The sequence below is a fragment of the Agelaius tricolor genome, unplaced genomic scaffold, assembly GCF_023055355.1.
Source record: "Agelaius tricolor isolate 1412-34295 unplaced genomic scaffold, bAgeTri1.0.p SCAF_4, whole genome shotgun sequence".
NCBI classification, from domain to species: Eukaryota; Metazoa; Chordata; class Aves; order Passeriformes; family Icteridae; genus Agelaius; species Agelaius tricolor.
The window spans coordinates 43,703,044-43,847,222 of NW_027269264.1; the positions used below are offsets into that span (position 1 = coordinate 43,703,044).

The following is a 144,179-nucleotide window of genomic DNA, read 5'->3' on the forward strand; positions in this document are numbered from 1 at the left end:
TTTGGGAAGATGAACACTGGTAACTGAACCATACCTGTTGGATACTAATAAAATACATTGTCAGCTTGCTATGACTCAGGCTGCATATAAGACAGCGGGCAGAAGAATTTTAGATTATAAAATATTCACTGCTTTCCTCATTTTCCTATACTTTCACAAGCTGGCACAAAGAATCAAGACATAATATTCCATGATTCCCGTGCAACACTAATTATAGTTTATTAATAATTCAGAAGTCACGCTAATTTGAGAATAATTTGAATTAGTAATATGTGCACTGAGCATCACAAAGATTTTGTCTAGACAAATATTCTTAAGAAATATAGGGCAAATCAATTAAAGTTAATAATTTAATATACAGATGCATCCAGATTTTTTTTCCTTTCAACTCATATTCAAGGGCACAGTGGTTTTATTTCAGTTTAAGGTAATCCTATACAAAATAAATAAAAGCATCTTTATTTCTCTTACATCTATATTGTAAGAGTCCACAAATAATGGACAAATCCATTCCTATTTTGTGCATTAGCTGTGGTTGATTCCTCCTAACTTTTTCTTTCCTCTTTTGATAAGACAGATCATAATTTTTTGCACCCTAACCCAGTACATGATTTAGGTACTTGATCACTACATTGATTTCCAGGTGTACCTGTAAGGAATGTAAATTAGAAAAGTCTCAGAAAAAAGAAAATCTAGCAAAGCCTACAATAGAGCTCTCCTCCAGAACATCTTTTTTTCCATTTCTGCAGCACTGGTATAAAATGTAACTCTGTGAGCAATGACTACAAGTCTTAGGCCTGCTTGAAATAACAGCAGAATAGGTCATTTTCAGGAATATGTTTTGAATTACATTGGACAGATGTAATTTTAATATCATTTAGCAATTATCCTAGAGAGAAAAATGACAGCTAGATGCGAAAGAGAGGCACCAAGGGGCAGAAACAAGGTGAGTCAGGGAATAAAAAAAAGATAATAGATACAGACGAGGGTCAATGTCTTGGTTTTCCCCAAAGGACAAAAGCAAGGAGAGTGATGAGGAAAGGAACAGAGTCATGGAGAGGGCAGAACAGCTAATGTAGTTAACTCTGCATGTTGGAACTGTACCCATAATCCAAGAATGTCAACCTGGGTTATCAAGTGTGAAGCATAAACAGAAGTCCTACCAAAACTCAACCTAATTTAGAAGCACAAGTATTTTTTTCAGGGATATTTTTTTCTTGCAGTTTCTATCCCCCTTATTTTAGGGTTTTCTGTTTCCATTCACATTGTATTATTGCTTGAAGAGAGGAACACAGTCCTATAGCAAAATGGGAGATGTTCTCTGATAAATTATATGTTTTGGAGTTATAACAGGAATTAATAAATTAAATTACTTGATATCTAAAGCAGACATTTAGTTTGCAGTTTGGTCACAAAAAAATCAACTCCGGTAAAGGACACTGAAGATACTGTTCTGTTCCAGCACTCTCCAGTATATACCTCATATCTATATTTGAATTACTGCTAGTGATTCTGTTAGTGTAGGAAATTAGCATTTTCCTACACATTGTTATTTTCCTTCTGACACATAACTTTTCACTCTTTTTATAAGTTTAACATGCAGCTAATGTTAAACTGTCCTGTTCTTATCTAAGGATGCTGCTTGATGTTACAACTAAACTGACCTAACCATAAACCACTGTCAGAAAAAGCAATCTTGCTTCCTCTTTTCTCCCACCAGCTTTTTATTTCCACCCCTTCACCCTACTTTTCACTAGCAAGGTTTTCTTTCTCTTTTTATTTTCTCTGTATTTTTCCTTTCTCTTTTTCTTTTTGTGATTTTATTTACTTCCTTTCTTTTTTTCCCTCTCTCTCTTCCTCTGTCCCTCCCCAGACTCTCCTCCTCTTGCCCTTCCTCTTCTTTTCTCTTTTCCTTCCTTCTGCCACTTCCGCCATTTCCTGCCACCACTTCCTTCTGCCACTTCCTTCCTTCCTTTTTTCCTTCCACCACTTCCTTCCTTCCGCCACTTCCTTCCTTCCGTCACTTCTGCCACTTCCTTCAGCCACTTCCTTCCGCCACTTCCTTCCACTGCTTCCTTCTGCCTCTTCCTTCCTTCTACCACTTCCTTCTGCCACTTCCTTCTTTCCCTCCCTTCATCTCTCTCTCCTTCCCTCTGTTCTTTCCGAACGGCGGCAGGGCTGAGGTGTGGGCCAGGCTGGAGCCTGGGGAGAGGTGTAGGCAGGTGGGATGCAGGAGGGGTGCCCGTGCCTCTGATCCCCCAGGAGCGGCAGCAGGAGCCAGTCCTGGGTGCCAGCAGAGGGAGCGCCCAGCTCTCCTTCACCACGGCCATGCCCCAGGGACTTCAGGAACTGAGCAATACGTGCGGAACAGGTTTGCATGGAAAAGTCCTGTCCCGTCTACTACAACATCAGAATGGGGATTTAAGACAGCCAGTTGTTTAAACTTAATAATTGCTTTCCCCTTGCCCTCATAGTAGATTTCATACTAGTCAAATAGAATAATCGCTGTTTATTTAACCATTTGGTCAGAATTCACATCTGGGACGTGCTGTAAACAGACATGAAATCATTTCTAAAGAGCAAAGAGGTAACAGACTAACAGCTTTGAGAGAGCCAAAAGCGGCCGTGCAACTCTTACAATTTCCATAAAGCAAGTAAATTTATGTAAGAAAATACATGCAACCTAACACAAATAAAGCAATGTTCACGCAAAGTCAGTAAAGCCAAATGCTAAGCTTTAACTTCCTTAGTTTTAACTCTTCACGTTGTATATCCTGTAGTTTTTATGGTAGACCATAAATAACAAAATGATACATTAAGGTTTCCATTTAATAAGGAAACCAGGAATAGAAAATAGCACATGTACAACTTGGCCAAGTAAACACTGTGGAAGCAGTCTTAAATTTTAGTGTTTCCTGAGTCTGGATTGAGGATGTTTTAGACCCACATCTGGATCAAATGATGTGACTTGAGCTCTTCTCAGACATGAAACTCTGGCATAAGATTCATTTTTACACTAGTATAACTCCACTGCACTGGTTTGGTTTTGGTTTGGCTTGATTTTTTTTTTTTTCAAATTTGGGGAAATTTACTGTATTTAGATTGAAAAGAAACAACTGTAAATTTTACCTGCAGAGTAATAATTTTTAAATTAAACACTGGAGAAACGGGTGAGAAGGTGAAGAAAAAAAAGTCACATCCTGAATAAAATTGAGGTTTTTGAGATAACCATGTTTAAACAGGAATGTGCAGTTGATTGCAACTGATAATGATCTGTCTTGAATGAAATGATACTGGGACTACTACATCAGTTGTAAGTAAATTGTTCTATATTTACACAAGCAAAAGTGTGGCTAAACACCTTTGGTCACATTTAAAATATAATATCGTATTTTTCCAGAGCCTACTTTCTTGACAAAAACATCTGTTTTGCCTTTTTGGTACTCATAGCAGAAAACTTCAGTTCGCTTATTATTTGTATAAAATACCATTATCTTTTTGAGAGCCCAGCTGAAGTCTCTGGAATGTGCACCTCTCACTTGGCTTAGAACTCTGAGCTTTGAAAATACCTACAGTCGCATTTAAAGAGAGGAAATGTAGGTGCCCACAAGCATTCTGTGTGGATCACTAATTGGAACTTATATTTGAGACCCACAGTAACAAAAGAAAAACCAAGCTGTATCGGTTGTACACTGTAAAGCATCCTATGCAGGTAACAGTCTTCAACAGCTGCAGAATGCCTATAAGAGAGTCAAAATCAGTTTTAAACCTTGCAGTATTCAGAGTAGGCCTGGTTATGGTGATGGCCTCAGACATGTTATCACACCCACCCTGGCACATCAGACTTTCCTCAGAGGAGGATTAGAAGAAAATTTATCTTTCATCTTCCTAGGCCTTTCCCACCTGGACTCCAGATGCACTGAAGGGGGGAGGATTATTTGTTCTGAAGCCTGTGAAGGTTTATCCCTTGGACCATGTAGGGTAGTGTCCAGAAGATGGGTCTGGTAGGAGGTGGATGAGGATTCTGGGGCTGAGACTGGACCAGGAAACCCCAGTAGTTTTTCCACAGTTGCACACGGGGCAACTACCTAAGGTATCTAGATTTCACCACAGCTTCCAAACTCCATTAAAAAAAATAAAATAAAATAAAAATAACTGCCAGCTTCACTATGAACCATTTCAAACCAATTTAGGTGACTGGTCAATATTCAAGTAACTTCAGAGTTCCATTACAGGGTTTACTTGCTGTCACTAAATAATAGTTCTGGCTGCACTTAAAAATCAATGTGTAAGCTAATGTACAGTAATATAAGAGTTACATAAAATGTGATTGAGAAGGAAAATGCAGTTTCTGGTAGCCAAAACAAGCAACAGAGAAAGTGATATCACATAATTTCAGGTTATGTGTTGGTAAGCTCATTATCAGAGTACAGACACTAACAGAATGAATTTCCTGGAGAGTCCAGCACCAGATTGCAAGAGCAGATGTGACAGACCCCTCTAAGAAGGACACACATCCTACCTGGAGTGGTGAGCCCAGTCTTTCTGCTTCCACCAACACGGTTTCCTCTGGCAGGAAGACAGCTCCTATGAAGGGCCCTCACCATCTATTGTCACCTGATTTTGCCAGGTTATCAACTGTGTTACGAATTCTATTTTTATAGTATTTTCCCCTTTTAGTGTATTTTTAATGTATACTTCAAATATTCTCTGCAGTACTACCAGAGCAGAGATCACTAAAACAGAGATCCCCAACTTTATTATTTCAACTAGTAAGCTATGATATGGGTCATTGCCTAGCTGCCCAGTACAGCCTGATTTAAATTGCTTGCAAGCCTACCCAGAACAGACAAAATGGAAGAAGCTGTACTTTATTACCCTTTGAAAACTGATTTGGAACCATAATCAGTTTATTTATGGCTTTCTGATGAGATTGCAGCTAATGAAGTTATGTTCTTCGTAAAGCTTTCTGAAAAGTCTTGAAAAGTTGAAACTGGCTTGTTCAGCAAAAGAGCAAGTAGAAGAACGAAGGAAAAGGAATATTTTAAATATACAGTTGTTTCAGGACTTCATAGTGCTAGTGTTTTGGAAACATACTCTGTATTAGTCTCTTTCTTAAAAAAAAATTGGTAGGAGTCCAAAACTACAAACCTTTATTTTTAAAAATATGCCTTTTTTAGACCACTTTATATAATAAAAAGTTTAAACAGTTATTAATAAATAAGTGCCTCTTTTTTTCCCCTCACAGACACAGAAGATTCAGTGGCCTCAGTCTCACACTCAGTATTCCATCAGTGCATTTTTGCATCTACCATAACAAACATGCCCATAGTAGCAGAAAAATATTACAAGAATGGGGTCTTGCAGAGAAACTGTCAATTGTGATGATCAATTTTTAGTGATCTCCAGATAGGAAACAAATAACATACATAGCATAAGTAAAATTCCAACCATGAAATACAGGACAGTGGTAAATTATGAAATTAAAATTATGCTTCCTGAAGTAAAAGGATCTGTGCTGCAGAAAGGGATTTTTGGTGGGTTTGGAGTTGGTCCATATATGTGAGGTTTAACACTAAAGGTGGAAGGAGTGTTAAGTCATTTCAGCCAGAATGTTAGACCAAGGCTCTGAATTTCAGGACTCAAGAAAAGGTGCAGGGTCTCGAAGATCACAAAGGACTTTCTCTAGAGGCAGTGTGACAGGTCATCACTGGAACCGTTACAGATATAGTTCACAATTAGAAAAAGGTGGGTTATTAAGGGTCCATTTCTGTGTCTAGGAAAAACACTGGTTTTCATTATCAGGTTTTTTACCTTTCTTGGATGCCCATGACATTCAGCCAGGATTTCTCAACTTTGTTTCAGTCACTATTAGAGTAGCAGAAAATTCAGACATCAGATGGTGTCAGATAGGGTGTGACAAAGTAGAAATTTTCCACTCCAGTAGTCACAAGAAACTGAGATCTAATAGTCAAGCACGTTTATAATTTGTAGGCATTTCATATTTTATTTTAAATAGTAAAGGGTTGGTAACTTCACTAAAAGTAAAATTCATTAATGGGAGAACTTTCGGGAAAAGAAAAGTTTTAAAACTCCTTTAGGTTTCCTTTGGATGAGATGCTAACATGGGACATTTCAACACATTTTAACCAATAAACATATGAGAACAAAGGATTAAGACAGTTCTCAGTTTGCATTCCAACTGGAATACAGCTTTTATCACTAACCAAAATGTATATTGTTAAATTGGTTATCCTGGACATACAGTGAACATTTGTAATATAACTGCCTGTTCCATAAGTCCTTCTCAAATTATTGTTTTACCAAAAACCCCATAATTTTTCTTTGCTTTAAAACTCCTGCTATACCAAGTTTTCTTAGAGTCATGTCATAATCCATTTTTACAACAGAAATCCCTAGAGAAAGCAAGAGGAAATTTCAAAAGCTCTTTATTTCAACAGAGTTGGCTCATCATAAGCAATTGTCTGAAGTACAATTATTTGAGTTATCTTAAGGCCAGAACCTTAGTAAACAGGAAAAAGGGCTATAACTAAGTTTATATTAAAGTATCTTGTTTGCAGAATTACGTCTTATTGCCAGACCTGGCATATCTTGTAACTGCTGGATGATTACCCAAGAGAACTCAGTCATTAAACTGAATTTTCCTATGCTCACTTTTTCATTAATTTGTGCCAAAACCCTTAATCTGAATCTACCTAAACACATAGGAATGCCTGTCGAGGAACAGATTAATGCTTTTTAATTCCCCCTTAATATATTGCCCAAACCTGTTTTGACCATGAAGGCAAATACAGCTGCCCAAATCAATATCAGATTCACCACCAGGTTCATCATTCCTGGCTGGTGACCCAGAGTGGCTGTCAGCAAAATAATCATTCATTTGTTGAAACTTTTTAAAAGTTGGAACCTTAAGTCCATATCCTGACCTGTTTAAATGACAAAAGACACACTTTGCTGTGTTGACTGGCCTTGGTAGTTGAGCAACATGAAGTTAGATCAGGAGTCTCTAAGGAGTGGAAGTGGGACCAAGAACAAATAGAAAGGTATAATTTAGGTTTTTTCAGAGTAGATTTTAACAAATTATTTTTAAATGTGGTTGCAGGAACATGCATTCATTTCTGGGAAGGCTGTTTCCTGTAATTTGTGAGCTCCTCAATGGCTGAATGCAGCCCATGGTGGATGGGCTGTACTTGCAGCATCAGCTGTCCCTGAGAGAAGACCTCAGCACACCCCAATCCGCTCAGGAAGTGGGGAGAAGGATATCAACTCCACCTCCTCAACCTTCTGTCTGAGCTGCAGATCATTGCCAGTCATCAGCTTCAGTGGTCACCCTGCTAAAGTGTCACTCTACCTGTTTCTCCCACAAGCAAGCACAAGGTGAGCAATTGCAGCCCTTCATTTCCACTCTGACTTGCTAAATCTGAAATCCCCAGCTTGGTGTGCAGGGGCTGACACTACCTACCCAGGCTCAAGGACCTCAAATACCATCTACTCAAACTCAAGTAGATGCAGGTGGGAGTATTGTGATTTTCTTAAAAAGGCTGCTCTTATTTGCTGAATGATAGGAGAGGGAGGCTCTACCGGCAATAGATAATCCATAAGAAAGTCTTGAAAATTTGAAAATATATACATTTTAAATATTTTATATAAAATATATGTATTTTATATGTTGATATATAATGGTGCTGGAAAATCTTTTGCATCTGGTCAGTTGTCTATGGTTTGTATCTTTTCTGTACATGTCAAATGGGATTATAGGAAATTAGCATAATTTAATGTCACAGTTCCATAATCTTGTATTAGAAAATATTTTTTTTAAAAATACAATAATTTTCATAAACACCTCACTGATTTATGTTATAAACTAAATTGATTTATGCATTCTAAAAAATTATATCATAAATTCTAAAAATAACATTATGAGAATTATATATACATATATATATGTGTGTGTGTGTGTGTGTGTGTGTGTGTGTGTATATATATATATAAAATTTTTCATTTGGCATTTAGTTTTTTAGGAGGGGAATGAATGTAAGCTGTTTCACTCTTCCAACTTCCCTGGGACTTCCTAGTTATACAGTGATCCTTGTTGGGAAAGTTTGCACTAGGTATAACATAATATTTTCAGTATTTGCTACCTTTATATAGTATCAATAAAACACAGATGTTATAACATGTTATTAATATACTATAATTACAGATGGTAAAATTTAATTATACTAAAACATGAGTTAATTATTTTCATTGTTATGAAGGACACTACTAATCAAAAATCTGTCCAACATTTTAAGAACCAGTTAAAAATATTTTTTGGATTGTTTTGCATCACACTTGCTTGACAACCAAGGAATGAATAGTGACTCAGTATTTAGACAAATATCATGGTAGCATTGTGGTTGTATTAGAGAAATTATTATTCAAATTATTGATATGAATTTAACTATGAAACTGCAGCTGTTAAACCCCTGGCCTTTAAACATATAAGAGACATATTGCCAGTAGTCAGAATTTCACAATCACTTTGCTAACTACTAATTTTTTGCACAGACAGATAATGCCAATTCAGGTCATAACTTTTGCTTTTGAGCACTTTACCAAGGTTTAGAGCCAGACTTTCATACAAGCAACCAGATTATGATTAACTCTTTCCTGTGCTGAGATCCCTGCTAACATTCCTAACATATTCCTTTTCCTATGGACTTAGAAGTCTACTCAGAAATCACTTTTCATAAATTATTAGAATAAATAAAGGCTTATTGTCCTCTGATATATAGCATAGATGAACTGAGCAAGCTGTATTTGCACCTGCTGCAGGTGGTTGTCTCTGAAATTTAGTGGTAAAAGGAGAGATGTTTCAGAAAGAGGAAATTATTTCAGGCCTTATCAGAATTAGAACCTTCAATTAATGCAGGTTGAATAGTCCTTATTTCCCAAGATGTGGGTCAAAGTGATAGATTTGAAATCCTCCCAAATATAATACAGATTTAAGACTTCCAAAGAAAAGGAACATTTCTGAATAGAATTTGTATTAGGGCTATTTTGGAATTTTCTTTCAGGATGATTTTTTTTTTCAAGAAAAGCTTTATATTTTGATTTTAGAAAATTGCAGATCTTAAGATGAAAATGGTAATTTCCAGCTTTGCAAATTGTTCTGGGGAGGCTATGGAAAGAGTCAGGAAAGAAAGGCTTCCAGCACTGAGAGTCTGGAAAGCCTTGGAGGCTGCCAGCCTCTGAACAAGGCAAGGCCCTTGCCCAAGGTCCCATGTTCAGCCCCCTTTTGGCTGAGCTTCCTGGCCTTGCCTGCTACCAGTGAGTGGACATTTCCAGGCTTCCAGATTCTGCTGTGGGGAAGAAAGACAGCAAGGATAGAGCAGTCCTTGTATTTAAGTTTGTCAGAAAGAAAAGGAAAATTAATTTAAAAGGTAAGAATTTTGTGGAGGTTTTATGACTTGGAATAAAAATTTCACTGCTTCTCAATCCAGGTTTAATTTTAATTAACCAAAACTGAAAAATCCTGTCTTTCAATAGATAGGTTGAATAACACTTGAATTTTATTCCTACTGCAATTTTCATAAGCCTGTCTATACTCCTAGAATGTTATTCAATTTTGTGCTATGCTTGCTGTACAAAAAATAGTTTATAGTCTGATGACATTTACAGAAAGGAACAAAGGCCTATCTTTGTTAAAATGTAACGAGAAGCCAAGTCTGCATATCACAAATGTTTGTGGGAAACTAGCTTTCCAGAAATTTTATTCATGTTTAATAAAACACACCTGAAACCTTTATTGTATGAACACAAGGAACCTGGTAGAAAAAATGGGTGAAGAGCTGCTAGTCCAGGATATGAAACCAGAGATGGTAGAAGTTACAAACAGCTACTGTAACTGAAGCATAGGTGTAGGATTTAGGGGAATAGAGACACATGAGGATGAAGGTGCCAAACTGAACACTAGTGATGACTGACACTGTGAAAAAAAACTAATATATATAAAAGCAAATTGAACGAGTCAAAAAATCAGTCTCTGATAAAGAATGATGGTGCATTCTGGATTAATGTTGTAAATCTCTGTGAAATCTTTGGATTAGATTTATATATAAACAAAAATCTTGGCATTTTTAGTAGAGACAAAAACTACTGCAAATTTATATAATTATGGGAGACTATAGCATTGGATATTCAACTTATGAAAAACAAGGCTGTGCTAGTCAGCCCTGGGTGGGGTGGCTCTAAGCTGACAATCAGCTGAACCCATGGGAGGTGAGGGTGTGTTAGACTTTGTTTACAAAAGTAGTAAAAGGAATCTGAAACCCTTGCCCATGAGCAAAAGAAGATATGGGCACAGAATCATAGAACAGTTAACACTGGGGAAGTGCTCCAAAACTATTGTGTCCAACCCCCAACCCAGAACTACTGTGTTCACCACTAAAGCATATCACCAAATGCTATATTCCCAGCCTTTAGAACACTTCCAGGGATGGTGATTCCATCCCTTCCTGGGAAGCCTTTTCCAATGCCTCACGACATTTTCACTGATGAAATTTTTCTTAGTACTGAGTGTAAACCTTTCCTGTCGCAGCTCAAGGCCACATCCTCTTCTCCTGTAGCCTGTTACCTAGGAGAAGAGTTGCTTTACTTTAATAGAGGGACAAAAAAAAGCTGACCTTGTGCAGTGCAGGGTGTCAGTTTCAGATGGGCAAACTCAGAAATTCGCTGAGTTATGAAGTATTTTGGCTTGGTGATAAAGAATACTCACACTCCCTCATTTTCTTCTTTACAGTTACTGAGTGGCTTTGGTATGAATTTATTTCCCATTTTGGGGATACTTAGTGGAATTTGTTGAGTGACAAATATTTTTAACAATAAGTGTTGTTAAGTGCTAAGAAAGCCTCATTCTGAATGCTTTCTCTTTGCATTTGTGATAATATTTTGGTGTTTATGCTGTATTTATAAACTTGGGATACATTATGAAATCTTTTCTGAATACTTTAGGCTAGACAAGGTGTACTTAAATAGTTCACTGGTAAATCTGCAAATATGTAATTTTTACATGGTAATGGGCATTTGAAAGCACAGCTTTTACTGCTGTTGAATGATACAATGAAATTCAGTTTTGGAGCCTTCTAGCTCTAGATCAAAGATCATGCAGCCATGAGTCACTAAGTGTTCTTGCATTAATTTTATAATGGTGTTTCAGGCACATTCCAAAATCACTGTTTAACTAAACTGTTAACTTGTTTGGATTTGTACCAAATTATTTGTCTTTGTAGAATCAGCATGCATTCTGGCTTTGTGCTTTGGCTGATCTGTGCCTGTGCTATACCCTTTATATATTTCTCAGAACTGGAATGTAAACTCTTTAGTATAGCAGACAGACACATACACCAAAATCAAAAGAAGATATAATGCAAGACAGCAGAAATAATAATAGTAATGATAATTCTATAAATTAAAGAAGAAAACCAAATTAAACCAAAAACCGAAAACAAAACAAAAAAAAACCACCCCAAAACAAAACAAAGAACTCAGAAAAAATTTTATATCTGTGATTGACAAATCTAAGATAGTACAGTCAAGTCATTTTTTCTAATTTAAAAACCTTTTCTCTAGATTAAGCCTACAGAAATACCCCAGAAACTGTTTTGATTCTCTTTAGCTCTTTGCAGCTCTTCAATGCCAAGAAACACAAGAAGGGACCAGAAGCATACGTCACAGAATATACAGAAAAATTAATGACATTGGATAATAAAGTTGACATAGTTATTAGTTTTGAGTATTTTATCTGCAATTTAATTGGAAAAACAGGTCAGTGTCATCCATTTCTGGAATAGTGACAGGCAATTAAACCAGAAAATTGTATAAATCTGTAATTTTTTTGAAAACAAGTGAAATCAGAATTGACATAATGAAATCCATTTTGATATTTCAATTTAAACTCAAAGTTTGTCTTTTGTCAGATTTAAAAATTCATCTGGCTCTTCGAGTAGATCAAATAGCACTCATTGTAGAAAATAAAATGCCTTGCTATCTCAATTTTTGTAAAAAATAATTTGTTTAGTTTTTTACTTACTAATATTTCAGTTTGTGCTATGTCTGGAACTCAGAAAGATTAATCAATAATATCAAATCTTCTTTCTGTTGAAATCCACATAGAGCATACCGTACCAAGCGTTATCAAGAACCATTTACAGAGGAAGAGAAAGTGCCCAGTTTGTCAATATTCACTAGAGCAGAATTTTTCAGCAGCATAATTAGCACTTAATAGGATTGATCAAGGCATGCTCCAGCAAGAGTTGCTTACAAGGGTGCAGGTTATTCATTTTAGTATTCCTCATCCAAGTTAGTATTAACATCCATCTGATTATTCGATTTGGCGAAGCCTTCTTACCATCAGATAAGATGACTTCCCAAATATCTTGGTGACAATTATACACATGTATACACTTTTAGCCCCTAGGATCATCCTCATTCTCTCCATCAAAAAAGTAAAATTGTTTTATCCTACAGCGTTTTCTATTAGTTGGATTCCAGGCCCCCTGAACTAGGTAGGAACTTCTGCTTTACATCAGAGAATAAGCCAAGATTTGAATTCTCTTCTGAAATCAAGTAGTCCATCAATGATAAAGCAGGTGTAAGGAGACTAAAGGAAAGTATCTGCTAACAAGTCTGTAAAGTCACATCACTTGCAGCAGATATCTCTTCAGCAGATGCCAACAAATGCCCAGCTCTTGTCCCCCACTCGAATGCTGTGGTGCTTGGTATGAGAAATTTTCTTAGGAAGACAATTCAGAAGTAAGATTAGATTTGTTACTGCTCCTTAAGGTATTTAAAATGGGAACTGGAAAACTTGAGCTGTAAAAAGTTGAACTAGCTACTGCTTAGAGACTGTTCTGTTCTGTTCTGTTCTGCTTATTATCCATGATGGCAGCAAACAAATTCCTCTCTGCATTAATTCTGATGATGAGTTCTCCTATGATTATGAAATCCAAGGAATGTTTTCACCACACAATTGCCAGACTTAATTTAGTGTGTCTGACTCTTTAAAAAAGCTCCCTTTTCTTCAACTCTCTGGACTTCAGTTGTTGAAATTAGTACATTTCAAATGTACTTACACCCCTGTAAATCATCTCCTGCCATTTGCTGTTGTTGTTAGGAATATCATGAGCTCATAAATCAGTGGACTTTTCACATTTTTAGGATTATCTCTAGAAAATCTTAATAACCCTTAAGCTGACTCCAGCAAGAGTGTTTACCACACTCAAATGTCTTATGGGATAATCTGCCTCCAAACATTTAGATCACATGGCCAACCACTTCAAATGTACGTTAGAAAAATCCCTGATGCATTTGTTCTTGGTAAGACTTCAGTGTCTGGTACCTCCTGCCATCAGACAATTTCCATGGTCTTTGAGGCAACTTAAGAAGTGAGAGTTTCTTAATGTGGCTGTGTGACAGCACACTGGAGATATTACAACACTGACTTGCAGGACTTAAGTTTTGTTCTCAGTTTGATGCCTTGTCTCTTCACAGTCTCATCCAAAGTCTTCTAAAACTCCTAAAGTCTTTGATAATATGTGGTTTATTTCATCACGTGGGCGTGCATCTTATAAATGGTGCTTCTTAGTGAATGGCTTCCAGTGCAGACAGCAAATGCCTAGCAGGAGTGTTAGCCAGCATTAACAGGACCTGGCTGATAAGGGATTTTTATCCTTTTTATTAAGCGAAGAGTAGAAACAAAAGTATAACAAATCCTGTGGACCTTTTACTACTAGCCATATCACTTTTTTTTTCCAAGAGCATGTTAAGATCACCTGTTCTATTATTATATGTAACCAATGGATCAGCAAATGAGGAACCTAAAACTAATCTCATGACAGAGCGCTGTCAGTAAAACAAAAAAGGTCTTCAGAGAGACAGAGGATTTTATTAAGAATCCTGGGCTGAAAATCTTCCTGGAAAATCTTTCTGGAAAAGCTTGCTGGAAATAAAGTCTAGGTGAAGAAAAAGTACAATTATTTCCCCTTTTTGGAGAAGCATTTGAATAAATGACAGGCAATTCATAGCGCAAGAAAGGTAAGACAAAAAGTAAAAGCACAATTAATAATTGTCCTCCTTAAATATTTATGACTTCAATTGATGAGATTCTTATTCCTGATGGACAGCTTGCAGACTAATGAGTTTTTAATTGTTATGCAATTAAGGGTGATGGTCTTTTGCTAAATCTTGAGTTTCAGCCATAGTTTATGTAAGTCGTTCACATTACTCAACCTATAATGATGTACTTGGCTTCATTGTTTGTGGTCTGGTTCTCATTTGTCTGGCATTACATTCTAAGATTGCAATGACTCAGATTTCCTTTAGTTTTACAGCAAAAAGCAATAGTATGCATTGCATGAGGCATCTCAAATTAATTCACTTGTTTGTGGTCATTTTAGTGCAGGTTTCTCAAGCAGGTGTACACTGACACTTATCTCTGCATTCAGAAGATAAATAGGAACTTCTCGATGTAGTGTTACTGTAGTGATGTCTTCACCTTATAATGAATGACTTACATTGAAGGGGTTTCTTTGTTATTTGAAATTTTTCAGTCGAGGAGAAAAAAGCTGAGTATCATCTACTTGGACATACTTCCAGCAAAACTTGCTTAATCTTTATTAAGATAAAGCACTGATAAAGTTGGTTAGTCTTTTAATTGGATCAGGAAGGCAGAAGTTGTCCACTGTGGTGTTACAGTATCTTTTTGCTTGTAAAAAAAGGACTGCTATACATTTTAATAAGCTTTAAGTCAATTAGAATGTTTTCTGTAGGCAATAAAAAGGGTTATCCAAAAGTTCATACTGATAAAGTGAAATCAATTCCAGAATTTTAATAGACTTTGGGATTTAACTTGTATGCCTATTCACACAGCAAAAACAATGGTGTAACATTCATGCTAACCAAAGTATATTAGGTTAGCATGAGTATATTAGTATATTTGGTTATTAGATTCCCTTGACTGTCCATGCTTCAACTCTTTCTGCATGTATGTGGTTTAGGATTATTAGCTAGGATTATTAAAATTAAAACTACTATAATTGAACCACAAAGTCAAGTGCATGCTATTGTCTTACCTCTGCTTTGTCACCCCTGTACACAATCAGAATAAAGTATGTCCTGGAAGAAAAAAAACCTGAAGCAAAAAAACCTAAAGAAAAAAAGGATGAACCATAAGATAGATTTTTAAAAAAAGATTTTGGAAAAAATAGCTTTATTAGTTGTTCTGGTGGGCCTGAAAGTAAAACAGAATTCTATTAACTCTTAAATTTAATTCTTACACTGTAGATTCCTATGGATATTTATTTGGGCCTATCACTCCAAAATGGTAGGTGGTAGGGAAGGTGATGGAAGAGGACTTTGAAAATACAGAGACAGAAGATTATTGTAGTCTGACTTCACAGGCACTGTATAATGATTATAGAGCACTCTGGAAATTATTGATGGTGTAAAAAGCAACAGAGTGAAGCCTGAGAAGCCACATTTTGACAACAGGTCCCACATAATTAAGACTGAGTATTCAGTAATCTCTATTATGTGCAGCTATGTCCTCTACTTTAAAAGAAGTGAGAAAAACCAACAACAAAAACCCATCAAAGAGATGATCTTGAAATCTCAAACTACAGATTGTAGCAACTGGATATGGAGAGCCCCGGTTTTGTGATCAGAAGCTGTAACACTCATCCTGTAGATAAATAGAGGGACAAACCTACACAAAATACTCAGCATGAGCTTTTCAACAGCATTTGTGTTGAAGTAACTTTATCTTAGTTTTGACAGATTTGTCATTAACAACAGGAAATTTAAAAAAGCCTGTAATACAGTCTGATGATAATTTTGTCAATGAATTGCAGCCATTTTGTATTCTCTGACTATTGCATTAGTTTTAATAGAGTTTGTGGACTTCTCCAAATATCAAAGCATGTTCTCTCTTCTGGCCAAAAAATCATAAAAGGAAATCATAAGTTCCTCCTGACCATGGAGAAATCTTGTGTGTATGCCTGCAATCTGTTGTTGGCTTACTCTGCTCTTCTTTATTTTCTTTTTGTGTAGTAGTTTCATCACTGACCCCTAAAAACCAGGAAAAGAAGCCCATTTTTTTTTTCCTTTTCTATAAAAAGGCCAACAAAAATGGCAAATATAGAAGACTGAATGGACATTGCAGTGATTCATTTGGCAGCTCACAACTAACTTATATAAAGTTCAGTTGGTTCGTGGAGTTTGACTCTATGCCATTATTGATGCAGTTCCTGCAGTTCCTGGGGTACTAACTCAAATTCACTCAATCAACTCCCTGAACAACTCCAAGGATTCCAGATTTTCTTTCTCTGGACAGACGGTTCCAAAATCAGAATGTAGTTTCTCAGAAATTACTTTAGAGACATACTACAAGAAACTTTAAATTTCCACATGTGACCTGAGATTTCAATAAACAAGTGATGCTGATGAAAGCAATCAGCTTTCAAACTGTTCAAATATAGAACACAACAGATCCGTAGCCAGTGGAAAGTCTTTCCCTTCTATTTCCAAAATCACTTCAGTTGCCTTCAGGTTAGGCATCATGATTATTATCTTCCCATGAGTGCAATAAGGAAGGTCTTCATTCCTCATTCTATTATGCAATTCACCTTGACATGCTTTTTAAATTTGAGGCTGTCCCAAAAAATGTAAAATATGATAGTCTTGTTACATAGATGTTACATAGATAAACATCTTCAGCAATAACAAGAACATTAGAGTTTCAGGAAGAGCAACAAAAGTAAAAACACAGATTACATAATATAGTTTAAAGAATCTGCAAAGAATTAGTTGGAACTGTAAATACACTCAGATGGGCTGTAATAATTTTAAATCAGAAGGAGATCACTCCTAAGACTCAAATTCCATATGGACAAAAACTCTACTTTCCTAAATCAAATGAGTAGCCCCACAGGAGCCAGTGAACCAGGAGAGGAGTAATTTTTGTTTATGCAGGGCTTAGAATGAAGAAAAACATCTCCTACCTGCATATGCCATGCTCTTTCTTCTTAGTACAGACAAGAAAGTTATCCTTTCAACTGCAGTTATTTAGAACCTCATCTTAACCTGTTTCCTTCTTGAGTTGAGTGATTGAGTAGAGTGATGAGCAGGAGCAGGGCTAAGAATGGTAAAATTGACTGGGTAGGACCATCAGTCATGCCAAGTGAGGGTTTGGAAAGTCAAGTAAAGTGTAGGATTTGGAAAACAAGACAGCTTGATCCTGCTCATGGATACAGGACCTTCAGAGCAGAGGAGTGTGTGCACAGACCAGTCCCCTGGCAATGTCACCACACTGTCATAAAATCCTTGTGGTTCTCTGCAGCTCTGCACAGTAACACGTGTAGAGTCAAGACTCAAATACAAACACCTTGCTGGCTCACACATACCATTTTACAGTCAGGAGAGGATCAGGGTTCCAAAGGGTTTTGCTGTGTCTAAACTTCACCAAATGGGATGTTGCAGTCCATGGCTAGTGTGGTCCACTGGAGAGGAAGATATCATAAGATTCAGATGTGAACCCCACTTTGGATCTTACACTATGGCATTTGAAAAAATAATAAGAAAACAAATTTAGTAGAATAAGACTACTTTATGTTTCCACTCCCACAACTTTAAAGGAGCTTACATATTATACAAAATTTTGAATTGTAGAATCTTGTATAATTTTTTTTTCAAATTGCACCATTATTCAAGCTTTCTCTTCATCTATAACCAGATAAAGTCATGCAGTTTTAAATACATAACATAAATCTATGGGTTTTTTAAGCTAGCTCCACACAGAACCATTTGTAAGATTAAAAAATAGTATAAAGTCTGAGTGTAGCAAGACGACTTAAAAGAAATAATCCTGTTTACCTTATGCTTTATGAAATGGTCAAAGTGTTAATTGAAATTAAATCCTCAGTAAAATTTATCATTTTAATTATGTAAGGCTCAATAAAAACCAAAATAATAGAATGCCTCTAAAGCAAAATAAAACACTTAATGCTGAAACTTCTTTACAGAATAACAAAGATTAGAAGAAGAACTATCAAAATATCTCTGCTGTTATACTCATTAATATAACCTGGCCAGCTCTGCATAGAGAAGGAAGCACTGGGGTACTCTGAGAGGGTATATTTGCACATGGTTCTCCTCAAGAAGAGATATAAAAATTGACCTCTCATACCTCGAAGACTTTGAAGTATTAGTAGAAGGGTAAAAACCTCCCTCACCACCCCTGGCTCCCTGGCTGCAGGTCTCTGATCACTGTCCACAACACACTCATTCTTGAAAACCTCCTTTTAACAAGAGCATCTGGTGCAACACAGAGGAGATATGAGATCATATTATCAATTTGTCTAGTCCAGGATGCTGGAAAAAATGGCATACCTTGTCCCCTTTGGGTGAAACTTCAGCACACACAAAAATCTTCAGGACAGTCTAGGCAAAAAAGAACAAAATGATAAAGAACACTGACATGAAGAAAAGTCTCATCCTGTATCACAGATTCTCCACACACAAAACCATGACAGTCAATGACAAAGATGAAAAAAGAATGATCTTTGGAAACAAGACACCTGTGTCAGAAGGGCAATACAGAAGTAGAAAAGATCAAGCTTTCCCAAATAAATGTAAATCAAAACTAAATAAAAATCTTTCTAACAACACAGAGTTTACAGCAGAAATGCTAATACCAAAATATTCTAAGGCTTACAATCTTTCAGAACACATGCTGATCTTCTCTTTCTCCTATATTTTTCTCAGAAATGAGATTCTTACCAATATGAAGTGGTGCATCATGAAAAACAACACTAAATATTGGGCTGCCAATATAAAGTAGCAACATGAGGCTGAGTAATCATAACCATGAGTACTAATAAGGCAGGTCAACCTTTCCAGGGCTAAGATATGAAGGCCTTACTTTAAATAAATATTTTTTTCAAGTAGCATCAAAAGCAGACTTGATTAAATTTGTTCACAAAGTTCTTGGAATAATTCTAGCTGGAACACAAATCTCTATTAATTTTGGTCCAGAGGAGAGAACACCAGTAAACCCATCCCAGCTTTTGCAGCATTTTGCTTGTAACGTCTGATCAGAGTTTAGCTTGTAGGATCCAAGCACAATTGAGCAACATTTGATTATGATTATTTTATTTGATTTTCTGAAGTATTTGCACAATATTCTTGTTACTTTGAAGATAGCTCACTTCAAGCTGTTCAGCTTTTATTCAACAAAGCCAAACACAATTTCTTTTTATGAAACACTGTAAATATAGAAAGTTGTAAATTAAGTTGCTCTGGAACAGAGAAAGAAATTTTAAGAAATGTTAAGTGATATATCTAGCTTTGAAATCACTCTCCATGGGAAGGAACAGGACTTTCCTTATTTTCTTGCCAAAAATGGGAAGCAAAAAGGCTAATTCAATTTCACGCCAGAAAAAAAGAAAATAAGTATGTGTATATATTATAACACACACCAGTAGGTAGAAGAGATACTTAAGAAAAGGAGAACTGTGCTTATAACCACAAAACTTAGGCATTAGCAAAGGTATTAGAAATACAGTCCAAATTTTAAAAGCTTGAAGCAATTACTGTAGTACCTGTTAGAATATATGCTTTAACTACTCCTTTACCTAAAATAATTACTTACAGGATTGTACTACTATTTACACATCACAGTGGTTTTGGGACTATCATAATAAATTCAAATATTCAGGAAAGCATGTAAACTACACTACTGATATGAATGGATCTATTAATTATAAAAACTGGTTTTGCTTTTAACATTTCTTTCATACACTGGATCATACAACCAGAAACTGAATTGAAAGGTATTCCTCTATATGGGCTGGCGTGAAACCTTGAAACCTTACCACAAGAAAAAGTTTAGGAGCAGATGTTTCAAAACTGGTTTGCTGAGCTTAAAGAGTTTCCTAAATAATGGGTTACCTGAGTTGGAGCACTCCTACACCAGCAGCTCCATCTGATCCCTGCCACGTCACTGCTGTGTGCCTCAGAGGTCACCCCTTGGCAGCCTGTATGATCGGCAGCCTTTGCTGCAAGAATACAACCAGCGCTGGAACCTGCTCTTCAGGTTCAGCACATGGGATCAGGGCCAAGGAAAGGCAGCTGGCTTGAAGGAGGGAGGGAGTTCAGAGGCTTTATGTAGGCTTAAGAGAACAATAGCATTGGCCAGGCAGCTGTGTCTGCATGGAAGTGCACAAAAAGAAGGCAGGACCTTTGTGGTGGTGTTCTGGCTTTAGGGACTGTCAGGGGAAAGGTGACAAGAATAGGATAGAGATGTTAGGCTGCCATTTCTCACAGCCTGCATAAAACTGAAACAACCAGATTTAAAAGTAAAAGTAAAAGAAAACATGGAAGGCCAATATAGTGCTAGGTGAAAGTTTATTTGTTCAGAACAAACTGTAAACCAGTCCTGTATTGAGCTGGTCAAGCAGGTAAGTGAAAGGAAAGAGTCCTAGAATCTGCTAATCTTATTTCCACAGAAGAAATTTTTATTCTAAATTTGTCATTACAGGCTATGTAAGTGCAAGGAACTTTTATAGCCAATTAAGTGTCTAAAAAATTCAGGAAGAAATTTTACCCAGAAGCTGAAAGTGGTTTCTGAAAATGCAGTACTCTGTGCCCTATTGTGTATGATTCCACCATCCACTTAATGTAAAATTTTCTGTGTGTTTACACTGCCTTCCAATTATCACTTAGGACCTGATCATTGTGATTTCAATTCTTCTTAGATGCATTTTTTGGGGGGACCAATATAAAGCAGCCAGTCATGCTTTTTAAATTAACAGTCTATCTGAAAAGCATATAGGTAGATCTCTATTGAAGCAGTGCTCAGAACAGTATTGGTGCTCAATTTAAGCAGCTGTTGAGTGCAAATTCGTGATGACAGCACTACTACCATGGTGTACTCTAGCAGAACCTGAGAAGTTGTCTCCTACTACATTTATGAGTCCTGATAATCAATACATTTACCAAAAAAAAAAAAAAAAAGTGACCCTAAGACTAGTTTAGCTGTTTAGAACGTGGTGCTAATGACACACCAAGGTCAGGTGTTTGAGTGCCCCTTATGGGCCATTCACTTCATTCACTTCAGTGCTGGACTTGATGATCTCTGTGAGTCCTGTCCAACTCAGAATATTCAGTGACTGTGATAATCACACCTGAAACCTCCATCTGCCTTACACGTCCATATTACAGTGCTTGCTTATTGAAATTAAATTATTCATTACTGGAAGTAAAGAATCCAAGTAGCACAAGCAGATTTCTTCTTCCCAATTTGAAAAGAAAAAATACATAAGAAAGACAATGGTGTAGAAACTGGTAGATTTTGTTACCCAGACTTCTGATTACAGCCCATTCTCTACCACCCTTCCCTTTAAAGAAAATTATCAACAGAAGTTTTATCTTTTTCCAAACTCCTGAAATACAAATAGCGTGTCTCCTGACTAGGTTTTGTTCATTTTCTGCTAAATCTCTGCCAGAGAGCATTGTTTGTTCTTTGAAATTATCAGCAACTTTAACCAGATCTATCAGCTTCAAGGAAATCTCTCAAGTTCTGAGCAATTTCTCCTCCACAAGCCATCTTCTATTAGGCAAAAAAGTTGCTGGGAAAATTCCAAATTCCCTCTTCATCCCTCTGGGATGTTTCTTAAATTTCTGCACCAGGTCCTCAACAAAGAAATGAGCTCTTTCTTTTGGAATCAACAAGAATAAAGTGTTTAGTTTCTTAATTACTGGGCTAGGCTCTCTCCAAAAGTGTCTAAGTTTGGAATTCTTTTTCTGGCTACTTTTTCTAATCAAGAGCCAAGCATTTTCTGCTCCCTGGTTGGGAATATAATTATTTTCATTTCTTTAGGGTTTCTACTGTCTTTACTTGCAGCTCAGAACTGCCTTATGTTCAGGAATACAGAGCTGTAGACATATATGTAACAACACTAACACAAAAGCTACCTCTACAGGACTCTGATAATTCCCACTGCTTTTTACATTATGAAAAAAAAAAAAAAAAAAAAAAGCAGAAGTATAAAAACAAGCTCTGTAAAAGCAATGGATAATAGAACACTAGAAAAGTAAAAAATTGTTATTTTTATGTTCTAGCATTTATAGTCTTCACCAAGACTTTAAGCATTTAATTTGCAGCCTCCAAACTCCACACCAATCAAGCTCAATTTATTCAAGTGCAAATCCCACAGCAACTTTCAGCATTGCATAAAAGTAATTTCCCATACAGAAGCCACAAGTGACTAGGATCAACTTGGAAATTTAAGTACAATCTAGTTCATAAAAATCCTTTCTTCACCAATTCAAATCCTTTTTGCTGTTCCTCTGTCAAAAGTCACTCAATTAGTTGCTACTACAATGGCATTGCCCAGGCATGCAGAGTGTACAAAAGTCTTTTCTCTCAAAATGGTGAATTTCCTCCCCTCTTGAAGAAATTTCTGGATCCTTTTTAACAGCCAGCTCTGGAATTGGAGGTGCAGTAGCACAGATGACATTACTTTAAACCTGCTTCATCTTCCTGTGTGTTAAAGGATGAACTCTAAATTGAAAGCACTCATTTGGATACCTTTAGAAGTTTCTAGTTCCTACCAAATAGCTATACTCTATTCCATATAAAGAGTTGAAATAATTTAAGTACTTGAGAACATCTTCTATTCCCAGAGACTTAGGATATATTACTTCCTGCGCTCTGGAGAATCCAGAGCATTCCACAGTGAGTTTTTCCTCATTTTAATTACAGTCAGAACAATATATTTTATATATTTTGTTCCCAATTCTTTACATTGTCTGCTACAGGAGAAAGATATTAGCAGTCTTGAGTTACCTGCAGGATCAGAATTAACATGTCCTCCCGTTTTGGTCATACTTTAAAAAAAATATTCCTGTAGAGGATGTCTAATCAGCTCATTATTTAGTTTCTTTTATCTTTAGGTGATAAAGACAAAAGAAAGATAAAAAGATAAAATCCCACAGGCTGACTTTCTGTCCATAACATTCTGTGGCTTGTCCTAATGCTGTACCAGATGAAATCTCTCAAGTTTTCAATTAGTTACAATTGCTGCTTCCTGCCCTTTTGGCTTGCAAAACATTCTTTAGATCTTTGACTCACATGAGCTTCACAGCTCTTGTTCTGTGATTACCTTTGCAGAATAAGCTACAATGAACCTATCCTTGGTCTGTGTTTTGACAGGCTACATCTTGGCCAGCCTTTGTATCCTCAACTGTACATTGCTCAGGAGTACAGTTCTCCATGTAGAGCAAAGATTTTACTTTCACATCAGTGCATTCACTGCCTCAATTCAACTCTATTTCTGTGCACTTGCATTTTTACTTCGTTTAACTTGCTTTTAGAAAGCTCATGTAGAGATGGCCTCTTTCATATGTTGTCCCACTGACTATAGAGGATCACTTTCCATGATGAATCAGAATTCTGTATGTGTAAATGCTGCAGAATTCACCTCTGACATGCTCACCATGTCCTTCCTACCTCACTCTGGATTTTCCTTTATTCTTCACACAGCCTGTAAGCAACTGATCTTCCAAAGAAAGGCTCAGCACAAATATTTCACATATACTCACAGCCTATAAAAGGCTTCAAGATCGTGAAACAGTACCCCAAATCATAAGATATTTCGACACCATTGATGAATTTAGAAATAGGCAGGACAGATGAATTATATCTACATGAAAGCAACCACTAGATAAATCTAAAGCTAAACACCTTAGCTAGGCAATTTCACATCATTGCGTTCATTTGATTTAATGAGATCAGTATCAGCCAAGAGTGGAAGGACAGTATGAAATTTAGATTCCTTTCTCTAAAACAAAATTTTCTGCTAATTTCTCTTCTAGAAAGCTTTTATGTTTAAAGGAACAAAATTCTCATTCTAAGACTTCATCAGTGTACTGTTTTTATAAAGATCTTGGAGGAAGACATGTCAAGCACTTGGTTTAGGTGAGTTAGAGCCAATAAGAGTGTGTTCTTTCAAAGGAAGACATTCTGAGCATCAAAAATCAAAACATTTTTGGAATTTTCACTTGGGATCTTTAGGAATTTTTTCTTGAAAAATGAAATGCATTTGGAAAACTCAATTTTGTATGAAAAACAAATATGACCAAAACTACTTGATCAATTTTGGCTCGAGAGATGGTGACAAGTAATGAATCTATTTCCAAAGACTTCTGACTTACTGTGCTGCTGCCTTGATCATCAAAACTGCAGATATCCACTAACTAATAAATCTAGGCGAAAATTTAAAATACATTAATTTTAAAATGTAATTCAAGTTCTAGTGTGCTTGGTGCTGAAAAAACTTCAACTAAAATAAGTTCCCTTCAGAGTCCTACGGCTTTATAATTTGGATAAGATCCTAAGAATACAATTCCCATTTAATTCAATGGTAAGCACATAACTAAAACCCTGTGCAAGGCATTGAACATTTAGCACAGTATTCACTAAGTAGATCCAGATGATGGGCCAAATCCAGCTCTGATGTAGGTGGGCAAAATGCCATTTAAATCATTTGAGTTGCAACACTAGAGCCGAATTTGACCTTATATTTTTTGAACATGATGCCAAATGACTGCAAAAACAATGTAGTTTTTACTCAAGTGCAAATGAATGCGGTGGTTTCATCCTAGACCCTGGAGGACATGTATTCAGAGCACAAAAGCATCACAGAGTTTGGCACAGCTTGTAACTGCTTTTCTACAGAGATCCAGGACTCGAATGTTTAGGGCGTTGCAGGTCATGAGCAGAAGAGGCAAAGCAGCATAGCTGCATGGACATGGCTGCACACTGCTTGCCTCTTGCTAACCTCTGGCCAGCACTCGCTTCCTCATTTTCATCATTCACTTTAATGTTTCAAGAAAAACAACATCAATTTGAATAATTCTGAAGTCTCAGAGGATGTGCTTTCCCTACTGAAAGGCAACTCTGTAACTTTGTATTTTTGCTGATAGAACCACAAGCTGGATTTGTCTTGGTGTGGTTATTCACACCTGGCCTGTGTCATGTTTTACTTCTAAAGATGTGAAGGGTCTTTCCAAAGGAAAATTTATAGAAGACAGTGATAAATGGAACTAGAATTTATCATACGTAAACTTGCTAGCCATTCATATTTTCATATTTTCATATTTTCATATTATTTTCATATTTTCATAATTAAACTTTATCTTCCAGAATTAGTAAGAATAAAAGAAGAAGGTCCTTTAGAACTATATGCATCTTTATTTAGCACAAATAAGTGCACAACTGGTAACAATTTAAAAAAAAAATCTAGATGGCCCATAAAAAGGCTGCCTGAATCATGAGATCCAGCAACTCACCTCACCAATTTTTGAGGCTATTGAGTCCACTTAGCTTCAACATCCCCTTACTGCTCATTTTCTTACTTACCTTTTCCATCGTAAGGTAACAGAAAAAAGATAAATCCTTCCATAGGAAAAGGGAGAAAAGGTACAAAAACAGTCTGGTAAAAAAATTCCTCATTTTGAATGTGTGTACATGTAAGAAACTGGTGTCCAACAAGTTGAATATATAACAGAGAAAAAAGCAAGTCTTCTAATTTTTCTGGTATTTCACAAGAACAATTTTTGTTCTGCTCTTTGTTCATCTCATTTGTACTCTTTCAAACTGTACTGTCAACAAAGACACTTTCCTGAAAAAAATCAGAAGGATAATACCCCAGGACCACAGAATAGCCAAAGAAATAATCTGCAGTAGTACTTGTTCTCTTCTCACATAGAAAATGAGAAGGATAATTTGTTTCTGGCGGCCTTCTCCTTCACTTTCTTAGCAATTTTTATCACCAGTTTAATTCTTCCTTCCAACGTTCTCTGATTTGTTCAAACCAGAGACCGTAGCAGTGTTTGTTTTGCAGCTGTAGGGATCCCATACCCCCCAACCCTGCAGACCAAAGCCAGCACAAATCAGGCCCTGCCAGTGTTACCTGAGTATGTTACCCATACACTTGGGTCATGTATCCAGACTGTAAAGCAATTATGGCAAACTCAAATGGAGACTGCAAATGTATCAGGAACTCTCTTAAAAGCAAGATAAAAGTCTAAATCCATTAACCTGGTTTTGACAATTTTGATTTACTGCTCTTCAGGCTTTTGATTTGGGATTTTTAAATTTAATTAGGAGTAGATGCCATTCAGTGTTTTCCATTATATTCTAGATGACAAGGGTTCGAATCTGACAATTCATTTATACATCCTTCAAAGATTCCACTCAATCAGCAGCATGTAATGTTGTTATATTTACAGAAACTTGCTCCATCTGGTTACAGTGACACCAGACTTAAATTCTTCAGACAAATTTTTAAACTGCTGCTGAGAAAATATTTTAAATTTATGTAGGTGGCAGATATACTTTTTCTTACCCTTTCCCTCCAACTGGTAGAAGGAATATCTCCTACAACCCAAACCCAAGACTTTTCAAATAAAAAGATGGGCAACATAATTCTTTAAAAAGTGTGGTTTACAACCTTGGGTTTTTTCCTCTCTCACAATTTTTTTTTCAAATGTGATGTCTGGAAAACTGTAGTAAACTGGCTTGCAATTCCAGTAAGCCCCCCTAGGACAGCAGCTTTCAGTTCCAGGAGAAAATTTTTGCTTAGTGGCTAAAAGACTTCCAAGTTCATGATCCAGAACAGGCCAAGAGCACTTGTAAGTCAAAAACATCATAAATTAACTGAGTAAAACTACAGTACTGAAATATCTGAAGTTGATTTCAGGGATATCAAATCAGAACATTGCTCAGACTTCCAAATCTTGTTTAATTTTCATAGAGAATTTCTGCCCCAAAAACCGAGTCTTTACCAAAATACTACATCCCACAAAGCCCACCACTGAAACTTGAACGGCTTTTGCATTATAAGTGCCAGATTTTTTTCCCCCTGACCATCTTTTTGCTAAATCAGACTTCAAATAGAGAGGTTTTCTGGGAGAAATTAAAAGACGCTCACAAACTACCCCCATCTTAGATTGACTTTGACATTTTACAAGGATGTTAGAGCTAAGTCTAGCCAAATTTGGGTGGAAGGCTTCCAACCCAGGATTCTGTGGTGAGTTGGGCTGGTGAATAGGTCACATTCTTTCTTCCAGCCATACAAACTGATGTCCTAATATGGTGCTAGGTGGCAGTATTCTGTGAACAGATTATTTTCCTAATAAAATAACTCTTCATCACCAAATACCAGTGTGCTCTTTGACAAAATTGTGGCATTAACCCGTTCTTCAGCAAATACAGGACATGAGCTACCTTTGTCCCAAAGTAGTTCTAATCACTCCGATTTGGTTCAGTTCATACACCAAGCTTCTTGTACTGCTGCTGTTAGAGAGGATATAGGTCTTCATGTATATTTTGAAGAAGCTTCTGCTTTCAAATTAGGATCACATTAAAGTTAATGCAATCTTTGAAAACATTCAATAGAGGATTCATTTGGAAAAGCCCCATGGGTCCTTTAGAAGAAAGGCTCCAGATCTGTATGAAGAATTGTTTAATGAGAGAACATTTAAAATCTTTGCTCTGTCATCAGTCTGTCATCAGATTCATGCTGCCCTACTCCCTAACATGCTGATTGCTTCAAAAATATATGGATGATTCTTTCTTTTCAGGGTACCCTTCACCTTCTTCCCCTTTCCTTGCAGGCATCACTGCTGTACAAGGATCCAAAAACAAGAATTCACTGAGACAGGATGTCTATTTCCTTAGAGGACTGAAAGCCAGAAACTTGGACTATAGTCATGCACTTTTACATTTTTTTATCTGTGTACCTCAGTTTCATCTAAAAGAAATTACATATCTTGACATAACTAAACTGTGGAATCCAACTGTCTCTTATTACCCATTTCACAAATAAACAGAGTTTTTCTAGGCAAGCATATCTACTTTCCAAAAAATGTAAAGCAGCAATGAGAGGGAAAAAGATTCCATCCCTTTTCATGGGAAATTTCTTTTAGTGTCTTGGTGTTGCTCTTGCTTAATGTAGTGTAACTTTCAGATGACACTTCCATCTGTAGTAACTTGTAATTCCCATATCAGCCCAGAATATGCTGGGGTTGCTAATGTCTTGTATTTATTTCTTGTATTTTGTACTTGTTAACTATAGTCCAAAATTTTTAAAAATAGCAGTACTAAGGAACTCTAATAAAAGAGAGTCTATTTTACATTTATTTCTTGCTATTCATTCTTACCAGCAATTTGATTACATTCTGAAAAAAAAATGGCATTAGGCATGCAATATAATTATTCTTATTAACAATTATGTTCATAACTACTGCATGTTATTGAAAAAAATCTTCTAGTAACAGACAGCCAGTTTTCATTACATGAAAGCCATGGAAATCTGTAGATATTAAAGCTGTATTTTCCCAAGCATTTCACATTCAGCTTATTATAATAGGATATCTGTTTAAGCTGAATTCACATATATTATATTGTCGTCATAGGAAGTATAATACACTACAAAAGGGAACTATCAGATTTATCATGAACACATTTCATAAAAATGAGCTCTTCATTAAGCACCAAATGAAAAAAAGAAAAAAAATCAGGAAAGCAGGGGGAAGGGGTGAGAGTGATTTTGTTTTGTCCTTTTTCAACACCCTCCTGCTTTCTAGGTTGGCTATTTACTTATATATTCTGTTCCTGCATAAAGGCATTTTGCATTCCTCTTCCCTGGTCCCCCGTTTGACCATCTCACAAAAAAGATATGAAGAATGGGACAGGTAGCAAAGGTAGAGCTTGCCCTGGCTTTGATAGCAGAACTATCCTTGTCTCCCCTCCATAGGGAGAGCAACTTTGCCTCCCTTTTGGAGGGACAGGTTATGGGCAAGAGGAGGGGCAGCTCCCAAGAGATTCACACTCAGACTGCAGTCAGTTTGCAGACATCAAATAGCTCCATGGCATTGTTGTACTAACAGCTATCCCACTTGTTGTTGTCTTAGGCTGCGTAGAAAACTTCTGAGTTATGCTGAGTTTACTTAGCTGCAGAAAGTTTGGTGAGCTTGAGTTCACTCTGAGGCCTGTTAACCTGGAAGGAAAAGTCCAGCCCATAGTTTCAGAGGATTCACTGCTTGATGACACTAAGATCCAGATCCAAGAGGTAGTGACAGCTGTGATCTTCATACACTCTGCCCTGCAGGGTGAGTATGCTAAATAAAGCATTTCATCTCATAATGTTGCCCCTGCCCACTCAAGCGCCCAGGGTAAGGGGAAAACTGGAGAAATTAGTGCCTTGTTTTTGGATTAATAAGAATTTTTAAGCCTCTGCCAAGCAGATAAGACTTAGACGGAATGCTGTAAAGATACTCCAGACTCAAAAACTTTTTAAATAGATATGCTCATTATGACCAGAAGATTAGAAGTTATTTACAAGTAACGCAACCTAGAGAAGAAAAACATATGCATAAGGAGACTGACATAGGAAGAGCTTCTTTGAAAAAGTCAAGATAAAGGAAATGCAAAACACAGCAAAAAAAAAAAAGCTGAGGATTAATTAAGCTCCAAACATGCTTCATGAAAATGTGAGGTTCTGTATTAAAATAAAAATGAGTATTTAATGAACTAACAGATATTACCACAATTTTTAATAAAATGGCTTGTTATTTGTACAAAATATCAGTATCACAACTGAAAGATATAACAAAAGTATCTGATGGTAAAAAAAGCAATTTCTTCTTTATCTTTTTTCCTTTGTCTTTTCATAAAATGCTTTCATTTCTAATATGAGCAATTACATTAAGGGCAGTCATCTGCTTAGTGTAAAATATCATTCACATATGATAGGAGTTATATAGGCAGTGACTGCATGCCACAAGGTCAATAATTTACATCCACTATTCAAAAAACAGAGATGGTCCAATTCTGAAAATAATGCCTTGTGGGTGAGCACCTTTCACTGATGGTATTTTTTTGAGCAGGATCAAGTCCTACTCTGTGCACCTGACATCACACCATCAAGAAAACTCTGCAGATGTTCATCTTAAAACCTAACAGCAACACACACAAACTCCATCAAAGAAAGCACAAAAGCCCTTTTGAATTGTATTTATTGTTGTCAGGAAATACATACCTTTCATCTCATGTAATGGGATACTTTGTTTTATTAAATCTAATTCGAACAGGTGAAACAGTAAGAAATAGTTCTGTTCATAGCTTATCTTTTAAAATCACATGGCATTGCTATAGTTAAAGGGAATATCAGTAGAAGGCACAAAAGATAAAATGAACAGAAGTCATAAGAGACTGAAAGACATATTTGTTACTGCATTAGACCTGTGGCTTCCAGCAAAATGTTTATTTGCTTATTAGCTGATAAAAAATTATTATCACTAGTCCCCTTTTATCATGAGTTGCTTTACTATCCTTTTAGAAAGGATTAGTTATCAAGTTTCAAAATATAATGGAGATTTTTATGTGCTACAGAGATTTTTCTGCATAAAACTTGAGTTCAGGAGGAACCATTATCTTAAAAACAGTATATTGCCTGTGTCATTTTTTTTGTCTCCCTTCTACAGTTCTCTCATTTCCAAATTCTGCATGGCCCACGGGATGTTTTAGCAATTATCTGGTTCAGAGCTGCTATCCATGCTCGGCCTTGACTTTAGTCTCAGTTGTGTGCCTGTATCATGCCATAGAGGAGGGATCTAATTTAGTTGCTGCATTGTCAGCATTGGTAAAAAAACCAAATTTCCTTCAGAATTAAAGAATAAAAAAAGCATTTTAACATGCAGAAAGTTCAAATGTTGCAGATGGTTCCTATCAAATGACTGCTATCTGGATATAGCTTTATTTGAAAGCTAAATATTTATAAAATAATTTGGGCTTGAATTTAAAGGTCATCTAATTAAGCAAATAAGTAACATTAAATTAGTCACAAATGTTCTTAAAATATGGGGTTTGCCATTTACAATTAGCCAGTAGAAAGTTGACTCATACTTCTCACATCTGACAAAGTGTTACTTTTTATTTTTAAAGCAATAAAGGTTTTAAGCTGTATCAGGGTACTAATATTTAAATACAAATAGAAAATTGGCATTGAATCATATTTGGCATGATCTCCTGCTTTTCTTCCAATGGCAAAAATTATTACTGAATTTCTCAGTAATTCTCATAGCAATGTTCTTTGGACAGATCTGGAGAAATTTGACAGCAATTTATACTCTGGAATCCCAAGCACAGTAGAGATGCAAATTATGGCCCAGACGCTATCTGCCAAAAGGTGACATGCTGTGATGTGTCTGTTTGCCATCAGGATACTGCTGTGGTAAATTACAGTAATAACTATAATATTGCAGTTATCCCAAACACCTTTTCAAAGCCACTGCTCCTCCTTTGAACATTTAGGTGGTGTTTACTGCAGAGAAACATTAATCTGAATGCATGGAGGGTTTTTGATCCCTGTAACTGAGCACTTTTGTAGTAGAGCATTTGTGAAGGAACAGATAAATATGTGGTTTCAGAGGAAGATTCTTAATGAGACAAGGACAGCCCTTTTTTTTTAATAGAATGGAACCACTTGTATCTCATCATTGCACTATCCACTGTCCTTCTGTTGTTGACAATGGCTGTTTCAGCTTTATTTAATACCTTTTTGATTTCTGTCTACAGGAAGAATGATTACATATAGTAATTACATATTACATTAATATGTAATATGTAATTACACAATAATTACATTACATTACATATACATAGTCCTGCACTGAAATGTTTACCCGTTAGCCAAATTATGGGAAATTAATCAACAAACATGTATTAACAAAAGTGTTTCCCTACCTCTAACAAGCCAACAAACAAACAGAAATTCTTAGCCTGATACAGCAGCATTTTAGAAAGCCCTAATACCAGGGTCCTAGAAGGACTACACACACTGGTTTCAATTGCTGTAGAATTATTTTCACTTCAAAATAGCTTCTATTTAGAGTACTTTCAGCTTCAGTTTACAATGCTCAAATCTATGATCTACAATAGGTTCTCAATTTTACTTGATTCCTCTTCTCCATTTTGAGCATAGCTCTGCTCCTGAAAAAAACTAGATCACAAGGGTGTACAACATATGCCCAAATCTTATTCTGTAGCATATGCCAAATAGTAATGCATGGGTTCAAGTTCCTGCTCCAGTGATAGTCTGCAGCATAATTCTCAAGGGTAGAAAACCACATTGTGTTGTGTCCTCTTGACACAATGTATAACAATATCCAGCAAGCTTAATACTCTTGAATATATTTCAGCAGCAGAGCCACAATTATTTTTAGACATCTAATTCTTTAAGCCTTTCTGTGTTATTGTAGGGAATTTTGGCCATCCTCTGCACCGCCAAAGCAAGCTTGAATAATTTCTGTCAAGAGTTCAGAACTCACAACAGAGCAGGCTGGGAGATTGCCATTAGCCCCCAAGAGACTACAGAATTCTGCCCACTACTGACACACAGAAAGAGGCTGAGGTTTTCAACTTCATGCAAGCTTAATAGCCTTAAAATATTTGCAAAAGCTGTAATTCACCTATTTAATAGAAATTTAAATTCATGTGAGAGAGCAAAATATGCCTTCCTTCTAAGGCTGTGTCCTTTTTTCCAGGGATTCCAGTCCTTCCCTAATTAAAGGAAATTGCAAAACTCCCGCCCATTTCCCTAGAAGCAGAATCAGATCCTTTCATATCTTTACTAGGGACTACACCCTGCGATGTGTGTTTTAACATGAGAATCATCCATACCCAAATGTATTTTTGCAATGGAATTAACACAAAAATGAGGCCTGTATCACAGACTCCAGAGCAGAGAGTCAGTACTGCTTGCTCAACCCCTAGCATTTGGCCATCTTATTAAGTCCCAACAGGCTTGTTATAATCCATCTCACAGGCCTCAGGGTGTAGGAGAGATCCAACAGCAACAAGAGCTAGCTGAATAAACAACAAATATGCAAGTGGAGCAGGGCATCCCACTTGTTTCATTAAAAGCCCTAAGCATACATGTGCCTGACTGTCATGCATGATCACACCCTAGGACATGGCAATACACAAAGCAGCTCTCGCTGCAGTTGCTTCATCTCTTTTCAGACTGTGCTGTCTCTTCTGACCAGCAAAAATAATCAAATCCTCTGCTTGGATACACTTTACAAACACTAAAATCTTGGAGTACAACCTTGTCTAACACTTCCATTATTAGCTTGAGCTGTGGCTTGGAGGGTGTTGAGGAAGGAGCAGGAGGAAAGAAAAAGCTGTGTGTTAAATGTTGTTAAGACTTCCGCTGTTTTATATGTAACATCAGAAAGAGAGAACTTCTGCATAAGGTCGTTCTCATGGTTTTCATTATCACATATAGTTAATTAAAAACACTTCGACCCCAGGCAACCAACACACTGCAAAGAGAATATTAAGAGGGTATAAAAGCATCCTACTCACTTGGAAACTAATTAACTTGGTTAAAAATGAAACAGTTTTTTAAAAAGTACTGTAGTGTCAGGAAGGGCTTGTTGATACCTCAGATTTACTATGTGTGGACAGAAATGAAAGCCAGTTTTGCTTCTCTTGAATGGCAAAAGTCCGTCTCCAGGGCAGGCAGATCAGGCCTTTAGCATTAAACTTAAACCTTGAAATCAGTAGAATAGCTGTATGGCATATAAAATAGGCTTTAGGTGCCTGATGCTAGTTTGAGAACAATTTAGTAATTTAATTCCAAAATAATAGCCCTGAAAATCTTTCTTCAATATCTTCCTAAATTTGGCAGCACCTCTATTCTTATGAATATCTATCTAAAACAGATAGATAATTTACTAAATAACCTATCTATGAAATATAATTCATAGCTTCTTTATAAAGACTAAATAGCTTATTTCTTAAATGCTATATATTGAGACTTACTAAACTTAACACTTTCCTGTGGCCAGATAGAGACTGGAGCCAAGACCCTTCCACTGAGCTGTGGAGTCTACAATACAGATTCCCCATTCTGGCATTGCCATCAGAAATGTTTCTATGGTCAAGGGAGATCATGTCACTACAGGTAAAAGAGTTCAGGCAAAACTGAACTTCTCTAAGAATTTGCTCAGAACTATGGAATAGATTCTACTCACTCTTTTGTCAACGAGACACCTCAGTAATTGATACTTAGGTAAAAGAACTCTAGATTTGGGGTCATGCTTCCTATCTCTGTTAGCAAGCATTAATTCTCTGAGCATGTCTACTGAACACCAGTAGGACCTTCATAAAATGCAGTAGGAAGTCCTTTCATTTGAAAGATGTGTGGTATAACTGCTTTCCTTTTTACACTAAGAGATCAGAGAACACATGCAGAGTATGAAAAAATAGTTTTCTGTCTGTGCCAAAATCCTCCAGGTATTGGCCAGTATGATGATCATTTACAGTTTAAAACCCTCTTAATGAAGATTCTCCACTGAAAAAACAAAACAAAACTAGAAATTTATTGAGCTGGATGAAGGCTCTAAAACACTGCAAAAAATTTGTTTTTGTCAGGCTGCATTATTTCAAGTGATTCTTTTGAATGTATATTTAAGCAAGAAGTAACAAGGCTTTTTGCAGCTTGGTGTGCAAATCCCCAGTCTCCTGACCAGACACCAGAAGCAAATAAGTGCATCCTTTCTTTTCTGCAGAAAACTCACTTTCAGCACAAGCCCACATCACCACATCTCATGAGGTGGCCATGCTTGAGTGTCCCAGCCACACAGCATTCCATAAACTTACAAATTGAGATCTCTTTCTGAAATCCTGACTAAAATACATAAAACATCCAAGCCCAATGGAGGGAACCATCCATGGAACCAACACTAATTCTGGATTATTTTCCAGGCACTCGTTTGATAAGACTACAGTTTCCATAATATGTGGCTAGCCTTTGCCAATTTTAGACCTAACCTTGCTCTCAAAGCCTGCTGCTTATACCCTGTGAAATTCTCAGCAAGTGCTTTGCTATGTTATAGAAGTTTCTGAAGAATGAAGGCCAGAATTTTAAATTCTCCCTTGCTGACACAGATTTAAATAAGAACAGCTAACTGAATAAAAATATTTACTTTAAAAAAAAACCCGCCCAATCTTACATTACAGGATTATTAGAAATAGCATCAAAATTATTTAAACAAGGATCACTAACAGTACCTAATAAGTTAGAAGACTAAAATTGTTAATGACGCTTATTTCATACTAGGATATTTTAAGCGTTATTCTGTTGCACTGATTAATAATAGATAAAGCACATCACAGTGGTTTTCTTTACTCAGCTTTCTCTCACATGAAACTAATCCACACATACATTATTGATAAATAATGCACACCTCTCCTGTTCACAGCATCTAAATTATGCAGAATTAGGAGCAGCTGACAAACTAATACATATAATGGTTTATATTAATAGACATCACTGTATTTGTAGCCAGCATACATGGTGAACCTCACTTTTGTGTAAAACACAAAGTTTAATATATAAATGAAGTTTTTCGATAAATGTCAGAACATTTGGCTTTCAGATTGATACCTATCTCCTTACCCTTTTTTTCAGATAAAATATATTAGAGTTAACTTAAATACCTATTCAAAAGAATCACTTGAAATAATGCAGCCTGACAAAAATAAATTTTTGCAGTGTTTTAGAGTAACTTGCAAATATATCAGTACTATGTTGCACTGTAGCTGTCCCATCAAAAATAAATAACCATCTACCGATGTTCATTTTGCCTTCCTTTTACAAAGCAGTGCTTATTTTCATCTAGGAACTAAACACATCATTATCAAGAAACATCTCTCAACAGTCATGAAATATTTAGCACCTGAGAGCATCACCTAGTACAGATTTTCAAAGCAATAATCTTAGGTTACATTTGCATTGGGTTTCCAAGAGGAAGTATGAGTTTTCCTAAGCAGACATACAGGGCCAAATCCACATCATCAGTTCACTTAATTTACAACTGGGCTATTTTCAAGCACCTGAAAATGCTGACATAGGCATTAGGGCTTCCAACCCCAAAAAGGTAGCAGGATCATCAGCCCAACAGAAATGCAAGTACATTGCTAGTGCACATTACATGGAAAAGAAGCAGGTCTCATTTGTAGAAGGAATAATTCTAGACAGTTGCAATAATAAAAAGTGATGGGAAGAATTGCACAACTGGGGTACTCTATTAGAGGTCAATCATTCAAATGTGTTGAGTTATATTTGCATCTTCAGCTTTTTCTAGCTCAAAATAATTGCCTGAGAAAAGCCTCACAGAATATTCATTATTTAATAATATATTTTAAAGAGAAATAAGCAAAATTTGTCATAAAGTTCATTATTTGCTATATGTTCTGCCAGTTATGACTGGACAGCTCAGGTGAACAATTCATAGGGCTGATGACATACATTGTGGGGTCTGAGGCTTTTTTGATCACTGGGGCAATACAAGTACAAGACAAAAGCATAAAACCCTAAAAGCAGGCCATTCTTCAAATACTGAAATCTAAAGCCCATTTTATTATGCTGTCAATGAACTGCCGAGATTCTCCTTTGCTTGTTAACATGATAGCAGACAGATGAGAAGAAATAAAAAGTACTGGCGTGTGAAAGGCAAATCAAAAGGGGAGAATGAAGGGATTTCTCGAGTTACTCAGGTGAGTCTTTAAGCCCCAGCCAGTGACCCAGCCACTGGTCAGAACAGTGCAGGTTCCGTTTGGTTGCTCCGAACACTTAGACACGGTATCCAACTGTCTGCCCAAAAGGCTGAGAATTTGCAGTTTCTTTGTGAGCTTACTGCACAATTAACAAAAGAAGGGAATTTGATACTAACTAAACAGAGAATGAATAGTCAAGAACATTGTATAAACTTTTTCAAGTCACAAATCTTTATGCAGCAGGAGCAACTTCGCATGTTACTGGAGTCTTTTACTGCAAAGATTGGGGTTTTTTTGTTCTCTGCACTCATGTTTTAGTTGTAAAATGTATTTTTCTAAAATGGAACCCTCACCTGTTGGCAGATAATGGCAACAAATCCCTAACATAAAGAGAAAGATAAATCACAGACTAAACAGAAGTTACAGTAAATTAATAAAATGAAGAACACTATGGTTAGAAAGATCCTTAAATATGCGGAACTGCAAAATAATTATTTTATGACTTTCAACAGGGGTAGCATAATATTTATAAAAGAAATTATTCCAGAAAAAAAAAATTATATTTTTTCACTCCTGGATTTCTAATTCTTAAATTTAAAAAAAGCATTCAAAGTCCCACAGCCAACATTTTGAATAAAAAAATAAAACATGAAACAAGTTCCATGCTATCATAACTCAACAACTACAAAATGAGGTGGCATGTGAAGAAGAAATGCAGCAGACAAAATGCAAACACAAGTATATTTGTAAAACAAGTTTTAATGCAGTTGACTAGAGTTTATAGACCTCAACCTGAATACCCTTACAGTGGAAACATTATTGTTTGCATGATGGTGTATATTTCTCAGAATGCGCTAGCTGTCAAGTTTAAGTAATACTTTACATACCCTTTTCATAACTGCACAATTAGCTTTATGAAACCCAGCTGTTCAAAATAAAGCCTGGACTAGCAGTGCCATCTAGCATCTTTTAAAAAAACCCAACAACAACAAAATCTCTGTGCACTTACAGAATTGGTAGATTAGCATTTATTAAGACTATCAATCTTTGTAATTGATCTATGCATCAAGTAATAACACTCAAGTGAGTAACAAGACATGTTTTGATACTCAGTGTATTACCAAATATAACATCTGTAACATGTACACGTCACAAACCATCTGGACAATAAAAATGTCAGACAAAATTCTTTAGCCTTTGAAAGAGCTCAGCTGACACTGGGGAGAAGGGGACTGCATTTACTCATTCAGTGTTGGGTTATAATACATGGATGTGTAACATAGTGTGAAAGTGTGATAATATGGTAAAAAGGAACAGTAAGGTTTTCTTTTGGGAACAGAGGCCACATACACAAACTGTACCCATTTCTTAGGGAAGACTACTGACTGCCTGGGGCCCGGGTTAAAGATGTGAAAGAAATATTCCCACTCTGGTGCTGCTTTCTGAGTAGTATCCATTTTTCTGGTGCAATGAAGTTGCAACAAGAAATCTGAGGCAAATCAGAAGAAATTTCAGGATGACTGATTGAGGGATCATAAGCAAGTGTTTTTTCTTCTTTCCTTGCATTTTCAGGGACTGGTAAGAGAAAGTCAGAGAGAGAGCAGAGTAATACCTGGGTCCAAGCCTGATGTAATCAGCAGAATTTTGTGGGTTTTAATCCCAGGTCTGTCCATGTGGCACCAGGCCTGATCACAACAGGAGGGTCACACCTGTCTCAAAGGGTGAAAGGATCTTTGTGCAGGAGTTAGTAGGGTCACTGAAAGAGCTTTAAAGTAGATTTGAACAGTGAAAGGGGTGAAATCAGGCTCCCTAGAGTGGCCTGAGGGTGGCATGCCAATGTCAGAGGACAGTGTGGTAGTGAAGTCTTGCAGTCTTGCTGTTTCAGTGGAGAGAGAGAGGGATGGAAATCCATGCAACAGCCAAGATGCAAGGGTTATTGATCTGTTAGAAACCATGGAACCACCTGAAAATGGTGACATAGGAATTGGGGCTTCTAAATCGAAAAAGCCCAACAGAAGTGCAGCTACACCAGTGCCCACAGCACCGGCAACAGCAGGAGCCATAGAGCAGCAGGAAAATTATCACACAGCTGACACCTTGAAAAGGTGGTGTGAAGACTTGCACAGCTGGGGTGGTGTAATAGAGATCTAAATTCAATGGACAATGATGGAGGGACAGTGGGGTAGCCCTATATGTTAGGAAGTGTTTTGATTGTCTAGAGCTTAATGATGGTGACAAGAGGGTGGAGTGTTTATGGGGAAGGACCAGAGGAAGGCCAACAAGGCAGGTGTCCTGGTGGGAATCTGTTATGGAGCACCCAGCCAGGACAGAGAGAAAGATGAAGTATTCTATAAACCACTCAGAGGAGTCTCACAATCACTAGCCCTTGCTCCATGAGAGACTTCAACTTATCAGGTTCTGCTAGAAATGTAATACAAAGGAGAGGTAAGAGTCTAGAAGGTTCCTGAAGTATGCGGAAGAGAAATTCCTGTCATGGTTTAACCCAGTCAGGTGGTTTAGACTGGGATATATAACTTTATCAATTATTTGAATAAAGAGATCAAGTGCACCCTTAGTACATTTTTCAACTACATCCAAGCTAGCTGGGAGTGTTGATCTGCTGGAGGGCAGGAAGTCCCTGCAGAGGGATCTGGACAGGCTGGATCAATGGGCTGAGGCCAATGGTGTGAGATCCAGCAAGGCCAAGTGCCAGGGGTCACAACAACCCCAGGCAGTGCCACAGGCTGGGACAGAGGGGCAGGAAAGCTGCCCCATAGAAAAAGACCTGGGGGTGCTGCTCAATAGTAGCTGAACATGAGCCAGGGTGTGCCCAGGGGGTCAAAAAGGCCAATGGCATCCTGGCTGGGATAAGTAACGTGGCCAGCAGAACCAGGACAGTGAATCCAGTATTCACACACTGAGGTGCTGGAGTGAGTTCAGAGTAGGGCAAAAGACTTGTAGATGTGACACTCAGGGACACAGTTTAGTGGTGGGCTCAGCAATGTCAGGTTTATAGTCAGACTAAATGATCCTAAAGTTCTTTTCTAACCTAAACAATTTTATTACTCTATGTTCTACCATTTCTTACGCAACATAAAATACATAGAATGCTTTAGATGACCCAAAAAATATTTGCTTGTTCCAGTTAAAAAAAAATGTGCTTTTCATGGTTGAATTAATTAATTCCTCATTCTGAAATCTGATTGGCTTCTGCTTTGCCGAGGTACATACTGACATGTAACAATACATGTGAAGCATATTCATTTTCTCCTTTCTATATGGAGTTAAAAGACTTCAGATTCGCAAAAGTGTAACAGTAAGCAAAATTTCACCCACTTTCATTGTTTGTTGAACAGAATGAATTGCTTGGCATTGCATAAGACAAAACATGAAAACAAATACTGCCTCTCAGAGCCTACAGTGTAGAAGACAGGCTCTGAAATGACAGGATGTACTGGGAAGCCTTGAAACACATTCATTAATTATTGTCATTGTTAGTAGCAAGCCTTTAGAAAGAACTTGAGTGCAAACAAGGATGGGAACACTGAAGCTTAGGGAAAGAGAAGTGAGATACTATTGCAAGTTCAACCAAATTAGCTCATTGGCACTATGTTATATAGATAGATAATATAGATATAGATATAGATTAGATATAGCTATAGATAGATATATAACCACACATTTTAGCCCTGTACCTAAGAATAATTTCTATAGTGCATAAAACAGACTAATTGCATTACAGAAATTATAATGAGATTACAATCTTTCAGTTAAAGCCTCTGAAGAATCATTGCAGGGTGAAAAGTAATGTCTTGGTGACTTTTAAATAGATTTCACCTGCCACTGTTTTTCCCTAATCCTGTGCATTTTTGTGGTGATGCTCCCCAATAAGGGTTTTGTTGATACAGAACTCTAAATTTAAGATGAAACTTGCAATACCATTCTGCTCATGAAGGAAAATTCTCTCCCCACCCCAAAAAAGTTTTGTTGGGATTCAAATAAAAAATACAATGCAAAGATTTAAACAAATATCTTTGGAACAAAAATAACCTCATCAAGTATAGATACCCAGTAACTGAATTCAGACAACCAGTGAGACCAGTCTATGAGACACCACCAGCAAAGTGTCCTTCTGATGAAAACCATACCAAAAAAACCCCAGTCAAGTCAGCTTAATACACATTCTGACTCACATTTCAGAAACAAAATTGTGCCAATGTAACAGTTCAGCAGCCACTATAAGATACCCTCCAAATATCTCAAACATTCCTTTAGAAGGCCTAGTAGAAAAATTCTGTGGCTACATACATATATTAGATATATTAAGTTTATTTCCTTTCAAGGAACAATTATCTTTTTCAGCCACATGTTACTATTACCTTCTTATTACAGCTGGCATTATGTAAGGTTTTGTGAGCTTCAGCTACAGGTCAGCATTCTGCTAAATAAAGACTCAGCCATAAATTACATATGTGTGATATTCTCATTTTCTGTGTTAGCACTTGGACTGTTTGTTTTCCAAAACACTTTTTTTTTATTCCCAAAGAGAAATCTTCCCTGTATAAGAGTTATGTTTAAATTGTAATGTATTTTCAAAAAGACCAGCATACAAGTGAAGCAGCAGACTGCCAACACTACAGCCTGAAAGGATGTTTTTACCTCTGTAAAGAAAAAAATTACAAATGGTGGCAGCATGTTAAGTCCAGTATACTCACCCTAATCTTGAACCATTTTTGCCATTTTCTAAGAAACTTTTATTTTCTCTTCTTATTTTATTTCTGTTACAGCATATACTGGTGTGATTGGGAATTCATACCCACTGTGTAAGTCTGTTTCCAGAGCTAGGGAGGCAAGGTCCCTTCTATACACTAGAGTGGCTATTTGTGCAGCTCACATCAGTTCATTCACATCATATGCCTGCAGAGCTCGGGGCCCGATATGCGTGTGCTCCCATTTGTCAAGCATCATCCCTTTAATGATTAAATAGTAAGAATGTTTACAAAGGAAACAACAAGCAGAGATTAAAAAAGGTGGGGGAGGGGGCCATGATACATTCAAACTAGACTCTCACACACACCACTAGCCCACTGGTGCAAAACTGATTAGCTGCCTAAGGCCACTGAAAGCGCAGGCACAGGATGTTTTCCTAAAGGGAGGAGGGGCGAGCTTGACCTTTTAATTTATAAAGGGAAACCACACACCCAGGTGTTGCAGCTCTGCTCACAAAGAACAATTAGGACATAATCTGGGCTGTTTATTTTGTTGGGTTCAGAGGTCCATGCTGAAAGATCAAAAAGGTCTTATAGTCATTCAGTAATCTCCATGCATGTGATGTTTTTCAATGGCCTTTTGTGTTGGTACTATTTAGTTATTTGTTTGTTTGGAAAGAAAAAACAGTCTCTAAGTAGGAAATCCCACTTGAGCTACAACAAGGCAAATTGCCCCGCTCATGTTAGAGCTGGATTTTAAAGGAAAAGGACAGCTTCCTCAGAAGGGGAAGGGGAGGGGTGGGTGCTGATCTCTTCTCCCTGATTATCAGTGATGGGACCCACAGGAATGGTGTGAATTGTGTGTCAGGTGAGGTTTAGGGTGGATATTAGGAAAAGGTTCCTCACCCAGAGGGTGGTTGGGCACTGGAACAGACTGCCCAGGGAAGTGGACACAGAACCAACTTGACAGAGTTCAAGAATTTTTTGGACTACACTCTCAGACACATGGTGGGATTCTGTGCAGGAACAGGATTTGAACTCAGTGATCCCAATGGTTGCCTTCCAACTCAGTGTAATCTAAGAGTTTCTATGAGAGTATATGACAAAAGAAAGCATATAAGCACCAATTACAGCAGGTATTTTTAGGAGCTCTTCTGGGCAACAATGACATCAATGTCACAGCTGAAGTTGCACAGTTTCCTCAGCAACTTTCTCATAAGGAAAGCGTCAAACTTGCATGACTCTTCTGACCCAAACTGTGCCAGCAAGGCAAAGAAATTTGGGCAGTTTTTAAAAAAAAAATTTTCAGGCTGTCAGCACAAAACAAATAGCAGAAAAATAGAAAATATTGTGGCATACCCAACCTCTGCTATGTTAAATCTATTCAAAGATTTGTAGGCGCTGTCCTAAAATGACAGCCTATGAGCAGGGTCTCAGGTTTCTTTAAAACAGTCCTGCATCAAAGATGTGCACAGTAGATTCTTCAGCCACAGTATTGGTTTGGGGTAAATCTGACTGTAACAGCTTGTGTTACCAGTTTGGTTTCTTTACAAATGGATGTGTAATAGAGTACTTTAAAGATAATTTCTTTTGTCAACCACCCAGGAAATCAAAGTCCCTCAGCAGGGCAAAATCTGTCATTAATTACAGTTGTATATGTCATTTATTATAGTTGTGTATATATATACTTGTGTGTATATATATATATATATATATATGTATATACACACAACTTTTAGCATAATGTAATGTGGTGGACAATCTTCTAGGATGACAGAGATTCCTTCCCTCTACTGAAGTGCTGGGTAGTTGATCAGTTATCAATTACCCACAAGAGAGTAGAAGAGTAAAAATAAACATTCTTCTCAACAAATTCCCTTCCAAATCTTTAAGATTGCCTGGCTCTGCCTCTTCTGTGGGTGCTGTTCTTGCAGCTACAGGGGACTTTGGCTGACTGGATGGCAGGCAAGCCATACACTGGAAACTGTGAAATCTTGAGACAGGCACAGAGAGATGTCAAAGCTCACCATCAGAGTTACTTTACTGCTACAAATAACATGTCGGGATACCAAAATCTGGTCACTACTCTTGCAAAGGTTTGTACAGAACCTCAAGTTAACAGAGTCAGCCTGATTCAGAAAACACAGATAATAATGGAGACCTTTTTCCAGCTGATGTAACAGGCTGTAGGTAAACAGTCTTTTGTGTGGGTACCATCTCTTTCAGTGTGTGAACCTAAATTAGGAAGTTTATGATGGCAGCACTTTCCTTGGACATGTTGGTATACAGCATCCAAAAGCATTAGGAAGGAAGTAGTACAAGGTGCATTTTTTTCTTGAAATATTTGGTTTATTTCTAATGTTTGATGACATTTAAACTTTCAGCAAGAAACTTTAAAAAAAGACAAACTGGCTGTTTGGTCTTGTCTTCACTATTTAGAAACTTTCTCTCTAGAGTTTTCATAGGAAGAAAATAAAACCCAAGCCTAACATCTCAAGCTACCAGAGCAATCAATAAATGTCTATTTCCGCCTTTTCTTTTCTTTTCTTTTCTTTTCTTTTCTTTTCTTTTCTTTTCTTTTCTTTTCTTTTCTTTTCTTTTCTTTTCTTTTCTTTTCTTTTCCACTAGGTTGGAGAAGTAAGTTTTCCCAAAGAAAATGGCATACAGAAAAATTCAGCATTTTAAGATCTGATTGTCTGCAACATTTTAACTAACACAAAAGACAGTGATGTAGAGATGTGAGACTTCTCTTTATCTGACATTAATATTTTCTACAGGTTTAATACTCTAAAACAAAAATTAAAATGGAATCAGTTCTGGTATCTTTACCTTCACCGCAGAAAATCTGCAGCATTCTGTAGGATTAAAACTAATATTTCTTTCATCAGAGTTAAAAACCCATTTTCCAGGACACAAAGAGCAAAGAGAGAAAAAATCTGTTTCTGAATGCATCTGTTGGTTATGAACACAAGTTCAGCTAAGTTTTTGTTCTTTTTAACTGATGGAGAAGATTAAAATGTCAAAAGTACAGCAGAAAGTAAAATTTAAAAGTTTCTACATTTCATCTGAAAATAAATTTTCTGAATATAGATACCAATTTCTTCAATTTTAAGTAACTGGAACATATTTCCTTTGTATAAATGTTCATTTTTGGGGGGTAAGGCTGTTGCACAGATTCATAAATTTCTAGTCCAGAAGATAGTGGATGTCATACTCAAAGCATGTTCCTCCTTATAGTGTTGACTCCACTGTTGGAGGATTTGCAAAGCTCCTTTTAACCACAAGTTATTAGATGCAGGGATTATGTGGAAGATACACGCAGGAAAGCATGTATCTGCAATTTCAAGTTTTAACTTATGTTAAAATACAAGATTGACCTGATAGACATGATAGTTACTCCTAGCTCTAGTATATATGAAAAAAAAATGAAACTTTAGCAATAAGGGATGTAAATTTGTTACTATGTTTTAAAGAAAGCCTACCATGTACAAAGCTACAGAGCTACAAGGCTGGTAGTAATTCAAAAAAAAGACGTATTTGAGAAATAGAGAAGAAAAATCAATGGTTTATTTCTTAAAATTTTAAACAAAAGAGAAAATTAATAAATACACAGATGAGCAAGATGTATTTTGTCAGATATTTTACAATTCCAAGTGGACACTATATGAGAAGAAAGAATGTGTTGTACAGATGAAGCAGCAGACTTAGATTCTGGAGGTTTTGCTCTTGTTTCTGTTACTGACCTTCCAAGTTGCCTCAGCAAGCACAGCTTGTAGTTCAATCTCATAAATTTAATAGATCACCTCTGAGAAGCATCACATTTAGTGATGTCTTGATAATCTGTCATAAATTGCAATTTTTATATATTTTAATATGATCTTACCCTTTTTAAAGACAAAATATAATTAGGGCAAATGGGAGACAAATAGACACAGGGCAAATTTATCCCCACCATGCTACCCTTGGGCAAATAATGTTAAACCAGGGTTATTTGTAGAATTCAAAATAGGATTTAAGGCAGATTTACATGTCTAATCAGTTGAAAACTTTGCTCAAAAATTGTTTAATGCTCCTAGGACCATCAGGCTTCAACAAAGGTGCATTGGCGCCTACAGCTCAACTTCTACCATGTTAAAATGTACCTGAGTACCTAAAACTGTCAAACCAAGGAACTCAGCACACTAGTACATACATGTCATACATACATATATGTCATGGTGTCAGCAGATGTCCTGCTGGAGCTCTGAAATTAAACCTCCTCATTTCCATGAGGGATTTAATCCATTGAGTGTCAACAATCAAACAAATTGATTGAAAATTAAGACAGACTTGATTATCAATGCCTGTTTGAACCGCCATTAATTCATTTTTCAGACAGTCACACAGTCATAAAATGCCTAAACATACCATGAGCAATAACTGGGATCCAAATCTTCTAGAAGAGAGGTTTAGTCTTAGGCCACAGCTGGTCTTTTTCTGGACACAGGTACATAAAGTACGAAAATTACATTAGAATTGATTAAGAAGATAAAGAGATTTCACCTAATGTGGCTTAAGCCCTTTTTTTGTACTGTAGATAAGACCGAAATCTGCTTCAGGAAGAATTTGAAACGAGAGGTCTTATCACATTAGGAAGAACTGTGGGTGAAAAGCGATCACCACTTCTGCTTTCAGATCTGTTTCAAATTATTGGTTCCTACTTCATTTGAGCAAAGATTTACTTGAAATGCTTATAAATTCAAATGAGAAGAAGGGATCTTGCCCCTGTACGGAAGCAGCACCTCAGCTGGTGTTTAGGTAGCTAGGTAGAAGTCATTCTCTTAGCTATACAGACAACAAAATAGATACATCAAGCTGTAGCTTCTTCTAGGGGAGCTGAGCATCATACTTAGGGACTGTGATGATGAACATCACAAGTGCTGAAACCCTTTATTGTGAACAGATTCTCATAGTACCTGTGTTGCACAGAAACAGAGCTCGCTCTTGACATTAAGATGCCTCCAGATACCCAGTAATTTTTGGCAGTTTCTTGCAGTGTTTCAGCTCAGGTTCCACCATGGTAGTTCATACATTTTCTCATAAAAATGAATGTTTAGATATCTTACATTTAGCAGTAAGAAATGACATTCTGACAGTCAAGTAACAACCCACAACAAATCTGAGACAAACATGGTATATGTCGGGTTCAGGTCCTTAGTATCTTAACCTGCTGTCGCATTTATTACAGCTAATTCCTAGAAAGTTGCAAAAAGCAACTGGTAGGAGGGATCAGGAGAGGGGGTGTGTGTATGCACAAACACTTCTGAAGAGCTTGATTTGGTATAAATTACAGCTTCCTGAGTTTTTATTATTGCATTATTTGTTTAAATGCTGTATATCTGACGACCCGATTCTTGGCGCAATTCCCTGTTTCTCGTATCCATTATCTTTATAGAAAATAGCACAAAATCTGGCTCAATACCATGAGCACAGTTAAATTTTTGACACAATTCAAAGCAGCAGAGGTTCTATGAGTAAACAGGCTTCAGGAGCTGGTCTTGGACGACTGACAGACCCTGGATTGGTAACATAGTCTTAAGAAAGAGTGGCAAATAAACAGCATCATGGCAGAAGAAGCCTGCTCTGAGTAAGATACCATCTTATGACTAACTATCCCCTTTCTATGAAGGCTGATAATATCACCAGCAAAAGATTCCTCCCCTATCTCAGTACTAGAGGAGAAAAAGGAACTCAGATTGCCTGTTATTATCTGGTATCACCATTCCCAGCTAAATACCTTGGTGCATCACACACAGTTCCTACCTATGCTGTCATAGCAGACCCATGCCCAAGACAGCAGAACAAGGGTCTGGTGAGGTCCTCTTTTTCTCAGCTCTAAGGATGCATTCTTCAGACTAATTGGTTACAAATGTTCACTTAACAAGCAAAGTTATTCACATGATGCAGTAATGCAATAGTGAGTCTTGAAGACTTTAAATGTTGTTGACTTGTCTTTCTAAATCAAAATCAGACAGAAATTATTATGGAAAAAAATCAGTACTTAAAGAAAATGTCATTTTTAATCTAGGGGAAATTCATATCCCAGAATTTAATGGATTGTTAGCATTCTTTTTTTTTTTTTTTTTTTTTAACCAAAGAACAAACCCTTACTTAGCTAGGAAAAAACCACCAAGAATTAGAAATGAAAGTAGGAGTCTTTTCTTGTTACAGTATTGATCTTTTTCAGTAAGATCTGATCAAGCACTCATACTGTCTCACAGGTATTTAGTGCACTGTGTAGAACAAAATGCTAAATCAAATTCTTAATGGATGTGGACACAGGACAATTACAAACACTGGCAAAAATTTCAGTCCAATGGAAAAGAAATCAGCATACATTGAATGAGCAATAATTACTGTGTTCCTTAGTTAAAGCTGGGAATTTCCAGGGAATTTCTAGAATTGCCACACACTGATGCATCCTCTGCAGCTTGGTCAGTGCAGGAAAACCACACAGAATCTGTTGAAGTCATCCACCCAGAATCAACTGAAATTTGAGTCCTGTTTATTCTCCAAGTTTAGCAGAATTAGAGTTTTAGAGAGAATCCTTATAAAAAGAAATGGAAAATAAATTACTGTGAAATGATGAGAAAGCTTGTTCTGTTCTTGCTTGGACTGTAGTTTTGCAGAAGCTGTCACTTAGTAATGCAAGTATTGTGTTAAGCTTTTAAAAATAATTTTCTAAGCCTACATTTTGGACAATTTTTGCTATTTTAAGTTTTTATCATCTCACTCCTGATACTATTCTATAAAAAGAAATCAACATCTGATAAACTTTTTACAGGTGAAAGTATGACTAGGAAATGGTGAATAAATCTGCCCTAAGAGAACTTAACTGCACCTGCAGCTTTGAACATAGGTGCTGTCATGTTCAAATGTATTGGTATATGCAGCTGCTTAAGCACAGGCATAAGAAACCACAAAGAATTACCAAATTAGTAAGGCTGGAAGGGACCACAGTGAATCACCTGGTCCAACCTGCACCTAGAACATGCCACTCACAATTTTGTCCAGAGGGTCTTGAATATCTCCACTGATGGAGACTACAGAACCTCTCCAGGCAACCTATTCCAGTGTGTGGTCACCTGCACAGTAAAGATTTTCTTCTTCATGTTCAGGTGGAACTTCCTGTACATCAGTTCCTGACTGTTGTCCCTTGTGTCCTCAGACTCCACAAAGCAGAGCCTGGTCCCTCTTCTGACCCCTCCCTGCAGTGGAGGGGGTCTATGCAGACACTGATAGACATCGATGAGGTCCCTTCTCAGACACCTCAAGGCTTAACAGAACCAGCTCCCTCAGCCTTTCCATATAAGAGAGATGTTACAGACTCTTAATTGTCTTTGCAGGTCTCCCCTGGACTCCCTCCTGGAGTTCCATATCTCTCTAGTCCTGAGCAGCCCAGAGCTGGACACAACAGTCCTGGCATGGCCTCACAAGGGCTGAGCAGAGGAGCAGGATCACCTTTTTTGAGCTGCTGGCACTGTTCCTCCTAATTCAGCCCAGGATACCATTGGCCTTCCTGGCCACAAGGGCACACTGCCGGCTCAGGCACCGCTCGTTGTCCACCAGGACCCCCAAGCCCTTCTCTGAGGACCTTTGCAGCAGGCCAGCCCCTAGTCTGTACTGAGGCATGGGGTGCAGGACCCTGCATTTGCTGCTATTGAACTTCAGACAGTTCTCTGCCCCTGTCTTCAACTTGTTAAGGTCCCTCTGAAGGGCTGCACAGCTCTCCAGGGCAGCAGCCACTCCTCCCAGCTTTGTATTGTCTAAGAATTTTTCTAGAAGGCTGGCAAAGGGCTCAAAGTGCTGTAGAGTCATGCCCAGTTTTGCCTGAAGATTTCTAACAGATTAGAGGAACTTATTTATGGACTGTGTTTCCTATGTCATGATTTCATGAGTTGACTTGTATTTATTTCTCTGACATTAGTCTCAGTAGCGACCTCTTCATAGATACAACTTGTATATTTACTTCTCTTGTAGAGGATAATACATTTTCTGTTAGATGATGTTGATTGGTTTGCTTTCATCAGGAGTCCAGTCTGGATGTGGCCATTTTTGGTAGCAGGCCACTCCCTGCTCCCAGTTCTATTCAGTTCAGAAATGACATCTATATGTGTGACTCATCAATCAAAATGCTGGGAGTCAACATCCTAGCCTCCATTTCTCTGCCAACGTTTAATGTCAGGAATAGGATAGGCTGGTTTAAGGGTCCACAGTAGTTTCTGAACAAATTTTCAAGGACAGGTTTATATTTTGGAGGATGTATGACTACTCCCTAGCTCCCATCTGATGATACTAAACAATCGCAAGACATTTTTTCTGAAGGCCACCAGGGAATAACCAGAGCTATTAACCAGAAAACAAGACCTGCAGCAGTATTGTTATAAGGTATTTTAGCAGTTATTGGCATGCAAAAGAAAAAAAAAGTGTTTTATTTTCAAAGTTCCTTGCTTTGAACTACAGATAGGATACATGAAATGCAACCTAAATTTTACCAAATCTGGCATTTAGGAGCTAATCATTATCATCAGTAACTGGCAACATGGTAAGGTCTGCAAAGACTTGGATCTGTGTGGCCAGTTGTTAGCCATATGCCGTAAAGAAAAATAATCTCCTTAAGCCTTGCAGAATGGATGACTGCTCTTCAGAGGCCTGCTTAAATCTTTAACATGCTGCAAACATTTTAAATAATGCTGGAAAGAAGATACCGTATTGTTATCCTTTTTCTCTGTGTTTGATCTTAATAAAAAGTTAAACAATCTGCTAATAAATATAGAACTAATTAAGCTGCATTTTCAAAACCATAATCCGCAGCTGGAGAGTACCATATAACAGACAAAAATCATCTTTTAGAAGATCACAATTCAGCAATAAGCTGACTTTGGGGGACTCATTCTTTGATACAGAGACTAGAAAACAGCAGTTTGGTTATTTTTTGAAACCCAGGCCTAAACAATAAGAGTGTATCTAGCTGCACAATTATATCTGAGTCATCATGTTCTTACATATAGTATTAAGTGTATAAGTATGTTCTGAGCTGCAAAGCGTTTAGGGAAAAAATACTCTGTGTTCAAGCTGACTCCACTTTTGGTTCTTGCCTTCATGGCATCTTTGGTGAGACACATTTGCCATATATAAGTGAAAAGGTACAGTCTTCAGGAGGGTGGTGCCCAACCCTGCACAGCAATTATATGGAAATGCAGGTGGAATGTCCCCTAAGAGAGACACTCTGCTGCACATCCCCTGGGTGATGCCACACTGGAGAAGGCTGACACCTGCCCAGCCTGACTTATCAGCAGCTCCAGTCCTGTCTGCAGCAGGAGACATGGGGAGCTGTCCCTTCCTTCTCGGCCGTGCCTCAGGCTTCTCTGCCAGCCAAGGGCTCACTTCCATCGCCCTTCCTCACGCTGAGAGGTGCTTACTCACAGAAGTTATCCCAGTGACTGCTACAAATTAGCTGACAAAGAAGAGGCAATGTGTGAGCTCCCCCTGCAATGTGTGAGCTATTAACCAACTCAGAGGGAGCCCAGCTGGCTACCCTGGTCGCCTGTGGTGAGGCAAGCGTGTTCAGCTGTTGGGCTGATGTTCCTAGCTGTCAGCTCTGTTTCAAATAGCTCCACGAGCAAAGCCTGGAAGTGACTTATTCACTCCTTTTCAGTAGAACTCAAGAAGGATGGAGCTCTGGAGTTTTAGTATGGCTTTGCTGCCTTTCTGAAAGGGATTGTGATCAGATCCAGGTAGAGTACAGGATACTTAGCACCTTTTAGGATACACACCCCTGTGTGTGAAAAAGCAGGTATAACTTTTAACTTTTTTATCTGTTACACCACCCCCCCCCAAACAAAAAAAACCCCAAACAAAAACAAAAACAAAACAAAAACAAAAACAAAAAAAAAAAAACAACAAACCAACCAAACAAACAAACCCCCCCCAAAAAATAAATACCACAACCAACTTTTTCTAGTAAACAGAAACCATTCAGAGACCCAAAGATGACATTTGGGTACCATATTATCTGTTTCTGGAAAGTTTCTTCCAGGGAATGGAAGCTCCAGTGTCACCAACGAGATGACACCTTGCTCCAGCTGAAGATGGAACCAGCTGTTTGGATCCTGGACTAGTGAAAATATTTACAGTGAATCTTGAGAAAAAGTGGTATAAATAGATAAAACAGCAGCAGCGGAAGGGGAAGAGTGGAATAATTACTGTTGCCATTACACATTACATAGAATACTCACAGGTGTATATGCTCATATGGATTGTATGTCAGAATGCCCAAAATATTTCTTCAAAGCTTTAGTAGGATTCTCCATGGAAAATACAGGCTTAGATGACATTGAGTGGGAGGAGAAAATAATTTGCAGAGACCTAATGGACTTCTTGCCTCTTTTGGCTTTTTCTGGCTGGTTTGTTCTCAGTTGCTCATATTTATAGGAGAATCTAAGTGGTCCTCATTTACAGTATGAAAAAAGAAAAACAAATCCTCTAAGATTAAAGTACCTCCTTGAAAATACTGCCTTTTTTATTGCATTTGTGCCACAGAGTAAGCAAAACTGGCTGCCAGCAGGCCATTACTAAACATGGTCATTGTCCAACCCACACACATAACTACTTATGGCACTACAGCTCAGTGTCTGTGGGTCTGTAATTTCCTCTTGCTTACCTTCACAGAATGAATTTTTTACTTATTTCTTATTCTTCTCTTAATAGCTGTGTTTACCAAACAAAAGTTATCCACATATTTCAAAATGTCATACATCTCTTTGTAATTTTTTTTTTTTTTGTCAGACACAACGTAACCATGAATGTATTTTGAGGGAATAATTGTTGCTTGAAGCGCAGCATTCAGACAGTTTTGCCAATGCATCCATAACAGAGACACTATTAATAGTAATTAATACTATTAATCTAAGTAATGCAGCAAAATCCTCCTGGACCCACAATTTACATGTCTATTCACAAGATGATGACCTGTGCAGTTCTAAGGGCTTTTACCTTTTGTTTGTGTTTCTCAAAAGAAAAACATGGGACGGGGTATGTTCCAGTTAATCGTTACCCGTCACCTGTGGCAGTGCTAGCCCAGCCAACACTGCTCTTCCACCAGATGTCAGAGAGTGAGTGGCATATCACTCATCTCTGGAGCACTCAGCCTGCCTCAGGAGCATTTGGCCATCCTCACCACTGACTCTAGGCTGGTGGAACCAGCTCTGGCTGAGCTTCATTTTGGTTATCTCAGACACATTTTCCATGTCTCTGTTATGTCTGATCTAGAAACACAAGGAGTTTTAAAATAAAAAAAGAAATGGTAAAACGTGCATTTTATTAACCTTTGCTAAACTCTGCTTGAGCTCTTCTCCATTTTTGGATACTTGATTGGAAAGGAGTTTACACAGAGGAGCAAGGAGTATGCTGTTACTACCAAGTCCCATTACAGGGAGCTAAAATAGTGTTCTGGCTTTATATGTCTTATTCCAGCTACAAACATACTGATGAGTTACACCACCTGTGGACTTGATCTTTGACAACTTAAGAGTTTATATATCTAATTCTATATATAATATTGGAATTATATTAGTATTCTGACACTTTTTCTGTGTCACGGAGGTATATGAAATGGTAACAAATAGAGATTAAATTGTGATTTTGTAGATTTTTCAGAAGAAAAAAACCTGAAATACTATTTTTTCTCAAGCTTTAAGACGTATTTTATTAGATAAAATGCAATGTCCTTCAGTCCCTGTTGTTAGGGGACATGAACTACACAGTGTAAATATTTCAGCAAGCAGCACTGTGTCTCAAATCAAACAACCTGTCTCATTGATGTCTGCTGCTATGTGCCACTGCCTTTTCTTTGTAATTCAGAGATTCAGTGCCACAGGCTGGGACAGAGTGGAAAGTGTCCCAGCAGAAAACAACTTGGGTATGCTGGTGAGAGCAGCTGAACATGAGCCAGGCTGTGCCCAGGTGGCCAAGAAGGCCAATGGCATCCTGGCCTGGATCAGCAATGCTGTGGCCAGCAGGGCCAGGGCAGGGATTGTCCCCCTGTGCTGGGCACTGCTGAGGCCTCACCTCCAGTGCTGGGTCCAGCTCTGGGCCCTCACTGCAGGAAAGGCACTGAGGGGCTGGAGAGAGTCCAGAGAAGGGCAATGGAGCTGGGGCAGGGGCTGGGGCACAAGTGCTGTGAGGAGCAGCTGAGGGAGCTGGGGGTGTTTATCCCGGAGAAAAGGAGGTTCAATCTCTACAACTGCCTGAACAGGGGCTCTGGGCAGGGGGGTTGGTCTCTTCTCCCAGGAAACCAGTGACAGAAAGAGAAGACATGGCCTCAAGCTGCACCAGGGGAGATTTAGATTGGATTTTAGGAAGAATTTATTCACAGAAAGGGTGATTGAACATTGGAATGGGCTACCCAGGGATGTGGTGGAGCCACCAGGAGCTGTTTAAGGAAAGACTCATCGCACTCAGTGCCATGGTCTGGTTGACAAGGTGGTGTTCAATCACAGGTTGGACTTGATGATCTCAGAGTTCACAGAATCGGCGATTCCATGATTCAGTGTTTTACAATACCAGTTCTGCAGTTTGGAATTGATGTACGGAGGGAGGCATCTGAGCCATTGATGTGTTTGGCACTCCACACCTTGTTTCTGGCAGAGCTGCCTCTCTGGCAGTGACAATCCTGGCTGAAATCTCTCTCAATGAAATCACTGGCAAATTTCCCAATACCTTGAATAAGAACAGAATTGGGTGCCATGACCAGAAGATGCATGTGCATCTCTCATCATACTGGAAGCAGCAAATGTTCATGATGGCAATCTAGCAATCTAAACTGAGGGGCTAGTGACATCTGGAAGTAAGTTGATCATATTTATACCCAAAGACATAAACAGAACTTATTTACATCATCAGAAAAAATAAGACGTTGACTAAGCGAAATCATGCAAGGCAAAATTTATTCCAACTACATTAAATAATCTTTGTCTTATCCAAGTCACCTACTTAACCAGGAAAAAAAAAAAAAAAACAACAAAACCAACAACAAAACCCAACCCAAAAACCCGCAAATATGCCTCCTTGCTGATGAAAAGACAAAGACATGACATAAGCTATTGCTGTAAGTATTTAAAAAATAATTTTAGCCTTTTTATCATTAAAATTTACCTGTAGAACTCATTTCCCTACATATACTTTAGAGAGAAAACATCTCAAAAAGAAAATTCTTAAAATATATTTTCTACTTTTTTACAAATTTTTTGGAAAGTGTTTTCTTTATTTCATTCTGGATGGGTCAATGTAATTCATCATTTCTAAAACTGCAGTGCGGGAGATATTTTGCAGAATTTTGCAGTGGTAAAAGGCAAAACAGAATTACTGTTTTTGAGCAGCAGGTACCATTTCTAGTCTAGGACTTGTACTGAAGGTAGCTGCTTTTCAAGCTTAGCAATGGAACAATTAATAAAGAAACCCATTAAGGTCTGATTGTTGCTGCTAAAAAGGAAGGTTGAATTTCAGGCCTTTGAAGTAACTTAGAATGATTCAGGCCTCATTACAGAGATATAATCTACATTCATACATTTATGTTAGTGATTCAAATCTATTGGGACAGATTGAATTCCGTTAAATAGTGGATCTTTCCTGTGGAACTTTTCTCAGGCTTTCTCAGGCTAACCTAAGAGGTGACCTGACAATACAAAGTAGTGGGGTATTTAGGGATTCAGCTGTGCTATAAAAGAAAGGCTATACAGAAGGTAGAAAAAAGAATGAGATATAATCTAAAAAGCTATGTCAGCTTTTCATTTGGACTCTGTTTTGTAAATGCCCTCCTTGTCATCACACAGGATAGAAAAGGACTCTATGCGTTGCAGTAGTTTAAAGTACTGCCCTGAATATTGCACCTGCCAGAAGCAGATCTTATGTGAAATTCTGTGCGTGTTGAATTTTCTGTTCTTAAGCACAAAATCTTGCAACCAATATAAAGATAGTCATGAGCTAGAAATAGGTTTAAGCACAACTCTTCTTGAGTAAGTTCAAGACAGTACCTATTTTTTCAGGGTTAATTATGGCTGTTTAACCCCCAAATTATTTCTAACTCCCACCAGAGATCCTAAAATGCCAATTTGCTTTATTTTCCAACATTTGACAGGAAAAAGAGAAAAACAAAAAAGAAAGACATACTCAAATCTAAAAGTTTAAGATATTATGGAAATTGTTTATAATTTAAGCTGTTGGAATCCAAATTACTTCAATTTTAGAAATAATGTCTTGTATCTTTCATGACCCAGGCAGCGCTCAAACATTGACATAAGCTTTGTAGACACACATGTAAGCTGTCAGGCATTCACAGAAAGGAGTGGTTTGCTTTACATTTTTTCTTGTTTCTCTGCTTTTTTAAAATTAATTACCAAAAGGAAAAGCCTTTGGCAAAAGGAAAGCCTAAATCAGATTTGCAAAAAGAAAGATTTCTGAAATGCTTTGCACTCAGAGCAAATACATGCAGAATAAATAATCTGAAGTACCATAAACAACATCGTAAAACATATTGATTCTAACATTAAATGGTTTCATTTTTAAGGCTGTTTAAATGTCACCCCCAGCAGCTGAACACATAAATTTAGGAACCAACTCTCTCCAGAATAAACACCACAATTGGAGAAAATAATTTCTAATTTCTGTTGTGAAGTTAACAATATATTTAACATCCTAATCTAATGAATCTGTCTAATTTTAGAACTGTTTGTTCTGCCTGCATTTTCTGTTGTTTAAACTAAGATTTACTCCAAATGCCAAATGGAATCACATAGGAGGTTTTCCATTGCATTCCACTGATCTGCATTATTTGACTGCATATATTTCAAAAAAGTTTTGGGTTTGCTTATTGAGTTACTCACTATTTCCCTGATATTCCATTCTCCTAGCAAATGTTCCATCCACTCGTGTTCCAAAACAGGTATTTAACATGGCTAAATACTGGCTAAAATATAATATCTTGCATGCCGCCCATACCCTGTCAGTTCCTGATGCTTTATTCTGGTGTTAAAAGATAGGACATCATATGGAAGATGCTTGTTGATTGCGGGGAAAGCTGACACTTCAGTGATGGGCTAGAAATATGAAACCGTCATATTACTCAGTAGGTCAAATGATAAATCCACTAGAAGAGATGGAATCATAGGAAAAACCAACAACATATGCCGCTCCAGGAAAATAATAGCTTGAAAAATCGCTTAAAATAGCCTTGAAAATGGAAAAATTGTTTCTTTCTGGCAAGGGAAACTGCATTAGTTTAAAAAAAAATTAAAAAGACAGCAAAGTATTCAGACAGATTTTATGGGGAAACCTTTGCAATGCCAATAAAATCCCTTTTGCTTTGAAGTCAGACGCGTGATTCAGTAAACGACTCATGTTAGCAATTAGAAAATGGTCATTTAGGGCCCTGATTTCTTTTGAGACAAGGAGAGTGAGGGTGGGGAAAGGGACACAGTAAATCTTGAGAGGCTTAAAAGGAAGAGCAGGCTAAAGTGTGAACTTTTTATTTCAGCAACGGAAGCGAGAAATCAGTGATTCATTGAAGGAGGGAGAAAGACCTCCATGCAAGCTGGCAGAGAAGAAGGAAAAGGAGCTAATTATGTCTCTTCCCTTTTTACTCTCTCTGACCAGCATATAATCTGCTTTTCCAGGGTCTGCCTGTAGTATATACTCCTTTCCAACCTCTCCACCCAACCCCTCCTCCAGCGGGGGGGAGGGGGAGATCTAGCAGGCAACAAGCTCCAGGTGGCTTTCTCAATCACTTCACTGCCAAAAAAAATAAAATAAAGCCCTCCACTAGAAAACAAGTTGGGGTTTTGGGGGTTGGTTTTTGTTAGTTTGGGGAGGTTTTTTAGGGGAGGAGGTTGGTTGGTTGAGATTTTTTTTTTTTTTTTGGGTGGGGGGAGAGAGAGAGAGAGAGAGAGTGGGGGAAGAGTGAAGGGGGAGGGAAGCCTCCCTGGAGGGGATTGGTTCACTTGGAAGACAGGGAAATTAGTAAAGCATGAGTCTCTAAGCCATGCTGGTGGCCGGCGCTCCGAGGAGAAGGACGCTTTAGGAGCAATTAGCAGCGAGCCGAAGGCGGCGGCTGCCGCGGCTGCCGCAGCCCGGGAGGAAGCGAGGGCAGCTCCCGGGGCTGCCTCCGCAGCAGGCACCGCTCGCTCCAGCTGCAAAAAGGTTTCAGATGTCCCACCACTGCCTGACCCCCTGCAAATAAGGGCTGACCACCAGAGGCACATCCCACCTCTGACTTGTAATCGCTGACATTTAGGCTACAGCTTCCAACCTGTTTACAACCAAAGGGGGAGGGAAAGGAAAGGAAAGGAAGGGCGGGGGGACAAGTTGGGATTTCTCCTTCTCTCTTTCTCGGGTTTTTTTTTTTTAATACTGTTCTGGAGAATTCAAAGCAAAACAAAGAAACTTCCTCCTCTGGGGTTGTCAGTGAGAAAAGGACGAGTTGTGCAACTGGTTTGGGATTTGCAAAAAGGCAAGAGGGTGGAGATCAGAAGAAGGTGCAAAGCCACAAAGTGTGAGTGCGCGTGTGTGTAAAGGTGTATGTGTGAAAAATCCATTCCGGCACCCCTTTCCGCTGGTTATTATTTATCTTACTCGTTGTTTTTGTTGTTGTCATTGACTTTGCTGTCATCTATTTTTCAGACCTTTCTGCATCTAAGATGGTGAAGAAAGGAGTGAGGAAGAGAACAAAATAACTACTGGAAAGTCTCAAACCAGGTTGGGGAGTGTGTGTGCATGTGGGGGAGTGGGGAAGGGAAAAAGAAAAGAGGATTAACCACACCAACCCCCCCACCCCAAAAAAAAAAAAAAAACAAAAAACCAAACCAACAACCAACAGCTCTTTTTTCTGAGGGAGGACTCGAAGGATTAAAAGGCAGCAACTTCTGAGGCGATTTGTCCCCTGAGTTATGGATGTTGGTGCACTTACTTCAGGCCAGATCAGAGCTCAGAGGAATCTAACCAGAAGCAGCAACCACCGTCTCTCCACTTGCCTTTTACCAGGTTTTACCCTTCCAGTATGTTTCATTTGATAAGACATTTTCCAGCGCCCAGAGTTTCAGTACAATGTGCAAATGGATACTGACAAATGGTGCCTCAGCCTTTTCCCACCTGCCTTGTTGCTGCTTGCTGCTGCTCTTCTTGGTGTCTTCTGTGCCTGTCACCTGCCATGACCTCGGCCAGGACATGCTGTCCCCGGAGGCCACCAACTCCTCTTCTTCATCATCCTCCTCCTTCCCCTCGTCCTTCTCCTCTCCTTCCAGTGCGGGGAGACACGTGCGGAGCTACAATCACCTCCAAGGAGACGTGCGCAAGAGGAAGCTCTATTCTTACAACAAGTACTTTCTCAAGATCGAGAAGAACGGCAAGGTCAGCGGCACCAAGAAGGAGAACTGCCCGTTCAGTAAGTACGGCTCTGCCGCCGCGCTGCCGGGCAGGGGCCGCTGCTCCCCGGGCCGAGCGCCCGAGCCCGGGCGGGCAGGGAAGGGACGGGAAAGGGAGAGGTGGCGCCGCGGAGGGGAGGGGGCGCACGGCAGGGCTGGGTGGGCTCGGCTCGGCTCCTCAGGGACGCCGCTCCCGGCCAGCCCGTATCTGCGAATCTCTCCGGTTACATTTGTTTTGCAAATGGCCTCGCTGAGCACCGTTTGTTTCTTCGCCAGGCAGAAGAGCAAATTAGAAAGATTTGCAAGGAAGTGGCGGGGAGTGTGTGGGGGACATTGTCTCCTGAATCTGAAAATCATTATCCCCTGTCATTAGAGTGCCTTGACGAGAGCGCTGCATTGGAACAATTAATCGATTGCCCGCACGCTCCTCTCCCCGAGCCGCCCGCTCCGCGCTGCCTGCGGCCCGCTCCCGGAGCAGGGCTGTTCATTCCCGGGGCCGGGCTCCTGCCGGGTGCGCTCTCTCCGCAGCGGGGGTGCCCGCGGAGCCGGAGCCGGTGCGCGCCCGCGCTGCCGCCCGCGGTGCGGCGGAGGCGGTGCCGCGCTGCGCCCCGCCGGTCCCGGGCTGCAGCGCCGCTATACCGCTACTCGCTCCATTGTAAACATCTGGGGCTGCCTTCCCACAGACCTCACACGCGTTTCATTGTCCTTTTCTTTCTTTCTTTTTTTTTCCTTTCTTTTTTTTTTTTTAAAGTAAATTATTTCGGAGCAAAAGTCATATGGCAGTCTCCATAGCTGAAGTTTCGAGCTTTTTCTCTAGAACTAATTAGATGCTTAGTAATAGCGTGCTTCTGGTAATGTAATTTTTTGGCTGTTAGTGCTAGAAATGTACCCTTTACTTGGTTTTCCTGCCTATGCAGTCTCAAATTGAACTGTACTAAATCACAATGTATTGCTTTCTCTTACAAATCTTAACTGACTATGTCCCGCTATAGGAACATGCTGAGAAAGTAAGCTCTGTTAGGCAACTCGAGGAGACGCTAAGGCTTTCTTCAACTGGTAAAGAACCACATTTTGGCTCTTGTGTTGTTTTACATAAATCCAGATAAACCCGGGAATAAATCTGCTGTTAAATTAAAACAACTGAAAACGAATTAAGTAGATCCCTTGCTAGCTAATTTGTAAAATACGGAGTTCTTCAGCAGGTTGCCTTGCTATATGACAGACGCTGCTGTCAATTCAGCTGTATTTCTAGTAAATACCATAATATAACCTTAGAAACAGTGAGAAAAGGGTTGGAGTATCATGTGTTGCTGCTTCACTTGCTCCACCTTACAACTTCATGCTTTATCACACATTCTAATATTTGCTTTAGATGTCAAAGCAGCTGAATCTTACCACCTCCTTTTCTGTATTACATAGAAAGGCAAATTCTTTAAAAACAGAGCTGTGAGGGAGGCTTAACTTTGATGAATTTGTATGGATGAGGTCCTAAAACTGTGTTTCTTAGATTCCCTTTGGATTTGGAGGAGAACAGCACCCCTAAAATGGGATTTTGAAGGCTTTGCATGCATCTCTGAGAACATCAAACCATTCTGTATAGCACATTGCTGCCAAAAAGGGTTGTAAGGTGCCCAGTCTGTCAGCAGTGTACTTAGGGAAGTAGCTACACATCTGAGCAGTCCCACTTAGCCAGCAGAATTGCTCAGTGTGTAAACTTACCCACATGCTTGAACTTTTGCAAAATCCTGCCAAGAAGAGGTAGAATAGACTGAAATGCACAAATACATCTTCCTACCTTTTCAGGCTACATGCAAGAACAACCCCCCACAACTGTGGGAGGGGATGTGCACGGTGTGTCCTGGTTTTCAGTCAGTGCATCAGAAAGAGAATTGCCTTCTCAGTGATGTCATGGTTACTGCCACATCTGCACAGTATCTGCTGAAAGAGAGGAGAATGTAATTTTTTTCATACAAAAGCAAAGCAATGCCTTTATTATACATAACTGCATCCTATCACTGAAGATTACATTCAGTGAAGAAAGGAGTGCAGTCATCTTAAAACTTGCAGCTCCCCCACTGTACTTCATCACAACGGCAGACCTAGTGCACATCCTTCAGCTCAAAACTATTACTATCCTGTTGACAGAAGTCGAGTTCTATGTTGCTGATTAATAGTCATTATAATATGCAGTGTGACATTGTCTTTTCTGTAAAAACATAGTCTGAGATCATTTAAAAATATATTTATTGTGCCTTCATTCAAGGCTGTTTGTGTAGCAAAATGTTGCAAGTGAATTCACTAAATCTATGTTTTTCACAGCATCATGTGTAGCAGTGCTATCATAATACTGCTATAATCCCCAGCTGGACTGATTCCATGCAAAGATATGGTATCTCTCACATGGTCTGAAATAAGTAATTACATGTGAATAGATTTCTGCCCTGCATAGAGCTAGCCAGAGAGGCCACTAAATTGTAGCCTGTTTAACATTACAAGCTATTTAATCTCTAAAATTAGTTTCTCCCTCCAAAACCATGTTTTCCTAAACAAATAAGAGTGACTATTGACACACAGACTGAAATATTCTAATTTGGAGGCTAATTTTTTCATATGTTAATGTTTAAGATCCGTTTATGGTGCAGTAAAGCCTTATCAGTAGGTCTGTAAGATCGTGATATGTTGTGTAATTAGACAACAGCCTTCATGGCTCTCTGCCAATTAAGCACTGCCACATAAGAAGAACAGTTGGAGAAATTCAGAATAAACATTCAGAAAGCAGAATTTAGTCTCCAGCCTTTAAACGGCTCAAGCAGCGTTCATGGATTAGCTCTATAAATATTGTGTAGAGTGCACTAAATTAAAGTTTATCTGGCAGCTGTATTCCGACTTGATTGCTTGGAACTATTCCATCATCCTTTCTCTACCTGCGGAGTACCAGGTGGTTCCTGACTGTTCTGTCAAAAAACTGGCAGAACTTGCAGCACTTGGCATGGCTGGAAGTGTCTGTCACTAGATAGATGTAGGACACTTTATTTTTCCTTACATCTGGAAGTTGGTCCTCAGAATACAACTACTACCTTGTCCTGCAGCACCACAGCTGTGAAGTCCCTTGCCCCTGTTCTTGACAGAGCCCTTCACAAGCACACATAGAGAGAGCTGTAGTGTTTTCTGGAGGCTTACACACTAGATGAGGGACGAACAAATCCAAAAATCCTCCAAAGAGCAATAACAAAAGCTTTCCCTGTACCTTGAGCTCTGGGATCACCAAAAGAATCTTAAGACAAATATTAAAATTGAGAGGGAACTGCATGTGTGCAGATTCTGACTTGACTCCCACACTGACAGTTCTCTTGATTAAGACGGAGAAACTCTCTGGGATTAATGGTTGACATGCATTAAAGCTGCATGATATATGATGAGCAGGTTCAAGAAAACTTGAATGTGTGTCTCAGTGCTGTACAATTTTCAATTGTCTTCTAAGGTAACCATTCACAGTACTATAAGGCACACAAACTTCAAATTTGCAGGACAGACCTTATTAGTTGGAGAACAATAACAAAATACACAGTACTTCGTTAGCAGCAGCTGACCTGCAGTCTGTGGAGGGGGTTCTGCCTTAGCAAAGATGGCGGGACCAGGCTCTTACTTAGGTACACGTTCAGGGAGTTCAGTCTGCGTCACTGAGCCTGGAGAGGAGGAGTGGGAAGGATTGCTGGAGGGATCCCTGCGGGCTTTGGACCAAGCAGTGCTATGCAAAACCCACAGTAGATGGCGGCACAGCCACTGCCTGGTGTCACCTCCGCTCAAAGAGGTGGACAACGAGGGTCTGCATCCTCAACTGTGTAAGCTAATTTAGTTCAAGCAAAGCCGTTCCAAGCAAAGATATTCTACTAATTTGTCTTCTGACCAACCCAAGTGGACTATTTCAAGAAAAAGGCACCGTGCTGCAGAATGAAAATGTATGTCAGGGGAGCTAGCAAGAAATAATTAGCTACTTCCCACAAGCTAACCTATTCCCGGCTTTTCTTCTAAGTATTCAATTATCTTTTGTACTAAGCTTTAGGAACTCCTGAATTCCCTGATAGTCTTTGCTTTTGCTTTGGTTAGCGTGGGATAAGCTTAACAACATAGTGAGTGAAAGAAGAAAGTTTTGACCCTCATTCTTTAGCCCAAAAGATTGTAAAGAACCACTTAACTACTAGAAGTGCTGAACATTACTAATGAGGATTTTAATTGTGTGCATATATACATGACATATAAATAGGTATTTGTATTCTAGATTGGTTTATATGCCGAAAAATAGCATTAAGTGTGTTTTGATTAGGTATACTTCATTTGATACTCATTTTTTTCACCATACCTCTGGTGCAGGAAAAACAATAAAGTGCCATAGGTACCTTAACATCAGTTATGAAACTCCAAGCAGATTAGAATAATTGATAAAATAGACTCTTTTCCTACCGAACATTTTGTAAACTAACTGTTTGGGATTATTGACTCCTTATCATATGTGTTTGTAAATTAATGTGAGAACTTTCCACTGTTTTTCTAAAGACTGACTAGTGTTTTGCTCGTTTACTGTCCAAAGAGTTCTGTTTTATGACTTTACCAATCAAAATACTTAAAATAGGAAATAATAATGAGTGAAGTAATTTGAAAAGTTGGTTCCTTACTGTGAAATGTATATGTTCTTAAGGACGTGATTTCTCATTTTTTGATAGATTTTTCGTTGTTGTTGTTGTTTTTGGTTTTGGGGTTTTTTTGGGTTTTTTTTGGTTTGGTTTGGTTTTTGTTTTTTGTCTGTAGAACTCAGTTATATAATTTATAACCAGCAGTATAAAACCGTAGGCACTTAGGATTTATGAATGTGGAAAGAATTGTACTATTTAATGTCTACATGACACTCTCCTGTTACCCTTACTGCATTCCTGCCTTGTGGACCCTCCATGCTGATACTGTAGCCCTGTCATAAATCTTTTCAAAACACACAGTTGTAAGAAGTCTTTTTGTCTCCATAAATCTAACTTATAGCCACTTGGGAAAAAAAATCCCAAGAGTTAGGAGCAACTGGAAGTTTGTTCCCAAACCCCAGAAGAAAGAAAACAAGGGACATGGACGTATAGGTTTATAGATGCCATGTCTGTTTTAATGGGAGGGTTCACAGGTAGTGACTCAGTCAAAACTTCCCTGAAGATGGCATTAGCTGAGTGAGCAGTATAGAATGTGCTTACACTTCTGAAACATCTTGGATGCATTCACTCATAGGATAAGATCCTCTGTTTTGAAATAAGGCATTTTAAGATGACTTTCAGATGTCTTTGAACTGTGTGTGTGAATAGGGGCCTTTTCACTTCAAATGAGAGTCAGATCAGATCCTGCAATAGGGGAGTTTTCATTTATTGCAGAGCCTTTCATGTAAAAAAAAAAAGAAAACTTTTCTATGCACATATCTTGTTAAACTGTGTCTTAAGTTAAAAATCACAGGTACCTGTATGAACATAGAGCAACAACTCATGTGAGGTGGATTGCTGTTTTTTCCTATGAGAAAGTAATCTAATTCCACAAGAAATATTCTACATAGGAAAAAAAAGTATATGTAAATAACATTGTGCTTCTATTTCTAGGCTTAGTATTTGGGATGATAGTGTCAACAAAGCAGAGAAATTACTTGGTCGGTTTGGGATTTCTTATATACTCCCTTCTTGACATTGATATGCCATGACCAAACATTGTTTTCTATTTGGTGGAGAGCTTTTTGAATCAAGCTCTTGCAGTCTCTTTTTCCACACACTAGCACCAGGCTGAAATTTCAGCTTCCTCATTTAAACACTTGCTACTACTGCTTGCAGCTGTATACATCACTGAACTACTTTATCCTAATATTCTGGGGTATATCATCTAATGACCTCTTTGTCACTTGGAACATCACAAATATTTTGTTTATCAGCATTGCCAACCAGTGTCAGCTTGATGAGGCTGCATGAAAAAGTAACCCTTGCTCGTTTTGGGCTGTGTATACCAAACTACCAGGTAAGAAATGGAGGACCAGTTTAGTTAATCTTAGCACATGTTAGTTTCTCAGTTGGTAAGTATGATCAAAGATTTGCCACTAGTGCCACTATTTTAACTGTGTGTACCTGTCAAACAAGCTTTCCTTCTTTGACAATTTATTTTTATGTGATATTTTGCTATCTTGCATCCTTTCATTGCTCAGATGCTTTAACAGGGAAAAGTAGTTAATGGTGCTTCCAACATTAGTTCTGTTAACTAGAGGGATCCTTCCCTAGCTCCCCTAATTGCTTCTGGTTTTTGTGCCAATTTGTTGTAAAACATCTCTGTTGGTTACAACATAGTAAAAAGGAGACAGGAAACAGTGTTTCATGAAGTTTTGAAAAGTCAGCCTGGGAAAGCTCTCTGTGTTTATGAAAAGAATTAAAATCTTCAAGGGTAGGAGTCAGGAGGAAGTGGCTAAATCTTTGCTCATTGAATGAATATTAAAAATGAATTCATTAGTTGGGCAGATTATTAAAATTGATTTTTGGTGCTTCATGAGTACAGTGCAACAAATAGAAGTTGCAGGGGAAAGAAATGGTTACAAGTAAGCCAAGTCTCATACTAAGTAGTGGCTTTAAAGGCACTGTTTTTAAATTAGGTCACTTGTGCTCTTTCTTTGAACATTCAGTTCTAATTGCAACAGTAAATCAAAGAATACGCTCAAAGTAGATTCCCATGTAAGGTGGACAACTGGACAGTGCCTTTTTACTGCTACTAACACGTGCATCCAATTACTGGGTTGATATACTCACAATGTCAGCTGTAAAGCATTCCCCTATTTTATAGTTAGCCTAAAGAATTATTAGCCTGTCCCTTTTCACATTTACCTCTAAATAATCTGTCAGAGTGTATATCTTCTACAGTTAAAGAGGAATTTTCACACACATTGAAGCTGACTTTCAAGAAAAAAGGAAATGTTGAAACTACACCAAACAGTTTTATTCCTTTTCTTTTTCCCTCTTCCATAATTTTTAGTGTTGTCAAAGAGAGGAAAAGGTTATGGATAGTAGGAATATGAATGATCATGAATGTTATATAAAAATAAAGAAGAAGATCAGATCTTTCATAAATCTTGATTTAGGAAAGCAATATACTGCCTACTCCTTTCATGGTGGAAAACATATGTGAAGGACATAGTTGTTTTTTGCCATTCCTGACTCGTCTTCCTATGTGGTGAGCAGAAGTGAAAATGAGGGGGTTGAGGGGGATGGGGGAATTGTGAGGAGTCTCTTTGCTCTTCTTTCTTCTGCCACTGATATTAGAGGTTCAAACATTTCATAGAAATAAATGAAATGTAAGTTTTCTTTTAGGTTCCTGACACACAGCTGTGCAGCTGTAGTCAGTATGTGTGGGAGTTGGGGACGGAATGCTGAAGTATTTTGGAATCATTCAGGATGTTATTTAATTGGAATTAAGGCACAGTGCTAAGTGGAGACTGGGTATAAATCAATGATATTGTGCCCGCACTAGAGGAAGTGGGTGGGATGTGTGACAAGTACCAGATCAGTACTAGAAAGGATGACAAGAAAGAAATGGGGGCAGCATGTGTCATGAGTGGGAGAGAAGTGGGGAGAGGGGGAGCATGTCTTACCCCTTTTGGCAGCTGTGAACTGCCAGTGATGTTGAGTTGTCCTGTCTGATCTCACTGTAACATCTGTTTGTCACAGACTGAAACTATGAAGACATTGAGGTGCCTTTTGAATTTGTATAAAAGTGTGTGCTTGGTGTTAGGATATGAACGTTCCACTCCCAATTTAATTGTGTCTTCTCTGACCCTGTTCTGTAGATATTAGGTACTATTTGCTGGCTGCTCTAGGGTTTTCTTCTTCATTTTATCCTCTTTGAGAAGATTAATAACCTGCTTTATTCCTAATATCATATTCAGTATCAACTACTTGCAAGCAGAAGGGTAGGTGAATTGGCCCTTGAAAGTAATAAACCATTTGAAAGAGCTACACGCTCTGCACTAAAGAAAAAAATGTGGGGTTTTATTTGGTCGGTTTTTCTTAATTTTTTCAGTTTGCTAATACTACAAGCTATATTTGTTAAGAGAAATGTATACCTGAAGGACATTGAGGTACCCTAGAATTCCAAGTGGTTTGACTTTTGGAGCAAGGAGTAGGGTGGAGTAGAGTGTTTTGGCTGCTGGTGTGTTATCAATGATGTCATATTTTGCAAGCTTATCATTAAGATTTGAAGCAGATACATAGTTACAAGTTTGTTGCTGCAGTGAGCAAGGGAAAATTTGTGCTCTAGAATGGAATAGGAGATGGCTGCATTTAACACAATTAATATTTTATAAGACTGCTGTTTAGTGTCTTCTTTTCACAATTTTATTTTGACATTTTAGGAGATGCTAAAGCTTCCAGTGTTCTCTGAGGTGGTCTTTTAACTTCAACACAACAAATTTTTTTCTCATTTATTTCCCAGATACTTATTTTTTCTCTGTTTTTTCCTGAATGTAAACAACAAAAATATAAACCATGTCATAAAGCTGTAGAGCTGTATAATATCCCAAGTCAGAAGTGTCTCACAATGGCTGTTGTGTCCAACTTCTGATCCTCCTTAGGGCAATCGGGAAGTTGATCTGGAAGTACCTCTCTTATCCTCATGAATTATCTTAGTACCTGTGGCACATTCCCTTGGAGACAAGCTAATGAAAACCTTCCCCTGAACTGTAACCTGGGCTCATGACTCTGCCCCTCTGCCCTGTCTCAGAGGAAGCAGAGTGGTGCATGTGGTTCACATTCTGATGACAGGACACCTTTCCCTTGTCAAAACACTAGTGCTAATAACTACAACACAGAAATTCTGTGCTCACTGAGGATCTGTAACTGCAAAACTAATGGCAACATGAAAAGACACAGAAGAAGAGTCTAGAGCTAACCTCATCAGCAAAGGTGGGGTTGCTTTCTGTTTGTCTGCTTCTCTGTCTAGGCCTGGTTACTCTGTCTCTTCAGATGCTGAAAATACAACCTCCCATTTAAGATTCATGTGTAGTTTTGGTGCTACTGTTTTAGTAGCTGGGTCAACAGTTCATACTTTGGCTGAAGAGCTGAGTTAAGGCACCACCATAGGTAAACTGGAGCAGAAAATTATTACAAACCTAGTTTCACTGGGCATTCTGACCTACAAACCATTGCAAGCTCTTTAAATTTTCACTTCATGTGGTTCTGACACAAATAGCTTAGAAAGTGAGTAGAATGTAAGAAATGGGATGAAAGTATGATTGTTTCAGCTTCCTAGAAGTGAAGATGCTGATGAAATCACATGTGCAAATCCAGTTATTATGAACATTTAAAGTCATGTATGATAGCTTTTATTCATAAAGCAGTATGACCTCTGCTTCCAAACAGCCATGAGCACACATAAGCAATGACTCACTTCTTGGTCCAATGGGTTGTTTATACCAGTTAAGCAGCTAATAGAAAATTCAGTAAGACAAGTAATGGGAGGTACAGGTTATGCCCTTTCTGAGGCTTAAAGGTAGATAAGAAGTTTTGCTTTTTTTCTTGGATTTTGCTTTGTCGGGAACCCTACTCTTGGGGAAAGAATGATGGAAAGAGATGCTGAGATCATGCAGACTGGTAATTCCATCTACCCTGGGAATAATGATGTTTCCTATTGATGATATACTGTGGGAAATACTGCTGGACAGGGAAAGGGGGACAAGGCTAAAAATAAAATAGTGCTTCAGGTGCTATGAAGAGACCATTTCATTCACATCTTTCTGTGCCTGAATAACCTGAGGAGTGGCAATTGGAACCCAGCCTGTACCTGCCATGGCATTTAAACTATGTAGCAGCTCTATATTAGTTTTTCCTGGGTACTTCCTTTCCTCATATGACATAAACCAGTCAAGAACAGCGACTGCTGATTGTTTAAAAGCTGGTGATTACTGTCTATTAAGAAACTACAAGACTGAATGCACTGGCATACTAAAACCATTTTAAGAACTCTCTATGGACAGAAAGATTACTGTCAGTAAATGCAGGGTATAAAATACCTTGCTATAGGGCAGTGGATGAGAAAATACTTTTCATCTGAATGAAATACCTCACAGAGCAGCTATTCAGTTGTCTGAAAGGAAAGAAAAGGTCCAATACCAGCTTTCTTTATGGAAGAGCTTGCAGGTTATTTGAGCTTTAGAAAGATTCTTAATGACTACAGTGGATTTTTGTCTCAATACAAGACTGAGGCAGATACAGACTGGAGTAATGATGTAGGATTGTGGGAATGATTGTCCTTCACCATATGCTGTGGAAATACTGAGGGGATTAAGGAAGATGAGGGAATCCTAATGGTCCTCCTCATGGGGATTGTCAAGTAGCACAGAGTAGGAATCTGCTCAAAGAGAGAGGGTAGAAGACTGGAAAATTTGGCATGAGGATAGTCTGCAGGAATTAAGATTTGAGTATAAGAAATTCCATAAAGTATTGGGGAATATTAGTCTTATATGCTGGTTATCCATTGTACCTCAAAATTTCTGAGAATATTTGAGTCTAATTTCTCCTTGGCTCTTTGCTACTTATAAAACGAAGTTAGCAATACTTCCTACACAAGCAAGGGTGTTATGAAAGGCAATTATCTGTGAAATACACCAGTAACACCATGACAAGTGCCAGGAAAAAAAACCAAAACCCAAAAACTGAGGATGATTACCAGAGGGTAATGTCATCTGATAGAGCAGGGAAGAATAGGCTACTTCTTAATTCTTTTAAGAATTAACAGAATTGTCTGTTAATTCTGTTAACTGTCTGTGTACCTTAATTAAGGTATTTTTGTCTTTCAACAGAAAAAAACTCTGAAGTTAAAAAAATATTTACAATATTACCCCTCTTGCAAGCATTATGTCAAGATTACCCACAGATTTCTTGCACAGCATAAAACAAAAATCAATGTCAAAAAGATCCCCTAACCAAATAGCATGAGTGGAGGCACATATTGGATCTGTCCTATAAAACTGGATCTGGTTATGCTGGTTATGGATCTGGTATGAACATTGCGATCACAAGCAATGTTAAAATTTCTTTTGCTTTGAAGATATGAACCCTAGGGTGTTTCAGCTCAAGGATCTGTATAATTTCCATGTTAAAATATAATTGTTATTTCACTCTCTTTACTGTCAGGCCTATCAGCAAATGAAATTTGAGCATGGCATCCTCCTAATATTTATTATATTAATGTATTATGTACTTTTGGAAGTGCCTTAATTTTCCTGAAATGCTGTCAATCTATTGGAGTTAAGCAACTGGAGTTATTTGTTTGGGTTTTATTTATTTTATACTATTTTTTAAATTATTGATACTTCCCCTTTAGTGTCACAGACATTATTCTTCCAGTTTAATTTATTACAATTACTTCTACATGTCACAACTTTGTTTTGAAATGACAGCCATCCAAGTTAAAGTCTTTTCAACTTTAGTGAAAACACTTATAATGAGGCTGACACTTGGCTCATGTGGAATTAATCTGGTCTCTTGGTCATTTCTTCAGTTTCTCCTGCTGCAGTCAGCTCTCAAAAAGACATATCTGCAGCTGGGGAGTACATAAGATTAACTTCCGCCTCTCTGTGGCTTCTTGCCTCAGACCACACACCAAATAATTCCTCAAAGCATTATCCAGATTTGCTCAAAATTCACCATGCTTGCTTTATTCCTTTAGTTCTGCCACACATGCATTTGTGGACTCTGCTTCCAGACGATGCTCCTTATGAAACAGGAAACATTTTGCAAAGATGAGTATTTGGAGACAAACATTCTTGTAAAATATCTATATTAATTTTTCTGTAGAACTCTTCCTTTCTCTGGTTTTGTTAATTTTATACATGTACACAGTAGACCATAAAGATCAGCAATACAAAACCTTTTTGTTTCCAACTATACTAAGGACATAATAAAGACTGATGCAGCTTTTCAATACCAACTGAATTACAGTAACTCTTTCACCCAAAATGAATTTTTTTTAAAAAAGAAAAACACAATGCTTGTATTCATTAAGAACTTTAGTGCTGTCTGAACTATTAAGTTCAATAATGCTATAAAAAAGTTGCCACTGGGGGAAGTGGAGTCAGGTCTCTTATCCAGGGATCTCCAAACCTTAATCACAGTTCAAAATTTTTTAAGCAGGAGTCACATATGTGAGGTATGCGTACATGTATTCACACAGCAATGCAGACTCAAAAAGTATCTAATGATAAGACAAAACACCAGTAGAGAAAAATATGAATTCTATTACCTTGTACTTTATACTAGAAGTTATAGATGAGATTTCATTAAACACATAATGGGGAAGGGAATGTAATTTTGGTGTTTGAGTCAACTCAGTCTGGCATTTTCTAGTACTCTTAATGTTGGGTTTTCAACTAAATATTTTTTCATGAGGGTTTCAGAATGTTTCTGCTTTCCAAAGAGGCAGTATGTATATATAAGCCCTTCATTTATAGATGTGTTTTGTGTGCTGAACTACAGAAGTTCTAGGTGCAAAATTCCCTTTTCAGATATACTGATAATGCAAGAGTGGATTGCAGGACAGTGCAGATAACATAGCACATAAGATGAAGCTTCCAAGGAATCTGTAGAGGCCTAACTGAAGAGCACACTTATATTTTGTCCCAGCTTGAGAAAAGTATTTAGCTCTTGGAATGAGTCCAGAGAAGAGCCTCTAAGCTGATCCCAGGCCCAAAACACCTCTTGAGAATAAGTAGAAATATGTGCCATTGTTGCAATATTTGAACACATGAATACCTTCAGAAGGACTGTAACATATTTTTTACCTAGAAAAGGTTGACAAATGTTAGAGATTTCTAGACATCCAAAAGTAATTTCAGAGTTTAGTCAGTTAAAGAACTTATCTGTTCTTCAGCTCTCTTTTTCCACTGGTAATGAGTCCTAGTCAGCATGACCTTGTAGCAGAGTTTGTTGCTGTTGCCTTTTTTTTTTTTTTTGCATTCCTTATCCAAATGGTAGATTTGTTTTCTGATTCTGAAGGAGAGCTAATACTCACAAGTCATTTGTCACAAGCCACTAAAAGTGTCAAAGTCTTACAGCAGGTCCTTGGTGGCTTGTTAATCTCTCCTTTTTTACCCCCCTCCTTTTTTTTAAAGGAAACAGACTAATTCACTTAAGCATAATGAGAGCCATGCTTGCTATAGCTGACTATGTCCTACTAGCAAAAGTAAAATCTGTCTTGTTTCTTCACCTCCTTTTCTTGGCTCTAACAATTAAACACAAAGCTGAAAAGCACAGGCTTTTATGGCAGAGCTATTTCATATGTCAAATGAAAAATGGAGGCTGCCGTTTTCATAACAGAAAAATATACAAATGTGCTTTTCCTTTGGGCCCCCCTCCCTTCTAAATTATCGTCAGCAACATGCAAAAGATAAACCTCTATGTTAAATAGGGAGACCAGATGTATGTTTAACCTCTCACCCTCATTTTTCTAACTGGCTTCCATTAGGAACAAAAAGTTAATATATTCTAAACAAAAATAACTGATATGGTAAGGTGAACTTTTCAACTGGGTAAGAGTTCTTTAGAAAGAGACAGTATTACAGAGTCCTGTGTTGGGCTTACAGACTGTTTTACTGAAGTGATATTCAGAACAATAACTCCATGGTTACTTTTGGTAAGTAGTAGCTGAAAGTTTGTTGAGTTGCAGCAAAACCAATTTTTACAAGTACTTAAACTCTCATGTGTTACAGAAAATCTAGTAATATGTTCTAGATCCACTATCCAATGTTAGAATTTTTCATCTGTACAGTCGTTCCCTAATCCAAACTTAAAATACGTCTCTGATATTTCCATCTTCTTTGGAGACAAGGACTGATGCAGAGAGTTTAAAAATCAGGATTTTCACTCTTTTGTCTTTACTCAAGCTTATTCCACTGTAAAGCCATAAACTGATGATTCTACTCTGTTCATTATTCTGTGTTCACAATACAAGGGTGATGTTCTCATTCTTAATAGATGGGGGAATAGGAGGATAAAGAGTAATACTGTTCAATTTTTATAGCAGAATGTCTCTCCAACATAGATGTGTATGTATGACAGACTAGATGACAAATTTAAAGATAATTTATCTTATTAAAGATATAGAAAACAGAGGAAAAGTCTACAAAAGTGATTAACAAGAGACAATAGACAATTCTGTCAAAATACAGTAGTTTTGGAAGGTGTTGTCTCTTGGTAAAAGTGCCCATCAGACAGTGGAGTAAAAAAAGTTGTCAATGTTTGATAATGAGGTGTTCTTAATGAGTAAAGTTTGGAGCTGCATGTAACCCAAAAGGTATCCCTTGGAAGAGTTTGGGAGCTGAGTTTGTTTTATCAGGAAAGATAAATGTTTAAAGTGCTGTTAATGTATTCACTACAGATACCATCTGTAGAGAGTCTGTCTTTTTGAAATTACACAGTCCGAAAAACAGAAGATTTTGCATACAGAATCTAGATTCATAGTTTTAATTGCCTCATTTTCATACTGTATGTATGATATATACAGTATGTTTGTATGGATAAGTTAATGTTTAGGAGAAATTTCATAGAAGTAAAGATATTCACCCAGGAATCAAGGAGAACTGATTACAGAAAGGCAGGAGAAACAAGTCTGAAAAGAAACTATTGCAATCAGGGAATCGTTACCAGAAGTGAGTAGAGGAGAAGCCCTCGAGCAACTTGTTCTGACTCCTCAGCTGGAGGTTACTAAATCTCACCAGCTCATGTTAGCATTTCAAATCTTCCCCCAAGCAAAATCACACATCTTAGCTTTACTGGCATAAATACAAGATTTCAGCCATTCTGAATTTTGTTCCATAAAGCAAGAACATATTGGAGAGTTTGGAGAGCAGCTAAGCTCCATCTGGGGAAATAGCATAAGAGTGGCTGGTATAGTTTTTTTTTTCCTTTAGGCATTCAAAATGGGATGTGAGATGTTTTAAAAGGGGAAAAAAAAAAAAAAAGTAAAGGGAGTGTTAAAAATTGAGTGACATTTGAAATAAAATTACCAAAATCATTTACTCTCTGGAGAGAGAGGATGGTGTTTTGACCCAGTCCAGAGTCTCAGGATTTCAGTTATGTATTTCTAGTATATCTCTGAAATTGGCAATGTAAAGTAGTCAATTTATTCCCACTGTGATTTCAATTTCTATCAAGAGTATCCTTTCAACACCTTAAAATACCACCTTAGAACCTAGTCCAGGAGTAAATACTAGCTGATTTCATGAGCTGTGCCAGTCCTGGAAGAGGTTGCAGATGTCAGCTTTACAGAAGGCTGAAATAGCCAAAGGAAAAGGTCAGTTGTAGGATAAAAAGGAAAAGGAAATTAAAAAATAATTTATTGTGCTGCAAGATGCAATGAGGAGGTAGGAGCACTCTGAATTCCTACAATAAACTCCTCATTTTTTTGTTCCTTCCAACTACTGTAGAAACTCTGTCTTCTCATTATCTCCATAAGTTTCAAAGGCAAAACCATATTGGAACCATTCTTACAGGATAGTTCCAGCAGGCAGTTTCTGTGGAACAACAGCCTATGCCTGGCAGCAATGATATCTTTACCATATTTCCAGAACGTGTCATCCACAAACTGGGCACTCCCAGATGGCCTCTCCCACTGACAAACATGTGCCTGTGGCAGTTTGGGAGCTGTGAGTAGGTGGGAAGTGGTTTGTGGCTCTTGGTCTGGAATAGGGAAGTTCTGTAAAGCCATGTAATAGGTAGCCAGTGAACTTACCATATGAAAAACCAGTGTCTGCTTATCTTTCCCTGACTTCTTGTAACATCTGCCTTTGGTGGATCACTCCAAAGTAGCCAGGCTGGCCTTGTGTCCCAGGATCAGGAAGGAAACAGCATTGCTCTGTGATTTATGATGATTGCAGAGCTCTGTTCCAGGACCAGCCTTGGCACAGGCATTTGTTGTACTTAATAAGCGTGTGTCTGTTAATTAAAAATCTGTCAAATTACAGAAAAGGAGGACCAAAGAAAACCTCCTGGAAATCTTAACAACAGCTCCTGTTATCACCAGTGTTCATTATATAAGTCTGTTCAGAACTTTAACAAATTCAGTCAACTCCAAATAGGTTTGCTCACCATATTCTTTGGCTGTTCCACAGTAGAAGGGGTACAAATAGTTCTGACTTTCAACCAAAATACTGTTAACAGGACAAGAGGAAATGGCCTCAACCTACACTGGGGGGGAGTTCAGGTAGGATATCAGGAAGAATTTCTTTGAAATATTGGTTAAACATTAGAATGGGCTGCCCAAGGAGGAGGTGGATTCACAATTCCTGGGAGTGTTCAAGAAAGGATTGGACATAGCACTTAGTGCTACAGTTTAGTTGACAAGGTGTTCAGTCAAATGTTGGACTCAGTGACCTTGGAGATCTTTCCCAATCTTAATGATTCTATGATATCACGATAATCAGAGCTGCTCTTTAAGCTATTTCAGCCAAGTAATATCCTTAACTGACCCAAGAATTTTATTTTGTACAGTTTGCTACGCAATGTACATGTAGGAGGCAGTTGTATTCTCTCCTTTTTCTTTTCTTCTGCTAAATTTAATGTGCTAAGTTCATTGAGAAGAGAACAGCCCTAAGACACAGCCCACTATCTTGCCCCTGAGAGTAACTATGTGGGTCAGAGCATGGTGCTAATAACACTAAGTTTGGGTTCAATTCCTGTATAGGTCGTTCACTTAACAGTTAGACTTGATGATCCCTGTGGGTCCCTTCCAGCTCAGAATATTCTGTTATTCTGTGATCTTCCATTAGCTCTGAATGCAAAGCAAGGTAGCTACATTCACATAGGTTAATGAGCTATGTGTCTTGTTGGGGATTTTAATTACTATATCACACCCTAAAAACATAGATTTCTTGTTTTCCAGTCCCAGGCTTAATGCCTTTTCTGGGGGGCAGTTTAATTTGAAGTATTTCTTGATGATCTTCTGCTTGGATCTGTTTGGACATGTTCTTTTCTTGTGAAGTAATGCTTTCATTTCCTGTCTTTCAAGAACTGCTTCTAGGTGCCTGGCCTTGAACTAGATTTGTGCACCATGTCCAAGACCCAAAAGAAGAATACCCAGGTTACCAAAACTAGTAAGCCTTGAAACAGACCTCATTTCTGGGACTTGGCAATGGCTGCTTTCTCTCCCATTAGTAAACAAAGTGTGGCCAAGGCCTGGTTCAGAGTGTATTTGACAGTGCAAAGTGTTGAAAAGGTTGAAGTACCCTGTCAAGAGTGATGGTTAGAATGCAGTGATGCAGACAAATGAGTGATGTAGACAAAAGTGAATTTAAGATATTGATTGTGTAATGTCAGAAATGTAAATCTCATTGATTTGCATGTAAGGCCACATGAAATTTGAAAGGATAATGTTAGTTAATGGGTGTTTTGGGGGAAAAACTGGTTTTCCCTACTTTCTTAAATATGTTGAAATGCCAAAGCTTTTTCCAAATAGAGTGAATAAGAAATATTGAGAAAGATTTTCTTACAAAATCAAAGTACAAAATAATGTCAGCTTAGATGAAGCATGACATTTTCTGGGAATTAGTTAGAAATATATCATGAAAACTGTCCAATTTAATTTTCTTTTTCACTATCATAAGTTTGACAAAATGTTTCTCTGTTTCTTTTACAAGTATAAAAAACTGATTTTGTCATAATATTTAGAAAGTTGAACTGCAAATTTGTTTGAAGCCCATTACTTCTATGGGGAAATGAAATTAATTTAGTGATATTTTCAAATGAAATAATGTTTGGTTATAAAAATTCCATGTACAGCTTACTAATTCAAAAAAGGAAAAGAATTGAAGAAAAAAATAAATGCTCAGAAGACAGTTGTAGTATTCTTTGCCAAAATAATCAGGCTCTTTGCTGACATGATGCTAAAGGCAGAGAATGACTATGTTGTGTTTTGCACAGGCCTGTGTCCAAGTTCTTGGTCCAGGCAAGAAGTTTCACAGTTTATGAAGTGTCTAAGTCAGTACTTGAGGCTCAAGGCTCTGATGCCTCTATGGCTGAAGTCAGAGACATTTCCAGCCAGTGCTTGGTAGCTTCTGTCACTGGGGCCTGTTGAATTAGAAATACTAAAGAATTCCAGCACATACCCATTATGGCTTAACACTGCACACAGAACTGCTGATTTTCTTGCAGAAATCTCCCCATAGGTCATTCCTTTTCTGTCCCACATGTGGAAGGGAACAGGCAGAGCTCCACCTTTACTTCATTCCTCCTGCTAAGTGAATGGATTTAGTATAAACATTAGGAAATATGCTTGTTTTCTCCTCCCCAAGCAAAGCATTGCTTTCCCTGACATTTTTTCAGGAGAAGCAAGACAACTACATTTTGTTCTGGATTTAAGTGCAAGCTGAGCAGCCAGGATAATTTTTCCTGAATTTGTATACTTTTTATGGTAAAAACACATTTGTATTTATGAAAGTGTGCTTTGTGGGGTTGTGTGTTTGCATATGACATAATACAGGTCTCTTGCTTCTGTGTTGATGAGGGGACAGAAGAAAACCTTGACAATTGTGATTTTTTCCATATTGTGGAAAAAATAAGACAAAAAGCTGTATTTCCTGAAGCCTTTGGGTATAATTTCACCTGTTCCTGTCATTCTAAGATGGATATATCAGCCAAAGCTATTCTTAGTCCTCCCCTGATGCATCAGGATGTCACAGAAGAAGTGTGGACTGTTGCAGCTGATAAATGGAGATAATGGGCACCACATGACTTTCTTTTTTTTTTTTTTTCCCTCTTTTTTTTTACTTCTTTTTCTTTTTTTTTCCTGTTTTCCTTTTCTTTCGCTGTCTGTATGTCTGGCTTTAATCAGTCACTTCTCTGTGAAATGTTTCAATTGGGCCTGAACAAACTCTTTGCTCTTCTCTGATATGGACCTGTGGATTATAGGTGAAACTACATTAAGAGGCTGCAGGGGTTAATTATGCCTGAAAGTTTCCAGTACTCTCCACATCAGTTGACACTCTCAGCACACTACATAAACAACCTGGGAGAAGCTATCATTAGCAAAGCAAGAGTGCTGCACTTGCCCAGCCTCTGCACTTGCATTTTGAAGCTTTCATACATGCTTGTGCATCTTGCATGACCCATTTATGCATAGAAATAAATTTGTAAGTCAGCTGCATAGCCTCTGTGTGATATTTCTTTCATATATATAAGCAAAAAGATTCCTACCTGTCCTACAAACATTTAACAGCCAAACAGTCCTTTTCCAATCCTTCATTTTTATTTTAAAGTACTTAATCTTTCTTTTTTAAATAAAACCTTGTAGTAAATTTGGTAGAACACCTGCATATATTGTACTTGTCAAGAACTTTTGAGGTTCTGTAGGCATATTTTTCAAGTTTAAGATTTTTTTTGCTCTCTTGAGCTGAATGCTAAGTTTTTGGGGAAAATACTAAAACTGTTTAAACAGAAGTGTTGTCAAGAGTGCAGTGCAAACATCCTGATAAATTATTCCTCTCTTTTTAGTGGAATCCATGTAGGTGTTAGGTTAAAAACCAGAAAGCATAAGGTTTTCAAACAAATGCAGTCCTCAGGACAATCATGTCTCATTTAAGATTATTTCAGACCAAACTCCAGTTAAATCAGTTATCTCCTATGCAAAACAAAGAAATGAAAGGGCAAGTAGCTGCTTCCCTTTATCTCTTGGTATAATGTTTTCTTACATTCCAACACCATTTTCTTTACTGTTTTTGAAGAGAGAGGAGGCAGTTTTATGCTTTGGAGTGTGCAGGAACAAGTTGAGGAAGGGTTGGAAGGTCAGCCAGTGAGCTCAAAGTGTGGCAATTCACTTCTGTCTCACCTCATTCCTGCTTCTTCAGAGCAGCAGCACAATAATCTTTTAAATCTGTTTGATATGGCTCGTATGCTTGAAGCAACTTGGACACTGCTTACATAGGAGCTGTCTTGAATTTGCCTATATGAGATCACAGAAAAAAAAAATCCTAGGACACTCAAGGAATTCTCCAGGTTGCTAGATTTAATTACCAGAATTTCTAAGGAATTCTTTTGTACCAAAAATAATTGGATCATCATTTTTCTAAGTGGATTAGATACAAAAATATAATGTAAAACAGCCATTATGGTGAGGTATGATGTGGGACATTTTTAGCTGTCAAAATGTGCTTAGAAATGTATAACAAATGCCAACATGATACTGTGAATTGTGAAAAGAAAAAGACGTGAGTTCGGCTGTTTGCTGTTGCCAGTAAATGTCTACTTTTGTTTGGACACTATTACTACAAAAGCCAAGATAAGACTGTGATTTGCCAATTGTAGCATTGTTCTGTCCAACTCTGGTTTTGAACTGAAATACACATATGCCAAAAATTATGTTTATATAATTTAGTATGTTGTGTAATGAAAGAGTGTTAGGTAGTCCAGTTAATGAAATTATTAAATTTTGGCAGAGGGCTGTTAAATTTTTATATTTAATTTTTTTAGGACATTGGGTGGAAGGAAAGTTGAATTCTATTTCATATTAATTAAAACCAACTAGGTTGTTGATATAATAATGCCTGTAAATAGCAATTAACTGCTTTGTGACAGAAGTTTTTTCTAAGAGGACAACTCAGAAAGTGCTTGCTTTGAAATAAAACAGTCTAAAGTGGAGCTTTTATTCTGCATAAGAGTGTGTGTAGATAACATCTATTTTGGACATGTTAGATGGTGCTAGTTCCACAACCACATACTGGAGGAAACATCTTGTAACTCATAATGCAAGCCAAAAAAAGGAGAATTAAATATTCAGTTCTAGAAGATGGGCCATGGGATATTGCACACCTTATTATCTTATGTCAGATGAGGTCTTGATTCTCAAAGTGAGTACAGAATTTTCCATTTTTTTGAGTACATGTACAATTTTAAGGGTCTCATTCTTTATCTCAAAACCCTATTGCTGTCAGTTGGATCATTTTCTTGAGTTTGAATATCACGTGGATGAGGCAGTTTGCAGGATCAGCCTTGTTTTCTTTGTGAGCTACCCAAGCACTTTCAGTTGAACAAAATCTGCACACCCCAACTTTTTTGAGTTGTTTGTTGTTTATTTTTCCATTATCAAGATGACCAGTTATATGTTTCATAAGTAGGCTTAAGAGTGTGGCAAACAGGCTCCGGTCGTCCCTTGTTTGGTTTGACACACTTCATGGACACTAACACCTAATTAGTCATTGTCTGATCCAAAGAATTTGAGTAGCTTGTTGGTTTTGTTTGTTTATTCCATTCCATTCCATCAGCAAGTAGAGAAGTGTAAAACATATCTGGAAACAGAAAATTATGTGAAATGTCCATGTTGAAAAATTTCTCATCATAGGTAACAGAAGTTTGACCATTGCACCATTCTTAAATTCATGTTCATTGTGCAGTGAGAGACGACAGTCTTGTAAAATACACATCAGGAAAAACTAGGAAAAGATTGAAATTGTAGTTAACAATATAACAGAAAACTGAAAGTGAATTTAGACACTTTCTGAGGCAAAAAGAAAGTCAGTCAAAATTTGAAAATGTAATCTACTTAAGCTAGATTGAAATAAAGTTGTCTGGAAATCAACATTGGCACTTTCAAAGGGTTTGTGCTGTCAGTCAAGACATATACTACTCCTTCTTCTGGGCATTTGTTTTCTAGTTTGGGATTTACTGAATAAAAATGTTAAAAAGATTTCCACGCAGACAAAAATTCCAGCCGTGTTCCTTTTTGAATGACTTATATAAACACTTGCAACAACTCAGTCCCAGAATGTTCATTAAAGTCAACGTCTGCTAAGCCTCAAAATTTCTGGCTTTACTGTGAATATTTCCAGTTGTTGTGAACCAGGTAATTAGGTTTTTCCCCCTTAACACAGCATATTTTGCTACAGCAATAAGCAAAGGGGTTGGTAAAGAAGTTTTAAAATATCATTTTTTGGTCAATCCCAGCCAAACCTTGACAGTTTATATTTGTATGAAACCTTTTCCTTCATATTTATTTTAAATTGAAAGAAGTTTAAAATCTTTGATGCTAGAAACTAACCCTTAGGGTATCTACTGATAATGTCATGTCCAACTGACATGACATTATCAGAGTCAGTGTCAATTATCAGTGACATTGTCATTATCAGTGTTAATGTGCATACCCTAATACCTTAAACAAAAATATCATCACTGCCATATAGATCATGAACTTTTGCTTAGCAGAAGTATTCATAAAGATGACCAGGTCTTACTGCCCAGCTGTAGGAGGGCATTAGGTGCCTTGCAGTGTTACCAGTATACAGAAACCAAGAGAATTGAGAAGGGTAGAGGGGGGTGTAAGATACTTTACACAAGGTGGTTTACTGCAAAACAAGGGTTTTTTCTTATTTTTCTGGGTTGGGTGAGGGTATTTTTTGGTTGGTTTAATTTTCATTTCAGTTTGGTTTTGTTTTGATTTGGTTTCCTTTTTATGTAATTTGTGTTATCTAGCTTGGTTTTGTTCTCCTGGCTGCAGTTGTTTTGCCCAGATACACATATGCAGGAACATATATTGCAGGGAATTTGGAGGAAGGATTTACAGTAATTTACAGAAGTTAGCCACATGAAATAAAAGCAGGGGCATTTCTTTTAGAAACCTGGCTTCAGCTAGTGTCTGCATAACCACTGTTGAGTCTAATGAATAGCAATGGAGCCTGGTATTACGAAGTGCAGGGAATCATCAAAGGTAATAAAACTGAGATCAGACCAAAGCAGCATCTGGGAGTGAAGTTTTAAGTAGCAGACAGGAATGTGTACTAATTATTGCATTGTTAATATGTTGCATGTGTTGGTTGGATAGAGATGGTGTGAGTAAGGGCAGTCAGTAGCACAGCCAGTAGCCCTGGATTTTATCCATCACAGATTCTGTATTAAATCTCCAGCTGCTTTATAACTTTCCTAATGCGACATATTCCCATGCAAAACCAGTCTGTCCAACTGAGCACACCACTTCTTTCAGATGTCACCAAATTTATGTAGCAGCCTAGGACCACTTGGCTTCCTGCTAAACCGGATTGAAAGCTTAGAAGAGACAGCTGGACAATGTTTCACTGCTACTAAAATATTTGCATTGTATGCAACAGACACTCAAGTTCATCAAAGTGCTTTGATAGCTCTTTTTCCTATACATATATAGGAGGAAGATTTAGTTGAGATGATACTGCAGCACTGGATTCAAACACAGTTTTCCAAAATGTCTTTTATCCTTAGAGAAGACTGTTCTTTCTCTATATAAATCATGAGGCTTTGGAAAAAGTATTGTTTTTCTCCCGGTATAAGGTGTGCCAAAAAAGTACAAAACAGGCACACTACACCAGTTAAAAACCCTTTTTATCCTGAATTTTACATGTCTATTACTTGAAATATCAAAACTGTGAAATTAAATTTAATACTCATTAGCCTGTTGAAGAGAGTAATATATAGTAATTGTACTTCAAATTTGCAAAGCCAGAGCAGTGTAAGCTCATTAATGTTCTGGAAGCACAGGAAGCAATAAAAATCCTGCAGTGCTTTGATTATGATGCAGCAGGATAACGTAATCAGCTTTCTCATGTCTGCATGAGAAATAGTCTTGAATACTAGCTGCAGTAATAGTGGTAAGTGTGGTCATCATTTACCACCATTTAGCCTTCCAAATTTCATCCTTTTACCATCTTTACTGTTTAAAATGCAGAAAATTCACCTGTTTATAGGTAATATGAAATGGAGTTTGTTTATCCTTTGTAAAATGAGGTATTGAATACTCCACTGGCAGTCTACTGATGTAGTTGGTAATCTATGATGAAAACTTTTGGTTAGTGAAAAGTAGAGAGGCACTGGAGGAGCTCACATCACCATTCGTTTGACCTGGGAATGGAATTTCTTCTGTGATTTGATCAAGAGCATCCATCAGAACAGTTAGTTTTTCTTGGGGCTCTAGTCACAGAGTCATCAGGAAAGAAGGCAGCAGGGCATAGGCCACCAGCTGGAATTATGGTGGTCTGGATTTGTTCAGTAATGTTCAGTCTCAAACAATCCAATGACCAGATCCTAAAAACCATAAAGAACTTGTTTTTGAAAAGAGAAAGGGGAAAAAGGGGAAGTGTGCTGTAGTTCTTCTGGCTTTGTTCATCCTCCTGTATGCTATTTTTGCCAGTCAGTCAGGACTGCAATAAGATGTTCCCTATTCAAGTTTTGCTCTCTGACTCTAGGGATCAGAAAGTTTGATATTTAATTGTTTTCTCCACAACTCTCTAGATTTTGAAACCTGTCTTTTTACTATGTATTTTTCTCTGTGATGTATTTTACTTTGGACACAAATGCCCACCTATTTCAGTGCTAGCAGTAGCTTGGTGAGCCACCATGGTGCAGAATGGGAACGTTTTTGAAATCTGGAAATGTTTCCTGGGCTAGAGAAATGGTTTCCCACCCAGCTCTAACTAGCAGTCACATATTTATCCATGGAATCCCCATATGGCTTTGTGGGTGGTAATGTGTAGAGGGCAGATTTCCCACCACAGCAGTTTCCCTCAATACAGATTTATTTCTTTTTAGCTCTGCAGAGTTTTCAGTCCTAATCACTGCTAAACTTAGGCCTGGTGTTTGTATTAACTGTATGATGAAATAGTCTATATTGAACCTTACAGCTCTTTGGATACCCATTTGTTACTTTTGTCTTTAAAATTGGATAATTACTTTGAAAGTTTCCTCATCCTGACTAGAGGCAGAATAGAATGTACAAAATCCTGGCACCAAGACTTTAATTACAAGCTCCAGCCTGGAGGCAAATTGGTGATTCTGAGGGTTGAAAACCTCAGCCATGCAGAAAGCAAAGAACCAACAAAAACAGTCCTCTGGCTGACTCCTGCAGATGAGAGCCCTGCACTGCTCTGTGTACGTAGTGGGGGGCAGAGAGCAGTCAGCTTTTGGCATCTTTGTCAGCTCTGAAGTCAGCACTCCTCAGAAATTCATGGCAAGGAAATATTAGAGCAAAAGGGTCATCCTGAAATTGATAAATACCAGTTTGAAAATGTCTCACGTTGTACAATGATTGGCCAGAGCCAGCCTGAGTGGGACATATTGTGCGGTGTTAACTTGTGAGCTGAATCCAGGAATTTTAGACATGTACCTGACTTTTGCTATTAATGTGCTGCAAGGGGCTGAGAAGTTTTTTTGGCTCCAGTCCAGTACAAACAGATCTTAGCTCAGTTAGATGATAACTTTCTGGCAAATGTTTCTCATTCTCTTATTTTGAGGAAATACTTTTTTTAAATCATGGTAGAAAAGCAAAAGAATAAGGAAGGCATGGTTCAGTTGAGACCTGGGATGCAAGAGGCCTTTTTAATACACACTGTGGCTTTTGACTGTGGCTTGGTCCAAAGGCAGATGCCCTGGCTGGAGATAGCAGGTGACCATCTCCTCTTCCCTTGCAGGGTGCATGCCCTACTATTATTCCACTCCTACCACACTCATGGGGCCCAATTCAAAGTGTTGCTTTGCTAAGAGTTTTTCTTCATTTCATGGAGTTTATTGGAGGTTTCATACCCACGGGCCAAAATGTTTCTTAAACCAGTTGCTTTTAAAAAAATTGTATGAGGATTTAATATAAAAACTGTTAGAGTCTGGTGTCCATGCAGAAACCTCATAATGGTATACACCAATGCTGATCATCTGGCTCAAGTCTGAGTTTTTGCTTTTAAGACTGCTTTCAAAGAATTCTTCTCTTCTAAATGCTTAAAATTGCATGGACATCATCATCACCTCACTGTGTTTTATTCATTCACAAGTGCTACTGCAAAGCAAAAATCTTGTTGAGTACCTCATCCATTCTTAGCAGTTTTCAGCACTGTTCACCAGAGGGGGTTACACCTTCTTTCACCTCCCTTTTGTGAGTCACATACCTGTAGAAGCCCTGCTACTCCTTGCATCTCTTTCTGGGTTCAGTTCCAGCCTATCCTTGGCTTTTCTCACTCCATCCCTCTGTAATCAAACTTTGTGTCCATATTCTCCCTAGCATTTCACCTGTCTATGCATTTGCTTCTTTCTCTAGTCTGACCACCAGTTCCCTACTCAGCCACGTCAATCTCCTGCCTTCCTTGCCTGATTCCTTGCCCCTGGGGCTGTTAATTCTTATGCTCTATAGGAGGTCCTTTCACCTGAGACATGGCAGGAGACCAACCCTCCTCTGGCCACAACCACTTTTCAGGCCCTTGTAGAGAGAGATGAGGTCCCCTCAGAGCCTCTTACTTCTCCAAACTAAACTGCCTCAATTCCATCAGCTGCTCCTCACAGGACATGTTTTCTAAACTCTTCACCAAGTCTATTGCCCTCTTTGGACATTCTGCAGCACTTGAGTGCCCTTCACTCTAATGAAGACCCCAAAACTGGATTAAAGGTGTGGCCTCAGCAGTGCCCAGCACAGGGGGACAATCCCTGCCCTGGCCCTGCTGGCCACAGCATTGCTGATCCAGGCCAGGATGCCATTGGCCTTCTTGGCCACCTGGGTTCACCCCCAAGTCCCTTTCTGCTGGGTAAGTGGACTCAGCCACTCTGTCCCAGCCTGTGGCACTCCCCAGGGCTGTTGTGACCCAAGGACAGGACTCAGCACCTCCCCTTGTTGAACCTCACACCACTGTCTTTTGTCCATCGAAGCAGCCTGTCCAGATCCCCTGCAGAGCCTTCCTGTCCTCCCACCTAATATGTAATTAAACACCTAGGCATGCAACTTCCTCTGCCTAAGAAAAATAACTTATAAAAGAATCTGATTTTGTGCTTCTGCAATTAATTGAATTTTGTGTGGTTTGTCATTTAAAGATATGAGGTATGTTCTGCTTTATAGTAGCATTGCCCTGATTTAGTCTCCTATTAAAATAAATACTGAATATTTTTTAAAGTATACTGACCTTTAAAAGAGGTCAGGCTGCTTTTTCATGGTTTTCAGTTGCTTAGTGATTTGAGGCAATTTTCTTTGTATGAAGAAGCTGGATTATGGGACCACAGGGGCTGGTTTTTGAGGTGCTGTACCAGCACTAAGAAAGTTAATTGTACTAATTTTCAGTACAAGTGAAGTCTTTCACCTGTGTCTTTAGAAACAGCAATGACAACAAAAGCCAGAACAGGACATGTCATGAGCTCTTATCAGACTGGGGATTTCAGGATTTCTTGTCATAATTGTTAGGACCTTAACCTTACAAAATGAAGCATTTCCTTCTGCTTTAGGAACAAAAGGTTTCCTTCCCTAGTTGCACATTTAGTGTAAGAGAAGATTAAGTAGAACAACTGCAACATGCTCTGGAGTAAGCTGAGCCCCAAACACATTTACTAAATTTGTTGAAAGGTGAACCAGAGGAGGCTGGAATACTCAGAGAATTAGATTGAACAAAGGGAGCTGTGCACTGAAAAGCCATAAAAAGGGTGGGCCCTTGACCCTGTGCTTGCTTGAGTAACTTAGTGGCAGTGTATTAAATATTGCAACTGACTGCAAGGGAAGCAGAAAGTTCAACAGTTCATTCATTATAGTGCCTTTTATTTGGAAAAAAAAATTAAGAATAAACCTTAAAAGAGGAAGCAATAAACGTAATTCTGAGTGTTTCTTTGGTGGAAAGCACTAGAGAACTCTTTCTTAAACCCAAGACAAATGTTTTCTTTGTAATGTAAATCATAGGTATCTTTCCCTGACACATTGATGCAATGTCTTATCTTTGATAGAGTAACAAAATATTCTCTTTTCATTTTCTTTCCTAAGTTGGCAGAAGTTAGTTTTTTGACAGAGATAAAGACACTATCATGTCCTCAGTGAATTTTATGCATCTGTTTGCTGTATTACACCACAGTAAGAAAGTAGCAGCTGGAATTGCAGGACCTGATAATGTTCTCTTTCAAAGAAGTTGTCCTTTTTCCATTGACTTCATTGGGATAGAGGCCAGTTAACACTTCACTAGTGTAAACCACTGATTTCTGAAGAAGAATGGCACTTCTAAAGCAACACTTGAACTACTTTTCACAACCTTCAAGTCTTAAGAGTGTCACGCAGATTTTATCTCATACAAAATAATCAATTGAGAAGATAGTGCTCTTGGTAGTCACTGACACTGGCATTCCGAGGGTGGTCTTTGTGCATAGCAGATCTCAGTAGAGATTACATTGTAAGCAGCAAGGAAAACCTTCACTTTTTCTTCTTACAGTGACATTTTATTTTAAGCAGCTACTGCAATAATGTAGCAATGTGCAAACTGACAAATATGAGACTGGTTATGCATGTGTTGGTTTCTGGCTTATTTATCTCTGTTGAAATTGCTGAGGCCATTTGGGTGTGTGTGTTTTTAACTAGCCTCTAAATATGGTGTCACAGAAATAAACAAGAAAAACATTTTCTGGACATTAGTTCTTTGTGGATTACTAGCAATATTCAAAAAGTGACAGAAGCTCTGATCATCCCCGTTTGAAAGTCACTAAATCACTGAAATTCTAGAAATCAAATATTTCATTAGGCTGTTACATCCACCAATGCATTTACACATCATCACGTCACAAAGTCCAAACAACTTCATATTCAATAAACTTTTTACACTACCTGTAGAACATTAATAAATGGTGAGGTACCTCATAGTGATATAAAAGAGGATGTCCACTGATTCCAAGGGAGCAGCTTTGATATCAAGTAAATGAGGGTTTGGTGCCTTTCTTTTACTGAGTTACCTCAGTTTTTGCTTGTCTTTGTGAGTGGCAAGTATTTTGGTGTTTTGTTTTTGGTATTCAAATATTTCCCTTCTAGAGGTCAAATAGGAAATGTCCCCTCATATATGTTTGCTAAGAGCAGTTGATAGAGTGATGATAATTTTTTTCTTTGAAGAAAAATATGTCCTTCACTGTAGATTGACTAAAAACAACTGTTGGTTGTATTTGGCACAGACATAGTTGATCATCAACATACATTAATACGTAATTTTGCTATGTTTTATCTTACAGACATTTTCTGTTGTGTGTATATTTCAGATTGTGATAAAGTAATATATATCTAATAGAGAGTTGAGTTTGAGTTGCAAGGAAATGGACTTCACTGAGATATGTGCCACTAAAGGATGCAGGAAACTTTTCCACTGGCCCCCATGAACTTTAAATCTGATTCCTAATGAATTTCTAATTAAAGTTGCCTTCTTTTCTTAGATTATTCAGAAATACTGCCCTGTAGTTTTGGTTCACAATTGACAAGAACAACATTTAGCTTAAACTCTTGAATTCCAATTCTCCTGTATAAAACAATATTTTATATGAGAGCAGTTTGTTCCTACATTGATAATGTGATATTAGAAAGCAGGTACTTCTTTGTGAGGTGAGGAGATGGAAACATATTTCATACAGCTGACTTCCATTTTGTTTGATATTAGAGCCTTTTGTCTGCAAGAGCAACTCTTTACTTTAACTTTTAAATGGGATCTTTAAAATTCTGTTTAAATGCAGCTCCAGAAAAATCAACTTCTAGCATGGTTGTCTTGGCAAAATACCTGTTTTAAGTGCAGTTTCTTAGAGCACCCCAGATGTGTAAATGTGTATCCTCTTTAAATGATCGAATTACATTCCACCTCTCCACTCACCAGTCTCATAAAATCCTTCTTATATACTACAACTGCTTTATATGTCTGAGACTTTGCAATGTCTCACGACCAATTTAATTTGCCTTGTTGTCCAAGTTACCAGTGAAAACACAGAAAATGTATCAATTTTCCTGAAGTCCAGCCAGATAGATCACATCCCACTTTTCTTCCTTCTCCCCAACCCCCCAGCCAACCAAGCTATCAGATTACCTTGGCATCATACTCTTTTGGAAAAAGCATGTTAAATTGTTATGCCATTTTCCATTTATTTCCATGTATTTTAATGAATGCAGAAGAGAAAAAACTTTTTACTATGATTTCTATATTATTTCAGAATTACTAAGAGTAGTCTTCTTTCTCCTGAATCAGAAGTAAAACCCAGCATTGCTGGGGTGGTTTTTTTCTTGATAATATCCAGTGGAAAAGCATTCCTCTTTTTTTTTTATTCCACTCTAAAGAATATGTAATGGACAGGTGTGGCCAGCTACCACAGGACAGAAGTCTCAGGATGCCACTTTTTACTAAAACCTGCCTCTAAAGCCCTGTGTCCTTGGAGCACTTCACCATGTGAAGCTTTTCTAAAAAAAAAATGCTCAAATTCATCTTGGGGGGAAAAAATGTCCCACACAAGCACATGGGCACTGTAAAGGGTCACAGTCTGTCCATGTTTATCAGCAGATGGAAGTCAAATTACAACCTTGCTGTCTTCATGCAATCCAAAGGGTGAATGTAAATGCATGAGTAGGAGATGAATATATAAACAGAAAAAAAAAGAGACAAAATTATTCCTCTTATCTTGTAATTATGCGTCATCTGAACCTAATATACACAAGGATTTCTGCAATTCCTCCAGATGTCAGAGACCAAAATCTTTGAGGACAGCCATTTGTCCAGCAGGACCCTTTGAGATAAAACTGTGTTCAGATTAAGATGCTGGCAAGGAAGAGTTCAAAGTCATGTTGAAATTGCTATCTAAGATCATTTTTCAGGAGGATCCATGCATGTCTCCCAGGCAAAGCAAGAAATTTGATGCTTTGTCATCTATCCCAAGCATACAATAATTTTTATGGTTCATTATAACTTGGAAACATAGAATGGCTTCACACAACAAGTAACTTAACTCAGCTTTACTACCATTAGTTCTTTATACTAATATGACTTAAAGCATTCAACAGGAACATGTAATTTAAAAATAATAATTTTGCTTTTGTTGGCTTTAGTCATTTTGTTGATTCTCAGTGTTTGGTACTGTTTAACACTCTTTTTACAAACCACAAAGTATCTGCAAATTTTTATATGCATAGTTACATGACTTCATGAACAGCTACTCAGATTCATAATTTTTCATTTCTGGTTTTGCTAGAAAATGGTGGATGATAAGTTAGTTATTTGCAAGATAATGATTTACATATGGCTTTTGTCAAGCCACATTTGGAAAGAAATCAGCATGTAGCTAAAAAATTCAAACCCAACAATTTAACATTGTTTTGTTAGTTAAATTACATTAAATGACGTTATGTTGGAGGCACAAGTACATTCTGTTGGAAGCATAAAAATTTGTCAAAATTGCTTTTCATTTAACTTTAACTGATTATTAAACAAAAGACAAGTAAGCAGTTAGTTGCCAAACTAGCTGATTCTGGTTACTCTTCCTATTTTTTTTTCTTAAGCAGCAGAACTCATCTTCTGACACCTTTATTATTGTTAGTCATTGATTTCTTTCCTGTAACAAATTCCAATATTTTTCAAAATCCAAATCACTTCTTAAATTTGAATGGATAGTGACATGAATAAGTTGAATAAATCATAATGAAGTTATTTTCTCTGCTAAAACTCTGACACAAGGTTTCATGCACATCCTCTACTACTTAAGTATTTGACACCTAACTTTATTAGCAAATGCACTACTCTATTTAATATTGTAATTTTAGTTTCACTCCCAATATATTGTCATAAAACTAAACCTATTAAATAATAGAATCATAGGACCACTTGAGCAACTTCCATTAATTACTTCATAGAATTACTTATGCAACTTTGGTGATTCAAAAGATGAACACAGCTGGTCAATCACTCCCTCCTCCAGTGAGACTGGGGAGAAAATCAGAAGGGTAAAACTAACTCACTTATGCCCATCCAGTCCCTGAGCAATGGCAGGCCTGGCCAAACAACCTCCCCAGGGCAGTTTTATTGTTGTGCCTGACACTGTATGGAGTGGAATATCCCTGTCATCCATTGGAGTCTGCTGTCCCAGCTGTGTCACCTTCAAATTTCCTGTGCTTCCCCTATTTCCTCACTGGCAGGGCAGTGAGGGCCAGAAAAGGCCTTGGATTTGTAAGCCCTGGTCAGCAGTAGTTAAAACGTCTCTGTGTTATCAGCACTGTTTTCACTGCTTACCCAAAACACAGCACCATTTGAGCTGCTATGAAGAAATTTAACTCTGTGTCAGCCAAAAAACAGTACAAAAAAGGCCAGTGTTGCATTTAGACTTGCACACCCTACTACAATCATAGCATCTGTTGATGGACCTGTGAAATAAATGCTCAATCACTAGATACCCTGGAGGCAAAATATTCTAAAGAGATAGAGGGATGCAGGGTTGAAATGAATACCACTGTGATTTTAGTGGAGAATACTTATCAATGAATGAACTTTATAGTTTTAGGCCAGTCTTGAAATTCATTGTGCATTTATCTTATATGCCCACCCTAGTGGCACAAATAAAATATTCCTGCAAAAGACAAGGCAAAATAATGTTGCCTTGGAAATTGTACAATGAACTGGTTTTTTGTGTACTATGTTATGTAATAATTCTGCAATATTCACTGAACTTTTAATTATCATTGATGTTTTCAGGGGCCTCAGGCTTTTTTCAAGTGGATTTTTTCCAGGGTTAACAAGACTTCCAGGCAAATGAAAATATCTTATGTGGAGAAGTCAAAGAACAAGAGATTTGACTATAGCTGACACATATCTACCAAAACTGCTGTCACCTGTATTTGTCAGCTGTGTTGGTGGCTCACAGGAAGAAAAGCAATAAATCCAGTCATTTTGTGCTCCTCTTGTCAGATACTGCACTTCATAATTACATGTAACAATTCCCTTATAGCCAAGCCAAAGGTTTTTTTGTCATCTCTTTATTAACTAAGAGTCCCATGTCCAGACATTTTTTTGATGGTGCTTTTTTGATGTAGTTGCAGTTAGTCTGTGAGCATCCTGTGTGAATACACTTCAGCCCTGTGCTGCAGTACACACTGGAATACAGTCCATCACTTTCAGTTTTCATCATGTATTTGCTTTGATGCCACTTAATGATGTTTCTGCTTATTTATAATATACAGAAAAATCATGCATTGGGACATTTGGCAGACAATTTCTGTGGTACGGAAAAAGATGCAAACACCTACATTAATGAGCTTAATATTCATAAGCATTATCAGACATATCCCTAAGATATTATTATCTGAGAGATTTGTCTGTGTATTCACATGTATTATCTGATGTCCTGAAAATAAAGTCATGGTCTTCATAGATGCTTGGTAAAAGTTAGCTAAACACAACTAAGCTGAAAAGATGCCCATAATTAGTGAAAAGCTTGGAATACTTTCTGAAATATATCATTCTCTCATTCTAGCTGTTATTACTTTTGTTTGGCCTGCTTCCAGACAGGAAATAGCTTAGACAAGATCTATCCATTAGACAACATTGACATCTGTCTTGTGGGTAGAAATATGAGAAGGGAAGATAAATGATGTCTCATGCCTGTGCTGAAATATATCAAATTTTAAGGGAAACAAATTCACCCTGTGCCCTAGGATTACATGTAATATTTGCAGTATGTCACTATCATTTTGCCTTCATGTAGAATCCCTTAACTGTTCTTTTTCTACATAATTTTCGTATCAAAAATATTAATATCACTGGCTAGTTAATTTTATAAATGTTCAACCCAATTTGAGAGCATGAACAATTTGACAGCTATGTAGCAGTTTGGCCTCTGATGGGAAATATAACACGGATTTTGCATCCAGGTAAATGTACTTCAGAGCTAAGGAGTATCTTTAAATTAAATGTGAAATGCTCAATATGTGTGTGTAAATATATGTGTGTATATATGTGTCTTCATAAATAGTATGTCAGTAGATAGCATTCATACTGTTGATCTATGTTTTAACATCAGCAACATAATAAAGCACATCTATGTACAATATTTAGTATGCTTAGTACATAAGCGAAAACACACATATGAAAATAATCCCTTTTCCTGCATGCAGCTTAATGCTGTGACAAGTGAATTTAGACACTTGCAGGTGCACAGCTGAAGATATTACCTCTGTCAGTTCATTTTTATTGTTGAACTTAATTTTTTTTTCTGGTGTCTTTTAAGTAAAGAGTAATCTAAAACTTTTTGTGGCAACTTAGCCTTTGCAGCCAGATGCCAGCCTAAAATGGTACCATTTAAGACATGGTAAGATGGGAACAGAAGTGGAATCATCATTGCTCAATTGGACCAATGGCCCAGAAGCACAGAGAATCAGAATTACTGAGACAGAAAGGGTGAGCCTTAGTCTAGAGAAGAGACAATTTGTTCACTACAGTATTACAAAGCTTTTAAAATTAGCTTTAAACAAGCTAGCCTGAGAATTAACAGCAATCAAGTCACTGGGCGGAATCCCTCTGCAGAGGTAGCACAGCGGCATGGTGAGCACTTAGAAATAATTGAATGGACAGGGTTGGAAGGGACCTTAAAGATCATCTAGGTTCCAATGCCCCATGCTGCTAACCCCTTCATGCTAAACAGTACAAGTACGAAATAGGAAACTGTTCCTCTGATAAAAATGTGCTGCATATATACAAAATAGACATAAATTTACGTAATAAATTCGTTTGACATAGGAAAAAAGCATGCGTATATTTATAAAACATATAAATTTAAACACATTATTTGCTTCTTTGTGGGAAGGGGTATTTATCAGATAGAGGCATTATGTTCAAGTTGAACTATTTAATTTAAGTAGTGTAAGCTCCTAGCCTGCATGGGAGTTTGTCACACAAGTAGGTTTGCTCTCTCAGACACTGAGATGTCTTAACAAGCAGAAAGAATATATTTTCTTTTAAAATATTCTCTTTACTGCCTCAACTGTTGCAAAATCTTTGTAGTTCTAATTGTTCTGGTAAGTGATGTTACCCAAGTTTCTCTAGTCACAACCACTGATGAATTCCAAGGGTTCCAGAAGATCTGTACTCAGTTTGCACTGTGGTATTTTAATTTCTCTCTTAAGGCAAACTCCTGCCTCAATTTTTGTATATATTTCTACCCTTTCTAGAGAGCTACCTATATTTAGTAGTTCCCTCATGTATGTGCTTTGTGCACCACTGTCATGAGAGGCAATGATATTCAAATTTGGTTACAGATAAAACAGATATTTTTATCTTGAAAAAAAAATTGCATACTTAGGGTTTTCTGCTTTCTTCTGCCTGAAGTTTTTTATTACATTTGTTTTCTAGAACTGGATTTTCACAATGAATCCTATGGCCAGCGTACAGCTTGTATATTCCTGGTGTCTCCAAGCATCTATAGTTTCTTTCCACCACAGTGTGGAAAATAACACCAATTAATTAAACAACTGTTTAATAAACTTATATATTATGGCATTTCTTATAATGCTAATCTGTATGTGGCAGTTCAAAGCTGCTAGAAAGCTTTTGTTACAATTTAGCTTTTTTGTTATATGTTTTCTTTGAACTTGCACTGCAATGGGGAAGCTGAGGAAAAGGCTTTACTGATATTTGAAACACATCAAAGGCTGAAGAAACTAAACATGCAAGACAGATGCTTTTGTTAATGTCTGCTGTATCTCATTTCACAATCTTTAGCAGCACATACAGCTTCATGATTTCACACGACCACTGTTTTCCTGCTCATTAATGTGAAAATTTGATGAGTAAAAAACACTTGTTTCAGCATAAAATTCTGATTTTTTTACAAGAATTATAGTTTTAACATGCAAAGTTGGAAAAAAATTTTAAAGAGCAATAAATAGACAAAAAATTGCTAGCATAAACCAAATCTTAGGGTTCTTTATTGTATGGAAAGATAAATAGCATCTAGTCTGACATTTCATGTATTGCAACCTATTGCATTTAACACTATAAAAGAGAATAGTAACTTCTACATTTAGCATCTGTGCACATGATTATGGCTAATCATATAAGAAGATAAGCATAAGCTTGGATTAGACATAAATTTTTAGAAAAAGTTAATTTTTTATTTGCTAGGTGGTAAATACCAGTCCAAATTTTTCACTTAAGTGATTTCTCTCTTAATGAGTTACCCTGACTTCAGCTTCTACAATTTGATCTCTGCTGAGCCTCAAAGTATTTTACATTAGGCAGACATCTTTTTTTTTTTTTTCTTTTTTTTTTTAATTAGCAGAAACCTCAGCACAGAAATAATCCTAGAAGAAAGCAGAGTTAACCACTATGGTTGTTAGAGCCAATCCTGCCTAACATAGACCCAACTCTAGACTCCAGTTCTGTAGTTTGAATTGGTGACTGTAGAGGAAAGGGAGTTTGAGACTCCCCGTTCCTCCATGTGGAAGAATGCCCCAGGTATGCTTCCCCTGGTACTCCTATATTGTTAGCTGCTGATTGCTGATATCTTTTCTTGAAATATAGTGATAGTTATGGTCAGCATATTCTAATAAATCGACTAATTAATATGAAACAAATTAGCTAATGAATGCTGCAACAATGCTAAGGATGTGCATAGGTCCTGTTCACAATTATAAGTTCAAGTGGTAGAGAGGCCTCTTACAGCAGAAAGAGCTGGGTACTATCCTCACTTCTGCTTTGTAACCACAAATTTGTTACAGTACTTCACACATACTTCTTTCCATTTGTAGACCTCATTGAAAATACTCATCTGTAAATATTCCCAGCTTTCCTTCTTGCTCAGAATATGATATACCACTGGGATTTCCTTATCTTGTTTAAATTGAAAATGGGCATGGACTAAGACTGTCAGTTTTGGTTTATTCCATTATAGTTAAAGTAGCAGTCTTTAATCATTACCAGCAATATTAGTGCCACAACAGTGTTTACATCTCAAATATGCTTCTAATTTTCCCAGTCAAAGGCAAATTGTTGGTGATATCTTAATGTTTTTTTTTAGGTAGCTAATGCCAAAATGCAAGGTTATGATCTTGATCTGAATATTTCCCAGATGTGTGGTAAGGTGAAAGGTGGAGCAGCTAACAGAACTTGACTTCCTATCTGTGTTAGTCTAAGTTAAGTGAATTCTAAGTCAGGCATAATTAGAGAATGAGACCCCTAGAAACCTTCACCTTCACAACTGCTTGAGATGAAAGCTTAGTGCTTGGGTGAGTGTAACATAATCCACATGTTGGAAGAGAAATCAGAATCAGCTGTCACTGTCTTCTGCATATGTTTTACAGTGCCCCATTAGCCACCTTCTTGTCAAAAGTCAGTGATCTTCTCTGAGCTTAATGCTTCTAATTCATTTACAGTGGAATCAGGACCAGATTCTAAATCTGATGCCAGTTTGAACACAGTGCCGTCCACTGAGGTTTCAGTTTGCATATGACAGATCCAGTTTGGAAAGGTGTAGTTGATAGAGATGGATTCCAGTGATCCTCAGTTACAGGAGTCACTTAACTCCTTTTCAAGACAGCCATATCAGATATAACATAGATAATAAAAACCAAGGAATAGAACAACATATGAAAATTTTGGATTTGGGCCCTGAGGTTTTGACCAGCAGACCTTCAAAGGCTTTTGCAACCTGGAGCATTGTCTGAATTGAAAAAGCATTTAGAAATCTCTGCTATGTCCAAGAACACTGAAATTGTTAAGCTGGGACTCAGACACTGATATTCAAATCATTTGAGACAATTAGGAAAATTTGGTTTTTTAATTATTGTAGTGTTACTAGATAAAACACTGACAATAGATCTCAGATAGCAGAGTCCTCTTTCAAGTTTTGCTATTATCGTGCAAGGTCACTGCAGCAAATTGATCAGTCCTCAGAATCAACTGTTTGCTGGCTTCCCAAACTGATCTTACTGGCTCTGATTGCTAATGATCCTGCAATGAGGGTCACACGCTTTCCAGGTCTGGTAATCTGTATGCTAATATGTAAAATTAAATGGAATGGCATTCAGGGGCATGTCTGTTAACACTTACAGAGGTAATGGCCTGATTTTAATGTACATGATAAAAATCTTTTTATGAGAGTAGAGTGGGAAGACATTTTAGAGGGGTCCCATAACAAATCCATCAGTGATTTGCCTTAGCCCCTTGTTACTGAGACATATGCCGGGTTTCTTGAAGAAGTGAAGTTTAAGTATTAGTAGGCTTCTCCTAATTACTTTCACTTATGTTCATTCACTTTTGTTAATGAATAACTCAGAGTTTTCATGTAAATGAGGATGTAGTTCCAATTAGAAACTAGGCAAGAAATGCGAGAAGTTACAAATTTTTAGTTCTGCACTAAGAAAAATGGTAGATTTTAATCTACCACAGGCTACAGATTTGCAAGAATGTATTTTGTATAGTTTTCCAAGCTATGTATGTTTCATTAGAAGTAGCACAGAAATCAGGAATTGCTAAAGTATCAACTGCAAATTATATTGCAGTATAACTTGTAATAGTACTGATTGCTGCTTATTTGTGTTACACCTTTAAGAAGAGAGAAGGCTTCTCTGAAGTCTCTCTAAAACAGAGCATACTTCTCATTAAAATCAGTTTCTGACCAGTGGACTTAAAATGTTTTTGAGCAAACAATGGTGAAATAACTGAGAATAGTGACTGCCTGGTCACTTACCCATTTGTCTGACATGTCCTGTTGAAATGGAATTTGAGGAGAAGGGTAAATCTGGCATAAACTTACACCACCCTTTGGAAATTCACCATCTTCTTGATTGTGTGTAGCTTGCCTTTCTTTGGGAATGTGGCCACACTTCTCCCTTGAATGTGCCCCATTAGCACTGGAATCATTGCTTTTGACATCAGAGATTGATATATAAAGTCATCAGATCAATTAGAAGGGATTTATGAGGTCAGTGGGCACTGGATCTTGTCAGCTGATATTTTAGCAATGGCACTGGAAGCTTTGAGATACTTAAAGCAACGTGCTAGATCCCTTTGAGCCAGAACTGTTCCATTTTGACACCAGAGAGCTGAAGAGGATTTCATCATCTCTGTCCTGTTAAAGATTTTACAGAGTCTCTGCTGTTGCTTACTACGTAAGTGAAATATATGAGACCTGGAAATCAAAAATCACCACAAATAGTTTCAAATTATGTTATTCTATTGTTATAAGAAAATATTTGGAATATAATTTTTACCCTGATACAAAAATTTCTTCTATCTTTCCTTCCAGATTTTTATCTTTTGCTCTCTCTGAAGGCTTTTGTGTTTTCATAGGCAGCTGAGGATGTAACCGGTGGGAATGAGTGGAGTAGTGGAGTCAGGCAGTTCAACTGCTCTGTAATTGCATGGAAGTGAATTATGATTGAGCACATGCATGACAAAAGATTCAGCAGTATTGTAATTTTTGTTAATTGTGCTAGTTTAAAACCAGCAAGGAGCTCCCAAGCGTGGTCTTGGCAAAAAATTTTTAAAACAGCAAAATATGTAAAGTAAATAAAGAGACTGAGAGATTAAAGGAAGCCACTGTGGTCCTTAGTCACATGTTTCAAGTTATTCTTTTTCTATCGAGTTGTTTTTTTAGTGTCCACAAGGAAAGGGGAGGGGATTACAGTGTGGGCTTGAGAATAAAAAGAGGTATTGGAAAGTAAAGAATAGAAAAAATAAGTAATTCTGTAGAGGTGGGTAGAAAAAATGACCATTAAGAATCAAATTTTCATAGGTGGTATCTTCATGCTTTGCCTTGTAGGATACTTGCTGTCTGTGAGCCTGATTTGTGAAAGGAGACCCAAAAATTAATAATTCTTGTAGGAACTATAATGGGGAGTCTAGTTTTCATGTACTGAATCACAGGTTCTCTAGGACTTACTAGTATTCAAACACATTTTTTATTTTGTTTTTAAGTAGAAGTCCCTTCACATTTCAGTCTAACAGGACTAGTACAGTTGTCCATTATTACTTATTTACAAAAATCAATGCCTCTTGTATAAACAGCACTGACTGCAGTGTTTGAGTCTGCAATTTGCTTTAGTTGTCTAATAAAGCAAAAAAGGAAATACGGTTAATGTTGGATTTGATCACATCATAAGCACAAAATAAGCAAATTAAGAACATGGGGATGAGGGACATAAATCTCACAATTTAGAGGCAAGTATCCAAAGTATAGGTAATCTATAAAGACAATGCAATGTGAAAATCTATGGTCTTGAATTTTTTGTGACCGTAATGTGAATGATCACACCCCTGCTATTGCCTAGGACTACCACTATATCTGAACCATCTTCTGCTGCTGCCTAGATGTTTTAGAGTTTCTTTGCACCCTGGAATTCCAGTAAACTAACCAGAAATATCATACAGTGGTTACAACTGGTTCCTTTGTAGTGAAATATCGTCAGCACACCATGCACACTGTGAGTACCTTGAAATGCAAATACTGTAAAAAATACTGCTCTTTAGTGTAGTAAGCCCAGCCCAGCATATTCAGAAATAATTGATTGGCTTCCTGTGTGTGAAAACAGAGTTTTATGAGCTTGGAAGCATTCTCGAGAGATCATGTGGTACATCCCCTTGTCCCACAGCATATCTATCATTAACTCAGCTGGACACTTTTATCACCTGCTCTTAAAGTCTGCACACACTCCAAAGTATCTTTAATGAATAAAGAGAGTTTTTATCACCCTTATTAAAATCTTATTATTCTTAACATCCTCTCTTACTCTTCTGTGTAGCTGAGCCCATTATTTCTGTTGTCCTTTTCATGGAATATTCCTCCTCTTCCCAGAAATTTTGAAGCACTTGAAAGTTACTGTTACACTTTTTCTTTCCAACTCTCGTCTTCCTAAGGTAAACTTTAACTTACAATTAATTATAAGTCTTGTTTTTCTACGCCTATCACTATGCTGGTTGCCCTCCTTAGGCTGCCTTGAAACAAGCAAAGAGCTCAGATGAATCTTTCCAAATGCTGGATTATGTAGAAAGATTTTCTTTTGTATTTTCAACATGTTTAGATGTGTCAGGAAGCTATTCACTTTTCATGTTCCTCCCTCAAGGCCACATTGTACACCAGTAACCACACAGAAACTTCTGCAAAATCGTTATCTTGTTCTTCTTCCTGCATTTGTGTTTCCTCAACACTTCATTCTATTTTTGCAGTTAATCCTGGCAATAATTGCTTAAATACAGGTTTGTAGCCTGTTTTTCATCCTACTTAAAATAAATTTATATTAATCTAGGGTATTTATGATAATGTAATGTGGTTGTGTCAAAAGCTTAACTACATAGCCCTTTTCATGGCGTGACCTGTTATAAAATCAGATTAGATTTAATGAAATTTGCTCTTGACTGGTCTTTGCTGGCTGCTTCTCTGCTTTCTTTCATTTCTCTGTATGGGGGAATGTATATGTAAGAATTAAAGGGTGACTCCACTGCTTCAGACTAAAGGTCAGTCTGGTTTCCTGTCTCTGACAGTAGCAGCAGGAGAAGCCCCAAGAGGAGAAGAACAAGCAGACAGTGCTAACTGCCTGCTGTACTTCCCTAGCGTGCATCGGTATGCAACTCAGAGACTAATGATGGTATTGATTTACTTGTCTTAGAACATAATTTTGGGATTAATTGCTCTGATTTCTTTTCAATTCAGGTAAACCGATATCCTAACAATGACTGCTGTAATCTGACAAGTGAGAAAAAAATCACTTCTTTAGTTTTAAACATTAAAGTGTTGTTTTCTGGCCAGTAACTTCATTTGAGATTCAGTGCATAGTACATACTCCTTTTTTCATTTTCTCAGTTGCCTACATTTTTACAGATTTTTGCTACTGAAGTAATTTCTGTTCCACCCTGCAAAGCCCAGTGGTTTAGGTATTCCTCAAATATTAGTTAACCATTATTTCTGATCATGAATGTTGCTCTTTCCTGTAGCTTTTCCAGTTCTGTTCTATCTTTTATGAAACAAAAGACAACTGTAGCATTTGTGTTTAAAATGAAGTCATGGATGGATTTAAATTTTGAGGCTGTATTTTTCATTTCCTAAACATCCTACTCTTCTTCAGTAAATTTCAAAATTTTTTAGTACCTATTATAAGACTAAGAGCTAGCAGCTGGGGCATAAGCCATTCTGTAACACATTCAATGTTTATAAACCTAATGTTATTCTTCCTGTGTGCATCACTTTTTACAACATTCACCTACACTGAATTTTTTCTGGAATTTTATTGCCTTATCAGGTTGGGTTCTGAGAGTCTTTTGCAATAATTATTCCCAATTCCTTCAGATTTAGTACCCTGAATAATTTAGTATAATCAGCAGGGTTTTTCATGGCATTACTGTAAATCATTAATGGATACACTGAGGACAGAAAATACCAGGACTTTGTTGTTTACTTTCCCAAGAAAAATTACTTTTCCGCCCTATTTTTAACCCATAACTTGTTTTTTTATTGTCTTCTATACACCAGCTACACAACGCATAGAAAAATAGAAAAATGGACGGAACCTGGAATACAGTTATTGAGTTAGTCAAGCACAAGCAGTTGTAGATGGTTTTACGTTTAATGTCTGTGTTGTACAAGGAGCATGCTCACCATTGATCTGACATTCTCAGGTGTTTCTGCATTCACATGCAAAATCCCATTACATGGCAGCTCTGTTCTTCAGCTGCTCATCTCCAAAGCTGTCTGCAGGTCTACACTGTCAAATAACTTATTTCCCAAAGTGGCTGTTGGATCCAGCACTCCTGTTTTACACTGCACATGTTAGTTCACACCTAGCTTTATTTGGCATGAACTATTTTCCACTGGGATCAACTTCCATAAGATTTTCAATATAATTCAATGCAGGGACCACATAAGCAAGACCAAGCCAGTCCTATTCCTTTGGCTTTTAACAGTTTGATGCCAGACCTTGCAGACCAGTGCCTACATGACCTTGCCATCAGACTACACAGAGACCAAACTGGTGGGCTGCCACATAGCCTTCACAATATGTCAGACACTCAGAACAGAAAATCCGCAGGTGTGTCTGACATACAGGTGAAGTCTCTAGTGGTAATATTCGGAGGAAGATTGAACCAAGCCCTCTCAGGGACACACCAGACCAGCTCGATAAGGTGTGACTATGATTGTTGGACAGTTTTCTTCAAATTCCCTAGGGACAGTTTCTCTTTGCAGTGTTAGGCAGTGGTGTAAGCAAAAGTATCTCTGAACCTGACACAGAAATAAGCAGAGAGGATGGGACATTCTTTGCCTGCTCTCTACACATTTCCTGACACAGCTTCTGCTGGTATGACAGCACAAATCACACTCACTGTCAGCTGAGTGGTTAATTGTGGTTGGTTGGTTGGTTGACTGTACTTTGTGCTGCTAAATTACAGAATGTTGAGCAGAAAAAACAGAAATAATGTATCAAACCTTGTGGATTGCCTTCTAAGTGTCCTAAACATAGTTTAGTGAGCATTTGTGCACACACACAGTTTGAGAAGAAGAAGCCCCCAAAAATTTCAGCAATCCAGGCTAGGGAGCCATACTTTTTATAAAAGGACAAGATGTGAGTTGCAAGCACGTGCAGTTAGATCACATAATCCTGTGTGCAAAACATGCTTGTTAGCTGTTATCTGAAGATGTCAGCAGGGAAGATGGAAACAATATAGAAGGAGACTTGAAGATAATAAAAGCAGAAGGGTGTGAAGTGATTGTGCTCTCCAGATCAGCCTTTTAAGTTTCTGTGCAAGATTGACGATTTTGTAATCCTGCTTTTTATGAGGTGTTGAATGAATGCTTAAGAAGACAGCACTTATCAGTGCTCATCAAAGTTTAAAAAGAACTGTTTGTACTAGCAGACTGAAGATACCAGGTCTAACCAGGTTAGAGACAGTCAAGTATTAAAGATGAAAACACTGTGAAAGACATGTATCAGGTTGCACTGCAGCAGGCCATAGTTTACATGTGTGTGCTAGAGTACAGACCTTGTTACATGCTATTACTGAATGACTTTGATGAAGAAGGAAATGTACATAATAGGTAAGACAAAGAAAAAAAATATAGCATTAAATATTGAGAAGTGGGTCACCTAGCATTGTAACAAGAATAATACAGTTATTGAATGGTGTCTTTTTGAGTGGTTGTCATTTAGGATGCATTAAGTACACAAAATTATTTATGTCAGAGAAAAAAAAGAAAAATTAATGGATAAAACAGTAAACTGGTGATCAGAGGTCATCATATTTTTTTCAGCTGCTAAACTGCTGGCCTTAATATCTTCTTATATAGTAACAACATGCAATTAATTTATCTTTCTTTACTCCAGGACTGTTGAACAAAGAGTTCTATAACAATTGCGTCTTTCAATAAATACTTTGTTTGAAAAAGTTTAGAGAGTTTGCTTGCAAAGTACCAACTAGGTTATAAGTTACTCAAAATCACCCATCAAATAATATACAACATTGTCCCAAACTATATAAATATAAGTATTAAGGTCAGAGGCCTGCCTTTTATTTGATCATATCCAGACTATCTAAGAAAAAAAATTCTGGAGGAAAAAAAAAGCCAGGAGGGACAAAAAACAGATGTGAATTTTAAGGAATTTTTAGATACAGTGAAATACTGTTTGCATTGATTTTCTAAATACTGATTACCCATACCATACAGCTGCCCTAGTGTACACTTCTCAGATATTCATTGTTTCCAGAGTCCTTATAAATTTTTCTTGCAAAAGTGATTATTATGGTCAAGTAACATTAGGAATATTTGTGGCATTGCAGAAGAAAACTGCTGAAAGTGTTGATGAATAACTACCACCAAATATAATTATGTGAAAAATAATGATCATTATAGCTGTCCAGAGGTAATCTTTCATTATAGACACGTGGATCCCATATTTTAAAATACCATGGATTCCTTTTTCCCGTGTGAGGCAAAGACAGACATAAACCATTAGAACCAACAGCTAATTGATGTTGTGGATTAGTGTGTTTGGCAGCTTTCTGATTTGCAGGGAAAACAGTAAAACATCATTTTTTTCCCAGAGAAACATAGCAGTAGCAGAATACTGCTAGCAACTGCTCTTAGTCATGGTATTTTAAAGAGGAGCCTGTAGAATTTTGCGATTTTTTTTTCTATTTCCCCCCATTACTAAGTTATTATGCCCATAGAGATTCAGGAGAAGATCCTACCTGCCACAGGCAGTGCAGTGCACACTGCTAAGCTTTGTGATTGCTATGCAAGTAGTTGTGCTTCTGTCTCCTACCTTCCACAATAAGGTAAGTTTTTGAGATGAGGAAATAACAGACCATATTTTTCCAGTCCTGTTTGCTTGCACAGAGGGGAGTCAAGATCCAGCATAAAGACAAACAAGGTCCAAAATGAAACAAAACTGAAAGAGAACTATTGTCTCTTTTAGCTGTTGTTCTAGCAGCCTTAGCTAGAGCAACAGCCACAGTATGTGTCAGACAGTCTTAGCAGCAGACAACAAACTTGTCATTTGGATAAAGATTGTTGGTAGAAAAATTGCAGAGGACATCTGCAGCATGCTGGGTTTCCTTTCCCATAATGCCCATACAATAAGAGTTTTTTCATCTGTTTGTACATACTCTGACTGCTTTAGCACCCTGGCTCGCTTCCATCTGGTCATATTTGTCAGTGTCTAAGTACTGTTTGGCTCCATTTAATTGTCATTTGCACCCCATTTGCAAATACAGGTATTGTATCTGCTAGCTGATTTCAGCCCATTAGTTCTCTTGCCAATACATTCCACCCAGCTAGGAGATCCTCCCTTCCCCAGGAGGGAAAGGACAGATTGCAGGTGATGTACAGATACTTCTGTCAGCTACCATGCATTTGGACTGTTTCTTCTGCAATGTGGCTGTCTGTTAACCCTCCCTAGTCTGTTGGAATGGACATTAAATGGAATAGCCTTACCTCTATACAGTTTCTTCCAGTTAAAGTTATTCACTTTGAATCTTATACAAGTGGTAAAATGCAGGAGGTGAATAAAGTAATCATCAATGTCAGAGAAAACTTGGAGTTTCACCCAGGCAGATCCATACTGCCCTCAGAAAATGTACTGATCTGTACTAGTCACTTATAAGCTTTCCATTCTCCTGCATGTTTCTGTGGAGACATGGAAATTTAAGATTTGGCAGAAATCCTGAGTGCCTGGTCCTGTCTACAAAATGGAAACATACATGGACTGCCAAGTTTCGATTAGGATTTGGATTAGGATCCAAGTTTCCTTATAAACACATGAAGTAGTCATTCTGCTCAAGTCAGTACCCATCAGGCCTTAGTTAGAACATTGGTCCAGTCTTGGGCACCTCAGTTCAAAAAAATTAGTCATCTGGAAAGAGACCAAAAAGAGAGCACTAGAAGGTCCAGAAAATATATACTACTAAAACTGACTGCAAAAACTTGGATTGTTTAGTCCTTAGGGTTTAAGGCTGATTTGTTTTCTATTGGGAGGTTTTTTCCCAAGCCAGATCATTCCAATGATTTTGTTTATAGTGCTGCTCCACAAACTGTTACATTTGAAGGGTTGGTGAACTTCAGCACAGAGGCAAGAAAAAGAAGCCAGGGAAGGCTGAAACTCCTAAAGGCATCTTTGTCAAGAGATCTAATCAGATAACTGCAACCCTGCATCTAATCATATGTACTATACTGTTGTGGTGTTTTGTTTTCCATTTTCTCTCTTGGCATATGAATCACTGCTCTTCCTTGGTTAGTATGAGTTGTCACTTACAGCTTCTCTGTCCCAAAACCAGATCAGATAATGTATTCCTACACTGTCTGTGTCTAATCTAAAAGTTACCAAATCTTGGAGTGTTGGGGTCAAGCAGGCTGAGATGCTCAGAAATCAACATTTTCTGTCAACATTCATGCAGCTGTTTATATGTCTTCCCATGTTAGCTCAAAACACAGAGCCCAAGAAATCTGAGCTCTGGTTAAGAGAACCAGGTACTGTTGGCTCTATGTGTAGCCATTCCGTCTCAAGAGCGTGAATTAAATCCATCTGAAGGAAGTAAACATGTTTATATTCCCTAGCACTTTAGCTAAATTGATTACATGCTTGTGTGTTAGTGATGAAAGTGACAGACATGGTGTCCTTGAGGGAACATCTGAACTCATCATAACTGACAAGACAGATGTGTCCTGAAAGTCACTTCCAGCATTTCCTTTGCTTCAGTTTAACCCATCTAGCTTTGGAAACTTAATAGAGGGAGTGGTGGTGTTTAGAACTGTCCTTTGAAGTTGGCTGTCTTCACTGACCTGAGGGAAAAATGTAAGGTAACTGTGATCCTGAATTAATTGTTTCTGTTACATGCCAGGATGTATACTAGCTAAACTGATTCCTTCCAATTTTGTGGCTAAACCTAAACTCCTCCTTTGCTAACCATCAGCTCTCATTATTGATCACTAAGAGGTTCTCTTATCCCAGGCGCCACCCTTCGATTTGCTTGGTCTACAGAGAACCATTGATTGTGTTATCCGTGCTCTGCTCTGAAATTAAAGCCATAAAAGCAGTAAAAGATGAAAAGGAAGTTGGTACAGACTGTGTGGATCTGAGAACGGGCTCTAATAATTAGTCTTTAATGTGATTTTTATGCACTGTGGACATGTCACATCTTATGCTGATACTATGGTGATGTAGGAAGGCTCAGAGGTTTTGTTACCATAATCTTCCATAAGTTTAGATACATATCTCAGGCTTATCCAAAAGTATTAGATGTGGGCATTGGATAGAAAAGTTCATGGAACATTAGTATGTTGGTTATAGTTGATCTAAATATGACGTATGAGCAGATTGCTTTGTGGTCTTTCAGTACATTAATTTCTGATTTAGAGTAAGAATGATAGCAGTCTCAAAAAAGTCAAATATTAATAAAATCCAGAATCAAGTCTTAAAAACACAACTGGTTTAACTTCAAATAAAATTCAATTTTTAAGTGAAAGCTTAGGTTTGGTTATTATTCAGGTTGGTTATTATTTGAGGTTTCTGCCCGTAGCTGTGGCACTGTGGGTTGTGTGATTTGTATCTTAAGCTCCCTTACAAATTCAAGCACAAAGTCTGTAAGGTTGCCTTTCAGTGGAACTACTCTTGTTAATTGAAAAAGCTTTCAAAGGCAAGACTTGTTTGCCATCTTCAGTTTCCTATGGTTTTTTTTTATTTATTAACCCATCATATTCCTTTTTCTGTTATCACAAAATACAGGTAAATATAGGAATATTAGTATAATTTGTCATTTGGGGATATTTTCAGCTTGCAGGTGTACTTGGTGAAACAGAGTGGAAACAGAGGCAGTATCCTCATATACCTTAGTACTTGACTCTTCCGTGACTCCATACAACAAATCTATTTGTTTCAAACCCCTTTTTTTCAAGCCACCTACTAAGAACAGTTTTTTGAACTACCATGTAGTTCAACATTATGCCTGAACAACAACTTGTTTTGACTTAAGCCAGTGGCAGACAAAGGCACCCTTTCAGAGAAACTCCCAGTTGGGGCACAAAAGCCAAAGTTCTGAAAAGTCAGTTTAGTGTCACCTGAAGTCACACCAAGCCCTGTCTTCTCCAGCTCCACCAAGAGCTGCAGGGTCCTTCATGGGCCCAACAGCTTCTTGTCACCATTTGGGAAAACAAAAGGTTTCACAAGCTCTCAGTCATCATCCCATTCTATCCAGCCTACCTCACTCTTCATCTACAATATTTTTGCAGACAGAAGAAGACTCAAAGGGGGGAGGAGAGATTGTGGATTGTTGCATATACAGGATAGTCTTTGAAAGGTGTTGGAAGATGCGTGGTGGTTCCGTTCTTCTGCATAGATAGGACTGCAACTAGTGATGGAGATGTTCTAAATGTGTTTATAAGAACTCCTTACACAAATGATACAACTACAGGAAAATGACCACTGTCTCACGCTGCAAAGAAGTTGAATTTGGTCCCAGGATCAAGCATTTCTCATGGCAGACCTCGTCTACACCCACTGTGCTTCTGCCATGAAAACAGATCTGATATTCTGTCAAATGCCTTTCCTAAGAATTGATTGACATAATTTCATTCCATTTATAGGATGCTTTGGGGGTTTTTTTTGCTTCATATTATCAGCATTTTATAAAATATAGGACATTTGAAATTAACATATAACCAAGGAAGTGCAATTTTCACTTGTAGTTTTTACAGACCCTCTGTGCAAAGCAAGAAGACAAACAGGTTTCTGTTGCCTAGTAATATGTATAATGATCACTTTTATAAAGTATAAAAATACAGTTTATTTAAGGTAAATACATTTGGGTTCTATTGGGAAGATGTTTAAAGCCTTTGGGACCTGTAAAGAGAGTGCATGCACAGCTACAGGGCACATCTCATCTTGATATTTGAAATCTTTCTAATTATAATTGGAAATGATTTGGGCATTGAAAGCTATGCTTTTACAATGAATGTGGTCAATGGGGATTAGTCGTAATTGTTGGGTTTTACAAAGTTATGGCTGTGAAATAACAGAGTGCTATCTGGTTCAAAGCAATAATAGAGGCCAGAACATTTTGATTTATTTTTAATTAATTCATTTTCATTTCCAAGTTCCTAAGAAGCATGAAATCAGAATAAGTAACTCCTAAGACTTTTACCCCAATAACATTAATTTTTTTGTACTGCTTATTATCAAGAATAATTATAAGTCACATTATATCATGGAAATTATTTACCTTAGAGATCTTCTTGGACCTAAGTCTTAAGGTATGGAAATACCTAAGCCCAAGCAATGGTATAATATCAGATACAAGAAGCATGCAAGGAAGCATATTGAAATGCCTTTTTTGTTTCAGTTTTAGAGAAGAGAAAAAAGAGTTCCAATGAAAGGTAACATTGTTGGGAATATAATAAGAAAATTAAAAAAAAAATTTTAAAAAAGGGATGAGGAAAGGGGAAAACACTGTAGTTTTAAGCTTCGTACTGTATATCTCAATTTCCTTTTAAAATATTTTCCTGCTGAATTTAATAACACTTCAAGAATAATCAAATGCATATTTTCACCCTTACATCAAATGCATTTTACTTCTTTTTATTCAAATTAAATTATTTCAAAGTTCTAGAAAGTTCTTAGGCTTTCTTGCAGTTTCATGTCAGATGAGTAGGTGATTTGTCTACAGCAGATTTGTCTACATCACTGAAACCAATAAAAGATTTCCTACTGCCTTCAAAAGATTTCTATCAAATTAGAGAATCTTCTCTTGGGAAGATCTGTAAGTACAGTGAATAATTTGCAATCTAGACAAAATCTAGCTTGTAACAGTGCTTGTAACTAGCAGGTAACTCTTGGGGGACTACAGAGAGTAGCAAAGTATCAAAGTATCAAATTAAGTCCCTATTGTCCAAGGTTTAACAGGTCAAGATTAAATCAATCTGAAAGAAAAACATCCATTAAATATCTACTTCTCCCAAATGAAATACTGTAGAGGATAGAAAATGCAAAATTGTCAACAAAAATTATACCTTTTTAAGCTTTCAGGTACACAGAACACACTCATTGAGAATAAATCCAGGATGACTAGTGATGATATTATCAACCTGACAATAATTTGGAACAATTCTTCTATGTTTGGCTACAACTAAATAGCTTAACCAGTGAAAAGCAAGCTAGTTATTGTGGATATAATAAATGTAGTAACATTTCTCCTCATGGACCTCCTTACAGTTGCTTCACCAGGAATATAATGGAGTATGAAATTGCAAACAAACTTTACTAGGAAAAGCAGACTATATTTTCATTAATTATACTTGTGTTATTTTTATTTAAGTATTTTACTGGAAAGCAGTGATGTCCGTCATTCAAGTGCAAGATGCTTAAAATGGATTAATTCTGTACAAGTTTCTTATTTAGGCACTGTTTTCTTTCAGCTCTTGGTGAAATAGTTAATGAAATAGCCTAATATGATGTTATTGTTACAAGGATAGTATGGCAAAATGCAAACCAGTTTAATCCCTTTCAACATAAAAATTTATAATGGCACATGTTATAGCAGTATTTTTCTTGCTTCTTTGTTTGTGTTTTGGTTTGGTTTGGTTTTTTGTCTTGTTACTGGTGATAGAAATGGACCCAGACACAGTTCAGAATACAATTCTGTAGAAAGAATTGACTAAATTCTTCTCATCAGTTTTGGCATGGAAAATACACCAAAAAAAAAGGCATCACTCATGGTGTTGTAGCAGTGTTTGCATCAGATTCTTGCCCTCTATTAGTTTGCTATCCACAAGTTAGTCCATTTTACTCTGATTTTGAGCACAATTACTTTAGCAGATGCCCTGTGGGAGAGCTGCTCAGTCCTCTGTAACAGTGCTCTCTCAGAAGATCAAGAAAGCAACTTTGACTTTTCTTTGCTGTGAAAATGAACAACATTTTAAGAATAATACAGATTAGAGCCCTGCAAACATGGACTCACTGACCTGCTTCTATCAATGGCCCTGGTAAATGTAAGCTACCACAACCTAATCAAGGAGGACAGTTTTGGCCCTCCTGTAATTTCTCTACTGGTACACCCTAAGTGTGCCACGCTGAGTTAGCCAGGATATTGATCTAACTATTGCTACATAGATGTCAGGAGAACAGGAGAAATTTTGGAGCCAGGCATGCAGTCTCCTACTCCCAAATCAGTATGTTCCTGGGCAGAAAACAGAGATGAAAAGGTGTATCTCCCATTACAGGTCCCTTGAACCATCCAATGTCCCAGAAAGAAATTGTTTTAAAGCCGGGGTGTGGGGGAAGAATAATATTTTTTACAAACAGAGCAAAATGTTTCTGCTATCTGGAAGACAAAGATTGTGTGGCCATTAGTGTTGGTTTTATTATTTCCCATACTGTCAACACACTTGCCAAAAGTGAATTTATCAGCTCAGTGCAACCAAGAGATTTAGTTTATCTAAATGTTCTACAAGGAAAAAATTGTTTACCAAGGGTTTTAAAGATTGGGGAAAATCCAATATTCTATTGACATATGCTATATATTTAATTTGATGCTGTGGTTTCAATGTCTCTTCTGATAAATTATATATATATATATATATAAATCTGAAGATTTATCAGATAATTTACTATCAATTTTCATCTTTGCTAGGAAGAATGAAGTTGTTTCAGTATCTATGGATAAAATGCGGAGTTAGGAAACATTTTAATTCAAAAAACGTTTGTGTATATTCTTGCAGTGACTTAAAAAATACTTCTGCTGAATTTTTTGGTCAGTTGGTCCTAAATATTACAAGTTTTGTATTTTTCAGGTTTATTGTCTTTTCTACAGAAAGATAATCCTGTAACAAAGTGATTAAATAGCTCAATTTATATTTTTTAGGCATATTGGAGATAACATCTGTAGAAATTGGAGTTGTGGCAGTTAAGTCTATTAAGAGCAACTACTATTTAGCCATGAACAAAAAAGGAAAAGTCTACGGCTCTGTAAGTACCTTTTCACATTCCAAATGGATTTCAGAAGTCAGCACAGTTCCCTGTCTTGCCTATTGAAACACTGCTTGTCCGTGTATTGCTACTAATTAGAGCTGAAATGAGCTGTTTATCAAAATTTCATCCTCTGATAAACGAGGATCACTCCTCTCCACAAGCTTCCTGTTGTTTGCTAAGCTCATGTCATACCAACATAATTGCTGGGATTTATCTTGCTTACTGCCTCAGTCATGCTGCTTATTAAGGAGTGTTCAGTTTACAGGGTCTCACAAAATGTAATCTTTAAGGCTTGTTTTCCCTGTTTTTTTCTACAGTGCAATCACACTTAGCAGAAATTTGAGAGTAGGGGAGAGAGGAATAAAGGTGCCTGAAATCATTGAGCTGATGGAGTGAACAAACCAAATCATTAAATTAAAACTTTGAAGAAGATTCCTAGAGTAGCAGGCTTTAAATTGACTATATTGACTAATGAGTAAGATTATGGACAGTACAGTGAGACATGAACTGAAATATCAGCAGCTCAGATTTATCTGAGCAGAATTCAGGTAACACTTGAAAGTTATCCATATATACTTAATTTGTATTTGTGTAAGTTTGGAATTACAGAAACTTTCAGGGGAAAAATATTAAAACACTAAACCCCAAAAGTAATCAACCAAACAAAAACAAACCAACTCAAGGAAACTCAGAAACTATCCAATTTTTTATATAAAGTGATATGATCTGTAAGTCTAACAATTAAACTAAAATATATCCTTACACATCCCCATGAATACACAAACACCAGATTGTTCTGGTGTAACATCTGGTTTGGTTTGCAGTTTTGCAATGTTGTTCCAGTTCCTGGAAAGGTTATGAGCCATTCTGCAGGTTGCTTAATGTTCAGATTATCCATATGCTTTATAGAAAGGATGTCACATATAGGGACTGAGTTTATGGTTGAGCAATGTAGCTAGGCCACCTATTTCTGCTGAAAACAATGAAGTAATGGTAATCTCAAGTGAGACTCGAGGGACCTCTAGTCATTTGGACCTCTTTCTTAAGAAAGAGAGTGTGTTTAGTTCATACAAACTATATACACTGTCCTCCCTCACCTGCACTGTGGCTAGTCACTCCTGGCTCAATAACATACTTCTGGTTTTCTAAATTCTGTGACAGTTCCAAAGAATCACATTAAGGAGAGACAAGAACAAGACATTTTTCTTGTATTCCTGTAAATGTAGATTTAATTTCTAGATTTATACTGGTCAGAAATGCAGGATGATCAGTGCTTATTGAGAGGGAAAACTGTGTACTGAGTTATCATGGGTATGCTTCTGATGTAGGTGAAGGTTCTAGCATAAATCACCACCTTCAGTTCATGCATCTCAGTTGTGCACTTCAGTCATTTGTGATGGTTCGTCCCAAAGCCCAAGACAGACTCTCTAACCCCAGTTGTCAGCCTTGCCTGGTGTGGTGAGAGTCTGTTTAGAGTCTGTCCCAACACTATATATGTACAAAAGACATTGAAGCAGCTTTCATGTACCATAGATGGAAATTGCTGCCATAAGATTCGGTAATTCATAGTGTATTAGAAATAGTGTTGACAGGAAGATACGAATGTGGGAAGCCTTTTTTTTTAATTCCAGCTGAGATAATTTTTCAATATTCACATCATAAAATCACAACATAATGATTTATCAAATCCTATTCCATAATACTTTAGCAATTTCAAGAATGCTTCTGTTACTATTTTTCCAGTAATCCCAGGACTTGCAGTTAACCTCATATTACTGCAGTGTGGCAGCTTGCAGATGGATACGAATACCAAAACCAGAACCAATAAAAATTCTAAAAACACCCTTGAGCACATGCACAATAGACATTGGTGCAGACTTATGCTGAAATTTGTTTTTAAATGAGTAAAGCAGTCCTGTGTAGCACTGAGACCCCTGCCAGTAAGACTTCAGAAGCACATCAAAACATCATATTTTCTGTTATCTAAGAATAGAAGTACAAGTTGAATTTGAGTACAATTCTGCATTCTAGGAAAACAAGCAAAGCTCTTTCTATGTTAATCAAATACTTTTCCATTTGACCGATTTTGGTTAAAATGAGGGGGAAAAGACTCACTCTTAGATTTCTTTAACAAATTTAGCTTCTTTAAGTTTCTTTAACAAATTGGCAGATAGGAGAAGTTACTGTGGTTTAGAACTGTGATTGATGAGCACCTCCCTTTTTAATACCTTGATGCCAGAGGTGACATATTACAGAAAATAACTGGTAAATTATCTATATGGTGGCTTTGTGGTGAAGGCAGTGCCAATAGTGGTCATGTAAAGAGTCTTGCCTTGATAGTGTCTTCCTCACTGATCATTGTTCAAATAACTACTAATCCTGAAATTAAAGAACACTTTGGGAGCCAAATTTAATTTGAATGTATGCAATTCCATCAAGCAAGCCTTCAATGGATGTAGAAGCAACCAAGGGAAACAAACTGTTCACACAAAATTCTCACTGGATCAAAGCCCTTATCATTAACTAGTATAAAAATTCTAATTTAAATTAATATGTATGGGAAATATATTTAACTTGATTTCATTGACATGAAACTTGATTTATTATTCAGACTTATTTCTTGTCTAGTTCATGATCACATTAAAAATAGTGCATGTAGTTAGTATATCATACTCTGAGATTCTGACCTGCTTCTCCCTAAACTGTGCAATGACATCTTATTTTCTGAAATGCAGGAACAACAAAATGCTGATTTTTCATTTTAATTTAATTATGTTTCAAACACCCCACTTTTAAAAGCCTTCTAAATGCAATATAAGTAGTTTGTTAAAATTGGATGGCTTTATATATAGGAATTACTTGTTTATGAAAAGAACTAGTCTTGACGTCTATATAGAGCAGCACATCTACGTAAAATTACATTTAACAGTATAAAAAATAAGTAGACTCCCCTACATTCTTCCACAGGCTTGTATTTTTGATTCGTTTAACAGCCTGACAACTGATTCTCCTTTAAAAATAGAAAATCTTAATCCCTGGTCCCATACATAAAATTACTTCCAATCTTGTTTAGTCAATAAGATATAGGGTCATACAATTCCTTTTTAGGCTAAGCTTCTTTTCAGGTCAGCCAAGTGAATAGGCCTCACATCAATTGTGATAGCAGCATAACAGTGATTACACCCATCCAAAAAAAGCCTTTTTTCATTACCAGAGTGGTCCAAAGATTCTTACTTTAAATAAGAAATAGTCCTATTCCATCAATATTTGTTTAATGTATGGTATCAATAATCTCATTCAAGATATTTAAGAGTTATATTTGTTAGAAATGAAATGTGATTTATGATTCCAAGATTGCTTCTTTATGCTTTTGAGTTTATGAATGAGAACTTGGTTTAATATTCTTGCCATATTCCAACACAGAGAAGCTGATTTTGAGTTCCTAATTAATTAAATAATTTAACTATGCATTGAATTATTAATTATATCTTTTTTTAATTTCACTTTTTGCAGTCTAACTGATGATGCTTTATATGCTGTGAAACTTTTATTTGAATACACTGTGGAATCCTAAAAGAGTGTCACATACAAAAGACTACAATCTTTTGAAACATTTTTAAAAAGTATTTTCTTTCAGTATGCTGAAATATTATGTTTGTTCTGAATCTGTGGGTTTTTTCTTCTTTTAACAGAAGGAGTTTAATAGCGATTGCAAATTGAAGGAAAGAATAGAAGAAAATGGATATAACACATACGCGTCCTTAAATTGGAAGCACAATGGAAGGCAAATGTTTGTGGCCCTGAATGGGAGGGGAACCACAAAGAGAGGACAGAAAACAAGAAGGAAAAACACTTCAGCTCACTTTCTTCCTATGGTAGTCATGTCGTAGATGAACAAACTTTTTTTGATGCAGTTGAACCAAAGGCTGTTATGTTAAGAATATTTGGTAATTCTCTTAAAAGGTAGATGCGGAGAAGTAGCACAGACATCTGCATGTTTGAAATGAGAGCAGGGGAAGCCTTTGAAGGTTTTGTACTTATTGCTGGCACATGAAATACCTTTATTTAGTTTGTTGTAATATCTTATAATCAAAATGAAGCTGGATCAAAGGGGATGGAATTTATTGCCAGTGTGAACTTTTTTTTTTTTTAATCACTGCAACAGATCTTGATGGACATAAGACAATCTGTTGCGTGATCTTCATGGGGAATGCTATTTATGGAATACTAACTCTTATCAAAGTCCTTAATTGCTCATTCAAGCCTAATGATTCAATGAACAGTTAGACACACAAGCATTTACTGGAAGCACTTGGGTCATATGCACAAATAATGACATTTCTGGAGAAGCCTTGTGGACGAATGGATAGGATAAGCAAAGTAGTGTATAACTGTTCTAACAAAATGAATAGTATGGTTTGCTTGTATGTCCTAAATTCATTTCTCTTTATTTCTCTCTAAGTTATTTATTTAATAGGATGTTAAATATCTTTTTTTATTTGAAATGTTTCCTCATTTGCTTCTTTCTTATTTTCCCTTTTTCTTAGTACTTCACAGAGATGTTGATAGATTAAAATGTCAGAACCGCAGAAGTACTCAGAGAATTAGACAAGGCTTTAAAGGCAGAATTTAGAGTGTATACTCCATTTTTTCATAAACTGTCTTGCACTTAAGCATAAGACCAAACAAGCAGTGCTTGGATTTATGGTATTGAGTGTCTTTATATTGGAGAAATTTTTGTACTTATCAGCACTCAAGAAAAACCTTCAAGAAATACTTTGTTCAATGGGTCTTTCTGCTATTTTGAAATTGAGAGAAGGAGCCACATCTGTACTTGGGGGTCAATGCATCTGTGTGTATATTCGCCTGACTTGGATTTCAGTTTGAAGCTAGGATCTAACACACTGCTATCAGTGTGATATTCTACAGTACACTTTGGGCTGGAACCCTGATGTGGTCAGCCCTGTTAAAATCACTGAGACTGCGAGCATTGAAATAAAACAGTAGTGTGTAATTCCTAAGCGTAACATTTGGCCACTGAAAGGCAAGCAAGAAGGCAACACAGTCCTGCACACCTTACTCAATTGATACTCTCATTCAACCCATTTGCCTTTGGTACCAACCACAGGCATATAGTGGGAGTGATATCTAGCTAAGGGCTGCAAAATCACCCTCGTGCGATCCAAATCATGCTCATGCGTTTTTCGGAAATTATTACTCACGTGTATATTATATATGAGAGCCAAGCCAACTGAAAAGCTGTGCTGGTTTCCAGCTTTAGCATGCCTTTCACAACCATCACAGTAACTGAAGGCTCAGAATACATAATATCCAGCACATTTTTATGAAGTGTTACTCATCCCGTGGCTTAACTTGAGCAACTGCAGTATAATAAAGTTAAGCATAATATGAAGCCTGTTCAATTAAAGGTACATAAGGTTTGTTTTATATTTTGCTTTACTCAGTAATTTTAGAGAGCTCTGGATAGCTCACCAGTGTAACCATATTGAGATTCATTTTGTTAGAGCAGATAAATAGAAAACAGTACATCAAACAATTTGTACCACTGTCTTCACATTGTATTCCACTAAATAAATAAATAAGCCTTTGCAGTGTCTTTAGTAAGAAACAAAAGTAGTATAATATTATTTTGTTTTAAATACTTTACTGATAACTATAAGATTATATTGATGCTGCAGTTTATCTTCAATATTTCTCGTTGTGAAAAAGTTGGTTTTATTTTTATTGTTTGGAGACTGTATTTTGGTACAAAGGAGAGCCTTGCTTAATGTGTCTTTTTGAGAATGTTTAACCTCTATAAAGGCTGGTGTTGTTGGAATCTTCTATAACTTATTTAAGTCAATGTTTAACCAGCACTTCAATCTTAATCTGTTATTTAAATATTAGCTGTTTAAAAAAAAAAAGCAAAAAAAAAGCTTTCCCATAAAATACAAAATGGTCAGATTATATTTCCTGTCCTTAAATAAAATCAGCTGTTTTAAAACTAGGAATTCATTGAGAGACAACATATTTTTAGTTGATAGCTGATGTTGCATTTCATGGTACTTTATCTCCAGTTTTCTTCTTCACAAATGACATTTTTCTAGAAATAAAAATAAGAATTTTGGATTTTAAATGTAATTGCAACTCACAGCAAAATTTAACTACCATGATAAAAGCGAGTCTCTGTTTAAATTTGTAATCAGTAATTAAAACTGACAAGACATAATGGACCACCCATACTGAACCTTCAGTATGAGTTGGATGAATGCAGTATTGAATGACAACTTAAACATTTAGGGTACAAAAGAAATTCTCTTCTTACAGACTTACCTAGATGAGTTGGTCAGGGGAGGATTATGCATAAATATTATCATAGTACTCAAAACACCATGCTGCTCAAATGACAAGATCAGGAAATATCACTTTCCCAAAGTGAGCCAGGAGCCATTTGTGACATGAAGAGTGGTTTCTGAAAATTAACCAAAATAAAAAACCCTTGAAGGAATCAATGATTCCTGTGTGTTTGGTATACTGTAACGCCCACTATAGTGGGAGCAAACTGCAGATATTAGAGTATCCCAGGTCCTCAACCATAAGCTCTGTTTTCTGTCACCCTGAGCATAACAGTCTCCTGAGTAAAAGGAAAACAGGGGAAGGGGTTTAGAAAATAAAAGGGATACCAAAATCACTGAGCAACAATGTATAGGATGTTATATTTAAATAAAAATAATGAAATGTGGGGATTAGAGAATAAAAGTATTGTCTTTGTTTGTTTTATTAACCTAAAATTGTACTGCACAATAAAAATAAAGACGAAAAAGATCTGTTGTATTATGGGTTCTGATTTCGTGCTGCGTACCCCCCAAACAAAAATAATTTTAATATTTCTAAGTATTTTTAATATTTTGTATGTGTGAGGCCTCTATCTCCACACTAATAACAACCAAATGTTCCAGATTCTTCCTCTATTTGAATCCACCTAGTTTTATACAGTGGAAAAAAACAATGAATTTAGAGGAAGCCTGATTGATGAAAGAAAGAAGGGGTTTAGGAAGAAGAACATGTACTAAATATAACTTAAGCTATAAGATTCCAGCTTTGGAAGAAGAGATATGGCTCAGTTTATCATGTTAAATGAGTACTGTATCCTTTGCCTGACAGAAACAGATAAGATTTCATCCATTTATTTATTTAACTGATTGCTTCTTAAATGTTATTAAGTGAACGATATAGTGTGAGGGAAGAGTCTTGCTGATAGTCATAATTATTACATTTATATGGTAATTTGGAGATACAGTAGGAAGGTGCAGTGTCAGAACTGTTAAAGTGCTTTAATACAAAATCCTGCAGCAAGGTTCAGCATATGTTCACACTGAAAGCCACCATCAAGTAGAAGATGAATGCCTGGGCCTCAGGATTGAGGAACTCATTTATACAGAAGTTCTGGTTGGCCCTTTACTCCCCTAACTGGTGTAGTGCCTCAACCATTCTTCACAACAAAGTCAAAACAGTCAACAAAGTCAAACCTGAATGTGATTACATGTACAGGTGTAGAATGTGAAGCCAATTCCATTGACAGTCAGAAAGTGACAGCATCTGAGTTTAAGTCACCTGCAGCAATCTTTTTTTTCTTCGCCTCCACTCTGTAACATTTAAGATTTTCCTTGGACTTTTGTCAGAGGCCTGTCACAGTTTTTCCTCACTGCAGATGAAATGCAATGCAGCATGAGGTTTCTAACAACATGTCCTACCTATACCAACTAAAAATGAAAATTCATTTGTGAAGAAAATCCAATTAAAACCCTCAGGTGGAACGTTGCAAACACAGCCATTGCTGAAACCTGCCTGTGACACGCAGGACTGGATATAACAGCAGACTAGTCCTCAGCACTCATGTGATGGGCATTATGCTTAGTTTTAAGACTTACTTGTATTAGATTTTCCTCAAACTTGTCATCAATTTTGTTATAAAGAATGTCAGTGAGATTCAGACAATCATATGAGCTTGTCCACTGGGGGTGTTTAATACTAGACACATGGTTTTGGCCCAAGAAGTACTTGAGTTTCTTAGTGTTTTGGAAGTGTACTTTAAGGAAATATTATAAAATTTCTCCATTCTTCTGCTAATCCCTCTGGCTACAATTCTGTGCTCACTGTTGGAGACAAAACATTTTAGAAGAAAATTTTTTTTGTCTGTAAACTGATGAGACATGGACTTGGGAGATGGCCTCCTCAGCAGAAAAAAAAATTGTGGCATGGTTGCACTATTAAGGTTGTGGAGAGAAGTTGTCCATATCAGGACCAACACATTTTAACACCTTTGTCAGGGACGTGGACAGTGGGATCGAGGGCAGTCTCAGCACTGCCTCGATCCCACTGTCAGCACTCAGCACTCAGTTTGCTGCTGACACTGAGCTGGGTGGGGCTGTCCACACAGGGAGGGAAGGGATGGCATCCACAGGGACCTGGACAGGCTTGAGAGGTGGGACCATGCAAACCTCAGGGAGCTCAGCAAGGCCAAGTGCAAGGTTCTTTGCATGGGCCAGGGCAATTTCAAGCAAAAGTACAGACAGGGCAGAGAATGTATCAAGACTCGTCCAGGAGAAAAATACTTGGGCATGTTTGTGGTCAAAAAGCTCAACATGACAGGACAACACCTGCTAGCAACCCAGAAAGCCAGCCACATCTTGGGTTTCATCAAGAAGCCTGACCAGCAGGTCAAAGGAGGTGATTCTCCCCATTTACATTGCTCTCATGAGACCCCACCTGGAGTACTCTGTCCAGATCTGGAGTCTACAACACAAGAAATATGTGGTCGTGTTGGAACAAATCCAGAGGACAGCCATTAAACTGATCACAAAGATGAAAGACCCCTTCTGTGGTGACAAGATGAGAGAGCTGGCGTTGTTCAGCCTGGGGAAAAGAAAGCTCCAGGGGATCTCACTGCTGCCTTCTAGTACCTGAAGGGGGCTTGCAAAAAGGCTGGAGAGAAATTTTTCACAAGGGGGAATTGTGAAAAGTTGAATTAGCTGAAGGAAGATAGGTTTAGATAAGATATTAGAAAGAAATTCATAATCCTAAATAAGATAATCTCAAAACCCACAAATCTTATCACATATGAGAGCATTTCCATATCACCATGCACATATAGTGTCATCTGATTTTGAAGTGCAACCTCAAAATTACTGAAGAAACATTAGATTAAATTGCTTCTCCAAATATATAGAGAGCAGTCATAACTGGTTGCATTGATTTTTGATACAAGTTGAGCTGGTAGTTTTGGTAGTTTGATAAGTAAAATATCTCTATTTTAATCCGAGGTAATTTAAGAATAAAATTATCAAACTGAATTAAGGGAAATTCAAGTTAAGTTATTTGGAAAAACCTCATTAATACTAAGAGCTCCAAAGTAAGTTGATTTAGACAATTGTACAACTTACTGAGTTTTAGGCATGTAAGAGCTATCAGGAATGGTTTACATTGCTGATTCGGCCGCAGACACGAGCATGAAGCAGATCTCTTCCAAAGTAACTTATAGCAATATTTTGTATGATCCAACTAACCATCTACTGAATCTATATAGACAATTATCTGCAGGCATAACTTTCAGTTGCTACCAACAAGCTCAAACTCAAGCCAGTAATATGTAGAGATCCTCTTAAAATTATCCAGAGCCATACAGTTACCCAATTACGTGCAAGTGTGTTGCAACAGGAGAGAATCATTAGTATTTAAAATCTTTCTGAGTAGAAGAAATCAGAGTGACTAAAAGCAGCCAAGGAACAAGTTTTTCTGACAGAGCATACACTTACAGGAAATGTCAGCAAGCTTTTCGGTCCCATCTTACCAACCTTTGTAAAGAGATGCAATCTGGGTCTGACTCAAGCTTCCATTGCACACTGATTGCAGGAGGAAATATTGACACCAGCAGTTACAAAATGAAAAGATCAGTACCCATCTCCTTTCAGCACTCAGTAACTTGCATGAAAAGCAAAAGATGATTTTCATAGATAATTACTATATTTTTCAGTGGTTCTTGCAAGAAGGACCTCACAATTAATAAAATCCTTCATTATCCCACTCCTCAAAATGCATGTCCTCCAAGTCTGAGTTGACTTATGGATAGTGTTCAACAAAATTGACTTATTTCAGCTTTTACTAACAGCACTATAAATAAACCTGTAAATAGAATCATAAAATGGTTTGGGTTGGAAGGTTTCTTAAAGATCAGCTAGTTCCCACCCTCCCCATAATGAGAAGTGAAAATGAACACCTCCCACTAGACAAGATTGCTCAATGCCCTGTTCAACTTGGCCTCATCACTTCCAGAGATGGGTCATCCACAACTTCTCTGGGTGACCTGTTCCAGTGCCTTACCACATTCATAATGAAGAATTTCTTCCACAAATTTTTCATATTTAATGTATTTTTTTTATCTGATGGCAGCTTAATAATTTGTAGTGTTTATTTCATGGGTTTTTTCTTCTGTTAATTTTAAACAAATATCAGACTGACCCTTCATTACATAGAGACCTCTATTCATACTGGGGATAGCTCAGCCACTTACAGTTTCTTCTTTTGACAGTCTGTACCATAATTTTAATATACACAGTGAAAAAGGGAAAATACCCAACATTCATGACTATTGCGTTACTGCTTGGACTCTGCAAACATGGCAAAGATTCACCATGACTGAAATACAGAGAGAAGAGGGAAAAATTATTCTTCCAGTTAATTGTAGCACCAACAGATATGGATATATCATGAAATATAAAGTATGCTGCACATTGTGTCATATTCTTAAATTAATTCTATGTTTATGTATATAACATAATAAAACTTACATCCAACAGTTATAAATAACACACACAAGCACAGAGGCTTGCACCATTGGTAGTTTCCTGCTAATCTCATTCTATTGTTTTCATTTCTTCAGCTCTGGAGGAGCACCCATGTTATTCCCTGCTGTAACTTCTACAACTCAGGTAGGAAGTTTGCTCAATCAGCAGCCTTCAAAGATAATATCCATCTCTAAACTCCACAACCCTTACAACTCCATCTGATAAAGTCTTGGACCTCAAAATCATTAAGGCATGTCTTATCATTTCTCTGTATATTTGGCAGCTATCAGTTTGCTGTTCATAGCAAAAGTACAGATGTTAGCTACAGCTACTCCTGTTTTCAAAACTCCAGTGTTTTAGATGACAAAACCCAAAAGTTAATACGCATTAATGATCCAGTATGATTACTTATCTCTGTTTTAATATGGTGGTATATGACAGAGAACAATAAATCAATGATTGTCATCATTGAAGTATTATTATGCATACTCCTAAGATGTATCTTAAGGAGGTTAGGCTTTTTTACTGAAGAGATAGAATTCAAGGAGTGATTTAATTAAAAATAAAGATTATACAGGTTTCCATTTGGAGGATTTTATTTTCTTCAGTCCAAACGAAGGAACACGAGCAAAACCCCTGCAGACATAATGAAGGTAGAAGCAACAATCACAGATAATATCTCAAGGCCTGTAAGTCATTGAAGACCTACCAGGAAAACTCTCAGTGGAATCCTCTTCTTTATGGGTGAGTGAAGATAGAAAGACAATTATTGAGTGCCAAGCCCTGTAACAGAAGAAAGATTTGAGCAGCTGTGTTCTTAATACTCATAATAAAGGGACTCAGTGCAGCTGGCATCTGAGCCAAATAGCAACAGGGCATAATCCCTGATGTCACCATGATGGTATTTCAAAACACTGCACTTTTTACTCAAAAGGTTAAGGAAGGAATTAGAAGAAAATTGATATTAACCCATTTGGAATACAGTATCCAAACAAGACTTCATTATTTTAATTTAGTAAACAAAGTTAGCGAGAAAAACATAATAATTGCCTATTGTGCTTTGGAAGGAAATACTACATGTATTCCAGAGAAGAATAACATGAACATTGGCAATGCACTGTTATGACCAACATAAATGCTCAGTGTTGTTGAGAAGTGGCAGGATCACCTCTGTCAAAAAAGAGCTGCAGAAAGGGGGAAGTGGATACATCTAGAGACACAAAACTTTGACTGAAAATATTTTACCTCAAGTTACTTCTTATTTAAGCATATTTTTATGTCAGAAACTATAATACATGAGACTAAAAGGGATTGTAGCAACATGGTAGAGCGGTGTTTCTTAACTTAGAAGGTATGACCTGAGTGCAGCAAGATGATATATGGAGTTTTATGAATAGGAGATCACTGCAAAAAAAGTTAGTCCAGGACAGGCATCATATCAGGAAAGCAACATAAATATTTAAATGTGACTAGATGAGGAACACAACAGGAAGACAGGAGTATTGGGAAGAATGAGTTAAATTAACATGCAGAATCTCACATCAAAGTTTCAATTTAAGTTTTGGGCAGTGTCTGAGCCTTAGGGAGAAGTTGAAATTTTCTTCAAAATCAACCCTACAAGTAAGCTGCTATAGGCTTCTAAATATTACATCAAATGTGATTTTGTTTGTTTCAAGCCCTCACAGATTGTCCACATTGTAAACATTTTCCTGGTAACATTATTGTGTTTTATGTAAATATGGAGAATTTTCTTAACTTGAGCCAGATTACATTTTAAACAAGCACCATGTAACAAGAATGGCCCTAATTAAACAGAGGACTGCTGGGAGTACTATTGCAATACATAGAAATCTTGTGCCATTTCCTGTCTTTTTTTTATTGAGCATGAAATCCACAACAGATTTCCTGCCACCGAGGTAGAACTGAACAAGACACACTCTCACTCTTACTCTGCCCTGCAAATGCATAAGCCAGCACTGTACAGAGCCACAGCACTGGGTCTCTGTAGCAATCTGTGCTTACCTGGGTACATGACAGAGCCTGTCACCATGAGACAGTTTAGCATGCAGCATGAACAAGAGATCTGCCACTGAACGTGGTTAGAAAATCACTTTCTGAGGGAAGGGGTACTTCACTCTGGCAGCTGTCACCATACAAGATCAGACTTCACCTTTTGGAAAAGTGGCAACTTTAACCAATAGTGGAAGTAGTTAATGAGGTGCAAACAGACCAAATAGATCTGATGAAGTCAGTGTTTTGTATGACATGTTCAGGTAAGGCCCTTGCTCTGTTTTAAATATGGCTTCCTAGAAACACCAATAGGAGCAAGAGAAGTATAAAAATCAGAAACAAGTAGTGAGGTCAAGACAAAAGAGAAGAGTTGAAGCAGAAAATACAAGAAGCTGGCTGCACAGTGGGCTGGCAGACGTGGTCTTGTGCAATTATCTGTACTTTAACTTATTGTCTGCAGTGATCATCACTCCCTGGACACACCTCACGCTGCTTCCGTTGCTTGAATGAACCACTGCTTCCACACTACCACAACTGCTGTGCCTTCGATTGTGAGTACTTGAACAACAGTTTTTTATACATATTCAGTTATAGAACTTTTCATTAATTACACTTGCAAACAAGACAATTATCTCCTTATCTTTCTTCACACATCCAAAAACCATGAAACTAGAATGGAATATCACTTTGTCTTCACAAATTTCTCTATCATGGCTGTATTTTCTCAACCAGATTGTAAGAGACTATGGCCTAATTTGTGCTTGACTGAAGTATATCCACTTGAAAATGATCTTATCTTGACAAGAGTATTTAAAGAGAGACAAAGTCCAGTTTTGTACCAGTCACATGCTTTATTGCAATTGTGTTTTTCTGGTTTATTGAAAATCTTGGCTTCAGCTTTCCTTTTTTTCACTGTAGCTAAAAGGCAGAGATAGTTAATTTTGGTCCCTCACAGTGTTTTACTCTGTGAAGGACCAAAATCAACTCACTCCTTATGTTTCTAAATAGTAAAAATTCTTTCAGCTCATAAGGCATGTGGTTCCTCCTCTGATAAAGTTTAATTCTCTTAATTCTCTCTCTTTCTCTTTTTTTTTCTTCTTACAGTATCTCCAGTGTCTACAGTATCCTACCAGAAAGATAAAAATAAAAAATTTTGGTTTTTTCACCCCTACTTATAATTAGAGCATGACATTAGTTCACCTTTTTCCACAGAATGTTTTTCATGATGTTAGTTTGTACAGATAAGTAAGAAATTGATATTTGTGTCCGGGGCAGTGATTAAAACCCTGAATAACATCAGGCCTAATATGGAACTCCTGTACGTTCAGTTGGGTTTTTTTCTGAATACTAGTTTTTGCCAATGTGTTTTACTGCTACTTCATAATTTGGAATTTTTTTAACTGAATTAAGATACAATGACTAATGGAAAGTTTATGAATTGTAGTATATCTACACATTACTTTTATCTGTCAAACTTGTTATCTTATTAAAGAAAATCTAATTTACTTCATAAGGTCTAAATTTCCTTTGAGGTCTATTAGCTATTACAATACTTTCATTCTCTGCTTCACAAATCTTGTTGCAGAAATTGCATAATACTGGCTGGTTTATATACCATGGAGTTGTCCCACATGTCTGTCAGATGATAATTGCAATTTTGTATGCTTTTTAATAGGAATATTATTTAATTCAATAATTTTGAATATACTCTTTGTAGATAGTTCCCAAAGAGTCCAAAGAAATGAGAAAAACAAACCTAACATCAATATGCCTAATTTACTAAATATTACTTCACATTCTCATTTCTATTTAATCTGCAAATGAATTTAAAACTGTTCATCTAATCATTAAGACAATAGTTTGTTGCAGGAACATAGCAAATAAGAAAATTTATGCTACTTTTGTTTCTCATGAATCCCTTACTAATGAGTCACACATGAAATTAGGCAATATCCAGTAAAACAAACAAGCAATTAATTACTGAATCTCTTTGGAAATTTACAGATAATCTTCTATTAGCCTAATACTTATTACTACCACTATTATTTTATCAGCAAGCTGGAAATAAAAACCTGATAATTTTCTATTCCAGAAATTTTGTCCAAGGTATAATCTATACCTAATGTCTGACAGAAGTTCATCCAACAGTTTAACATATCTACTTATGGGTATTCTCCTGCTTTTTCAAGTAGCTTGCTTGTGTTTTGAACTGGCCTTTTGATGTGAAAGTTTTTCTTAAAATCCAATATAAATGGTCCTTTCCAACAATCAATCTAACTAGTTCACATTCTGTCTATTACAGAGATGAAAACACTTGATCACCATCCTCTTTGCAATAACCTTTTATGCATTTGAAGCCTGTTATCATAGCCCGTCTTCATTTTTCTCTTTGCCAGACTAAACAAATGAAATTCTTTCATACCTGCTTTGGAAGTCATGTTTTCTAAACTGCTTATCATCTGTATTATTTATGACAAGTTATCTCCATTTTCTGTGTCTTTCAGCAAAAGTGTCCCCTCCCCTAAAAGTGCTCATGGTATAAGGTAGCACAAAATAAACATAACTGTAATGAGAGTCATGCTTTTAATAACTTTCTGAAATGGCATTTGCCTCTTTTGTAAATGACATTCAGTTGCATATGTGTCCCCAGCTTCTTTCCTGCATTTTTCAAGCCAGTCCTTGCACATTTCCTATTCATGTAGTCAGTGAACGATAGTTCAGAGAATTTTCAACCATCAGTGACCTCACTCATTTTCACTGACAGCCATAAGTCCTTAACTTGCTTGACCATGGATCAGAGGACTTCATGGAAAGCATATAACCAGTACAGATAAATATTAACCCAGACACAGAGCCAAAAATTGTATGAACTAAGAATTTCCTCTCTCTGCCCTCCAACATTACTCACTACAGGCTTGTTCTATGTTCTATCCTTTTCCTGCTCTAAAAATTTAGTTAATACATTTGTTTCTTGAGAGCCAGCAAGTAAGTCAAGCTAAATTGGCTCACTTTTCATATAAACCTCATAGAGACAACTGTTTAATTTAGTTAGTTTACTCTAACATGTAACACATGTAACATGTTTATGTTACTGTAACACTTGCCAAGCCTCAGCATCTAACAGACAGCTAACTGTGTCTATAATAATCTAGAGCTATCTTACATATCCCAGATATTGTTTTCAATATCTAAATAAGTAGCTAGCCTGTCTGCTGTAACAGGCCATTTTCTGAACACTACCCCTAATATTATATAATAAAAAACCCAGGAATATTGTTTATCATTATGAGCAGATAGTTAATTCTGTTCAGCTTTAGAGAGCCTTTAAGTTTTTTGTTTCTCTGCCTTATGACAGGAGTGATGGAATACAAATACACCCCTGAAATGCTCCCTATTCAATTAGATAATAGGGACAAATTCTTCATTGAAAGGGTTTTCAAAATTGGAACAGGATGTGCAGAGAACTGGTTGAGTCCCGACCTTGCACAGGGTTGAAAGATGTGTAGCTGTGGCACTAAGGGACATGGTTTAGTGATAGATATGGTAGTGTTGGGTTTATGGTTCAACTAGATGACCTAAAAGGTACTTCCAAGCTAAATGATTATATGAGTCTGGAATATTTTAAGGAAAATCAGTGTCACATTTTAGGATACTTATCTTGAACTCAACAAAGGAGAAAAATGGGAAGAATTTTTCATAATTGTATGCCACCAGAAGTTTTCTGGTAATTTTTCAAATTGCAGATTAAATTTACTGGACTTAGTAAACAAAAAAGCCAATTCAGGAGTAAAAATAATATTGTTGAAACAACAATCATTAAAAACATGCTATTGTTAAAAGACATGATACCAGCTTACTCTGAACAACACTAGAGTCAATATGCTTTGAAAAGGGAGTTGAAGGTTGACACGAAGTTTGAATTTCATTCTTTTATTCTCCTTATGATGTCCAACTTCAGACGTATAAAGTGATTCTTTCCCACATCAAACTTCTTTTTAAGGTAGAGAATGTCCTGAATCCAGTGCACAGAGCCTAGAACTCTGTCCCTGACTACAACCCCATCACATTGATGTGCAGACCATCAAGAATACCAGCACACTTCAATTCTTCCCTTTAATTTTGAGGGAACTCATATTCTTTAATCAGGTTTTAACTGTACTTGCAAGACTAAGTACCAAGAAATTGCTTTAATTACCTGTCACTTTACTTAACTGTCACTCTGCATTTAGTGGGTAGGTTTTATAAATGATGTTTTATTTGCCTTTCTTTTCTTAAAATCACACACGATGCACTTCTACACCTACAACCTGCAGTGTTAATTTTCTTCTTCACTTGCTATGTTTAATGATAGACTACTCTTTTTTTACTCTTAAAAAGTACTCAGGAAATTCCATTTAAAAAAAAGCAACAAGTCTTCAGCTGCAAGGTCAACAAAATTTATAGCTAAAAAGAAGTCACCCTCCAATTTTGCAACACAGGTTTCAGAAAACATTGTAAATACACCTGTTAACACTTCTGCTACATGCAGTCAGGGATGTTCTCTATGCCACTGTTCCAGTGAAACAAAAGGTAAAAATACCCATCACGCAGGTCAGAAGGGAATGGAAGTGGGAAAGATCTATAAAACACATTGGGTTGTGTTTGGGTGATAAATGAGCAGTATGAGGGTTAGCTTATCTTTAGACCAAAAATCTGCAGAGGCACTGCTGTTATGGTACGTGCTGAGAGCAAGCTGCTGAATATAAACAGTGTCTTACTGAAACCTGCTGGATGCTGAAACTAAGAGGTCAAGACTGGTGCCCTGATGTGATTTAAATCTATGCCTTTAATTACAAAATTACCTGTTTTGAATTTAGAGCCTCAAAAAAGATTGCTTTTCAAACTGCATTTCAGCATTGTCTCAGAGTGGCATGAGTGCTGAAATACTGAAGAACCTCAAATGATGAAAGCAGGTCAAAAAATACAAAAGTGCTGTTTTATTTGGCTTTCACAGAATGAACCTCTCTAGCTGAAGCTAGGTAGAATGGGGAAAGCCCATGTTAAATGCATTATAGCAGCCTTACACTCCACTTCTGAAGGGCAACTGTGAGTGATAGATACTCTGTCACCCCGAACCAAAAACTATCCCTCTTTGAAATGTTTACTGTAGAAGACAGGAAATCTGTTTACAATCTTGAACACAGACCAAACTTTTCAAAGGATGTCTCTAGTGTGTAAGCATAAAGGTAATCTTGTGGGTAAGGCACTGGACTGAAATTCTGACCTCAAATCTCAGCTGCCAGAGTGGCTGTATAGAACCTTGGCAAGACAAAAGAGAGAAAAAAATAAATAAAAATTCCTGTGAAAAAGATTCAAAACTGTGTCTTTGGCAGATATGGTGATTGCATTGAAAATCATAATTTTATTTACCTGTCCTTGAGAAACACTATGTGGTTAGTAGGTAGGTTTTATAAGAAATGTATTACTCAGCCTTCTTGTCTTTAAGGTCACACATCACACTCTTCCACACTTTTAATCTGCCAACTTTATTTGATTACTGCTTAATTCCATAGGTACTTCCTTCTTTTTGGTCAGTATTCCCAACACTCGATGTGTTGTACACCTTACTGTGATCCACCATCTAAGCTTCAAACTATCTCCTAAGGTTGCTTTTCTTCTGTGTGATGTGCTCATGGGAGCTGAGGACTTGGAAAGCCAATCTTACCTCAGCAAAAACAAATGAACAAAATATATATGGCAACTGTGATGTGACACAGAGTGGAAATTTCTCCTACAGAGGTGGATGAATCCCTGAAAAGTTCATGCTTGCCAGAGTTTTGAGAACACACTTCTGAGGGATAGATAAGAAAAACAATTCTGCCAGTCATTATGTTGTGGAAGACAGCACACATAATTGAGGCTACAAATGACAGTAAGGTGTGGTCATTAAAAATTAGTACTTCTCTAAGTTAATGCATCATTTTAAGCAATCAATTTTAACATCAAAAAGCAATAACTGATATTTTATAGTCTTTACCCTCTACAGAAAGAAAGCAGTTGCTCATTTGTTATTTCTTTGGTAGAACTGGACTCACTGGTATGAATTAAGATCTCAGACCAAGATGAGATTAATCTCTCTATAGGCAGTTAAGCATATTTCATCAATCTCCTACTGAAGCTCTAAAGTGCAGCTCCTCCATTCTGACACCAAGGAGGTCTGTATGGGGTTTATAAGTGCTTGTGTTTTACAAGCCCATCTTTAAATGCTCTCTTTGATGCTGTTGTTCAATGCTTAGGATCAGAACATTGTTCCTGGATGTTCATCCCAAATCAAAATACCACGGCATTAAACATTTTCAGCCAAATAGAACATCTAGAGAATGTTCCACATGTTTGGCCAACAGAGAACAGCTTATAACACTATTGCAATTACATCCTCTACAGATGGCACATGCTGTATGGATTACAATGTTGCTTGTTCTGTTGCTGTGGACTCAGTTTGATTTGTCTCTGAAACATTTGAACCATAAATCAATTCTTCTCCCTCTCAAATTAAAATAAAAAAGTATTTCAAAGGGAATTTTGTGCAAAATGGCAAGAGTGAGGGGTCTAGGGTAACCTTTCACTTTGTATCAAGGACAAGGGGCCTGCTGAATGAAACAAAGAGGAAGCAGCCTCTTTTATTTAACCTTTTTTTTTTTCTCCTGACCTCATACATCAGAAAGAAAATCTTCATTGGAACAAACTATAATGGAAGGCAGACCATGTTCAACCATGTCTTGTATAGATCTCCAGGGCTGGCAATTGTTCTCATGAGCAACTTTTCCATCAGTGGAAAGCTGAGCCAAACTCCTAGTCTTAAAGCCAAAGTGTTCATGGATGGAAGAATTGTAAAACATTATGATAAAATGGTTTTCAAACTGAGTGTTGAGCCAGATGACAAGGTAATGTCATGGCTTGATCAAGCCCTATAAAGCTGTTTATATATGTGGCACCATTAACTATCAGTTGCTCTCACTCACATTTACCTTTATCCATGAACTGATAATCAGAATTACTGTATTTAGAGAAACCCTTTAGATAAAAATATCAAGTGATTTTTGAAAAATTTTATCTTTTGATCTTGATCTTGTGTTGCAATTACTCCCAGACGTTATTGTGGTTTGCTGCACAGAATTATATCCTTAAGCATACCAGTTCAGCATTTAATACAGATACAGGATAATAAAAAGTCAGCAGCAGGAGACAATATGTTTTATATGTGCAGTTAACTTTACACAGCACTGGAAAATATTGGCAAGTGGCACTTAATTATGTTACCCCTGGATTCTTAAAACATATCACAAAGAGCACAAAGGCACAAAGCACTTATTAACTGTACTCAGGTTTAGAAACGTTTTACAGACAGTCTTTACATATTAGAATACAATTTCAATATGGTCTAATTTTGCTAATACAATTAAACTTTCTTGTTTTGTTCTTTGTTTACTCTTAAATAATTTCCAATTAATAATTCCAAAAAATTCGTTCATTTGAGGCACCTGAGAAATTATTCCAGACATTTAATCCTAATATTTTTACCATGTTGGCTCTGGGTCTGGGAGGTAAAGGAGGGCAGAGGATTTTCTGCTCCATTGCACAATACCTAGATCTGAAAATAGTATCAGTGATGGAAATAACCATATAAAATGAAAGGCGGTCTACTGATAAATCACCAGCAAAACATTTTAGTTTGTGGCCTACTAAGACTACATCCTAACATGAAAATGCTGGAAATGATGAGTTGAGAGGTTGACAGTGAAAAAATAATTGAAGAAATGATCTGATGGTCAGACCTTCATATTTTCTACCTAGGGATACGTTCAGACTCCAATGATTTACTCCATCTAGGTAATATTGACCAAACTTGTATGCAGACACCATACCTCATTTATTTTATGTCTTGATAAAGTGTTCTAAGAAATGAAGCTGGCTTAGCACAGTAATATTCCTAACTTAATGCAACAACAGCAAAACTTACCACCTGACAATAACTGTTTTAGTAGCTTGTGCAAGAATAATTTTATACGTTAATATAAAGATATACCTGAATATATATATTCAGATATACTTGAAAAATACTCAGGACAATAAACACCATCTGAAAAATATAACTACTACGTACACTGTACAGTCCCTCCCTGAAAAAAAACTACTTCAGAATCTGATTCAAGGCATTCTGAAGAAAATACTGAAAATATTTGATCAGAAATTTTCAGTTTAAGGTCTAAATGGTAAAAAGGGATGTTTGGGATATAATTATTAAAAATGCCTACAAAAAATCTCCACAGGTATTTATTTTTTAATAGATGGTGGATTGGCATTTACTTAGTTTTTTGATTACATTTTATTAGGAAAGTAAATCTGTAATATGTTAATTCCACATGAATTTCACAGAACTTGGCAATGCAGTACTTTCAATACAGTGAATGATCTTAAGAAATTCTGCTTTCACTTTCACTTGGTGCAACATACAGCATAACTTTCTCCATTAAAAAAAAGACAATTTTTGCTACTCTGGCAGAAGAGTTACTGAGTTATTATTGGATTCAATACTGTTAACTTTTGAGTCACACATTTTTTCTTACCATGTTTTGACTTTATCTACAACAGTCGAGTTTTGCCAGCTTGATTTTAAAATAATGACAATTGGCTCATTGAAAAATCTTCAGAAAAACAGCTATTCCTGCCATTCTTTTTTACGTTTTCTTATTGCTACCAGGACTGCACATAGCCACAAAATTGCTGTCAGCAATTTGTAAGCACATGTAGAGATATGGAGTGTGCATGACACAAGGCCGTGTCCAAGGATCTACAGTTCTCTTAAATCCTCCTGTTGAATCTACTCTGACTAGCAAAATAAAAATTCTGGGATTATTGTTGTGTTTGGATTTTTAAAAACATTTACATTTGGTCTCAGTTCTAGAGGAAACCACAGAGAAGCCTTTCACTAGACCCCCATCTGACATGAGACTGTTCCACTCACCTCTGTAGCATCTCTGCTGCCTTATACCTGTTTAGGATCTGTTTCAGTCTGTGTTAACTCCAAGGTAGAACCCAAATCTGTGTTGATCTCTCTCCAAAATGAAAGCTGCAAAATGAGCTAAACAAAAAAGACATTGCAATGTGCGAAATTGGTATGTGTTTTCCCTCCAAGCATTACTCAAGGAAAAATGGCTGCTGTCTCTGAAACCTGAAGGTGTTTTCAAAGTTCAAAATGTACTTCACAGAAAAGGAAGACAGCACAGATTTAAAGGCACATAAACCAAACAACTTTTATAATATTTAGATTTGTCATCCAGAAAACGTACTGAGAAATCCTGCCTGACAAGCTTGCAAAATTGGAAAAAAATAAAGGAATTCTGCCCTGCATCAGCCTGCTTGAAACCTCTCAGTGTGTACCTGTACTCAGAGATCTCTGTGGCTCAAAGAAAATTCACCTTTTTGTATTTTCAGTCTTCCTCATATTAAAAAAAAAAATTTATGCCAGTGGGCAATCCCAGTACTCATTAAGTAAATAGTATACACAGTTACAGGTATTTTACAAAGAACTTGCAGTTAGGTGACAGCCCAGAAGGTGAATCCCTGCTTTCCATTTATTAATTTACTAGATTATGACACATCAAAATGAATTATTTTGTTTATACTTTCTTAAAAATTAGTTACAGTTTGAGAACACAAACAAACTTTTTTTTCAGACAGTTAGGAGTATTGCTGCAATGCAACAAATTAGTGTAATTTCACACCACTGGAAAAGCAGGATGCAAATGTTGATCCTTACCATATAAATTGATATTAGACTGACTAAGATTCGCTCATGAAATCTGGAAGAATGTTATCATTCTTTGTATGAATGATACTGCAGTCCTGTGGGTTTATCTTACTTTTAATGCAATGGACGGTCTGTCAAACCACAAAGATGTAAATAATTAAACTTTACTTTGATCCTTTAACATCATTCTCTCTCATTAAGCAGATACACTTGCAGTTTCCACTGTCTTTTTAGAGATAATATATCTCTATCTTCCATATATTTCACTTAAACAAAAAATGTGCTAGGTAGGAAACTCCTTCCTGAAGTACATTTTTGAACTTGCTGGTTCAGATGTTACAGGTAGTGTTATAAATGTATGTTTATCTGATTTGTATCCAGCCACCTAAATGGCAACAGGGATTATTCTTTATTCAGTGTATAAAGTGACATTTTAGGATGGTATAAGTCATCTCCAAAGGTAGCAACTTGCTGCCATTGATCATCTGTCATCTGGCACTCTGGCTAAGACAATAGGCAAGAAAAATCTCACCCTTATTTTTGAATGGAATGAAATACATACTTTCAGATGTACCAACAAGCATTCTTTGAACACATGACACTTTGTAGCCATGAAAAAAAAAGCCAAAACAGACTTAAGACACTAAAATCAGGTGATGTGCAATACTACTACTCTGCAGTTTCTTGGGAAGCATTTTGCAGGAACAATATACACATCCACAAAATTTATGGGTTTTTTGAGTGAGCATAAACAGTATGGATAAGGGAGATTACAAAATACCTTTGATATGATTACACTATGACTATCTCTGTGGAAGTAATTTCTAAGCATGTATCTATTCTGAAAACTAAAATCTTGCTCATAAATCTTCTTACATAGTGTATCAAGAACTGGAGATCTTGAGAGGAGGTCTAATCTGTCCATAAAAAGGCACACAGCATTTGAACTAACCGCATATTTTCAATGAGTTAAATAGACTGAAACATTTGAAACCCCTTACAAGATTTTTCAGTTAAGCAATTTTAAATCTCTATCATCTACCGACATGAAATATCAAGCCCATAATAGGATGGAGCATTAACAGGTAGTTAAATTTACATAACCAAGAGCTAAAGCAGGTCTCTTCAATATTCCATACTAGTTGCTGCTTTTTAAAATTTTCTTTTTATAATAGCTGTTACATCTTAAACTACTTAAACCACTATAATAAAACCTATCTATATTTATACATTATATATTATATACATTTTCAATTATTCTTTTCCTGATCTTTATTGTTCAAAGCAAAAAGATATAACGTGTGAAACTCCAAAGAGTACAATAAAATACGTTAACTTGAAAACTACATGTAAGACATGTTAGTAATGACATACAGGAATGTTCTAATGTGATTGTATCTGGAATAATTTTCTCCAAAGTAGCTAGTACAGGGCTGTGTTTTGTATTTGTGCTGAGAAGAATGTTGACTAAACAGGCATGTTTTAGTCACATGGGATCAAGGTCTTTTTTGCTTCTCACCCCAACCTACCAGTGAGGAGGCTGGGGGTGCACAAGAAGATGGGAGGAGACACATCCAGGACAGCTGACCCCAGCTGACCACAGGGATATTTCCATCGCACAGGGCATCATGATCAACATGTAAAGCTGGTGGAAGAAGGACGAAGGAGGGAGTGATGGCATTTGTCTTCTCAAATCACTGTTATTTGTGAGGAATGCTGCTTTCCAGGGGATGGCTGAACACCTGCCCACCCATGGGAAGTGCTGAATGAATTCTCTGTTTTATTTTGCTTGCGTGCAGCTTTTGCTTTCCCTATTAAATTGTCTCTGTCTCAACCCACAGCTTTTCTCACTTTCACTCATCCAGTGCTCTCACCTGTTCCCCTGTGGGGGCAGTGAGTGGCTGTGTGGGGCTAAGTTGCCAGTGGGAGTTAAATCATGAAGGCTATTAACCCACTTCTGAAGACCCTGAAGTCTCTCAGATGTTGGTCTCCAGACTAACATCACATCCAAGAGGTATACCTCTTATCAGCAATCTGACAATGTGCACCCCTGTTGTGGCATGTTATTATATGTCTCAGTGCAACTTCCACATGCTCCAGTTTTAAAACTGCCAGACATTTTTCATTGAATATGTTGTGGCTAAACATGTGCAGGAGTAGTTTTTTTCAAAATTATGCATTTAGTTATTTCAAAATGTTTATTTCTCTGAGTAGCCAAAAGTACCAATCCACAACCACTACAGAGTGGATTGGAAGGGCTTCCAAAATTACAGTTAAAAAAACAATGCAATGCTTGAGTTAAGAGAAGTGTGGAAGAACATCTGAAAGCAGTAACTCCCTTTTTCTTTCTTTTTAGTTTTATTCCTATTTATTCATTTGCACTACTGTAATTTGAAAAATAACCAAACAGGTTTTTCAAATATTATGAAAACAAATGTGCTGCTGGATTGAATACCTAAGTGTCAGTCTGGGAAAACATTTTTATAACTACATTATAATTCTCTGAAAGATATCAAATGTCTTATGTCTTATTACTGAGTAGGCACTTACTCAGGTTTTAAAGCAGTTCTATTCTGCTTTGCATTGTTGAATTCATGCCTAGAGCTTCTGCACTTTGAGTGTGCAAGGGGGCAAATATATTAAAATGTCATCATTGCTTGGAGAACTCCTGTGATCTGAATCGAAAAGAGTAATTCACATTTGGACAATTTTCTTTAGTACTTCTCTCATATTTTAAGGCAGTTTTGTTCAGCATTTTGAGAATGGAATGTTCAGGTTTTTTGTTTGTCATATTTTTCTTTTGTCATGTTCTGTTTGTCATATTCATCTTTTCTTTTCATACCTTTTCCATCTTTAATTTAGTCCGCTCCTATTGGAAGGTTCTCCTTCTGTTAGGGATCAAGTAGAACTAACTGACTGACAATAATAACCACTACAAAACCCCTCACTTCAATCCTTATTCTCCTTCTACCTTACTGCTGCTTCATTTCAGGAAGTTTAATTATCATTCTTATTATTCAATGTTTCTTTACTTACATATAAAAAGACCAAACCAAAACAAACACAACAAAACAAAAAAAAAACCACCACAAAAACCAACAAAAACAAAACAACCAAAAAAAACCCAAAAAACAAGAACCATAAAAAAATAAAACCCACAAACATTTCCTTCCTTTTGACCTTACTGTCAGTCCTTACCGTAATCATGTTAAGTCTGGACTGCTTGCCTCCTCACCTACTCCCCTTTAGAGAATCTGTACACAGCAGTGACTACACTGTCAGGTGCAAGGCCCTCACAGCCGCCCCAGTGAAGCTCCAATCTTATCAGCTGAGAACTTTCCTGAACTGTTGTGGATCAAGACTGCACCAGACCATTAGGGCAATCGCTTGCCACAAAAAAAGAAAGCATGTGTACGGAGACAACCCATTACCAGCCTATTCCTCACTTTAAAAATCAAGTATCTTTTTTCCTCCTACTATCTAGACATGGTCTGTGCATCACCTCCGATCAGAGCTGATCCAAAAGAGATGTACATGAATGAAGATTGGAATCCATATATTTCTGGCTATTCCTCATTCCATTGCACCACTCAATTCAGTGTATGTTGGATGTTCTGCAGGATTTGACCTGTCCACACAGGAATGGAAACAAAAAAAAAAATCAAACATAGTTGATTTTTGTGCAATAAAAAAGCATTGTAACATTAAATTTCTGAGGAAATTATTTGAAGTTGCACTTAATTTGCCTGAAAATTGAAGAAAAAAACATAGGAATAGAAAAGCCTTTTACTTGTAGAATTAAAAACTTTTCGTTCATTGTTTTAAATAAGGCACGAAAATACTTCAATATAATTCAGATGTATTAGAATTACAAAATTTGCCTGTTGTCTTAAAAATTAAGGCAATACTAAAAGGCAGGCATGATTCTGTCACTGAACATTGTTCAAACCAGACCAAGTGTAACACTAAATCAGATTACAACATCCACTGAAAAACATCCTAATAAATCCTGAAACGGCACAGCTTAAAAGAGAAAAATATTCAGAAAATAGTAGGCAATAAGCAGTGTTTACATCTGTGTATGAAATTATATTTCCATGAAGTATTTTTGATTTGAGGGCACAACTGGGGCACAACTCCCAGCTTTGTTATAGAAGCCTTCAGATACAGTCTGAAAGTCCTGGTGGAGACTTCTAGTCCACACCACTGCTGAACTCAGTTTTTTCCTTTTTCATTTCTGAATGATGCCTTTGGATACAATTTTTAAGGCATTCAGTAATGGAAATCCCAGGATAATCTCAAAAAAAAAAAATCTGCTCTAGAATTTATCCATCTTTATAGACTGCAGCATTTCTTTTTCTTGTTCACATTAAATTTCCCATGCTGTTGCATAAACACATCAATTTAAGAAAAGAGATTTTATTTTTTAATTTCAATATCCTTCACATTTGTAGAGAGCAAATTATTTTATTTCTGCATTCTCTTCTAAGAAGACCAATTAACAGTGACTATTCAATCCTTTCTTATGGAGCATCCCCAGCCTTGGGTGAACATATATACTGTGATCCACTACCTAAAGCTAACCAGCCATACCACTGAATAACGTGGAACAACTCAATAATAGTGAATACTATTCCATTTTATACTGAGCTCAGCAGCTCTTACCAAGGCTTCCATCTAGTCCTATCACAGTTTACAACATACTTGAGGTACTCTGCACAGGATCATTAAAAGTTAAAGCATAATATTTTTAATAAAAAATCAGTATATCTTTTAATTTTCACAACATGCTAAACTGTGAAAACATATTTAACAGAATGTATGTAGATACGTACTGTAACTCATCACATTAAAATTCTTACATATTTTCTTTTTGACTTGCTTCCCCATCTTGTAACATTTCCAAATTCATTTACCATGCATCTCCAGAGACTACATACTAAATTGCGAGGAGAAAAACTTATTGTCTGCTATGGTGTTGTTCCACCAAAAACTGCATGGGAGATGGTCTAAAAATGTCTACATGAGACTAAAGCTGCAGAAGCAAAGCACAGTGTTATTGCTTTTGGAATGGCAAGGCAGATTTTAGCCTAAATTAAATTGCTGGATAACCCACTGCTGGTCTTACATCACATGGAATAATTTAATCCCTCAGGTTTGGCTAAATTAAAAACTAAATATCATTAAGGGAGTTTGATGGGTCTTCACTTGCATAGAACTTTTATATTAAAGGAATAAATCTATTTCAGTTTCCTACAAATGAACACACAATATTTAATGGTTTAGATAATAAGAAATTACTAACTTTATTGTAGTAATTTCATAATTTTATATGAAAGGATAAGCTTATGATTTCCATGAGTCTTTGTCTTCTACTGAAAACATCATTAGCTTCAACATCTGATTAAGTAATTTTTTTCTCTCACTCTGTTTTCCACCTCCCACTGTAGAAGGAATAAAAAAACCAGACCAAGAATGAAAAAAAATATTATTTGCAGAAGATTTAAAAGCCAAAACAATGGAGCCTGGATGGGAATGGAAAAGGTTATGATGCAAAAAATTAGGTTGCTAACCATTATTGTATTTGAAGACAGGCAGTGTTCAGTACTCCTGGCAAGTCTGAATGTTTCAAATATCATAACCAAGAGCAGTTAGTCCAGCACTTTTTTTGTGAAAGGATGGAAGGATTCTTTATTTAAATGTCAAACATTGTGGTTGTCATGTTTGTTTCCTTTCTAGGGGAATGAGAGAGGGAGACAATCCTGAATGAAAGTGAATTTAAAATGACACAGAGAAAATTACACACAGAACAAGAAAACAAATATAAAAAATATGCAAAGCAAAGTAAGAACAAATAAAATTCAGATGGAAAACCAACAGGTGGAAAAAAAAACAACTAGTAACAACAATCTGCTTATGCTATCCCTGGAATGTCACTCAAACCTTAAAACAAGCCCAAGATTATTTTTACATTAGCTAAAAACATCACACAGTTTTAACAGTAAATTTTTCATGCCCTTTCTAATGTGCAGATGTTTTCAGTGTTTACTGCCTCAACTGGCTTAAGATACAAACAATACAAGTGTAGCACTTCCTTTCATTTATATATTTAAACTGTGGGTCTATACAACTGAAGTCATTTTGCAGTTTGATTTGAAAACCTTTTCTTTGTTTTGGCATGTGATCAAGAAGCTGAATTTACATGCTGGTGTAAGGTTGTGCCTGAGCCACCTGCTTCCTGCTGTCATAATCTAAACTGACAAATACCAGAAAAGTCTGTTTACAACTAGCAGTGCTGAATGTGAGCATCTTTTACACATGCCTGAGTCTGAGATGTTCTGACTTCTAGTCCAGTGCCATAATATAATCATGACTGTAACTTACTCTCAGAGAGTAGGTATATATACATATACATATATATATATATATGTGTGTGTGTGTGTGTCCCCCAGTATATAACATCTCAAAAGCCATTCATATTCAACTTGTAGCTTACTTCTCAGACACTTTCAAAATTAACATTTCAGAAAAAAACTTAATGGGATTTACATAAGGATCAAATCCAATATTCAACCTACACCACCATGGTGACACCACTAAACCATGTCCAAAAGTGCCATAAACATATTTTTTAACACTTCCAGGGATGATAACTCTACCACTTCTCTGGCAAGCCTGTTCCAAAGTTTGACCTTGTCAAAAAAATTTCCTATTATCCATGAAAAAATTTCCTAGTATCTAATATAATCCTCTCCTGGAACGACTTGAGGCCTTTTTTCTTGTCCTGTCACTGGTTGCCTGGGAGAAGAGACTAAGCCCCATCTCAGTTCAGCCTCCTTTCAGGGAGTTTTCTCTCCCGAGCCTCCTTTTCTCAGGCTAAACAACCCTAAGTCCCTCATCATAAGTCTTCCTTCTCCTACAGCCCCTGCCCCAGCTCCATTGCCCTTCTCTGGACTCTCTGCAGCCCCTCAGTGCCTTTCCTGCAGTGAGGGCCCAGAGCTGGACCCAGCACTGGAGGTGAGGCCTCAGCAGTGCCCAGCACAGGGGGACAATCCCTGCCCTGGCCCTGCTGGCCACAGCATTGCTGATCCAGGCCAGGATGCCATTGGCCTTCTTGGCCACCTGGGCACAGCCTGGCTCATGTTCAGCTGCTCTCACCAGCACCCCCAGGTCCTTTTCTGCTGGGCAATATTCCATCCACTCTGTCCCAGATTGTGGCATTGCCTGGGGTTCTTGTGACCCAAGTACAGGATGCAGGACTTTGTTTTGATGAACCTCATATCATTGGCCCATTGATCTATCCTATCCTGATCCCTCTGCAGTGCTTTCCTATTTAATAGGAACATATTTCATCTATGAACCTTACAGAAATTTCTACTTTAAGAAATCTTTCTACTGTAAGAAAAAGCAATAAAGAGTCATTATACTTATGTGTATATGGTCTAGATTTTAGATTTAAAAAGAATAAATATACTGTCAGTACAGTTAAGTCTGCAAACAGGGGCAGCTCTGATAGCCCCAAATGTCATACCATGTGTCTGAGAGCATTGTCCAAAAGCTTAGACTCTGGTAAGCTTATTGACGTGACCACTGCCCTATGGACCCTGTTCTAGTGTCCAACTACCCTCTGGCTGAAAAACCTTTCCTTCACATCTGACCTAAACCTCCTCTGATGCAGCTTCACAGTGCTCCCTCTAGTCCTGTTGCGGGTCAGAGAGATCAGTGCCTGCCGCTCCACCCTCTCCTCTCGAGGAAATGCGGTGAAGTCTCCCCTCAGTCTCCTCTAGGCTGAATGGATCAAGCGACCTCAGCCACTCCTCATACAACTTCCATTCCAGGCCCTTCAAAATCTCAGTTGTCCTCCTTTGAATGGTCTCTAATAGTTTAGTATATTTCTTGTATTTTGGCACCCAAAACTGCCCCCAGCACTGGAGGTGAGGCTGCCCCAGTGCAGAGCAGAGCAGGACAATCCCCTCCCTTGCCTGGCTGGTGATGCTGTCCCTGATGCCCCCAGGACACGCTTGGCCCTCCTGGCTGCCAGGGCACTGCTGGCTCATGTTCAACTTGCCATGGACCCCAGGGCCCTTTCCATGCCACTGATGTACAGCATTCCCCAATCGGTCCATATATCCACAGTTGGTGCATCCTAGGTGCAGAATCCAGCATTTTCCCTTGTTAAACTTCATATAGTTGGTTGTTAGTCAGTCTTTTATTATTTATTGAGGTCTCCCTTTCCTTGTCATAAAAGGATTTCAGGTTTGCTAAGCAGGATGTGCCTTGCATACAGTTGTGCTGGCTGTGATCAGTGACTGAACTGTCTTTCAGTTGTTTTTCAAAACCTGCTAGAATAATCTTCTCCATACTTCACAAGGTACTGAAGAGAGATTGACAGGTCTGGAGTTCCAAGGTCATTGCTCTTGCCTTTCTTGAAAACTGGGACAACATTCACGAGCTTCCAGTCCAGTGGGACTTCTCCAGACTCCCAAGACCATTCAAAGTCATTGAGAGAGCTTGGAGACAACATCAGCCAGATCTAGGAATTCTTGAATTAATCTCATCAGGCCCCATAGATTTATAGGGATCCTGCTCAAGCAGCTTGCAGTAAATGACAAAACTGGAAAGAATAAAAATAAAAACAACAGGAAAGTAGATTTCCGTGCATAATGGCACTTTCCACTTGTGATCTGGACACAATTTCTAATTTAGACTTGCTAGGTAACCAGAGGGAATTATCTTGCAATACTTTTTGCCTCAGTTTTCAACAAAAAAAAAAAAATTAAGCAATACCTCTAAATTTAATAAAAACTTTTGAGGAGGAAATTCATTCTCATGGAATATTCTGATCTAACAAAATGGACAGCTGTGTACCTTGCTTGTCATTACAGTGGAAGGATGCAAAGGCAATTTTTTTGCAACAGGCTGAAACAGTGATTATCAATAGTACCATGGTATGTCACAATGACACATCATGTTCTCTTTATCACTCTTCTAAAAAAGAAGTGACTAAAATGAGTGTCTCTAAAGTCATTCCTATGACTTCTGTCCTAAAAAATTTTTGTAAAATATCCATCACCAGAAGGATTTGTTGAGCACAGCAGAGATTCTTAAGAGCTTGAATCCTCTCTGAGTCTGCAAATTAGGTCATCTTACTTGGGTACTCCAGTAAGAAAGATCTGGTCTTACTGAAAAGCTCAGAGAAGGATCATAATACTTTTTTTTTTTTTTAATGCTTTGCATAATTTTGTCTAGAATACCTTGACTAAGTGACTTTATGAATAAAGTATTGTCTTTCCAACTTGCTAGGCAAGTGCTGAAATGTACAACCTGTTCTAAGTCAAAATGAAATAGGTAAAATCTACACGGGGTTAGAGCTACTCACTATTTGGTTGTTTAGGTCACTTCCTCTCCCCAGTTCTTATTCTGTACCAAAAGATAAAATGAGCTTTGCAAACTTCAAGACTGCTCCATGTGTCAGAGACTCTACAAAACCAGCAGGAATCTACCCTGTGTCTGTGTCAGCAGCCATGGGATTGGAAAGACAAATGTTGTCATAACCTCCACCCACTGGAATCTGGTTGTTGGTTTAGTTAACACATCCTCTGGCTATTTGAACTGGTCACCCAAGAAGTCAACAGTAAGTCAAGTTGTCATGCATTCCTTATTAGTCATTTCCTCCCACAGCTGGATCTTCTGCATTCATGTTTACAAATCAGCTGAAATCTTGTTTGTGCTTCGAGGATGAACTGAAGACATTAGAAGAATATCTGCAACTCTGCAAACTAAAATTTAGGTTCTGCCATACAAGCAAACGCCACCAACTTTCTGTTTGCCAGCTGTCTTGCTGCTCCTGAATTGCATGGGTTTTACAGTATCTGGGATTTTTTTTATTTTTGGGGGGGGGGGGGAGTGGTGGGTTTGTTTGTTTGTTTGTTTGGGGGTTTTTTGGAAGGGGAAGGGGCACAGAGAAGGACACAGACATCACATCCTCTGAACCCTTCTATGTAAGTACCCAGGGAGGAATTTCAGCTATTTTCAAAGAAGGAAATGCTTGCATTTTTTCACTTAATGTGGTAGCACTAAGCAGTTGTGTTTGTACACATAAAGATGCACATATAATTACTTTTTAAAAATTTAATTAAACAGCTGTTTCTGAACAATTTTTCCAGCTATCTGGCAACATTGAGACCTTGAGTTGACGTAACTGCTTATTCTTGCTTATTGTTACCGAACAGAATAAAAATTTTACTAATTTAGGAATTTCTTCACTTTACTGAATGCAGAACAGGCAGGGTACAAGAGACAGGAAAAATGGGCATGATACAAAGGAGAAATCTGGAAAAGTTCTAGCAAATCCAGCTCATTGTGAATGACATTTCTCTTGACTTACTGTATTTCCTGGCAAAATTATTATTTCTCTTCCCTCTAAAGTGTTACCTACCTCACCCTGCCACATCTGAC

General features: G+C 37.4%; 1 protein-coding gene across 2 annotated transcripts; it reads left to right on the forward strand.

Moving 5' to 3' along the window:
* Positions 1 to 57,319: 57,319 nt before the first annotated feature.
* On the forward strand, positions 57,320 to 117,902 carry FGF10 (fibroblast growth factor 10). 2 transcript variants are annotated; one of them, XM_071425447.1, is made up of 4 exons: positions 57,320 to 57,633; positions 58,114 to 58,873; positions 110,971 to 111,074; positions 114,770 to 117,902. In XM_071425447.1, exons 2-4 carry the CDS (start codon positions 58,537 to 58,539, stop codon positions 114,965 to 114,967), a joined length of 639 nt encoding a protein of 212 aa, XP_071281548.1. In that variant the 5' UTR covers positions 57,320 to 57,633; positions 58,114 to 58,536; the 3' UTR covers positions 114,968 to 117,902. The 2 variants fall into 2 exon arrangements, with proteins under 2 accessions (XP_071281548.1, XP_071281547.1); XM_071425446.1 differs by lacking the exon at positions 57,320 to 57,633 and adding an exon at positions 57,772 to 57,985.
* Positions 117,903 to 144,179: the final 26,277 nt, after the last annotated feature.

What these genes read in the sequence shown, in the direction of transcription:
- FGF10 (XM_071425447.1), top strand. Translation starts at nt 58,537, where the DNA reads ATGTGCAAATGGATACTGACAAATGGTGCCTCAGCCTTTTCCCACCTG. An exon ending in GAAGGAGAACTGCCCGTTCA is followed by an intron (nt 58,874 to 110,970) that starts GTAAGTACGGCT and finishes TATATTTTTTAG; the next exon opens with GCATATTGGAGATAACATCT. An exon ending in AAGGAAAAGTCTACGGCTCT is followed by an intron (nt 111,075 to 114,769) that starts GTAAGTACCTTT and finishes TTCTTTTAACAG; the next exon opens with AAGGAGTTTAATAGCGATTG.